The following is a 113,279-nucleotide window of genomic DNA, read 5'->3' on the forward strand; positions in this document are numbered from 1 at the left end:
AATCTCAGCTCCATTACCCTCGTCAGCGATTCCCAATCCACGATGGCCTAGATCTTGACCGAGTCCATGTGCACTCGTCCACCCCCAACGATATGCCCCAAGAATGGCACTTTCCTTTGTGCAAAGGCACATTTCTCTTTATTCACATACAGGTCATTCTCCCGTATGACTTGGAAGACCTGTCTAAGATGCTCGATATGCTCATCGAACGTCCAACTATATACCACAATATCATCTAGGTAAATCATAGCAAATATATCAAGCAATCGGTCGAGTACCTTATTCATTAGGATGCAAAATGTGGCCGGAGCATTGTTCAGGCCAAAAGGCATGACGGGAAACTTGTATGAGCCGTATCGTGTTACACATGCGGTCTTTGGCTCATCTCCTTTGGCAATCCTAACCTAGTAGTAACTCGATTGTAAGTCTAACTTCGTGAATCATTGTGCTCCACCAAGCTGGTCGAACAAATCAGCAATGAGTGGGATATACTTGTTCATAATCGTCAATTTATTCAACGCCCGGTAATCGATACACATACAGAGTGAAACGTCGTGCTTCTTTTGGAACAGGACCGAAACACCAAACAGATCCTTTGATGGTTGGATGTAACCATCGTCAAGCAACTCCTTGAGTTGTCTTTGCAATTCCTTCAATTCAAGGGGCGCTGTGCAGTAGGATGCCATGGCAGGTGGTCGAGCATCATGCACTTGCTCGATCCGATGTTCCACCTCTCTCTTAGGCGGTAGCTTCTTTGGTAGTTTGGGAGATATTGCGTCCTTGAACGAGTTGAGGACTTGGGCTACCTTCATTGGAACCATTTCTTTGTCTCCTTAAGATCCTCGTTCTTTAGAGAGGGCAAGAAGGCTACCTCCCCTTTCTTTACTCCCTTGGAGACTTGTGCCGTCGAAAGCCTCCATCAGTCACAACTCGAATCTTACTTAAACGAGACCACACATTGACCACGTGTGTCCAAGATGCAAATGCAGTCGATGAATGGGACAATGAAAGCATATATTCTATCAAGGAAACCCAAACCAATAACAAGGTCATAGTCATCGAGTGGAATTTCCTCGAGAGTCTCCTTGCTCCTCCATTACTCGATGTGAACTTCCACATCCTTAGCCATGTTGCACGTCGAGACCTCCTGGGAATTCACTATTTTGAGCAACCCTGCTCCTTTCCAGAAGGTTGAGTTTCTTTGCGGCTTCTTCTGAGATGAAGAAATCGGACACACCGGTATCCACGAGGGCACTTATCGTGGTTCCCCTGATCGTCACATCCGCGAACAGGAGTCCCTTGGGCTTATTCCCTTTCTTTGATTTGATAGAACTCGGGATCTACAGCGAGCCTAGCCGTGTCTCTTCTTTCTCTTCCTTGTGAGCCTTGACAAGTGTCGCAAGCTTTCCTCGTGTTGGGTAATCATGAGCCATGTGCGCCCCATCACATCGAAAGCACTTGAAAAAAAAGCGTCCCTTCTTTTGGCCTCCATTGCTCAACTCCGGCTTTGCCTTCAGTGGGGCCACGAGCGATTTGTTTTCACTTGGGCGGTGTAACTTGCTACGATCTCCCCCACCAGTGCCTTTAGTTTCGGTCAGGAGTCCGACTTATCTTCAAAGTTCCCCTATACTCCATGAGGGTCTCAGCCATGGACAGGGCTGTTGAGAGGTCCCTCGCGTTATGCCGCTTTAGCTCCTGCTTTACCATGGCTTGAGATCACCCATGAATTGATAATAAGTCTCTGCATCGTTCATGGGGGATTTGCAGCAGCAACTTCAAGAACTTCTTCACATACTCTTGGACTCCACCTCTTTGCTCTAGGTGACGGAGTTCATCCCAGGTTTCTTTCTTCACATAGTTGGGGTAATACTGTCGTTGAAACTCCTCGATGAACGTCTCCCAAGTTGTGATGGGTTCGCTGCTACTTTCATCGCTCCTGTTGCTCGGAAGTATTGCTCCATGTACCGCATGAAATTACTCACGTCTTTAGCCACCCTTGAGTCCTTGAACTCTTTCGTCTTAGGAGTGTCTACTCGAGGATCAAGTTGCACAGTGATCACCCCCCCTGCCCCCTGGTTCACATGTGCGACTTTCACCTTGGCAAGCTTTACCTTGAGCTTGATCATCTCCACGCGCATAGCCATCAAAGGCATTGTCCTACTGCCAGAGTTCATCGGCCGTCGTGGTCAAAATGCCCAACATCTCTTCTAGGAGCTCACCCATGTCGAATTTAAGACCTTGCACCTCTGCATGGAGCTGCCCCTTTTCGGTGTCGAGCCCTTCGATGCGTGCGGACATTTCTTTTTTACCATACCCTAGACATTACCCATGGCAATCTCCATCTTCGCCATACAAGCTTCCATCTCATGCAACATGTCCCTCGAACTCCCGCAGTTCTTCTTTGCCTTGATGACTTGTTGCTTGGTGGTTCTCCTACTTCGTTCCTCCACGGCCTTCTCGCCTTGTTGGTCCTCAACCTGGACGGACGTTGTGCCGGAACGAAGGTCCATTACACCTTGGATTGACTTGCTTTGATACCATTTGCCATGACCCAGTTGATCTAGCGTTCCCTTACCTGCAAAGAACATGGTGACGACGAGGAAGTGGTACGGTGCTAGTTTCTCTCTCAAAGTAACCCTACTAAGCAAAGTCTTTTTTTGCATATTGCCGTCAAGTCGACCCAATGACGCATGGTCGGCCTCCCATGGGGGCAGTTCCAAGGAGACTTGAGATCTGCCAAATGCTCAAGTATCTGCTCCAAACACCAGTCGGACAACAAACAAATTAAATCAGCGTCATGTAAATCATGTTAACGATATTTTATTTAGGGTTCATGATTGACCCCTGATTTTCTTGTGTGGTAATTGACTAAATGGAATAGCCAAATTCAGGTGTCAACAAAGTGAAGCAATCGGTGATCATGGAATGCAAAAGGTACGGTTCTGCTATCTCAAACCCAACACCTTTCATTAGAGAATTGACTAAAGACAAGGGAAATTCACGAATAAATGTCTTCAAACTACTTTGCTTGATAAAAGAAAACAAAAGATAAGTGTATTAGAAATCCTAAAACTTGTCGCAAAAGTGCAATCGAGTCCTAAGACTTTCAAACAGTGCAATCAAGTCCTAAAACTTATCAAATTTGTATAATCAACTTCCTCTATTAGCTCCATTCAATTTGGTTAACGGAAAAAGCTGATGTGATTTTTTTTATTGTTTTCAAAAAAGAGAGAGATACTGACGTGGTTGCCACGTTAGCCATTTTAAAAAAATTAAAATAAATTGAAAGATATATTGAAAGGAAATAAACAAAAAAAGAAAGGAAGCAAACCCTAGATGTTTCGGACGGCAGTAGATCTCTCGGCAAGTTGGTGGCGATAGCGGCGGTGATGGGACCAAGTGGACGGCAATGACAGCGCTCGTAGCCATGGCCGAGTACGCACATAGAGCTGATTTTGCCGAAACCCAACTAAAACCACCAGAAAACTATCGAAAACAGAGAATTCGAATCCTTATCATTGTGTTGCTTCGAGCTTAACTCTATGTTTGCGAAGGCTTCCAAAGAGAGAACGCCACCTCCGATCGACAAGCATCGTGTGCACAACAAAAGAAATTAAAAGCGAGAAAACTCCAATGAGATGAGTTGATTTACTGGAAACTAATTTTATAGTATCTGTACTCCTACTCCTACAACATCCGTTAATCCAACAAAGATTTCATCGAATTCACTCTATAGTAGCTCGATCAAACCCAACATTTCACACTGGAATTCAATTAAACAGGTTATGTGCATTATGGTCAAATGGTGCCTTTCATGGCATAATCCATGAATTTTATTCCAACAAAGTTCAGAAGATAGACTAGGTCCGTCGAGCTCTGCCATGGCTCCTCCAGCTTCCAGGCTTCTTTAAGGTCGAGCAGCCATAGCCGCGAGTTCAACCAAGGTCGGGCGGCCATGACCACAAGCTTGAAGAACCCTGAAAGTTGGAGGTGTTATGGCCGAGCTTGCTTCGTCATCGCCGTCCATTTGTTCTCGTCATCGTTGACACCGCCAACTTGCCGGATACGTCCAAAACAACATCTTGGTTTTCCTTTTTTATTGTTTATTTCCTTTTTCCTTTTAATGTCTTTATTTTTTTTTCTAAAACAACTAACATGACAATCACGTCAGCACCTTTGTCAATGACATTAGCCTTTTCCGTTAGTCACATTGGACGAAGCTAACGGAGTGACTTGACTGCATCGATTTGAAAAGTTTTAGGAATTGAATCGATTTTTTAAAAGTTTTAGGACTCGATTGCACTTTTCATGACAAGTTTGAAGACTTCCGATACTTATTTCAGCAAAAGAAAATAAAGAAAAACTAAGGATTTGTATGTGGTAATGACTCAAACTTATCGTGAGATCAACGGGAAAAAGAGAACTCACAATAATATAATAATCAAATTCGCTGCCATTTGCAGCGTTTGGGAGGAGTTCAAATCCCTAACGTCATACGGTCCTATCGGTTTTACGTCATACTCGTGAAAAGAGAATCTTCCAATTGTTCAAAATCGCTTTATTCAATCATAGTTTAGCTGATCGCGAAAATGTGTTGTTTAAAGCTATAAAATAAAGCCAAGTCTCAATAGTATCATCATCTAAGCAAAATATAGATCAACCCTCCTCATATCTACCGGTCGAGCGGACGTGAAACCAGACGTGTCGGTGGAAGCCTACCGATCATACGTGAAGAACATGCAATTTTGGTGTTACGATTGACTCTAGTATCACGTTGACAAATAGGTATATAACTTCGAAGGCTATTTTTAGAAATATCAAAATGAAGTAAAGCTCACATTTATCAAATTGCGCATTGGAGGGTAGTGTGGCTCATACCTCCTTTTAAATGGAACATCTCTTGGCCATTTTTTGGTGTGATAAACTCTTGTGTGTACTTCCTTCTAGGGGTGAGCATGGTTTCAGGGTAGAACCTGGAACCTGAGAACTTGACCGGTAAGAACCTATAAGTTTCAGTTTCCAAGGTATGTAAAGTAGGTTCCAGATTTAAAAAATTGAGGAATCTATTTCGACGGGTAAGTTCCAGGTCTTAAGTAGTGGAACCTGGAACCTGAAACTTAAACAAATTTGTTGTGTTTTTTCTTGGTCTACGTCTTCATGTGATCCTGCGGTGTTTCTTGGCGTTGGATGATGAGTGTATAATCTAGAATCACTAGTCTGAGCTTTCATTTTATGATTTGTTAATGTTTCATATTCTTCTTGTGTCTAAATATAAGTTATGGTCAGTGGATAATAGCAGCAAGTAGTGGTCATTAAAGGTGATGATTCACTGCAATTGTTCATTTAATAATACTGGTGGAATTTAGGTAGACCCTAGAACCTGTGATAGGGTAGGTTCTGGGTTTGAAAAAATGATGAACATATTCTCATGGATAACTTCTAAGTGGACTGTACGGAACATAAAATCGCTCACCCCTAGTATCGATTCACGCAATGACTTCTCATTTTAATTGTATTTATTTGAATCGTAATGCCAAGAAAACTAGTCTTTTGTAATCTCTTTGGTAAATAACAAGCTTGTTCAATATTATTGCATTCATTTTTATTTTGTTTAACTAAAAATGAAATTAAAAAAAGAACCTGTTAAACCTTGGAACCTATCCTGAAACCTGTGACAAGGTAGGTTCTAGGTTCCAGATTCCGATGGATAGGTTTCAGGTTCTAAAAAACGAGGAACCTATACCCGAGGGTAGGTTCCAGGTGAAACTTGTAAGGAATCTAGAACCGCTCACCCCTACTTCCTTCATATACTCAGAGAGAGAGAGAGAGAGAGAGAGAGAGAGAGAGAGAGAGAGAGAGAGAGAATCATGGGGAGCGCAATTCCAAGAGTCGAGGAGAGTGGCCGAACCTTGATCATCGGCTCGACCTGGTTCATTGGGCGGTTCGTGGCGGAGGCAAGCCTGGCATTCGGTCGACCCACGTACCTTCTAGTCCGAGGTGGTCGTGTGAGCTCCTGCAAGGCGAAAGCCAATGCTATCATGTCTCTACAAGAGAAGGGAGCCATCATACTTCAAGTAAATTTTTGCTTCAGACATAAGTTTTTTGTGAGTTTTTCTGTTGTTTATGGTTTTTGTAATAATGGGTTTCTTTTTCAGGGATCATCAAATGACAAAGCGACGATGGAGAAGATATTGAAGGAACACAAGGTTGAGATTGTGATATCAGCGGTTGGTGGGGAAAGCATTTTAGAGCAGGTTGTCCTTGTTGAGGCCATTAAATCAGTCGGCACTATTAAGGTGTTTTCCTTGTTACTTATTTTGTTTTTATGCGATGATCACACCAAAAATCTTAAAAGTTATTGCAAAAGTGCAATCAATTCTAAAATTTCCAATAATGCAATGAAATTCTAAAACTTGTCAAATCGTTGATGTGAGATTTGTAGGACCACAGCCAACTGTTCTAAAAGCTTAAGCTATTTGATGAAGGCGTGGTTTAATATTTAATTACTCTAACACTCCTCCTCACGCTTAATTTGATCTTTTTGCCTAGTACTAAGCGTGGATATATTTAATTAAGGAGGCAAATGGGGCCTAGAAAGATTTGAACTCATGACCTCCAGCTCTGATACCATGTGAGATTTTGTGGGACCATAACCAACTATTCTAAAAGCTTAAGCTATTAGATAAATGCGTGATTTAATATTTAATTACTCTAACAGGTGAAATCATTTAGGACTTAATTTCAATTTGAAAGTTTTACTACTCGTCACACTTTCGTAACAAGTTTTAAAGCTTCCGATTTCAATTCGGTGCACTAGAATTTTTATTTCTTGTCGATTTAGAGTTAGGGATTGGTAAGAAGGATGCATATATGATCTAAGTGCAACTGCTGAAAAAGCCTTTCATTTTAATAAAACATCATATTTCATAAATCATCATGAACTAACTTATAATCAAGTCGGTAATAGATGGGCGATTGAGATGTATTTTTCGACGTTCATGATACACCGTGATTGATCGAGTTGGTAAGTGTCAGGAAATGAGCACAATTATTGATTAAGATGATAAGTCACACTTAGCACAATCTCTTTGCTTACGAAGAAAAATGAAAGAATATTGAAGATTTTGCACTATTGTGTGTGCAATAGATCTTTCCATAATTGAACTTTGTTAGCTTTGCTTGTTGTTTTGTACGCATGAGAAGATCACATGGCTTGTGTAGTTAATGCTTTACACGGGCTATACAGCACATATATAAGTTTTAATACTTTTTTGGCCAAATCTAGAAGCTTAGGGTCTATTTAGTAACGTTTTTGTTTCTTTGTTTTTCTGTTCTTTTGTTCCCAGGAACAGAAATCCGTTTAGTAAAAAAAATCTATTTTTTTGTTTCTGGAACAAAAAAGTGTTCCTGAAATAGATTTGGAACAAAAACAAGAAGCAAAAAAAATCTGCTATTTGTTTCTGAAACAAGAAAAAAGAAATGATTTTTTTTCTAGAAACCTCCAAAAACAAGAAACAATCCATCGGCCGCAACCAGCCCACCGCCGCCTCTCGCCGTCCTTCGCCGTCACCTACCGCCCGCCTTCTGCCGCCGCCCGCTGGCCAACGTCCGCCGGCCTCCTCCCGCCCGTTGGCCGCCTCTTGTCGTCGACCACTGTTCTCCGCCGCTCGACGCTTGTCGCCACCAGCCACCGGCCACCGTCCTCCACCGCTGGCTGTCGTGCTCCATCGCCCAACGCCGGCCGCCACCCAGCGCTGGCCGCCTCCCCCCGCTAACCACCCGATGCCGGCGATCACCCACCACCGGTCGCCGTCCTCTGCCGCCGCCGGCCATCCACCACCGGCCGCCATCCTCTGCCGCCGGCCATTGTGCTCCACCGCCCGACGTCGGGCACCACCCGGTGCTGGTTGTCCTCGGCCGCCGGCCACCTCCCGCCCCTGGCCACCCGACGCCAGCGGTCACCCACCATCGGCCGCCATCCTTAGCCACCGGTCGTCGTGCTCCATCGACCGACGATGGCCACCCTCCGCCGCCAGCCACCTCTCGCCGCCGCCCCCCGCTGCCGTCACCGCCGCCCGACGCCACCGTGCTCTGTCGCCGACCGCCGTGCTCCACTACCTCCCACCGCCGGCCGCCATCCTCTGCCGCTGCCGCCGACCACCGTCCTCCGCCCCCCACCGCCACTCGCCGTCCTCCGCCGATAGCCCAGAACGGAGAAACTCGTCCATGGAATAGAAATGGATCATTCACGCCCTAAACGCGTTTCTATTCTTTTTCTATTCCAGGAATAGAAATTTTGTGCAGTTACTAAGGGTGTGCATGACAACCATTCTGTGCTCGGGAACTATTTTTGAACATAAATGATTTTTTTTTATTCTGTGCCCGGAAACAATTTCTATGCATTTGAAGGCGTTTGGTAAACTGTCCAAAATTTTTATTCCTGGAATAGAAAAGAACAGAAAATGCGTTTAGTAACTACACACAAATTTTTTTTTATTAATAATATTTTAATAATATTTTGAATTGTTTAATTTTTTTTTTCTTTCTACCCAGGCCATGGCTGGTCGCCGGCGACCGGCCACAGCCCAAGGCTGGCGAGGGCATCACGGCCCTCGTCGGCCGCCGGCAGAGGCGAGGGTCCCCCCTGCCGGCGAGGGCGAGGGGCTGGACCCTCGCCGCCGGGCGAGGCGGCTCGCCGTCGGTCATGGCGAGGTCGGCCTCGCCCGGATCGGCGAGGCCGAGCCTCGCCGTCGGCGAGGCCGTCGCGACCACGGCGAGGCTCGGCCTCGCCGGATCCGGGCGAGGCCGACCTCGCCATGACCGACGGCGAGCCGCCTCGCCCAGGCGGCGAGGGTCCAGCCCTCGCCCTCGCCGGCAGGGGGGACCCTCGCCTCCGCCGGCGGCCGGCGAGGGCCGTGACGCCCTCGCCGGCCCTGGGCTGTGGCCGGTCGCCGGCCGCCGCCGATCGCCAGCGACCGGCCACAACCCAAGAAGAGCAACACAAAAAGAAGAAAAAAAAAGAAAAAGAAGAAAAAAAAACTGATTCTCCAAATTGTGCCGAGAAACAAGAAGCAACTTTTTTTTACTTCTTGTTTCTCTTCCAAAACTGTTTCTCGGCACAAATATTTGTAAAAATGTGCCCGGGAACAAAAAGTTTACCAAACGCATTTATGTTCCCAAACTATTTCTGGGAACAAAAGAACAGAAATTTTCACTATTTGGCACGTTACCAAACGGGCCCTAAATGCTATTTTTTGTTAAGAAACTGTTCCAAGAAATAGAAGTAGAAAAAACTATTTCTGATCAAAAATTGTTTCTGGGAACAGAAACGTTGCTATGCAGACCCTTAGAATCCACTTACTTTTGTGACTTTCGTGATACTTTTAGTAACGTTTTCACATACTATTTCTCACATAATAAGAATAATGATTGAAATCAGAAAATAATCAAATCACTATTCAATTGTTGAAACATCAATATAATCTAGAAAATTATTTAGTAATGAGTTTTGATGAGTGAGTTATTATTGAGCAGAGGTTTGTGCCATCTGAATTTGGGCACGACATAGACCGAGCAGACCCAATGGAACCAGGGTTAGCCATGTTCGAGAAGAAGAGGAAAGTGAGGAGGTTGATCGAAGGTTCGAGTGTGCCCTACACCTACATCTGTTGCAACTCGATCGCAGCCTGGCCTTACCACGACAACACCCATCCCGCCGATGTTCTCCCGCCATTGGACCACTTCCACATCTACGGTGACGGCACCGTCAAAGGTACGCGCTCTTGTCGCTTGAAAATATTACGTTATATGTGAGATTTACATAATAGGGTGACGTACTCAAATATATCATATGATCATGTTTATGTCGCACTTGAAACCGTTAATAACATGCATGCGAAATATTTGATAGGTAATTCGACAACGAGATTGAAGAATCGATAAGCAAAATATCAGTGGCTTTAATTGGTAATACAATCTTGTATAAGTATAGTGAATAGCATGATACTGTTTTGTCGGTAGGGAAAATTTGGGGGTTTGATTTGGAGTCAAATCCTTTGAGCCCGCTGGCCTTGCTGGCTGTCTTGTTGAGTGAATAAACAAGTGCTGAACAATCGAACTATTCAGCCTCTTTTCACAAGTTGAAGATGCATTCATGCATGTCGTCAAAGAGAGCTACCTTGAAAGTCAATGATCAACCTTAAATTCTTTATATCACGTCGAGGCAACTTTCGAATGTAAGAAAGGTTAAAAAACGATTAAAGAACGAGGGACGTGATCTCATGTCACGCCAAACAATAAGTTCTCGACCATTTGATGGTGAGATCACACATGCAGGTTAGATACGCATTAATCTCGTATGGTGAAATTACTATTTTAATGATTGCCAGTTTTGGTTTTTTAATAAAGACTTGCTCACTAAATGTTCTTAAATAAAGACAAGTTGTTTGATCTCGATTATCAATTTTAAAGTGGAAATTGCACTTATATTGTTTAGCAGTTATGTTTTTTTTTTTTAATAGAAACTTGCTCACTTAATATTCTTATTTGAAACCAAGCTGTTTGGTTGGACTTGGTTTGAGAAGTAGATAGAAACTTCAGTAGAACCTATCTTGATCATCAATTGTAAAGTGGAACTGTTTGGTTGGACTTGGTTTGAGAAAATTAATAATAAATCTTTTATTCAAGATATTCAACACTGCAAGAGTTATGTCGGGTATGGGGAACGTAGTTAAGCATCTAGCACGTGAATCAAAAGGTCCTTTTGGATTCATATCTGTTACCCTTCAAGAATAGTTTATGGGCAATCTGTATTAGATACGTATACATGCTCTATGTCAAGTTAGATTCAGTAAAGTTGTTATTAAAAATTGAAAGTTCTCATGGTTTGTCTAATTTTTCGAGTTAGATACGATTTGGGATGATCGATCTCGATGAGACTTGCTCTTGATGTTCTGCCTCTCTGCTGGCACAGCTTTTTTCGTGGCGGGCAGCGATATAGGGAAGTTCACTATGAAATGTCTCGACAACGATCAAACCCTGAATAAGACGGTACATTTTCGACCTTCCACAAATGTCCTGAGCATCAATGAGCTTGTGTCTTTGTGGGAGGAAAAAATAGGGCTCAAGCTCCCCAGAGTTACCGTAACTGAAGATGACCTTCTTTCTGCTGCCCAAGGTGCATTAAATAATCTATCCCTTTAGCATTAACTTTGTATAGTTTGATTTTCTCGAACTCATGAAAACCTTGAACCGTCTTTTCGTAGAAATGGTGATCCCGTGAAGTGTCGTCGCCGCACTAACCCATGACATATTCATAAAGGGATGCCAAGTCAATTACTCTTTGGACAAGCCGACTGATGTTGAAGTAACCTCTCTGTATCCCGACATGCCTTTTAAGACAGTCGATGAATGTTTTGGTGATTTCGCCAAGAAGATTGCGGATGTGCCCAAGGCAATCGAGGATTCAGGATAGAGTCGGTATCATCTTGCCCAAGTCTAAGCCGGCAGCTTTGGTTCTACCTGCTTAAAATAGTGTTGTATTTTCCAAGTTTACTGTGATTGCGTCTTCGTGGTAATGATTTACTTGATCTTGCATTCTTCATGTTCAGTTCTGATCATGTTCCTTGTATCCCCCAAGATGGTATTGGTTGGTGAAACTTAACTCATGTCTTGAGAAAGACTTGCCATGGAAATTCATCCCTTCGAAATAAGATCATTGTCCATTACTTAGAAGTGAAATATGTACTCATGCAAACCTTCACAAATATGAGATGAGCAACAAATTTTTTGTCTATCTGTTGCCATTTACAACTTAAATGCCATCATATTATGAAGGTAAAGTAAATGTGTTTTTTGTTCTTAGTGTCGCGCATACCATTCCGCATGAACCTGTAGTTTTTACCTTTTGTTCGCTTTAAGTCTGAATATCAAAATATATTGACAATCTTTACTTGTGCTAATCGTCATCCTCAGCTGGATTGTCGACCAAGTCATGTTCGCACTTGATGAACAAATATACAGACTTATTCATTGATATCGAAATAAAGCATTCTGTGAAATCAAACTGCAGCTGTGAGTTAGACAATATACCAGATATGTGAAAATAGTGAGATTATTCATTAATTCTGGTAAACAATAGTTCACTTGAAATCTTAGGCAGGGTGGGAACATGGCCTGTGTAATTAATCAAGGTCAAAGATATTTCACGCATGTGGACTTAGGTTGTTGTATGAGTAGTAAAAGAATGGAAACCCTGATTTCTTAGACTAAAAGAAGCAATTGTTCATCCGAGAACCCTACTCAACACAACACAAATATGACTAGCTCAAAACTAACACGACTTGACACGTTTTAACTTGTTTGTTTGCCCAAAAACACAAATTGTATCAAATAATAAGTAAGAATAGAAGATGGCACGACTGACTTGCACAAACACGATAACACATGACTATGCATGTTCTCATAAAACATCATCCATTGATGATCATCGTCAAGCTAAACAGAAATAAGGGTTAATACTACCGCTAGTCCATATAACTGATAGAGACGAGAAAAAAGAATGCCGCATGTGACATCGATAGCATTAGTAGAGATGTATTATTTGCCACGCAAACACGCTGAAACTTATAAAGATTGTGTGGCACAAGAGGAGCGATCAACCTTGGCTCATAAGGATTAAGAACTCATGTTACAAATACAGAGTATTACAATTGAGAATGAAGGATACAGGGAACAAAACAGAAAAAAAGATTTGAACATTCTATTCTGAAAATTCACTAATGTTTACTCAAACAAGTAACACCATTCACGAAGTATCTGTCTAAACATCAGTTAGGGTTGAGAGTTCTTTTTCCTTCTGCTAGCCCCACTCCAGCTGATTTATATGAAAAAAAAAACAATAGTCACGAAAAAGGGAGAAAACAGATTTGCAAGAGTATATGGAGTTACAATAACTGCGAGACACTTTAAACAGCTGTGATTTGCATAATCTTACCTGCAAAGAACACGGTGACGACGAGGAAGTGGTACGGTGCTAATTTCTCTCTCAAAATAAACCCTACTAAAAAAATTTCCTGCCAAATCATGAAGAAAAAACTTAGAGACTGAGCTGCACTGATTGTAAATCAATTCTGTAAACATCGAAAAAAGAATACAGCAAAGGTTTCTTCTTCCGCAATTACCAAAAAAATGAGGAGAAACGAGAGTTGTAGTGTTCCACATTATGTCAACTCCAGTAATATGTGAGGTCATCTTAAAGGACCGGACGTTTATATAACCCACAATGCTTCGGCCTCAATTTAAAATACATGAGGAGTTGGGAAGGAGGGTTTAAGCTCATCTTCGCAGACATACAACCCTCTTAATGAATGATTGCCCTGGTATCAGTCTTCGACCGAAGTAAAGATCCATGTGGAAACAAGAAATTCCTTTAGAGTTCGAGTTGTGATTTTCAAGTTGGCGAAAGCATCAGCTTTCTTGTGCATCTGCGGTGGACACAAAAACCTAGGGCCTGTTTGGTAACCGATTTATTTTTCTGTTTTTCTGTTCTTTTTCCGTTTCCGGGAACAAAAACAAAAATAGTCATTTTAGAGAAACAAGCTCAGCATAACCTAATGCTCGTGTTTACTCAATCGACACAAACTGAGAGAAGATGTCTTCTTTACAAGCAGTGAGATCGACACTCCTCTTCACCACCATCATCGACTAGCTTCAACCACGTGGGCGTGACTTCAAGGTGAGTGAAATTGCAGATTTTATTGCAGCTATGCTGACTCGCAAATTTGGGAGGGCTCCCCTGGCCACCCTCAAGCAAGGACCACCATCGTCGGCCTCTAGCGAGGGTCGCCCTCACCGATCTGCACAAGAAGTGGCCGGGACTTTCCAATTTTCACACATGATTAGACTGAAATCACTTCCTTGCTTTGGCGAATCTCCAATTGGGTTTTCATCTTCATCTTCTCATAGAGAAATGTGAGTTAATGTCAGCTGTGACTGACGTTAGCCCTATTGATCCGGTAGAGTCGTGCTTGCTACTCTATTACGTTCTATTGTGATGAAGAATAAATATCTTGCTGCTGTCCAGATTAATCTTGCTGCAGTCTGAGTTTGTTTTTGTCATTGGAGTCTGAGTTTAGCTCACTGCTCTCCTACATGTCTGTCTTTGTTTACACTGCCCTTTTCTTTTTTATTATTTTCAACAGAGCAGCCAGGTCATCCTGTGGTCAGATTGAACTTACCATGCTTAAATTGTCCTCCCTTAAGATTCTATTGGAGACATACTTTAAGATCATCTGCAATTCTGTTTTAATAGAAAATTAGATGGCTCTGAACAAGTATTTTGCATCTTGAGCAGTGGCTAACTTCTGAGAAAATAGAGAATGCAACACTTTGAACTCCTCATAGGCAAGCAACAACATTGAAGTCGTATTCTTTTTCTAATACTGCATGTTCTAGAGAATAGTGTTAATTTTTTTTCGACTCAAATGGTCAGTCATATTACAACTTGGCAAGGATTGAAATAGAGTTTTCGCTCATTTTGTTTTTTTTCCAATTGGGAACATATTTATTTATATCTCTTTCAGTATGAGCATTCGAGCACCCTGGAAACATAAGATTCACCGTGTCTCTGTATTCTATAAGTGTTGCGGAAACGAAGCAATCGAACAGTAAAATTGATAGAATAAAGAAAAATAAATCAGACATCAAATTTATGTGGTTTGGTCATAGTGACCTACGTTCACGGGGAGAGCAGCATGAAATTTCATTATAGATCAAGCGATATAACGGGGATTACAACCACACTCGAGTCATTCAAATATTCTAAGTGTTTTTCAAGCCCCAATTACACCAAATAACTCATGCAGTATTTAGCCCCACAATTCCTCACGAAATAATCTCTCAATCTCACGAAGGAATTATACACAAATTCTTACCACAAGAATTTAATCTGCTTCAACACTAACTTCATGGATGTAATTCACGAATTCCCTTTGCACATCCTCTCACACCAAGCACTCGCAAGCCAGCGGCTCTTCAAGAACTTCTTCATCAACAATAGCGCGCCAAGACTTCTTGCGGCCAAGTTCAAGAATATATAATATATTTCCAAAAGATTCGGTGGTCGACTTCAACAGGGAGATGCAAATTGCGTGTAATTCGGTCAACAAGTCCAAGATTTGGACTTTCCCTTCGGATAATATTTGACCATAGAACTCACAGTCAAAGTCCGACATTGCCCTTTTATTTTCCGCGGCCAACTCCAAAGAATAATGTGCATGGCCATCAAAACATATTTTATTTCTTTCTTTTTTCTGAATTGCATGGAATCTTTATCCAACTTGGACTCTGACGTTATTTAGGAAATATATATTCGGACGTTCGTAAAATACCTGATTTGGAATATTCAAATTCTCGTTTCGGGCTCAAACTCGAGACATATTTTAACAATCTCTATCTTAGCTCGACGTTTGAGCCAAGTTACAATCGCTTTAATAGAATCCGAATTTCGCTACTACTCTTCCACATCCTTAAAGGGCTCAACTGCCACAGACATCTTCCGAGTCCAAGCCTCGCTTGAACTTTGTCATAACCGTGAACCTCATCAGAACGCCAACTCGACATGCACCTTTAACTGTTCCACAAGGATTTTCCTACATAACCTCCTCTACCACAGATAAAGCAAAACCATTGTTGCATCTATATCTGTTAGGAAATTGAATAAGCACCTTATCAATATCAGCAGTTACAGCAACTATTGTACCTACAAGCTCCAGCTCTCTACAAGCACCATCTATGTCGATTACTTCGTTAGTACTCGCTACCTTAGGAGTTTCTGGTTGCAACTCCACCTCAAGCTGAACACCGTTCAGATTCGTATAAACACTGCCAATAACACTCATATCCAAAAGTATTAGAGACTCATCAAATATAACTTCTTTGCTAACAACAGGTGAATTTAATTCTAGGCATCACAACTTATAGCCCTGCTCACCTTGTGCATAACCTAAGAACATGCACTTTCTTGCCCTTCCATCAAGCTTACCATCACTAACTCGAACATAACATGGACAACCAAATATTCTAAAAACAGAATAATCAGCAACGTTACCTGACTACACTTCTTCGAGAGTCTGACATTCAATCGCAGCCAATGGAGATCTATTCTTCAGGTAGCTCATCGTATTAAGTGCATCCGCCAGGAATCTCCTAGCCATACCAGCACTAGAGATCATTTTATCGGCCGTCTCTAGTAACGTTTTGCTCATCAACTCTGCAACATATTGTGATTCACTAGCACTAGTGCGGTGTCTCACTATGCCTTCCTTCATGCAAAATTCGTTTAACAGTTTCGAGCAAAACTCCATACTACTGTTAGTCCACACATGCTTGATCGTTTTACTAGTCTCATTTTTTATCAAAGCTCTCAACTGTCCGATCTTGATAACATCATCAAACTTGTGCCTAAGCACAAACACCCACGTTTTCCTCGAGTAGTCATCAACAACTGTTAGCATAAATCTGACACTCTTTCTCGAAGGAAACCACGATAACCTACAAACATCTAAGTGAATTAATTCTGCAATATCCGTGATTTTTCTGACAGTCGTACTGAACTGCACTTTCCGCCATTGATCTAAATCACAACACCTGCATACATTCAGTTCATCAGCAATATAACCACATAGCAAATTCCTTTCACTTAGAACATTCAGGCTTTTCTCGCTAATGTGCCCCAAACACATATACCACAATTCAGACTCTCGAACCGATGCATCCGACGTTTCCGTAGCGAATTCCGTCACTGTCTCACCTTGAAGCTCATACAGGCTATTGTGCTTGATTCCTTTCATTATCACCAAGGCAACTCGAATAATTTTCAGAACTCCATATTCTGAAGAATACTGACACTTAGCTGAATCCAGGACACTCAAGGAAATCGGGTTCTTCTTCAACTCTGGAACATACCTCACTCCAGTCAATGTCCTCACAATACTATCATGCATTCTGATTCTAACATCACCAACACGGACAACATCGCACTTCGCGTTGTTTCCCAACTGCACTTTACTACTATTCGTGCACTGATAAGTAGAAAACCAATTCCTGTTTGGTGTAGCGTGAAAAGAACAACCAGAATCCATAATCCATTCGTCAAACGACAAATCATCAGTGATAGACAAGACATAATCAGCACTATCCGAATTACTGTCTGCTATTGCTGCAACATCATCCACAAACACAACTCTAATTCATTTACCCTTGTCGTTCTTTAGCTTAAGACAATCCCTTCTAAAATGCCCCCTCTTGCCACAACTCAAACAGACAACACCACCCGTCCTATACTGACTACGTCTATTCGAGTTTATACTACTTCTGCTAACACGTGTACCGGTTCTTCCTCTATTTTAACCTACTAAAGCAGTAGATACATGTTCACCAGATTCTCTTCTAAGGATGTCTTCACTCAGAATTAAATCTCGAACACCATCAAACGTCAAACTTGTTGACTCAGAGGAATTATTAACAATAGTAACAGTAGTATTCCAACTATCAAGCAATGAGGATAGTAGAATCAAAGCACGTACCTCATCTTCAAAGTCAATCTTAACTGAACTCAATTGACTAACGATCACATTGAATTTATTGATATGATCAGCAACTGACACACCTGCGCTCATCTTTAAGTTGAACAGACGTCGCATCAAGTAGACTTTGCTGATTGCAGAGGGCTTTTCGTACATGTCCGACAGGACTTTCATCAAACCCGCAATGGTCTTCTCATTCACAATGTTAAACGCGACGTGATGAGCCAACGTCAGCCGAATAACACCCAAAGCTCATCTATCCAGCAATTCCTCGTCAGCTTGCTTCATCGTCTCTGGCTTCTCCCCAGACAGGGCCAAGTACAGTTTCATCTGATATAGATGATTCTCAATCTGCATCTTCTAGAAACCAAAATCATTCCCATCAAATCTGTCGATTCTTACTTTTCCTTCTTTTGTCACCATCGATTCGCTTCAACTCAACCAAGCCCAGCTCTGATATCAATTATTGTAGAAGCCAAGCGATCAAACAGTAAAATTAATAGAATAAAGAAAAATAAATTGGACACCAAATTTACATGATTCGGTCGTAGTGACCTACGTCCACGGGGAGAGCAATTTGAAATTCCATTATAGATCAAGCGATACAACGGAGATCACAACCACACTCGAGTCACTCAAACATTTTCCAAGCCCCAATTACACCCAATAACTCACGCAGTGTTTAGCCCCACAATTCCTCACGAAATAATCTTTTAATTTCACGAAGGAATTATACACAAATTCTTATCACAAGAATTTAACCCGCTTCAACACTAACTTCATGGATGTAATTCACAAATTCCCTCTGCACGTCTTCGTACACCAATCACTCGCAAGCCAGTGGCGCTTCAAGAAGTCTTCTTCATCAACAATAGCACACCAAGACTTCTTCTGCTTGCGGCCAAGTTCAAGAATATATAATATATTTCCAAAAGATTTAGTGGCTGACTTCAACGAGGAGATGCAAATTGCGTGTAATTCGGTCAACAGGTCCAAGATTTGGACTTTCCCTTTGGAAAATCTTTGGCCATAGAACTCACAGTCAAAGTCCGACATTGCCCTTTTATTTTCTGCTGCCAACTCCAGAGGATAATGTGCATGGCTATCAAAATAGATTTTATTTCTTTCTTTTTTTTTTCTGAATTGCATAGAATCTTTATCCAACTTGGACTTTGACACTAAATAGGAAATATATATTCGGCTGTTCGTAAAATACCAAATTCAGAATATTCAGATTTTCGTTTCAAGCTCAAACTCGAGACATATTTAAACAATAATGACTCCTTTGTAAGCTTTATCCCATGCCGATGCAGGGCCCGTTTGGTTCGGCTTTTCAAATGCTATTTGGGGGAATGCAAATACCTTTAGGTAAAAGTCACTTGGGAAAATGTAAGTGGTGTTTGGTAAAAAAAAATTTGTAAAGCTACTTTGGCCTAAGTAGTGTTTGGTAAATTTTTTTTTGCAAAGGGCTTTGACAACTTTTATTTTTAATATTCCAGTTTTGCCCCTATACTGTTCATCTTCTTCACCGGCGAGGGTGGCCGGCGAGGGTGGCCGGCAAAGGGCCAATGAGAGCGGATCTAGGCGGCGAAGGGCAAGCGAGGTCACCCGACCCCAGGCGGCCGTCGCCTGGGTTGGGCGACCTCGCCGGCCCTTCGCCGCCCAGATCCGCCCTCGCCGGCCCCTCGCCGGCCCTTCGCCACCCAGATCCGCCCTCGCCGGCCCTTCGCCGGCCAGATCCGCCCTCGCCGGCCACCCTCGCGGTGAGGAAGATGAACAGTAACATGGGCAAAACCGGAATATTGAAATTTGAGTGAGGGCAATTTGGGAAGGGAAAAATAGGACCAGCTTTGGGCTTTCAGCATTCCACAGCATTCCAAATGCTAGCTTTCGGCTTTTCGAATCCGAAAAGCCGAACCAAACGGTTCAGCATTTGGCCTCGAAAGCCCCTTCCAAATGCTGAACCAAACGGGCCCGCAGTACCTTGATGGAGAATCTTTCTCATGTTTGAACATATTGACAAAGTTCATTGGAGATTTGGGCATCTAGGGTGCCACCCTTTCCTTTGTAGTATTATGTGCATCTTTGAGACTGATAGATCTTGGTCCATTACGAAGAGAAAGAAATTAGTCGCATCCTGCCTTCATTCCTGCTACTAATATAATCAATCACTCAAAACTGATTGAAGTTGACTAATACTCTGGACGAAACTCTGCCACAGACACAGGAAAGTCGTATTAGAGAATGATGGGAAGCAAAGTGGTAAACATTGTTAGCAAAGAAGTGGCTTGTTTGTCTTGGCATGGTTCACCTCAGGAAGTATGTGGGTGGTATTATTTTCTCATAAGGATTGAAGAACCACGATAAAACAAATGCTTAGGCCAATACTTTTATTGATAATAATGTTAATCTTGTACAGAATTTACTACACCGAGTGCTCTACATTGAAGACCAATAATTTTTACATCAATTCATTTTCCATGATCTGTAAACTATCATAAGAAGTTCCTTAATGTGCACTCATCAAGTGTTGCCATCAGAAATTCTTCTTGACAATTTGATAGAAAAACTCCACCTGTACGAAGTCTTTAAAGATGTGTCAATTTGCTAATCTTTGACCTCCTTTCTACCACTATGATTATTCAATATCTTGTTGAGTTTGGATAGTGACATGCTTGAGTAACATTCTTTTATCTAATAATGCATTGCATGTCATCTGGCTTTGTATTTTCTTTCAAATGCTATTTGTTTTTTTCATCAGGATAGATATCCTTGATTCAGGCCCTTTCTACCAATCCAGAGTTTCTAAAGAACAAGGTAACCTTTCATATTGATTGATGTGTTACTATGTTGTTGAAGTTTTATGGAAAAAGTAGATATCGAATTAGTTTATCATTAGCTCGTTACTACCCTCTCTTTTCTTTATGGGAAAATGCCATAAAAAACCCCAAACTATGCCACTTGTGACACATTTACCCTGAACTTTTTTTTGTGACACGAAAAACTCCAAACTATGCCATTTATGATAAATTTATCCTGAACTTTTTTTATGACACGAAAAACCCCAAACTATGTCACTTGTGACACATTTACCCCACAATACTTTGACCCATGGGCATTTTCGTCTTTTTCTTTTCTTCTCCGGCGGAGGGAAGCCGGCGAGGGTGGTCCTTGCCGGCGGCGGGTTGGGTGAGGGCTGCCCTCGCCGAATCTGGCGAGGGCGACCCTCGCCTGCCCAGGCGTGGTCGACCCTCGTCGGCGTCGGGCGAGGGTTGCCCTCACCAGATCCGGCGTCGGGCGAGGGCTACCCTCGCCAGCGTTGGGCGAGGCTGCCCTCGCCCACCCAGGCGTAGGCAACCCTCGCCGGCATCAGGCGACCCTCGCTGGATCCGTCGAGGGTAGCCCTCGCCCAACCCACCACCGGCTTCCTTCCACCGGAGAAGAAAGGAAAAAAAAGAAGGAAAAAGACGAAAATGCCCATGGGTCAAAGTATTGTTGGGTAAATGTGTCATAAGTGGCATAGTTTGGGGTTTTTCGTGTCATAAAAAAAGGTTCGGGGTAAATTTGTCACAAGTGGCATAGTTTGGGATTTTTCGTGTCACAAAAAAAGTTCAGGGTAAATGTGTTACAAGTGACATAGTTTGAGATTTTTTGTGGCATTTTCCCTTTCTTTATTATGCATTCTCCTTTATGGTGCAATTGTTTTTGGAACTTTTTCCCCCATACCTTTATCGTCAAGACAGAAATGCAAAGATTCACAAGCATGTAGTATGCACGTTACATCTTGGCTTATGTTTCTATTTCATTTTTTATGCAAGAACATTTTCATCATTTATACTCAGGAAAGTTTCAATGAGTAAGGTGAAGATCAAGAGGATCTGCATGTCTTATAGAACTGATCCAATCGAATAACTCAATAAACTGAGGCTATTTTTTTTTCGACAAAAAAATAAGGCTGTTTTATGGGCCACTGATTTGTAGATTATTAACCCCATCTCTTGAGAATGGTTGTATGTGGTAGCCAATGTTGGGTGGTTATAATGTTATGACTATGTTATGATTTAATGTAGTATTGCGTGTAATTCCTACAAGACTATGTTATGATTTAATGCATGGCTCATATAATGATCAACCAGTTAAGGTTAAATGGCATCCCACAAAGAGGCATTCACCGCAAAGTGGATCAAACCTTTAAGCAACCTATATGAAAGTTTTGTTGGAGAAACATCTCAAGGAAATTTTAAAGATCCCAACACTATCCTTAGTAAAATATTTACTATGATGTTTGCATATGTTCATGATAATGTGTAAAGAACAAAACTGATATCCATGAAGGAAAAAGATCACAAAATTGTTCTGTTGGTAAACAGCACCAACGAATCTAAAGATTAACTGAGCAACGATGTTTCGTTAAAGCTAAAGATATTAGGTCACCGGTGATGTTAGAGCAACGGATCTTTTAGTACGATCATTGGCTCACTATTATAGCCATTGTCAACTAGGTATGCATAGCAGAAGAATCGGAAAATTAGATAACAAGCCGTCTGACAGATATGTCAAAGTCACAACGATAAGACAGCGGAAGAAGCTATTTTGGGTAGCCTTCAACTGAGGAGAAAGCCATTGGGTGAAAGGCAACGGCACTTGCGAATACTCAGGAAGAAGAAGAAAATCAGAGTTTGAAATCTAAAGAGTTGAGAATATTGAGGATGAAGTTTAGAGTCTGTAATACAGGGCTTTTATAGTGCAAGGGATATGTTCACTAGAAGTCCTAAAACTTGTCGTAAAAGTGCAATCAAGTCTTAAAACTTGTCAAATTGATTCAAATAAGTCCTAAAGTTAACACCATTAATTTATCTAACGGAAAATGCTGACATAGCATTTTTAAATTAATTTCTCTCTCCTACGTGGCATTTTTAATTAATTTTTATTCAAATCTTATTTAAATTAAATTAAAAAAACTAAAAAAAAAGCTAAAAATTTAAAAACAAAACAAAACAAAACTGAAAGAAAAAAGGGAGAAGGAGCTTTGCCGGAAGAGGGCAGGTGAAGGTGGCCGGAGGGGCCGGCTGAGGTCGCCGGCCTTGGGCGAGGGTGGCCGGCCCTCGCCAGCCCCCGGCGAGGCCTCGCCGATCCCTACCAGCCCCGGATGAGGCCTCGCCGGCCCCACGCGAGGGTCGGCAACCCCCATTAGGCCTGGGCGAGGCATCGCCGGCCCTCGTCTGGGGCTAGCGAGACTCGCCCAGATCTAGGTGCCCTCAACCCAGATTTGGGCAACCCTCGCCTCGCCTCGCTAGGCCCGGGCGAGCACCGGCGTTGCCCAGATCTGGCCGCCCTCGCCCGGGCCTAGTAAGGGTCGTCGGCCTTCACTTGGGGCCGGCGAGGCCTTGCCCGGGGCTGGCCACCCCCGCCCAGGGCCAGTGACGTCAGCCGGCCCCTCCGGCGATGGGCGACGGCCACAACTTTCACATGCAGCCCTAGTATTTTTTTTTCAGTTTTCTTTTTTTAAGTAAATTTTAGATTTTTTTAAAATTTTAAAATTTAATTTATATAAAATTTGAATATAATAATAATAATAATAATAATAATAATAATAAATGCCACGTATGAAAGAAAAATTCATTTAAAAATGCCAAGTCAGCAATTTCCATTAGAAAAATTGACGGTATTAACTTTAGGACTTGTTTAAACTAATTTGACAAGTTTTAGGTTTTGATTACACCTTTTGTAAGTTTTAGGACTCAATTGCACTTTCGCGACAAGTTTTAGAATTTTTAGTGAACATATCCCTATGTGCAATATGATGAACATATAAACAAAGGGACATTTCGTAAAACGAAGTGATGAGTTGTGAAAGACATCCATTAAATCGCCGTTGTGTTGGTAAATGTAGTTCATTATTAGCCATCATTACATGTGCATGTATTAGATTAAGTATTGAAAGAAAAGAACGATTCATGTTCCAAGGTATTCGGAGGACAGTTACGAAGCATTTTAACTCTGGTTGTGGATTCGAATCACAAACATAGGACATCACATCAAAAATTCGTCAAAGGCCGGAAATTAATACCGATTGGCAAACGCCAATTGATTAATGTCGATTTTAGGGAAATAACATCAAATTGGTGGAAAACAGATATTTACATTCATAAAGAGAAATATTAACATCACTGAAAGGGACCAATTGCAGAAGGTTGACATGTTGCTTCAAAGACAATACAAAGTCGCCCAAATGAATTTCAATAGTGTATTCTCAACGCAGCACTGGGATTTTCAGGAGAGTTGTGCTTGAGCGACAAGGTAGGACCTTTCACAATTCTGAGCGAGAGCATCGACAACTTCTTACTGTTGGCTACACCCGTCAAACGGGTGGGTCGGGTCAGGTTTGGGTCGGGTCGAATATGGGTCGACCCATTTAATCCGTTTTGACCCATTTTCATACAATGCAAATATAGTGACCCATACCCGACCCGACCCATACCCGACCCGTACCCAACCCGACCCATATTACTAGAACACATTAATATTTTAGGAAAACTCATACCCATCCATTTAATTCACTTTAACCTCTTCACATGTATATGTTATTAGAATAAAAACTCCACATCAAATTAAAAAAATAAATTAAATAATAAAAACTCCATCCTTAAGATGGACAACGGATTGTGAACTAGGAAATGAAGTAGTTGATGTCAATATGGTAAGTCCAAAGAAAAATCTCTCAAAAGAGAATGGGAGCACTTTAACATCCATTACAGAAGCACTCCTGCCAAAACCAAGATTTCTTGAATGAAACTTGTGCCTCTCATCTTGTGAATATGACCGATAACCAACTTCCTGCACATGGGGGAACTAGAGAAATAGAAGACTCCCATGAGTCTGTTGTGCGGCACAAACATATAGGTATAGAAGATGATCAAATCAATGATCTTGGCGAAGCATCTACAGATTTAGCATCTGGTTGAGCTCGGAGCTACGTGATATCAGCTTGTTTCCCCTGCTTTTTGACCTGATCATCAACGTATACTACATTCACATCCACCCAGATTTTGAACACAACCCCCTACGAACACTCCAACCAAAAACTTAGCCAAAAACACATCCACGAAAGCTCGATTCAGAGGCCTCGGTGCGACAAACAAATTATCATGGTGAGTGAAACTTTCGAACCTGAGATGAGAAACAAGGAGGAAACCAAGAGAATGAGATAAAAGAAAGTATATACACACATCTTCTAGCCAATCAATTACATTAAATCACGTGAGTAAACCAAGAGAATGAGATAAAAGAAAGTACCTAATGCAAATAGTCTTGAAAGTCGACAATGAGAGACTCGTCATCGAAATCTTCCTCAAGTGGAATTCCAAATAACCAATCTCTGGTGCACAGCTCGGCCTCTACATTTTCAGGCGAAAGGGAACTATGATATTTATTTAGAATGCGTCCTCCAATGCTAAAGGCCGACTCTGAGGCAACAGTAGTGATAGGAATGCTCAATATATCACGGGCCATGAGAGATAACTCGGGATACCGATGTGAATGAGCTTTCCAATAATCAAGGACATTGAGATCCGGGTATTTTTTTCTATCAAGCCTATTCTCCTCCAAATACAAATCCAATTGTGACTTAGTAGATTGCGAGCCAAAGTGTTCACTCTCGAATGCATCATACTCATCAAGATTGTCCCCAATGTTATCAACGATGTCCTCAACTAAAATGTTACCTCGACTAGTTGAAGATGTAAAGCGATCATCTCTCGACGTAGAGGTCACATATTCATCAAAAAGCATATGGAGCCTTTCTCGAATGCTCCATACATATTCCACATGCCAAAAGGTATTCACCATCATTGGCTAAGTTGTCCTCTTCGTTCTACCGACATCTGTTAAAAGGTTTGCACTGCCAATTCTACTCTAATCATAGTCCTGATCGCTGCTTTTCTTCCAAAAGTGTGACCTCTGTAGTTTCTGACCAATTTAAAAATTTGCAATTGTAGTTCGAAATCCACACATTATGTGTAGGAGAATGGGTCAGAAAGGAAGGACCTCTCTATTGCTATGTGACATACAAACATAAAGAATGAAGAGATTTGGAAGAAGAGCATGCATCGGAGAGTTCGTTCAGCTTCCTTTTGTGACAAAATGCGCACTACTTCCACAGATCAATTTGCAACTATACGTAAACAACCGAGCAGCCTCGCACAACCAGTAAGCACATAAGAAAAATTGCTTCAAATTGAAAATCCAAGCCAGTACAACAATTTTGAGTATCCCTTGTGTCGTAATGCACTGGATAGGATGAAACATAGTATGTAGACAAGAAGATACACCAAATAAGCATAGCATCTAATCACACATGAAGTCATAGGCAGATGGGTCAATCAATTGAGCTTCCCCTGAATCTGGCTTAAGTCGCGCAACATGTGTATAGCTCATACCATGTCAACGAAAAACCCACAAGATGCAGTACTCAAGATGCAGCCATGAACCACCCTCTATTCTATCACAATCAACCCTCTCGGCTATTTTAGGACACTATCATAGAACTTATGGTGGCAGGGCGACGAGCAGACACAAACACAAAAACCCCCAAGAAAAACCATGAAAATCCGAACGAATACATTACCTTCGTGAGCATGTCGAAACCCTAGCATTTGAAGTAAGTTCTTCCTCTCTGTGGTGAAGAGGAGGGAAACGGAGACGAAGCGAAGCGTGACGAGCGGTGAAGGGCGGCGAGCGACGAGTGGCAAAGCGCGGCGAGCGATGAGCGGCGAAGCACGGTGAGCGACGAGCGGCCAAGGCGACGAACGACGAGCGGCAAAGTGCGGCGAGTGGTGGCGAAGCGCGGCAAGCGGCCAAGGCGGCGAGCGACGAGCGGCGAAGGAAGTGCGGCGAGCAGCCAACAAGAAGCGTAGGTTGGGAGCGAAGCGTCGTTCGTGGATGGGTGCTTGAGCAGGTAACATGGGTCATGGGTTTAGAAAATATGGGTTAAAATATGGGTCAGCTGGTGACTCATATTTTAACCCATTTTTTGGGCAATATATATTCTCTAACCCATTTGAGCCCATTTTTGAGATAAGTGAGTTACCCAAATAGATATGGGCTTCCTAAAACTGAGTTATAAAATGGGTACATGACCCATTTTGCCGGCCCTACTGTTGGCGAATCAACTCGATGTCCGAGTCGATGGCAGCATCATCAGCCTGATTGAATGAAAAATATCAGGAGGAAAAGGTCTATCGAAATCAAAGCCTTTCATGAGTAGGGAATGTTCATATTGGTCTTCCTGAAATTGCTTGCGTTGTGCCTCTAGAATTAGTTTGGCATCCTCTTTTTTAGGCTCCTTATGCCAGTACTCGTCCTGTATGGCCTGGGCAATAGTGATACTAGCGTAGTTATCTTTGAAAACCCCAAGGCTAATTACAAAGAAGATGGAGAAATCTCTATAGGCATACTGGAAAGCTAGACAAGGAATAAAATTCACCACGTGATCCAGACCTAGAAATAAAAATCTAAGTTCCCCTTCGATATTCGAATCAAAGGCAATGTGGGGATATCCAAGAGAGAGAATGTCAAATAATCTCTACTTTGCCAAGTCACCGGGGGTAATGGGTGAAGGGATCTCACTGAGAAAAGCAGAAGACGAGTCCCGACTGCCAAGCAAAGATGGTGGAGATGCTTGCGTAGTGCTTGGCTGATAAAAATTCCATGAACCTCAATCTTGATTATGCCCACGATGGGAACGGTGAAATGGCCCCGTTGCAATCAAAATAGGGACGCATTATAATCACAAGAAATACACATATAAGATAAAGTGATTATACCCTAACGAGAATATTGTCCAAACTCGAATATCTTGGGCACTGGAGTTGCATCAATAGGTGAGGGAGCCGGGAATATTCTGCCAATAAGGCCGTCGATCAATTCAGAGAATAAGACCAGACCTGTCGATACGAGGTCCACCACTCCTCGAAAGTTGGAATACCTTTAGGGCGAACTCCAAAATTGAAATATAAAAAATGATTGATAACGAACCAGTCAATCTCAGTGACATTCGAAATTTTCTTCGTAGTTCATGCTATTTAAGATATTAAGTTAGTGAAAGTTATTGAGATAAGGATTAATACCACAAAAAACCCCAAACTGATACACTTATGACAATTTTACCCTAAACTAATTTTTTGATTACTAAAAACCCCAAACTGGTACACTTGTGACAAATTTACCCTCAGTTTATTTCCGTTAAATTTTACTGTCAAATTGCTTTGTTAAATGACATGCAACAGTTAACTGATATACCGGTTTTATCTTTTACCCTCCATTTGTCACATGTGTACCAGTTTGTGATTTTTTGTGGTATTAATTCAATTTAACGAAAACTAACGGAGGGTAAATTTGTTACAAATGTATCAATTTGGGGTTTTTGGTGGGTTTGGGATTTTTTGTGGTCAAAAAAATAGTTTTGGGTAAAATTATCACAGGTGTACCAGTTTGGGGTTTTTCGTGGTATTAACCATTGAGATAATAATATTAGTTTAGTAATTGTCAACAGGGATCGATATGCTCTAAAATACGTATCGAATAATTTTCAAACATTAAAATTTTACTGAGTTGAGGTGTTTCTATGGTTCTATAAATTTGGTTAATACTTTTAATAGTTTCAAAATAATTTTCTGATTTACCGACATTAGAAACGAATATCAATTTTCCTATTTATTTACCGCTATGTAAAGCATCTACTCAAAATAACATAATATCTCCATCTTTTCAACCAAACCATGTCATTTGTCACCCTTTTAGCTTGAACAAATGTCTTAATTCTCGCATTATTATTGCCCACATGCCCTTAATAGAATCCATTGAAGCAAGTTTTTATGACCTCATGCATGTAATATTATTTTTAATCCTAGTAACTTTATAATCTATTATTAACACTAGTTAATTGATATTATTACTTTTAAGACAAGCTAAAAAATGTGACTTCAAATTACTCTTCAATATAAAATAAATGTGGAAAATAAGAGATTAAATACCTTTTCCATTCCTCTTGAATGTGTAACTCCATTTCACATCTTCAAGTTCCAAATTTTTTTATTCCACTCTCTTTCGACCCAATCAAAGTCCAAACTCTCACTTTCAATCTAATGTCTTACAAGATATATTCATGAACTTCCCTTTCTTTTTATCATATTAACTTTGTTGTTTTCTAAAGAATGAGACTTGTTAATTTTAGTATTTATTTTGAGTTCAAGGTGATTAAGAGCTTCCTTTGTTGAAGATTTCACTTTAGGTAAGTGAAAACTCTAAGGACTAAGCTAGAATGATCTACTTAGTATTCTTGAGCTTAATTGATTGATTGATTGTTCATTTAGTCTAAATTTTACTCTATCTGTGATTAAGTTTCAATAACTGTATGTTAAACTATTGTGATTGTTGGGCTTAAATTAAAAAGCTTTCCCTATGCCTTGTATGTCTTTGAGAGATTACTAAAAGGTTTTATTGCATCTTGAATGAGAAAAATGTGAAAATAGTAAAAACTAGGCATACAAAGGGTATCTTAGTAAAATTTTGACAATGTTAGGGGCAATTTCGAAATTTACAAGAGTAAGAGGGGGCTGATAACAGGGTTAACTATGAGTTTTAGTTTTAATTAGTGTTTGGGCTAACACTACAAACTAGAAGGGGGTGAATAGGTTGAAAGAGAACTATGAAGAACTTTACAAAATATAACAAGTTAAAACTTCACCAGTAGCATAAACAATTTAACATAATTAAAAGTACTGCTAATAAGCAAATACGTAATCAGAAGTGGTGCTGATAAACAAATAACAAAATCAAGAGTGCTGATGATAAGGAGATAGAAGATAGCACTAAATTTTATAGTGGTTCGGTTTTATCTCCAAGCCTACATCTACTTTTAAGACTAACAGCCACAATAAGGCTATAATCCACTAGCAATCAACATTGCAAGTTACAACCGGTTAGTGTTGTTCCCTTTACACAATAGATCACACGATCGGAACACAAACACTTGCACTCGCACTTGTATATTTGACTCTCTATTATTACAACTCAGTAGCACTAATGCAAAGACATTATCAATATCACAATTGCTACAAGACAAAGAAGAAGACTCAAGAGCTATAGAATCGATTTGTTCATTTTCACCCAACACCCAACCTCACTACTTCTTTTGGATTGAGTATATATAGCTATCCAACCCTTAGATGATCATTTGCCTCTCAACTCAATGAAGTATCCATTGGTAGTACCATTGCTATAAGCAAAACGGCTTCCTGTCGCTCACCAGCGTCTATGCAGTTTCTCAAACTTGTCAGACTACTCCTGATAACTACGATGATACATCTCAAGTGCTTCTGATGCGAACTCCAAGCATTTATAACAGATAGTTTTTTCTTAATCAACGTTCTCATCGGCTGAGCAGATGGCCAGCACCTTCCTGGACTCAATATCTGCATTGCCCCTCACCCATAACTAGGATTGCACATTGTTAATAGTCTGTTGATGCTGTCCATTAACAAAACCGTGTGGAATAACTTATGATCAACCATTCAATGATCATCTTGGCTTTTTCAGCATACAAAGACTTCAAATGACATCGGTATCCCTGTTGATTCCTTGTATTCACTGATTGACCGAGTTAACATCCAAAGACATTGGCATCACCGTTGATTCCACGTTTTCACTAAACTCACTGGATCATCGATATTGTCATTGTCTTTCCACCTCATTTGAAGAGAATTGCTCCAGTCAACAATCTCCAATCTCAATGGCAATCCACTCTTCTATCTTCTAGTCCTTCCAAGCATATTGGCGATCATGATTCTACCAAGCTATTCACATTCACAAGTGCAATCCTTCCAAGCTTCAACGAACATCACCATTCTAGGCTTGTTCAACATCACGAAAGGCCATCCAACTTTTCATCTTATCTTGATCCTTTCAAGGCCATCCCCATTCTTCTCAACTTGTTCTCTCTCAATCAAATTCCTTCACCCTATTCACCTTTATAGAGTTTATTCTAGCTTATAGACATCTCCACGCTCAATACCTTATTCACCTTAGATATCGACAGTGATCCTTCCATATCGACAGAGCATTCTTGATTGTGGCAGAGCACATCAAGATCACACATGATACTGATTAAGACACCATCTACATTATGGCGTGTGTATATATCACCTGGTATTAACTCAATCAATACACATATTAGTAGCATTTGATTATCTTTGTTATCTTCAAAACATCATAGGGATTTTCCTAATAATTAGTGGGTTATTAAGTAAGATTAATTAGGGAAATCAAAGTGGTTTTAAAAATTGAGTTTAGAAGCTTTAACAGAAAATTTGTAATTTCACCAAGGTGAAGGACAAATCTGCAAAAATTGTAAGTTGTGGGGACTGTTCACAGCTTGGGGAATCTTATTATGATACGTGGTTAAGTTATTTTTAGGGATAATTGCTTAATCTAGACAATGTGTCTAACTATGCAAAATTGGAGCAAATTGTATTAATTAACCAAAAGTGGGTTGTTTTGATAGTTTGTAAAATATGTGGCATGTTTATAGTGTAAATAAAATGTTAGTATGTTTTAGATCACAAAAGAATAGCATTTAGTATTTAATTTAATTATTATGGCTTGGTTGGATGAAAGTCGAAAGCTATGGGCAAAATTATAAAATGAGAAATTTTTGTTAGGGAAATAATCTTATTCTAAGAACATGGCTCATGTAGTCATAGTATGACATGGTTTGTGTAGCCGTTGTATGATATTAAGAAATGTCCATCATCATGTGGATCTACAATAGTGTATTTGTGCTGGCTAATGTAGATGACGCCCGTGATGGATAAGCTAAAAGACATGGCAAATGGGTATGTATGTTTCTGTCCTCTGTGAGTTGATGGTCACGATACCTCATTAATCAAGATGATTCATGAATCGAGATGGTCGTGACCAGCGACGAATATAAACTTATATGTGTAAATCGATGAGATATTATGTGATATTTGTGCAATGAGTGATTGATCTTATGCAATGTTGTTGATGTTTCATTGATATGTCATGATAGGAAATATAGTACATTTACTCATGCACTCGTCATTCATTATTGTTTTATGATGCCTTGAACTCACAATTGTTGTTGATACCACGTTAAGTGGTGAGTGGATCTATTACCTTAGACTTAGGGATTTCATTTACTAGGTCTCGACTCACTCCTTTATTTTTCAGATCTATAGGATGGATCCTCCACCACCACTGCTTTTAGGAGCTCTCATGCATTACAAGTGTGTTCAGAAAGTGTTTATACTCGAGTCAGCAACTCCACTGTATGGGTCGACGTAGGGCTTCTAGAGTGGATTTCCAATCGATTTGTTGCATGGTACTTGAACATTGAGGGTGAACTAGTTAGACCGTTAAGGGGTTTTGATGACGATGGCAACGAATTGATGGGCGAAGTTGCCAACCCGTAGTGGTTACTTGACTTTTGTCCGGAGAGACTTTTGGGTAGGAGTATAGTGTTGAAGTTAGGTAACCCTGACCCTTCCCAGAAGTTATATATTTTGTGTTTTGCTTGGAAGTTGTATTGCAATATTGATGTTAATATAAGGAAAATGCATATGTATTTTATTAAACTCGTGTGATCGTTTTGTATGAGATATTTGTGAATGCTTTAATGTGCTTCAGCATGCTCATAATAATTAGTGAGTAATAACTAGAAAAGACAAGTGTCGCACGTATGTTTTGGGGCGTCACAATCTCCCTCTAGCAATAGAAGGCTTGGCGAGTGGGGTGTTGCGCTTAGGGTTGAAAAAGGAACCCCATAGAATAGATACAGTGCATCAAGATTTCTTAAGTGAGCCCAAATTGCCGCGCATAAAATTGAGGGTGATTGACCTCGAAGCCAAGATAAAATTTTCCCTGATTCGAGAATTTGAGAGGCAGATCGACAGAAGCAAAAGCGCAAGTCTAAAATTCCTCAACCGATATAACAAGATCAAGGTCCGAGTAGAGATTGCATAAAAAAGCTAGACAGAAATTATAACTACTCGAATCCATGGACAAAAAGTGCCTCAAGAAGCAAGAAAAAATAGAGAAGCCAGGATGAGTCAGTAGCTGAGGGCGACAAAGTACCATCAAACCAAAGTTTTCAAACTCAGAAGATCATTGACGGAACTGGTACCATTGTTACGCAGTAATGTGCTGCTCCTCAAAATAGGCTGGAAAATAAAGTTGTGTCTAGGCCTGAAGAATCCAAAAAAGGGCCGTAAAAATTAACAGAGATATCATCATACATCGACAGAGAAGCATGGTTTGAGCCCTGTAACGAACAGCTAAAACTAGTCGCCCAAGCGCAAAAAGCTTACATTCCGCAAGGTAAAGGCCAAATTCGCCAGGTCTCTAGAAACCTGTAGTGCTAAGTGATAGAAGATGTACTTTGATAGCCTAAGCAAAAGGAAAGCCGTGCGTTCTTCTTGGATGACCTCTCTAGATTATTTACTAAACTTACTCATAAAATGACCATAAGAGGCATTTTTAAGGTATTTGAAGAACGGACATTTAGCTAGTCAGCATGACCTAAGTCTTTTCCCCAAGGGCTAAGGCCGGTATTAGCACATAAATAAACAAGAGAAACAGTCATAGGCCTAGAGCAAAGGAAGAAACAATTGGTGGATGGAGACCAGAAGCTGGTTAGTCCACCTAATAAAGCTGGGATGAGTTTCCAATCAAAGCAATAGAATAGAAGGGCCTAATTAATTATGATAGATCACCATACAGCAATCATAAGCCTAGAGTAAAAGAAGAAACAATTGGTGGATAGAGATCAGAAGCTGGTTAATCCACCTAATAAACCTAGGATGAGTTTCCAATCAAAACAATAGAATAGAAAGGCCTTATTAATTCTGATAGATTATCGGACAGCAATCATAGGCCTAGACCAAAGGAAGAAATAATTTGTGGATGGAGACCAGAAGCTGGTTAGTCCACCTAATAGACTTAGGATGAGTTTCCAATCAAAGCAATAGAAATGAAGGACCTTATTAATTCTGATAGATCACCGGACAGCTTCTTTTTTAGACCTTATCCTTAAATACTAGTGGTAAAAAGTAGGGTCAAAAGCAGGGAAGGCTCTAAAGCGTTACGATGGTGAGGTTTACACAAACTCAATGATGTCTTCCTTTTGGAAAGGAAGCTTCTCTTCTTGGTATCGCGAAAAGCAACATTAGAGAGATACGGGGATGTAGGACCTAATGTTCATAGTGCCAAATTCGAATCCTAAGGATTAAGCAACGATGGAAAAAGGTTGTATTTGTCTTTGCTCTCCGGTCAATGATCAAAACAAGACAAGAACGTTGATGACGAGTATGAAGAGGAATCACTTTTGGACGACATGGGGGTGTTATTGGAAAAGAAAATTACCTAGAATTCGAAGCAAATAAAAGATTGAAGATGATGGAGTCTTAAATTGAGATAAAAATGCAATATTGGATGCAATGCAAAAAGATAAATTGAATACCAAAGGACAGTCTTATAGATCGGCGGAAAGCAGGGTGAAAGATCGCGCTGATCAAAGCTACGTGTCCCATCAAAACAGGGAACATAAAGCGATTGTCAGAGTAATAGAGTAGTCTAGTTTGCGTTTTGTTAGAAATCCCAAGAATAAACCCTAGCATATTGATGCACTCAAAAGATTTAAAATTCTTTTAAAGGGGAAATATATTGACACCCAAAATTATTCAAATTATAATTCGGAGAAGATACGTGGTGTGTTGTCAACAAATTGACAGCAAACTATTTCAACAAATCGATGGCAAAGATAAATGACTGCTATCGACAAGAACCAGTGATGATCGAGAATTGACAAAGCTGGCCGATTGTAAACTTGATGAAAAAAGTCGAAGTAGAGACGGGGCCAAATGATAACGCTAATGGATAAGATCGTACGGTTATTGGCAAATGGAATCGAGGCCAAGAATCTAAGATAGAGTTGGAATGTGAACTATAACCACTTTTCACGGTTACCTTATTTATGAACCGATAAAAGGTCAAAGTGAACCAATTGTAAAGGATTCACAATCAATAGCACTTAACGATTCTTTTAGGAATTTATCTTATCAAGTTACTTTACCTGCATTCTTTATTGTTTAGTCTAGTTCGTATAATAGCCATACCGATCGTTTCGTGTCCGAATCGCCATACAACTCGATTCCTACAAAAAAGGTGGAGACCCAACGTTCAGTCAGAGATATTTCGTTTAGGATCATTTTCGACGAAACACCATGTAAATGATATTTTTATTTAGGGCTAGGGATCGACCCCTAATTTTCTCACATGATAATTGACTAAATGGAATAGCCAAATTCAGGTGTCAACAAAGTGAAACAATCATTGATCATGGAATGGAAAAGGTACGGTTCCGCTATCTAAAACCCAACACCTTTCAATAGAGAATTGACTAAAAATAAGGGAAACTCACAAATAAACGTCTTCAAACCGCTTTGCTTGATAAAAGAAAACAAAGGATAAGTGTGTCAGAATTCCTAAAACTTGTCGCAAAAGTGCAATCGAGTTATAAAACTTTCAAAAAGTGCAATCAAGTTATAAAACTTATCATTGGTATAATCAAATCCCTCTATTAGCTCCATTCAATTTGGTTAACGGAAAAAGCTGATGTAGCTTTTTTTTATTTTCTGAAAAGAGAGAGATACTAACGTGGTTGCCATGTTAGCCAATTTAAAAAAGTTAAAAGAAATTAAAAGATAGATTGAAAGGGAATAAACACATAAAAAAGGAAAGTAAGAGAACCCTAGATGTTTCGGATGGTGGTAGATCTCTCTGGCAAGTTGGTGGTAGCTGAGGTGGCGGCGACAGGACCAAGTGAACGGCAATGACAGCGCTCCCGGCCTTGGCCGAGCTCGCGCATAGAGCTGATTTTGCCGCAACCCAACTAAAACCATCAAGAAAACTATCGAAAACAGAGAATTCCAATCCTTATCATTGTGTCACTTCGAGCTTAACTATATGTTGTTTTGAACGTGTCCGAGAAGTTGGCGGCGGCAACAACGGCGAGAACAAATGGATCAAACTTGCGGCTATGGCTACTCGAGCTTGAAGAACCTTGGAAGTTGGAGCTGTCATGGCTGAGCTTGCTCCGTCATTGTCGTCCATTTGTTCTCGTCACCATTGCTGCCGCCAACTTGCCGGACACGTCCGAAACAACATCTAAGTTTTCCTTTTTTTATTGTTTATTTCCTTTTTCCTTTTTCCTTTTAATGTCTTTATTTTTTTTCTAAAATGACTAACATGACAACCACATTAGCACCTTTCTCTTCAAAAAACAATAAAAATCTACGTCAATCTTTTCCGTTAGTCACATTGGATGAATATGTTCGAAGATATACTCGAGATTCTTGGAAGATGTGCTCGAGATGCGGAAATCAATTCGGATAGTGATTGATACACTAAATCAATCAGGGATTAGAATGAATCAATCTAAATTAGAGTTGATTCCTTAGAATATATTTTTTTCCTTTTTATTATCCATATTTTGTATTATATATACAGAACAGTGCACATGTAGAAATTCAAGTTGAAGAAATACAACAAATTCCCTTCAAATCTCTTTATCTTCGACTTCTTTCATGGTATCAAAGCGTGTCAAATTCCTGGTCTAGCTTCCGCACAAACCCCAGATTGCCCGCTGAATTTTTTTCCTTCTTCCTTGTTGTTGCAGTAAAACACAAACCTGCAAAACAAGGTGAGCACTCCGGCGTGGGAATCAGTATTTGAATCAGCCATTAAAACACAAAAAAAAAAAAAATTTTACCGATACCATGAACCAGAATCAGCTATCAGCTTCTGACGAACATACTTCAGAGGAGTCAACCTTAAAATGAGTTTCAAAAGTTCAAGATCCTACCTTGAACATACCTGCTGAAGGCGTCACAAGTCAGGAGCAGCCCATCTGGGCCCAACATACTTTCCAGGCCCATCCAAATTTGGGCCAAGCCATTTTGGGCCAGAACTTTCAATGGCTGCTTGTCCAGGTATATCCCAATCCATGGTTCTACTGGCCAACCCAAAATGTCCAGTGGCCAAGGAATCAGGGCCACGGAAATAACACTCAACTCGATAGAGGCCCACCAATCGTAGATGAGGCAAGCCCAACCATCGGGTCGGGATGGTTCAATGCGGGCCAAATACCCAAATCGGGGAATTCGGGTCTAGGAACAAATCCCTACGTATCCAATCGTGGCTGCCAGTGGTCATCCGGAGCTTAATGACCTGCTGTACGTCTCCACCGCCGATGGACCAGAACTCCGGCTCATTGTACATCAACTTTCAGGAATCGAAAACTATTCGATATGGGCACAAGAATTCCGGCGAGCCCTCATTACAAAGGACAAGGATGGATTCCTTGATGGAACCGTTCCGGTTCCGACCAATGAACGTTTGATGCGACAATGGAAAAAATGCAATCAACGCGTCCGAAATGGATCGACAATTGCATAGCACCAGACGTTTCAGCCGGATTACCCTCAACAGAGGACTCGAAAATTATGTGGGAAAACATAATTGGAAATGTACGGGAAATTGGATCAAGCGAAAAAAATTTTGCTTGCCCAAACACTCACAGAACTAAAGCAAGGAAACATGTCTATCATGACATGCTTCAACAAGCTCTCGGCGCTCTGGAATGAATTGGAAGCGGCCGAAGGGAAACTCGATGGACCGGAATCGACCTTACAACAGTATAAGGACATAAAAGAAGGAAAAAAGGTAACCCGATTTCTCCTCATTTTAAACGATACATACCTTCCGTTTTGATCCCAGATTTTGGCTATGGATCCCATACCCTCGCTCGAGCGGATTTACCAGCTGGCCATTCAAGAAGAAAGCCAGAACCTTACCTCGTCGCAGTACACGAAGGGAGGAGAGAGCATCTCGCTCGCAGCTCGCGGCGAGCAGAGAGAGCACATTCAGAGAGACCCGGCGAGCAGAACTCACGGCCAAAGTGGAAGAGGAGCAGCGCTAGGGTTTGATGATGAGTCCAAAACCCTTAAAAGTTACAAAGCGGACGGCCTAGATCACATGCAGTGATTGACTGATTGGACGGTCCGCGTCTTTCTTTACCCGTGCCTGGATCAGACGGTAGAGGGATGACCAAATCATCCAATGGTCAATTTTTTGCACATCATCAAAAAATTATGGACAAAATTCAAAAGGGAAAGATAAATTGTGTTGCGATTATTGCATACGTCCACACCATACAATTGATAATTGCTGGAAATTAAATGGTAAACCCGGAGAAAAAAGAAAAAAGGAAAAGGATTTCTCAGCAGCTTATCAGGTCACTGGACCAACTGGTCCGAATGCTGATAAAATTAATCAACCTATTTCTTATGAGCAATATCAGCAGCTCATGAAGGCATTGCAGAAATTGGATACTTCTGACAAGGCGGGAAGTTTCTTAGGTATTTCCCATTGTCTGATAAATTCCGTTTCAAGAAATGCATGGATAATTGATTCAAGTGCTAGTATTATCTATGATAAAAGTTTCTTTTCCAATGCTCATAAGCAATTAAGCTTTCCCATCTCAGTGCGACTGCCAAATGGAAATGTCACATATGTTACAATGACTGATACCGTAAATCTTAGTCCTCTCATTACCCTTCAAAATGTCCTCTATATACTAGATTTTCAGTTCAATCTCATTTCTGTCTCTAGGGCTTGTAAGGAAAATTCATGTTGTGTCTTTTTCGATTGTTTCTTCAGCCTCTTTCGACTGGCAAACTGATGGGCTTAGGTAATATTTCCGAATGACTATATTTTTGGACCAGCTTTCCATATGAATTCGATTTGTCTTGCATTCCTTTGAATAAAACAATCATTGTGTAACACGATTACCAATGATAAAAATTTTCTTTCACATCAAAGGATGGGTCATAGTGCATTTTTTCCTTATCCTCAATGTCATGTTTGTCCCCTAGCAAAACAATCAAGAATACCTTTTCCATCTAGCAAAACTCGTGCCAACAGTATCTTTTCTCTAATACATGTTGATGTTTGGGGACCATACCATACATCCCATCATAATTGCTCTCGATTCTTTCTTACGATTGTAGACGATTATTCCCATGCTACATGGGTCTTTCTAATGTAATCACAGAGTCAAGTACTTTTCTATCTAAAAATGTTCTTCTCTCTATCAAAGAATCAATTTGGGGAATCCATTCAACGCATTCGTACCGATAATGGAAGGGAATCTTCAACAATGAATGCACTTCTTTTTCTCTTCCCATGGAGTCCTACGTGAGAGTTCATGCACTTACACCCCCACAACAAAATGGGGTTGTGGAAGGTAAACATCGTCATCTTTTGGAAGTCACACGTGCCCTTAAATTCCAAGCTTCTATCCCAGAAACTTTCTGGGGAGATTGTGTGGTCACGGTAGCTTACCTAATCAATCGCATGCCAACTCGGACTCTTGGCGGACGAACTCCTTTTGAGTTACTTTTTGGGAAGAAACCAAAGCTTAATCATTTGAAAGTCTTCAGCTGTTTATGTTACGTCACCACAATGGGCCCTCGAGATAAAATGGGTCCTTGCACCCGTCGTTGTATAGTCATGGGATATCCAAGTCTACAAAAGGGATATCGTGTTTTTTAACCTTCTTCAGGTGATTTTTTCGTGAGCAGGAATGTTATTTTTCATGAAGACATATTTCTATTCCATGATGAGATGTCCTCCAACGAAGATCCTGGAAAATTGATTGATTCTCGTCGATCTTTATCTGAAGAAGAATTCTCTCAAGATCCTCAATATATATTGGCTGCACCTCCGAGACATCCAACATCATCAGCATCGTCTCCAATATCTGATGAGATCTTCACTCCTGTTTCGATCGTGAATGAAACAGTTGAACATCCTGTCACATTGCAACCTATTGCTGATGAGCCATCATCTCCTATAACCAAGCATGATCCACCACGACGCTCAGGCCGTACCATCTGTCCACCCACATGGACTAAAGATTATGTATGTGCTGCCTTAAATTCACCAGGTACTCATTACCCAATCTCGTCCTATGTCTCTTTTCATCGGCTTTCCTCAGAACATATGTGTTGCATTAGCCGTATATCAGAAGAACGAGAACCATCTTGCTATGATGAGGCAATCACTAATCCACATTGGCAAAAGGCGATGGAAGCAGAACTACAGGCGTTAATTGAAAATCAAACTTGGGAGATTGTGACACTACCTCCTAATCGCAAGCCGATTGGTTGCAAATGGGTTTACAAGATTAAATATAGAGCTGATGGCTCTATTGAACGATACAAGGCTCGATTGGTAGCTAAAGGTTTTACACAACGAGAAGGTTTTGATTATCACAAAACCTTCTCCCCAGTAGCCAAAGATGTCACAGTTCGTTCCTTCTTATCTATTGCTGCTTTCCGTGACTGGTCGCTACATCAAATGGATATACATAATGTCTTCCTTCATGGTGATTTAGAAGAGGAAATTTACATGGATGTTCCTTAGGGTTTATGGAGATAGGGGAAGTCTAAAGTATGTCGTCTCCGCAAATTCCTTTACGACCTCAAACAAGCTTCCAGACAATGGTATGCCAAATTTGCCAATGCACTCACAGCTGCAGGCTTCAAAAAATCCAAACATGACTATTCCTTATTCACGGGACCAAAGGTATGTCATCTATCTATTTGATGATATATGTTGATGACATACTCATTATGGGAAATGATGAGGCTGCTATCAAAAGACTTAAAGGGTTTTTTGCATTCTACATTTCACATTAAAGATTTGGGATCGCCCAAATATTTTCTTGCAATTGAAATTGACAAATCAGACCAAGGGATTTCTCTTAGCCAGCGAAAATTTATGCTAGAAATTATATCGGAAGCAGGTCTATCAAGGTGTAAACCGGCTGTTATTCCCATCGAGCAAAATGTCAACTTAACTGCAGTTGATTATGATGCGGGAGCACCCCCACATGATGATCCTATACTTAAAGACCCATCGAGTTACCAAAAACTCATTCGAAAGCTTATATATTTGACTATAACTAGACCAGATATATGTTATGCCGTTACAAATACTCAGTCAATTCATGCATAATCCCAAACAGTTCCATATGAATGCTGTTCTAAAGGTTGTAAAGTATTTGAAGAAATGCCCAGGACTTGGGATACTTCTTTCTCGTAAATGCAACATGGAAATGACAGCATATTGTGATACGGATTATGCAACTTGTCCTATGAGCCGAAGATCAATCACCGGTTATTGTATTAAACTGGGAGAGTCTTTGCTTTCGTGGAGAACGAAGAAACAACCCACCGTCTTATTATCATTAGCTGAAGCAAAATATTGAGCTATGGCAAAAACCACCTGTGAGATAGTCTGGATACGAGGCTTACTTCAAGACCTGGGGATACAAATAAAAGGACCAACCAAACTATTTTGTGATAATGATGCGGCTCTCAAACTTGCGGCGAATCCTATAGTACATGAAAGAACGAAGCATATAGAAGTGGATTGTCACTTCACTCAAGACAAGATCCAAGAAGAAATAATTGAGACAAGAGGAATCGCAACCATAGAACAGCCTGCGGATATCTTCACAAAACTTCTATGTCAAAGACAACACGCATATCTATTAAGCAAGCTAGGTGTCTTGGACATTTATAAGCCACCAGCTTGAGGGGGCACTACAAAAAAACTGGGATTTTGCCACGAAAATTTGCGACGAAAAAGTTTTCGTTGCAAATTTCCGACGATTTTTGCGACGAAATACTTTTCGTCGCAGATTTCCGACGATTTTTGCGACGAAAAATTTTTCGTCGCTAATTTCCGACGATTTTGGCGACGAAAAATTTCCGACGAATTTTGCCACGAATTTAAAGTTTCCGGGCAATTATTGCACTATGTACTATTTTCGTGGCAAAATTCGTGGGAAATTTCCCACGAATTTTGCCACGAAATTGAAACACCCCTTATGTTGGTGGCTTTTTTTAATTTCCGACGAATTTTGCCACAAAATTTAAATATGCGGTATGTTGGCGTCTTTTTTAAATTCGTGGAAAAATTCGTTGGAAATTTCCGATGAATTTTCCCACGAATTTTGCCATGAAATTCAAACACCCCTTATGTTGGTTCGTGGCAAAATTCGTCGGAAATTTCCGACGACTTTTGCCACGAAATTTAAATATGCGGTATGTTGGCGTCTTTTTTAAATTCGTTGGAAATTTCGGACGAATTTTGCCACGAATTTAAAGTTTCGTCGGAAAATTATTGCACCGTGTACTATTTTCGTGGCAAAATTCGTAGGAAATTTCTCACGAATTTTGCCACGAAATTCAAACACCAAAAATTCTGGGCCGAAACCGCGAAAACCAAAAAATATCGCGCCCCAAACATAAATTAAGGCAAAAAAAAACACAAGAGTTCCAACTTTTCCCCGTCTTCCTCCTTCCGCTGCCACCACCCCCCCTCCCTCCAGCACCAGTGCTACTGGAACGGCTCTGCAATCGCGTACCCTCCTCCATAGCTTCTTCCTCATTCAAAAAATATCTCGCCTAAAACCCTAGGCGACGACCGGACCCCCGAAACCCCCGGGCCATCGGAGCTCCTCCTCGCTCGAGCTGCAGCTTCCCCGTGGAGTGGAATCAGGAGACGCTCCAGTTCCTCTCCCAGTGCTTCCTCCACACCCTCTCCCCCTCCCCCGCCCCTCGCCGCCAGGCCGAGTCCTCCCTCGCCGACGCCGCCGACCGCCCCAGCTACGCCCTCGCCGTCCTCCGCCTCGTCGCCGAGCCCTCCGTCGACGAGCAGATCCGCCAGGCCGCCGCCATCAACTTCAAGAACCACCTCCGCGCCCGCTGGGCCTCCTCGCCTACCCCCCACGCCGCTGCCGCCGCCGCCGACGCCGAGGCCGCCCCGGCCGCCTCCTCGGGCCCGATCCCCGACGCCGAGAAGGAGCAAATCAAGGCCCTCATCGTCCCCCTGATGCTGTCCTCGTCGGCCCGTATCCAGACCACCCATGGTGCGATTCCGGCCCCGGGGGGATCGCGGCTGCGATTCCTCCGGGGGGGCGTGGTTCGCGGAATTTTGCCACGACTCTGTTTTCGTCGCAGAATTAGCAACGAAAATTCGTCGCAAATTACCAACGAAAAACGCCGAATTAGCGACAAATTTTTTTTCAAATTTTTTTTCGTCGGAAATTCGTTTTGCCACGAATTTTACCACAAAAAATTACCGACAAATTTTGCCACGATTTTTGCAACGAATAATTAGCGACGAACTTTCCAACGAACTTTGCAACGAAAATTTTGAGACGAATTTTGCGACGAAAAAATTTCGTCGCAAATTACCAACGAAAATTTAAATTTTTTGTCGCAAAAATTTGCGACGACAAATTACCAACGAATTTTTGTTCGTCGCTAATTTCGTTGGAAATTCGTTTTCCAATGAATTTTGCAAAATTTTTCGTTGGAAAATTCGTGGCAAAACCCTTGTTTTTTTGTAGTGGGGAGTGTTGGAAGATATGCTCGAGATTCTTGGAAGATGTGCTCGAGATTCAGAAATCAATTCGGATTGTGATTGATACACTAAATCAACCAGGGATTAGAAATTTAGAATGAATCAATCTAAATTAGAGTTGATTCCTTAGAATATATTTTTTCCTTTTTATTATCCATATTTTGTACTATATATACAGAACAGTGTATATGTAGAAATTCAAGTTGAAGAAATACAACAAATTCCCTTCAAATCTCTTTATCTTCGACTTCTTTCAGAATCTAACAAAGTGACTTGATTGCATCAATCTGACTATCAATCTGACAAATTTAAGGACTTAGAACAAATTTTTTGAAAATTTTAGGACTCAATTGCACTTTTCACGATAAGTTTTAGGATTTCTAATATACTTGTTTCAGAAAAAGAAGTTAGAGAAAAATTAATGATTTGCATGTGGTAATGACTCAAACTTATCGTGAGATCAATGGGAGAAAGAAAACTCACAGTTATTTATTAATCAAATTCACTGGCATTTGAAACGTTTGGAAGGAATTCAAATACCTAAAGTCATACGGTCCTATCGGTTTTACGTCATATTCGTGGAAAGAGAATCTTCCAATTAGTCAAAGTCGCTTGATTCAATCATGGTTTAGCTGATCGCGCCAAGTCTGAATAGTATCATCATCTAAGCAAAGTATAGATCAACCCTCCTCATATCTACCGGTCGAGCGGACGTGAAATCAAATCAGACGTTTTCGTGGAAGCCTACCGATCATACGTGAAGAACATGCAATTTTGGTGTTAAGATTGACTCTATTATCACGTTGACAAATAGGTATATAACTTCGGGGACAATTTTTTAGAAATATCAAAATGAAGCAAAGCTCACATTTGTCGACTTGCGCTTTGGAGGGTAGTGTGGAGCGGACGTGAAATCAAATCAGACGTTTTCGTGGAAGCCTACCGATCATACGTGAAGAACATGCAATTTTGTTGTTAAGATTGACTCTATTATCACGTTGACAAATAGGTATATAACTTCGGGGACAATTTTTTAGAAATATCAAAATGAAGCAAAGCTCACATTTATCGACTTGCGCTTTGGAGGGTAGTGTGGCTCATACCTCCTTTTAAATGGAACATCTCTTGGCCATTTTTAGGTGTGATGAACTTTCGTGTGTACTTCCTTCATATACTCCGAGAGAGAGAGAGAGAGAGAGAGGGAGAGAGGGAGAGAGTCATGGGGAGTGAAATTCCAAGAGTCGAGGAGAGGGGCCAAACCTTGATCATCGGCTCGACTGGGTTCATTGGGCGATTCGTGGCGGAGGCGAGCCTGGCGTCCGGTCGGCCCACGTACCTACTGGTCCGGGGTGGTCGCGTGAGCTCCTGCAAGGCAAAAGCCAATGCTATCATGTCTCTACAAGACAAAGGAGCCATCATACTTCAAGTAAATTTTTGCTTCAAACATAAGTTTCCTGGGAGTTTTTCCGCTGTTTATGGTTTTTGTAAAAACGGGTTTCTTTTTCAGGGATCATCAAATGACAAAGCGACGATGGAGAAGATATTGAAGGAACACAGGATTGAGATTGTGATATCAGCAGTTGGTGGGGACAGCATTTTAGAGCAGCTCGTTCTTGTTGAGGCCATCAAATCGGTCGGCACTATTAAGGTGTTTTCCCCGTTGCTTCTTTCATTTTTATGGGGTTACTTCACCAAAAATCCTAAAAGTTATCGTAAAAATGAAATCTAAGTCGAAAATTTACAATGTAACAAAGTTCTAAAACTTATTAAATCAGTGAGATTGTTTAGGACTTAATTTCAATTCGAAAGTTTTACAACTCGATTGCAGTTTCGCAACAAGTTACTTCCGGTGCACTTATTCTTATCATTGTCTCGCAAATTTTTTCTCTCTCTAACAATTTCATTTTTCTTCTTTGCTCTTTTGGGAATGCATCCTTTTATTAAAGTTTTTTGAGGACATATTTCGTGTACCGTACTTTTAAGGATATTCTTGGTTTTCCTTCTCTTACCTACCGTTTCCTTGGACCACCCACAATGTGATTTGAATACTGTTTAATGCCATGGAAAGCAACCTCGGCCTGTACTTGTAAACCTGAACTCTTACGCAAGACATCGTACCGTATGTGCCATCTCTCTCTCTACGATCAAACTATTTCCACTTACGACGCATCCATTCATTCTCGGCGCACCAGAATTTTAATTTCTTGTCGATTTAGAGTCACGGATTGGTAAGAAGGACGAATATATGATCTAACTGCAATCGTTGAAAAAATCTTTCATTTTAATAAGACATTATATTTCATAAACCATCATGAACTAACTTATAATCAAGTTGGTAATGGATGAGCGATTAAGATTATTTTTCGACATTCATGATACGCCGTGATTGATCGAGTTGGACGTAATTGTCAGGACATGAGCACAATTATTGATTAGGATGACAAGTCACACTTTGCACAGCTCTTTGCTTATGAAGAAAAATGAAAGAATATTGAAGATTTTGCACTATTGTGTGTGCAATAGATCTTTCCATAATTGAACTTTATTTGCTTTGCTTGTTGTTATGTACACATTAGAAGACCACATGGCTTGTGTAGTTGATGCTTTACACAGGCTATGCTTTAATACTTTTTTGGCCAAATATAGAAGCTTGGAATTGTGACTTTTGCGATATTTTTAGTAACGTTTTCACATACTATTTCTCACGTAATAAGAATAATTATTGATTTCAAAAACTACAGATACTATTCAATAGATGAAACATCAAAATACTCTAGAAAATTATTCAGTGATGAGTTCTGATGAGTGAATTATTATTGAGTAGAGGTTTGTGCCATCTGAATTCGGGCACGACATAGAACGAGCAAACCCAGTAGAACCAGGGTTGGCCATGTATGAGAAGAAGAGGAAAGTGAGGAGGATGATTGAAGGCTCGAGTGTTCCCTACACCTACATCTGTTGCAACTCGATTGCGGCCTGGCCTTACCATGACAACACCCATCCCGCCGACATTCTCCCGCCATTGGACTGCTTCCACATCTATGGTGATGGCACCGTCAAAGGTTCGCACGAGCATCACTTACAAATATTACGTTACTTGTGAGGTTTACATAATCGGGTGAGGTACTGAAATGTATCATATGATCATGTTTAGGTCGCACTTAAAACCGTTAATAACATGCATGTGAAATATTTAATAGGTAATTCAATAACGAGATTGAAGAATTGATACGCAAAATATTAGTGGCATTAATTAGTAATATATTCTTGTATAATTATAGTGAATAGCATGATACTATTTTGTCGGTAGGGAAATTAGGTATTTGATTTGGAGTCGAAACCATTGAGTATGACCCGCTGGCCTTGCTCGTTGTCTTGTTCAGTGAATAAACAAGTGGTGAACAATCGAATAATTCAGCCTCTTTTTACAAGTTGAAGATGCACTCATGCATGTCGCCAAGAGAGCCACCTTGAAAGTTAATGATCAACCTTAAATTCTTTATGTCATGTCGAGACAACTTTCGAATGCAAGAAAGGTTCAAACGATTAAAGAACGAGGGACGTGATCTCATATCACGCCACACAATAAGTTCTCGACCATTTGTTTGATGGTGAAATTACACATGCAGATTAAATACGGATTAATCTTCTTAAATAAAGAAAAGTTGTTTGATCTTGATTATCAATTTTAAAGTTGAAATTGCACTTATATTGTTTAGCAGTTTTGTTTTGTTTTTTTTTTTTTAAATAGAGACTTGCTCGCTTAATATTCTTATTTGAAACCATGCTGTTTGGTTGGAGTAGGTTTGAGAAGTAGATAGAAACTTCAGTAGAACCTATCTTGATCATCAATTGTAAAGTGGAACTGTTAGGTTAAACTTGGTTTGAGATATAAATTTTCAATTCAAGATATTCAACCCTGCAAGAGTTATGTCGGGTATCGGGGAACGTAGTTAAGCATCTAGCACGTGAATCAAAAGGTCCTTTTGGATTCATACTCGCTACCCTATAAAAAGAGGTTATGTGTAATCTGTATTGAATACGTACACATGCTCTGTGTCAAGTTAGATTCAATCAAGTTATAGTTCTCATGGTTCGTCGATATTTTTGAGTTAGATTCGATTTCGGATGATCAATCCAAAGAGACTTGCTCCTAATGCTCTGCCCCTCTGTTCACGTAGCTTATTTCGTGGAGGGCAGTGACATAGGGAAGATCACTATAGAATGTCTCGACGATGACCGGACCCTGAATAAGACGGTCCATTTTCGACCTTCCAAAAATCTCCTGAGCATCAATGAGCTTGCATCTTTGTGGGAGGAGAAAATAGGGCTCAAGCTCCCAAGAGTTACCGTTACTAAAGACGACCTTCTTTCTGCTGCCCAAGGTGCATCAAATAATCTACCCTTCAGCATTAACTTTGTATAGTTTGATTTGCTCGAACTCATGAAAACCTTGAACCGTCTTTTCGTAGAAATGGTGATCCCACGAAGTATCGTCGCCGCGCTAACCCATGACATATTCATAAAGGGATGCCAAGTCAATTACTCTTTGGACAAGCCGACTGATGTTGAAGTGACCTCCCTATATCCCGACATGCCTTTCAAGACGGTAGATGAATGTTTCAGTGATTTCGCCAAGAAGATTGCGGATGTGCCCAAGGCAGTCGAGGATGCAGGATAGAGTTGGTATCATCTTGTCCAAGTCTAAGCCGCAAGCTTTGGTTCAACCTGCTTAAAATAGCGTTGTCATGTCCAAGTTTACCGTGATTGTCTTCGTAAAAAATTAAATAATTGATCTTTCTTTCATGTTCAGCTCTGATCATGTTACTTGTATACCCTGAGATGGTATCGGTTGGTGAGACTTAACTCATGTTCTTGGGAAAGACTTGCCATGGAAATTCATCCGTTGGATCATTATGCAGAAGTTACATAACGTGCATACTTTCATACATATAAGTTGAGCGACAATTCTTTATTGAATGCCATCATATTACGAAGGTAAAAGTACATATGTTATTTGTTGGCAGTGTCGTGCAAACGATTCTTTTCTCACGTTAGGTCTGAATCTCAATCTCAAAAGATCTAGACCGCCTTTACTTATTGTGATCATCTTCCACAGTTGGATTGTTGACCAAGTCATGTTCGTACGTGATGAAACAATACGCAGCCTTACTAATCGTGATTAAAAAAAAGCATCTTGCGAATCAAACTGCAGACGTGTAGCTAGTGAGTCATTATTATTAGTCCTTACTTCTAATAAACAATAGTTCACTTGAAATCTGAGGCAGGGCGGGAACACGCATGTGAACGTGGGTGGGTGTATGAAAAGTAAAAGAATGGCAACCCGGAATTCTTAGACTACAAGTGTTCTCAAGTGGAGCCATTAACTTTTGACGCGACCTGAGAACCCTACTTAACACAACGTAATACGACTAGCTCAAAACGGACACGACTAGACACGTTTTGAACCTGTTGTTAGCCCGGAAAAACAAATTACATCACATTGAAATATTTTAATAACACAAAATGACACGAGTAACTCACACGAACGGGATGACCTGATGCACGAATAACCATAACATCATCCCATTGATGATCATCACTGAACTAATCGGAGATTAGGATTGATGCTACTGGTACTCCATACTAATGGTAGAGACGTAAAAAAGAATGCCATGTGACACCGATCGCATTAGTAGAGATGTAATATTTACCACGAAACACACGAAAAATTACAAAGATTTGAGTCACAAGAGGAGCAATCAACCTTGGCTCATTAGGATGAAGCTATCTACACAACCTATGCCATTTATACAATGTAGCGCTGAAGCAGTCAAGCACAAAAACTGTCAACAGAACTTACGATACAAGTACAGAGCATTTACAATTGCAAATGAAAGACAGATGGAACAAAACAAAAACAGATTTGAATATTCTATTCTGAAAATTCGCTAGTGTTTACTCAAACCAGTAACACCGTCTACAAAGTATCCGTATAAACATCAGTTATGGTTAAGAATTTTTTACCATCTGCTAGCCCCACTCCAGCTGATTTATATAAAAAGTAAATCAGATAAAAAGGGAGAAAAGAGATTTGCAAGATTATACCTAAACATCATATACAGGTAACCGCTCCTCTATGGAAACACGGCAAATTGGGCACTTCTTACATTTCTGAGAGCATGTACTGCACAACATAGAGAAAAACAAAAATTGATACAGGAAAAGAGAGAAAATCCGCTATATGGAAATATAATAACTGAGAGAAACTTTAAACAGCCCCAATTTACATAACCATACCTGCAAAGAACACGGTGACGACAAGGAAGCAGTACGATGCTAATTTCTCTCTCAAAACAAACCCTACACAAAACTTTTTCCTGCCAAATAATGAAGAAAAAAGTTACGATATTAAACTGCACTGATCGTAAATCCGTCCAGTATACATTGAAAATAGTCTTCAGCAAAGGTTTCTTCTTCCACATTTGTGAAAACCTAAGGAGAAATGAGAATTCCGCTGTCCCACATTGTATTAACTCCAGTAATCAGTTAGTTCACTGTAAAGGAGCCAAGGCTTATATGATCCATAATGCTGGGGCCTCAATCCAAAATAAATGAGCAATTGGGAGGAGGGTTCTCCCTAAAGTACAAAAGTCAACAAATCTTTTTGGCCTATAATGGCAGTAAGGGGTGCGGGGGATGTTTCAATTCGTTGCTTTTGAACGATGCCAAGGGGATAAGCTTGACTTTGCAGCCTCACAACCCTCTTAATGAATGATTTCCCAGCTATCAGTCTTCAACAGATGTAAAGATCCATGTGAAAACAAGAAATTCCTGAAGTGTTCTAGATGTGATTATCCTGAAGTGTTCTAGATGTGATTGTGAAGCTAGCGAAGGCATCGCCTTTCACATACATCTATGGTGGATGCAGAAACTTAAATTACGAGCCCTGACAATGTCTACAATTGCAACTAATCATGGTTAACAGAAAATGTGGCAGAAAAATAACAATTGATAAGCCCTTACATTTTGAAGTCTTTCGAATTCCTGCTGACTGAATTTTGTGATTTCTGTTTGCTCACCTAGAGCTGCTTGAAGTCTCCAAACCTAAAAAAAAAATCCAATGGTCACTCCTTATTTTAACAAATATGATATGGACAAAGTCTTCGGCGGATCAAAATAAGATATTCTTCCTAATGTAGTTATATCAAAGAAAGGAAGACTGAGAGCCGTACCTCCTCAGCTAGATCCCTTTTAGGCATTTTTTTCACTACTTCTGGTGCATAACCACAAAAGGTGTTATAGCTGCAGAGATAAAAGTGTGGTCCAATGGAAAAGAAAACACCATAAAAAAAGTGCATTGTGAAAGCACTAGAATGACCCCGGAAAAAAAACACTAGAATGAAAACTAAGCAAGTCAAAGAAGATATTCAAATGCAAAAGGGTAAAAAACCTACCCAGAAGCACCCTCTTGGCAAAGCCGAGCTTGTTCCTCGCAGCTTCCCTCATCAATTGACCACCATCCCAACAGCCTGATGGAACAGGTGTCACACATGCAGTAAGAATAACTTGCAAAAGCAGATGATCACATTTAATTTGTCCAATGGCTTGCATAGCATCCTTCAGTTAAACATATCATTACCGGGAACCATGGTGCAGGAATGCTAGACAGTCATGAACTCTTGACGAAAACATAAAGTATCTTCCAGCACCAGCACCACTCCGCAGAAGAAGAACTATTCTCTCCACTAGCCTAGAAGCAGCAAATAGTACAGCAGTACCTTGCAAAAGGAACAGTGGAGAGAAAAGAATTGGGAGTGGTATATATCTAGCAGCAGAAGGTGTTCCCTGAAATTTATAACAAATAAAGAAACTGTCAAAAGAAAGTGTTCCAACATCATGTCATAGCATCTAATTTTTTAAAACGAAAACAGAGAGAGATGTCAAATACTTAGCTATAACAATATTTGTACACACCTGTAAGCGCATACAAAGGAGGACCTGGAAACCAATAATTGGAAGTTTCATAATGTGGCCACCAATTTCTGGCAAACCACATAGTCGATCCTCATTCTGATCCTCAGTTGATGAAACTACTAAGCCACTGTTCCAGTCAAGATATGTAATAGTTGCAGAAGATGAGCCAGGCTCCCTTATGCGAGAATTTCGATGTATTATGGGATTAGACCACTTAGTACAAACAAGGAAGGCAAAGCACTCTGCGATGCTGCAGAAAAAGGCAATGTTACTTGATCTTGTCACAAAACTCCCAGGAAACATAGATGTTCAGTTGAGGAGCAAACAAGGCACAAAGGTTGGAATAAAGTATCAACGCTCATCATTTGACTTTATTCCACAAGAGGAGATTTTATGTTCCAAGAATCAAAATTCACCAGGATGAATGGAAAAGGCTGAACTATAATTCGCCGAGAATCTAAAAAACTGGGTGCTGCATAGATCTAACAGCTGGGGCTAAACTCCAGGTGTACAGTAAAAATCCACACGATAAAATAACAAACAGAGATTGATAAATATGTACCCAAAATTTATAAATAAGTCCCACCAGCCAAGAGCACCGACATCTCCTGCGAACAAAATAAGAGAAAAGGTTAACATGGAGATTTTGGAAGGTTATATAGGCAGCCTTCCAACTTCTTTTTCCTTCAGATTAAGAGATTAAGTGAGTTTAGTACCTTAAAGCCATTTTCCCTATTCTTGCCATCACATTTGTAAACTTACTTGAAATTACAAGATGTTCGAGAAGACACATATATGGTCAAACTAATTGAAAGTCGCACTTTCAGAAGATGCAAATGCCACTTATCTTAGCTATGATACTATTACTAAATTTATAAATCATCTGAATCCAGACAACAAAAATCCCATTTGTTATGTCAAAACTGGAGAGGTGACTACCACACTAGAGAAATCACCACTACTATAAAAAAAATCAGCAACAACCACTTGTCTAGCAGTACTGTCGAGTATAAAGCGCAGAAGATCTACCTAAATTGCATTAAACATACAGGAGATATTAGCTCTATGAAAAATTGCAAGTTAAATTCAATTTGAACGAGTAAAGACTAGTATGGTTCATCTATGAAGATTGTAGATATCAAAAAAGACATATGCGGAAAAAGGGGATAAAGATACAGGACAAGTAAAACATCATCACTGACATTTTAATGAAAAATACATCACAACCACAATGCTTTACTACATATTTTTTCCGGTGTATGCATGACAGACTGTGACGAAAGACAATCATATATGTTTTGGCAGGACCCTTAGGACATTTACAACATTTGCCTGTCCACCTCCACATAAATAAGTGGGATTAGCACCTCTCACTATGTAACTAAGCATCAACCTTCATCACCAGAACCACTTCTAGTTGGAAGTTACCAAACAAAGATTGACAAAAGTTTAGCTGAATGTACCACACAGCTTAAGCAAGGTGAAGACTGTGGCAGCAACAAAGAAGATCATGGAGATTGCAACCCAGAAGTGCTGTCAGCAAAAAGATTGACAACTCATCAGTACTGAAGTATGAAAAGAGAAAAAGGGCACCAGAGAGCATAAATCAGTGAAAATGCTTGAGAAAAGAGACAGGTCAATGCCCTGTCTAGGAGAAATTTCAGATACAAAGGTGGTCCTACTAAACACCCCAACAACTTGCCATAGTATGCCATCCAAAGTGTAATTCCACCAGATCATCATCCCATCGTATAATTAATGCCAACATCCCAGAAAATGTAACAGTTAACACTTCAAAAATAAGAACTGTCATCTAAGCAATCAGAATGACAGATATCGCAAAAGGACGATATAAAGCATGTATCAAAAAATAGCTTTCCAGCGTCCTGGTATAGGTTATTAATATTTTCACTGAATTAAAACAACTTACAGGAAGTGTCTCCCATATTGCCTCGTCACTCATGCTTACATCGTCCCCCGGCATCAAAGCCCTACACATTCTGTAAACCATAGAAGTTGAGCTAACTATCAGACATGAGGTTCAGCAAATTGCTACTGCACTAGGCATGGGAGGAAAAGGCTTCCAGAGACCTAAAATCCAAAGAGTACTGTAGGCTATAGCACCAAATACTTGTGTCTTCATGATGATTGAAAGAACTTCAAAAAGTAGACCAACAGAAGGAGAGACTAACAAGCTCCGAGATCAGTTCCAGTGAGGTCATACTTGATGGTGCAGGAAGAGAAAGATGATGAAGTCAACAATATCACCAATCGAGTCATAGGTATTTAACATATTTATACCTAGCGACATTTTTCTTGCCAATCATTCAGTAGTTTTTGAACTGTCGGTTAAAATGCTTCTAGTGCATAGAAAGAGAATTTGACATAAAGATTAAACAGACACATATTCGCTGATTAATGCGGTTGAAAGACAATTGCTTCTACAACAAAACAATATGGTAAGACGGTGCCTATAAGAACACCCAAGTGCATATGCAAGCAACAATCCAAATACTTATTCTGGTCCCCAAGACTGTATAAATTAGTCCATATAAGCATGCAGACCATTTTATACAAACCGGCCACGGAACTATCCCACCAATATTTCTACAATTTCAATCATAACACCCAAATAATTATAATGACAACTTCATTTCTTGATTGACCATGCCATTATCCATCTTATTGATCTGGACAAGCCAAAAAGAGAGAACATGTATTGCTCGCAAAGAAATTAAAATAAACCACTTTAAAGAAAAAGCAACGTCTAGCAGTCTTCCATCAATAGTGACATAAATCAACAATTGCGAGAGAACATACCTAAAGTTGTCAATAAGAATAATTATTTCCAGCGCCAACAAAGGAAGAAAGACGATCTTCAAGTTCACAGCAGGGTAGCTACGAACTGCACAAGAAAGGAAACAGAGAAAATGAAGGAGATCAGTTATAGCTCAAAATGACAGTTCATAATTCTCAGGAATATACCACTCTTACAAAGAAAAAGAGAATGAAGGCAATCATCTGACGAATCCACATGACAACAGAAAAGCATGGGGAAACAGTAGAAAGAATGAGACAGCGCAATATTCCTTGCGAAAATCTTGGCAGATAAACAAAGTAAGCAATTCTGACTGGGCATGGCAGCTCAGAAAAACTGGAAAAACATACAATAATCCGCAGTCTAACAAACCAATGATACAAAGAAGGTAGACTGTACCATAAACGCTCTCCAGATATATACAAAGAAGCAATTCAAATGCAACAAGCAAAGGTGTCGCCACAATGGCATGGCAAGGGGCCCACTGTCCAAAGAGAGAAAAGTCAATAAAGTCCCAGAGTCTTGCTACAATATCAAATTTCGACATAATAACAAATAAAGATGGGATGAACGGGGCAGAAACAACCAGACTTTTGGAAGCTCTATTGAACCTACATGACGATTATGGGGAACTGATGGTGCTGGTAATGAAAATCTCCCTCTGGCAACAACTGCATGAAATACCCAAAGCGGGAAAAAGATTATCCTGCACGTCAAAGTCGCCTTATGTTAACCCTCATATTACTGGAACAAAAAAAGTAATAGTGAAAAAGCAAGGTCGAAGACATCTCAATGCACATAGATGCTACAGGGTTTCCAAAGGACACCCAGGACATCGAGAGTTGTGATCACACATCATGCTACTGACAAATCTGCAACTTAGAAAACTTAATTTTGCATGCTTAATCACCGGTTTCTTCAGTCTTGCATGGCATCCCATACTGGAGCACAAACAAGTAACATAAATACACAAGATTGATGGCTAAAGCACTGTAAATTGATCACCACCCTCACATAATTTCCTACTTTTTCCTTCTCCCCATCAATATAATCGTGTTGCGAGATTGCATCCGCCGATTCTCAATGATAAGCATAAACAACTCCCAGGAGCCTTAACCCAGTGCCTAAATCATGAAAAGGAAACCCGACTCCTGGATTCCTATTTCAGTTTGGAATAATCTTGTGCTTAATTTGGCATACAAGAAATGCGCATACTCCGTCAAACCCAAGTCACTGTCAAGAAGACACTGCAGATTATACTAGGAAGAATTATGCGGACCACCAAAGAATTAAGGAAAGGAAAAGCGAAACGTTCCTTGCCCAGAAAAGAAAAACGAGAAACCGCAGCTCCTACCCAACCAATCGCGCAATCAATAATACCTTGGACACACAACGACTCAATCAACATAGCCACACAGCTAACGAGAACTAGAACGACCGTCGAAACCATCGACCCACAACAACGACCAAAAAAAAAAAAAGAAGCACGAAAAACAGGACATTCCCCCACGCATCAAACATCGAATCAGCAGGAGTACTGACCACCAGGAGTAGAACACGACGCGGTCGAGCTTGAGAACGAGCAGGAGCGTGAAGGCGAACAGGAGGCCGTGCGCCACCAGCGCCAGCGCGGACTTCAGCACCCTCCGCCAGCTCATCATCCTCCCCCGTCCGCTGCTCCCTCAGTCCGTCGTCCCCCCCCCCTCGCCCTCACCAATTCATGGACCAAAAGGAGAAGATGGGTCGATCCGATTCCCACCAGAAGCGAGAACCCAGAATCCCCCCCAACCCAGCGAATTCGCTTCCCTCTCTCCCCCTCCCCCTCCCCGGTTCTAGCGTTCGAAGGAAGTCAAGAGCGCGAGCGCGAGCGCGAGCGCCATTGAAGGAACCCCGTCGTCTTCAATCTCTCTCCCTCACCAGCTAATCGTTTATTGGGTCCCTTCTGCGAACGCATTCAACACTCCCGGTCGGCAGTTCGTTTCTTTCGGATTCGTTTATTGATGGACATAAAACAAAACGCATTTACTGAGGATTCGTCATCCGCTCTTCCATCCTCCCTCTCTCTCCCTCTCCCTATCTCTCTTTTCATTACTTTTCTTTCACGGCAAAGTAAAAGCTAACGCTACCGCAGCCGGACCCCCGCTCCCCGAACCGGTTCGCTTCCACCCCGCGCTGCTCCGACCCCGACGGACCGTTTCTCGGACCGGATTAGCAGGTTCTCTAGATTTAGGATTAATAACACAAAAAATCTCAAATCGGTATGTCTGTGATAAATTTATTATTAACTAATTTTTCTGTCACCAAAAAATTCCAAACTAATATATTTGTGATAAATTTACCATCCGTCAGTTTCCGTTAAATTGGCTAATTTTTCACAAATCGGTGCACCTGTGATAAACGGAGATAAAATCCCAAATTGATACACTCGTTAACTATCACGCGTCATTTAATTCGGTAATTTAAAGGTAAAATTTAACGGAAAAGAAGGTAAATTTATCACAGTTGTATTTAAAGTAAATTTGTCGCAAATATATTAAGGTTGTTCGAGCTATTTACCCTCTCAATTTAAGGCTTTTTTTAAAACCATTCCCAACCCAGTTCGGTGGAAAGAGACTCGCATGTCGTTTTACAAATTAATCTGCTTTCCCCGGACCCCCCAAAAAAAAAGAAAGGATTATCCTCCGCTAAATCATCAAAACATCTTAGGCTAACATAAACAAAAGTTACGTGGCCCAGGTCATGCGTTGACATTCCCCCAATCGGGTCTCGAGCGAGACGTTTTTTTTCCCCCGCGCGACGTGGAGGGATGGACGGCCGGGATCGAGCTTTCGGTCACGGTCCCGTCGCCGTCGGAGGGGTTAAAAGGCCTGAGGCGGGGGGGGTTAAGGCGCGGGAGGAGACAACCTGGGCGGTGGTTAGGGGGAGTTGAGTTAAGCGTGTCGGGTTAGGCGAGAAGCCCGAGAACGAGACAAAGTTTTCCCGGTTTCTGTGTGCGCGTGTATGTGCCGCCATCTTTCCGAGTTTCTTCGGCCCACAGAGAAGGAAAGTCGGAATATTTTTCTTTGAAAAATTTTCGAAATTGGATCCCGGGAGAGAAAAACAGGAGTCCTCCGTTGCGTGAGATTTACGACTAGCGAATTTCTTAAAAGACTTTTCTAATCGGTCCTTCTCGAGCAGCTCCCTTTCGTTGGTCGGAGTTCTCCCTTCAATAGAACTCACTTTAGATCTCTTTCCGGCTCTTTGTAAAACGATCACTTGTAAAATAAGTGAGGAACTAATGTCTCGAGAAATATTCAAACTTGCGTATGCTGTGCTTCTGACCTGTAATAATCACCTATCGAAATGAGTTCGAAGTTGGATTTTGCTCAAAAGAGAAGGTCCTAGTAATTAAATTAAAAATATTTTGGGAGTGATGATGAGTGTGTTGATTTTTCTTGTGACCATTGAAATCCCATAATTTTGGCTTAGTGATGACAAAAAAGATTTGTCCTTGCAAATCAAGCGGGTGACACGATTCGATTCCCCTCACCACCAAAAACCAAACAAGATCACGTTTGGAGGTTTTGACCCGTTGGGTTGTTGAGTTGGTGAGGAATTCCACGATTTCGGAATTTACCTAACTTGTGGAGTTTTTCGTTTTTAAAAAAGAAAAACTAGTGAAGTCAAATTCCTTTTTGTCAAACTAATAGTCCAATCTCTCGATAGGGTTAGAGCAATTTTTCAATATAACGGTACTTGCTTAATCTGGAAACGATTCGAAGTAATACCTTATCATCGATACAACGGGAATTCACGATATGCACGCAATCAAATATAACAAAATCTGCATCAGATTATATCTCGCGAAAAGGAAAAAAAAAAGGCAATGGGTGATGCCTCCGAACAATACTAATTACAGGTGGATTCATAAGTAAGAGATCGAAATCAACCTTTCTAGTCCCTGATAAGTCTATAATTGCTGCCCGTCCGGCTACCTTCCACTACGTAAAGCCTCTTTTTGGGGGCACAAATTTCATTAAAAAAAGACTATGTTTCACCGGCCCACCACCAAACTTTCGATTCAGTGGATTAATAATCATCATCGCCTTGATTCAATATCAATGACCTTACGATCAACCAAGGGTCGGATCTTAAGGAAACGTCAAGGACAGCGTCGAAAGTTTGTGGCCCGGCGACGAGATTCTCGGCTTTTGCTTTTCATCCATCCCGACAAAGACGGCAACGTACTCTGCGCATCGATGCTGGGGTTTGAGGGTAAGATTTCAGTGGTTTCGTCGTTTCTTCGAGAATGTCCAAAGCCTCTTTGGTTTTTCTTTACCGGTCCTTTCAAAGTTTCTTGCTGTGTTTTGTATGAATTTCCGAGACGATTTGATGGATTTTTCCCGGTGTCGTGTCCTCCGATTCGTATTTACATCAAAAGGGTCTGATGGTAATCATAAGAATTCCTGTTCAGGGAATGATTTAAAACTTGCCAATTTATGTAAGGCCAGCGATTCTCGACACAACACGATTCGAATTCGACATGAATTTCTATGAGAAAAATCGCGACTTGACATGAATCTGCCGAGATGACATCAATCGATGCGAATAAGTTTCGTCATGCTCTGGCAATACCATTTCTATTGATGGGTCACTCATTTGTGCACTTCATATTCTCTCTCGGATGAGTTCGTGTTGTATTTCGAACTGCGTTCTGGTACCGTGTCAAAGAAGTATGGATCTCGCGATTTCGCATGAGTTCCTAGTCTTCGATCGCTTCATTTCGTTTCTTCGAGGGGTGGCATATTCAAATCATTAATTCCTCCCTCTTCTTCTCTTTTTTCAATTGATCAAACATCTTTATTTCTCTCAGATAATTAAGGGTAAATATCATGAAACTCTAAATTTGTACACTTGTGACAACTACTAAAAATCACAAACTGATATAGTCGTGACAAATTTACCATCCGTTAAATTGAATTAATACAATGAAGAACCACAAACCGGCATACTAGTAACAAATGGATAGTAAAACCCCAAACTGGTATACCAGTCAATTGTCATATGTCATACAACTCAAAAATTTGAAAGTAAAATATAACGAAAACTAACGGAAGATAAAATTGTCACAGATGTATCAATTTAGGTTGATAGTAAAACCTCAAACCGGTATACCAGTCAATTGTCATATATGTCATACAACTCAGAAATTTGAAAGTAAAATTTAACGAAAACTAGCGAAAGATAAAATTGTCACAACAGATGTATCAGTTTAGGTTTTTTTTTATGGTATTAACCCAATAATTAATTAGGTATCTTAACGTCGGAGAAGGCATCTCATGTATACCCATCGTCCACCACGCCACGTGTCCAAGAATGCACGACAGATGCTTCGACCACATGCCACGCCCAAATTACAGCACTCAGTATCTCAAATCTTGGACCCCACTTTTCCTTTTCTAAATTTTGGTCCACCTATCGCGAGACGACAAGTGGAGGTCGTACGTTGATCTGCCGCTCGATAGAGGCCCCATCTTGGTCGATAAGTGGGGGCCCTCGCAAGTAAATATTCAATCCAACTCCCGATTTGCTCAATCTAGTAACGCGGAAACAAAATCAATTTAGGAATTATCGAATGTCGGTATCGAGGCCAATTCGAATAATCAAATCCCGTCTATAGAAGTAGGCCCCGGGCACTAAGACCAGAAAAAAATCTCTAAAGGAAGAAAGTATTCGAATATAATCTCCCCCAAAAAAAGAAAAGAAAGAAAGGATGGCCATGCGTGCAGGTCCCGGTTAGCGCACCTGAAGATATTCGCATGGCCGTGTCCCTATTACGTTCCACTTTGTGAGGCTGACATTAGTGGCAATTACATCTATCGGGATTGGGCTTTCGGAACGAATCACATTGATTTCGGGATATCATCTATGTTTCTCAAGCGCGGGAAGCATGGAAAGAAAGGAAGAGGCAAAGGAAAAAGGTAAAGCATTGAGGGTGCGATTGACGTTCTGGACGAGAATTGAGATGTGATTGGATAGAGTGAGATAAAAAAAAATCCCCGGATAGTGATGCGGGCTTATCTAATCTTATCAAGTGTTTTGTATGTTTCGAGATGAGATTGGAAAATAGATAAAAAAAAATTGAATGAAATAAGAAACTAAAATTTAGAAAATTCCATTACATTGAAAAACTGAAAAGGAAAACCCTAGATCTAGCGATTACTGCTGCCATGGTAGCCGCAATCGAAGATGACCACCACCAGTGTCCTCTCTGCATGGCGGCACAAATTCGAAGATTTGAGATCGCAATAGAGAGAGGGGGGCGAGCAAATTTCACGCGACCACTAACATCGTCTCATAGTGATCAAGGTCTGAGTTGCTGGCACTGCCGAGAGATTTTCAACCTCTCCATCGCCATCTTCACCTTGCCCCTCATGTGGTCTATGTCCTCCACGAGGATTCTCTCTTCATAAGTTGTCGTCGCTGATAATAATGTTGTCTCTACAAACAAGACAACAGAGGACTACGACCATGCCTAGGATCGAGACGGGGTCGCTGATGATGAGGGTCAAATCAGCTCAATGACAGTCGATGCTTTAGCTAAAGTGGTCAATCCTGTTAAATTGGGTCTCGAGTTAGCTCGTGTACAAGACCCGACCCGACCCAATCAATGGATTGAGTGGGGGGTTTTTTTTTTTTTCTTGGAGCTCCGTAACAATTGATGCTTTTAGCTAAAATGGTCAATCATGTTAAATTGTGTCTTGAGTTAGACCGTGTACGAGCTCCGACCCAATTAAAGGATAGAGTGGGTTTTTTTTTCTTCGAAAGTTGTAACAGCACAAAGGAAAGAAATACAAAGATGATGGGCAAAGTCGTCTGCCCACTACAAGACAAGGAAGGGGGGCCACGTTTCTTCTGCTCTATGTGTGGGATCAACTAGGTATTTAGAAAGAAAAAAAAAAAGTAATATATATAGGCTTTTTTTTTACTCTAGCTTAGGTTGCCCTTTTCTCTTGAAGCTGCACGAAGATGAAGAAGAAAGAAGCCAGACATGCGTTCCTTCGAATAAGAGCTGCTCGAAGAGAAGAGAAAGAACGCATGGCGTTCTTGTTTTTTGTTTTGCTCCACGGACCTGAACATGCTGATTTGTGTTGTGAGTTTTTACATCCAAATGAGTTATTTATTTGTAAATACTTTGAATTTAGGTATAATTTAGATGTGAGAAACACTTGAGCGTATGAACAATTGTAACTCTAATTCTTCGTTATAGTGAATTATTTGCTGCTGACTCTCCTCGTAAATGTAAGTACCGACACTCAAATCGAACCACGCAATAGTGTTCTTTATTGTTCCTCGTTTTATGTCTCTAGTAATTTCGTATGGACTTAAATTGCAAAATCCCGATTCTTTTCCGCATCAATTTTACAATAAATCCAACCCTTGGCTTTGTCTATAGTCTCCAAATCTGCAGCTTGTTGAGGAGAGCTCCGCTGAGGTCCTATAGACGGTGAGCTTCTCATTTATGTATTGGAGCTTTTAAACTCTGCTTTCATCTAGGAAGACTCCTGTAGCAAATGACGATTCGCATTTTGTTAATTTTTCTTTACCTTTTTCTTCACCCCGTCTCGGATTTCTTATCCGGTATTCTATCCGGACATATATGGATTTATCCAATCCGGAGGACGTCCCCAAATACCGAATAGGATAACAACTTATCATATTTGGACTTAAATCCTTAAGTTGCATTTGATCGTCTACACTTTTTTTTATCAAATACAATATAGGTCAGATTGGATAAAGATGAAAATTTTATTATCTTATACAATGTTTGGTACACATATGCATAGGATAGCCAAGTTGGTGTGAATGTTGACTATTCATATGGATTTGAATGTTGATGTAATGGCTCTATCCACTGACAACCTCCAGATATAGGTCTCGTTTGGTTCAACATTTGAAATGAGCATTGGGACCCTAAGTCCCTTGGCCAAATGCAAATGGCGTATGGCAATTTTTTTGGAGCACTTTGGGGAAATGCAATTGCATTTCCAAAGGCCTCTAAAGTTGTTTAACCCAAGGCAGGTCCGAAGGCACTTTGGCAAGTTGTATTTTCGGAATGCTAGTAGCACTATTCATGGAATGTTCATCTTCCCCGAGGATCTGGTCCGGAGGTCGCCGAGGTCGAGCGACCCAGGCGATGCCTAGTGTCGCGACCTAACCTTCACGGTGCACCATCTAGGGTTTCGGCTAATAGATTATTAAGTCTAGACTTAACTCGGGCTCTCCCAAGCCCTTACAAATTCGCGACTTAAGGTTTAAACTCTTAACATGCAAATCATTTCAATTAGGAGTCGCCACTAATCTATTTTTTGGTAAATCGATTAGAAACCCAAGTAAAGTATCGGGAGAATTACTTTACTCCTACGAACAAGAGATTATGGATTCAGGAACTTGGTTACACTAGATTACACTAATACCCTTTCGGTACCTTTTCTCTTTTATTTCAAAAAAATATTTGCAAGCGGCTTGGATTGATTTTCAACCTATCCACTAATATGCGAGGTGATCATGCGAATGCGCAACCAATAATATAATACTCAATAATGCAAAGCAATAAATAAATTGCAAGATAGGGGCTTACCTCAAAGCAGCAAAAGCATCGGCAATGTTAGTTAGAAAATCACATTGACAATCCTAATATGATTTCTAGTTAACATACAATTTCACTCAAATCCTTTTTTAGGGTTTTCTCTGATTTAACAAAAACTAAACTTTATGCAATGCATTCTACGTCTAGTATGATATGCGACATATGATTTATTTAAATGTCCTAATTCTAACAACAATTAAATGCACTATCTCTAATATGGCATGCAAATGAACCTAGACGTGAGATTTTTAATGACGAGAATTAATTAATATGCAACTACTCTAATATGACATGCACATGGTATTTTTTTATAATTTTCAATGAAATTCGAAATTAATTAAATTCTCTAATTTAAACATGCAATCTATCTTTAAAATCATCTACTTCAATAGTATCTAAACTTTTTGGATTTTTTTAGAAAAAACAAGATCAATTCAAATCAAACAAAGATAGAAAGAAATAGCAATCAAACGACACCATATCACAAAATATTACCAATATCCATTTAAATTTAGAAACAATAGATTGACGAATCATATCCCAGACATGAGATCGGATTGGCCAATTTTTCCACACAATCGCAAATCGTATCTCAGGCGGGAGATCGGATTGACGATTTTCCGTGCGATCGAGAATCATATCTCGGGCGGGAGATTGGATTGACAATCATAGCACATTACGAAATTAGGAAATAATTCCTAAATTAAAAGTTATTCAGGAACTTAATAGATACGATAATATCACTCAAAGATTCAAACAAAATTGCAATATTTCAAACAAGGAAACAATATACTCGAAAATCAAATTAGATGAAATTTTTACCTAATTCAAATATTTGCTTTTCAAGTTTGGACCGGCAGACGGTGGCTCACGGATCACAAACGACGGGCTGGACCTGGTGACGGAGACGGCGTCACGGTGGCCTCGTTTTACTCGGACTGAAAGCCACGGATCAGTGAGGAGAGGCAGCAACATCGTCGTCTCGGTCCAGAGTAGCAAGTGTCGTCGGCTCTGTTGGAGTTACCCGCTTGGCTTGGAGGGAAGGATATTGGATTCGGCCAAAGAAAACCTGCACATATAAAAGCTTAAACTAAAACAAATAACTGAATTAGTGGAGGTCTCGAGCATGTCAGGGATGCTTGGAATCTGCAAGAAATTAGTCAAGTGTAGTTTGCAGTGATCTCCAAGTGTCCCCAAGTGGATTCCTTTGAGAACCTCCCAATTTGCTTGAGATATTTTGAGATATCCTATCCTCTCTTCTATTGCTCGAAATATTTTGGCTGTGCCCGTTTCAACTGTAGCATCAGAGGCCGCATTCAGCACAGGATGTCTTTCGTAGCTCCTTGACCCCAAAGAATGGTGGAGGGTCTTATATGTGCTCAAGATTGGCTACTATCCTCTCCACTTTCACTTTCAATTGAGGATGACTTAGAAGAACAAGAAATTTTGAGTCAGGTCAGAAAACATAATTGTGGAATATTTGTTTTTTTCTATATTACAATCGATACTTAAGTTTTCATTTTGATTGTGAATTTAATGCAGAGTGTTCAACTACAATTATGGAGCCGAACTCGATATCGGTTTCTCTTGATGATTGACGAAGTTGGAAATTGGTACTTGCTAAACCAAATTTTTTTTATTCTTATTGCAAATTTACTTGTGTCTTGAACAGAGTTTGTTTAGTCCTCACGCTGATTTCTGTCCAATTTCCATCTCATTGGCTTTGGCAATTTGTAATCAGGAGGCCCCTTCATTACCCACATTTCTATTTCCAATTGATATTGTACGTTAACAAGCAATCAATAATGATTTGAACATTCAACGCTTCCTTTTCTGCTAATTTTACAGAATAGAATCCACATGAACCAAAACAAGATTCCGCGAGAGTTTTCTTGTCATCGATTGGAACTAGTCAAGCTTTGTAAAAGCTCGTCTTCTTTGTGCTTCTTCAGGGGCTTGCTGTGCTGGTGCGCAGTTTGTTCTTCTTACAATGAAATTTAATTAAGAGGAATTGGGTTTTGCTGGAAGCTGATTTGTATGTTTGTCACGCGTTCCAAGCTGTGGGAAACCTAAGAAACTGAAATCAACTGTTCACTTTTGTCACCAGTGTAAGCATATGTTCAAATCATTATTGAAATAGAAAGATGGTGCTTGCTGAAACAATTGAGCTTCTGAGCAGGAAGTGAAGTAATTTGTAATGCGCCTTGTTTTTTTTCTTCTGTGAGCAGGAAAGTATAGAGATCTCTGGGGAGAGAGACAGCAGAATTTTTTGCTGTATATTCATTTGTCAAACTCTTTCCTTTTTTCATATGTATGCTTGCACAATCCCAGAGTGAAAGCGTGATGATAAGGTAAGATGTGACCGTGTCCTAAGAATTCCTTTGGTCTCATGAGATAGCTTGGATTTTCTTTTCTTTTCTTTTTTCTATCTCATCGTGTGCTGTCTTTGGGAACAACTTGATGAAACCTGTAAATGCATACAGGAACACGAAAGGGATTTTTCGTTTTCTAGTTTACTTTGCCCAAGCCAGTGATTTGTAAGGTATGGGACAAAATGAAGATTTTGAGCAAAACAAGGTGCTGATAAAGTTATTGAGAAAATGAATCGACCGCAAGAAATGATTAGTAAACCTCTAAACATGAACCCGACCCGACCCGAACCCGACCCGATTGTGCGGCTATATCATGTTCGGGTCTTATTTCAGGTCGGGCCAATCACATATATTCATTATTTCGGATCGGGTCGGGTATCATAAAAACCTGACCCGACCCATTGACACCCCTAGTCCCAAAGTTTGATGACGGCGGACCTTCTTCCGAAGTAATCCAGTGAGGTCTTCTCCTGTGGGCAACAAGTATTGCTAAAGTGACGGCAAACCACCAATTCGTCAAGATAGCAGCTGCTCGTCAGGCCAACAGGGGTGTGTCACGGCCGTGGACAGCGGCGAGTGAAGCAAAGTCGCGGCCGTATGAGTGGATGCTCGGCCACGACTCCTCTCCCTCTCTCTCTCTCTCTCTCTCTCTCTCTCTAGCATATTCTCACCTCCCACCTCTTTTTTTTTTTTTTTTTTTTGTTTCTTTGAATGGCCGTGTATGTAAGTTGTGTGGCGTCCTCCCCCTTTTCTTGTATTGCTGCGTCTTTTATAGTGTCTGGACAAGGAAAAGAAATATATCCATTGATTTCCCCTCGATCAAGTGAGATTGATTTTTATTTCCTCTCCTTTTTTCTATACTACCAATATCACGTGAATATGACAAGAGAATCATGCAACCGCTCTAACAATTCTTTCCTCGTAAGTGGTGGTCAATTTCCCTCTTGCACATTCCATAATCTTGACCGAATTTTCCAAAATCCATGGACGCACATATACCCCAAAGATTATTGCCAATTATTCATTATGTGATCCAATCTTGGCAAATAATATAAAAACTATAAATTCGGTCGCCTAAAGGGTAACGTGGTCTTGACCAAGTTTTCGTTCATATGGACTTAAATTCAAGACCATCCACTCAAGTCCATTCACCGCCGGTCCAGTGCAAATGCGATTATATGGGCCTAATTACTTATTCAAACGCTCCTAATCTATATGCAATTTAACTAATTTGTTGTCTAGGGACTGAGATCGATCCCTAAGTTTTTATGCAATAAACGACTGACTGGGTTGTCAAAATTTAGGTGTCAACACCTAGGTTGCGCAACTTCAGGCGAGGCTAGCTGGTGGCCAGATTTGGCCATTGGCGGTTGGCCAGCGGCCATTTTGGCCTACCAATGGCAGAGCTCCACTTCAAATTTTTTTTTTTAAATATTAGCAAAAGTCCTTTACAAAATTAGTTTTCACCAAACGCTATTTAGACCAAAGTTGCTTTCAAACGTGATTTTAAAATACATATTACCAAACACTATTTACATTTTGGAAAACCCATTTAGCCCAAAAATCTTTGCATTTTGCCAAAAACATTCCCCCAAAGTCGAACCAAACAGTAGGGGTGAGCATAATGGACCGCCCGAACCGGGACCGGACCGGACCGGACCGGCCGGTTTGGTCCGGTTCTCGGGAGTATCAGCCCGGTTTCCGGTTCCTAAAAGCGGAACCGATTTCTGGGCGGTCCGGTTCCCGGTTCTAGGGTGGGAACCGGACCGGACCGGACCGATAAATATATTTATTTATTTATTTTGCTTGGAAAATATATATTTATTTACTTTTTTAAAATTTATGAAAAAAATAGAAAGCATTTTACCAGTTTACCTCTGCGGCAAATGTCCCTGCTGTTTCCCATAAAGAAAAGACAGTCCAATGCTTTGAGATTAAAAAATAGAAACCCTAATCACTGAGGCTCTCCCCAATTCACTCTCGCCCTCACCTCTGAGGCTCTGCCTAAGACATTCTATTAAGAAACAAGCTTGGATTTTGCCGCAGCACTATAATTAACGCTTTTGTCATATTACAGTGGGTTATTATTTCATATCTTAGGTTACTAAATGAATAAGCGATTGGTTCCATTGGAACCGGACCGGACCATCGGTCCGGTCCACGGTCCCAAGACTAGCTGGTCAGGTTCTCGGTCCTAGAAATTGGGAACCGGTCCTCCCGGTCCGGTTCCCGGTTCTTGGGTGGGACCGGACCGGACCGGAAACCGCTCACCCCTACCAAACAAGCCCATAAAGGCTCTCACCCCCGGCAAATCTCACCTCACTAACCTCGCCATCTGCGACCACCTCCTCCTCCTCTCAACCCATGCCAAGTTGAATGTCGAATGTTTGGATCTCCAAGCTCTCACTGACGTCCAAGTTACTAGGCATCACCATCGTGCAAAATCTTCAACAACCACTCATCCCTCCTCCGTCTTCGTCAATGGCCTGGAATCTTCAACAGCCACTAATCCGGTCACCACCCCTACTTTCACGTCTGACGCCGAGGCCAAGACCTAGCAAAGGTGCATGAGACTAAGGGGTATGACGGCTATTGCTCTAGATCTGGTGATGGACGGGGATGATAGTGGGTGCTCCGGATGTAGCCATGGAGCTCCTCAATGGCGAGGTCCAGTCGAGTTGAGCTTTAGCCATGGAGGAGCTCTAGACTTGGCAAGAGCTCCTTCATGGCCGAGGTCAACTAGAGCTCAACCATGGACGAGCTTCAAATTTGGCCATGGAGATCCTTTATCTCCATGGCCGAGATCAAGTCGAGCTCGTCACCACGACGAGCCTCTTAGGTGGCAACAAGACAGCTCAATAGGAGGCTATGGGTGGCGTTGAAGGCTGTGACTACCTGCCATGGGTGACTAAAGGGGACAAAGAAGAGAGAGGAGTACAGGACATATTCTATTCAACTTTATCCCACCCCCTACATGCGATTATTTTATCCAGATTATATCCCTTTTATATTCGGTCTAACATGTCTCATCATGTTTTTATCATATCCCGACTTTTATTCATGCTTCCAAACATACCCTAAGGGAGTTGTATATCTTAAGTATTGACATCATATTTACCTAATCAAAATTTAGAGTTCGATCAATGTAACAAACGTCAATGGCCATATATCGTTGATACCCTCGCCCGTCAATCTCATTTATAGATTTTCATTGCTTTTTTCCCTACCATCCCTTTCATTCTTCTATATTTTTTCCATTTCTTTTTCGTAATAATTAGCTAAATTCGTTCATTCTTTTCCGAACCAACTCGCCGAAACTCTGGTCGAAACGAAATTTTCGTGGTGATGACATGAATGTTGATGTTGTTTTGAGCCCAAAAGCCCACTGACTATTTTTGTCCAGTGGCCCAGTTGATGGCATTTGTAATATGGGCTTGGATCCCTTACCAGATTCTTAACAAAAAAGCCCACTAAGATAAGATAAATGAAATCAGAAATTTTTCGAAGCAGGGCAATAATTGTAATTAATTATTTATGGTCTTTAGCATAAAAAATTGATTATTTATGATATAGGAGCCACGTTAAATAACCGGGAAAATAAAAATAAATAAAAAAACAAAGGAGAATAACCTGCACTTCAATCCCTGCCTTTTCTCTCTTTCTTGTTATATCCTCGAACGAGCTGTTTTTTTTTTGGTAAGGTATCCTCGAACGAGCTGTTCGTTCTCAAAGAAGAGATTTTTTTTTCGGCGTGGGTAGATTTTTGAAATATTTGGTAAATATCGAAAAATTGTTAATATAGAGAATTACTGGTTATTTGTTTCCTTGATAACTTAGTGACACTTTAGGGAAATTACAAACTCTTTGACAGTTTGTAAATTATCAACTTTTATTCGCTTTTTTTACCGGCACATTAAACTTACTAACTCTTATATGCATTTATCAATTTTTATTTGAGTGACCGACAATCCGATTTAATTAATGACTATTTTTGTGTAACCAGTACTCATATGAGTTACTTACCTATGTTTATTTGTTTTCTTAATTTATCAACTTTTCTTTTTGTTTACAATTTTGCAGTTATCATTCTTACAAGCACTTTATATTCATCATATCTTATGCGAATTTACCATCCTTTATTTGAGTAACTTATTTTTTCTTTCACTAGGTACCAACTGCTTTTTGTTGTGTTAATTCCTATTTGAGTTGCTTGCCAATATTTATTTATTTTTTGAAAACACATTGCACTTATCTGTTACATCACTCTCAATTATAAGAGAAAAATAATATATATAGGCATTCAATAGCTATTCATGGGCTCAACCGTAAACTACCAATAAAATATGAATTCAAATTATAAAAGCCCTCTGACGTCGTGGGATGCTGCCTCCTACGACCCCGCCAAGGCGGCCCCCAAACCCCACTCGCTCACTGAGGGGCAAGACCCCCGTGCCTTCCTATTGCTGGGGAGTATAAATCACGTCCCAACAAAGCTACCAACATCTTACTTAGAAAAATAAGCCACTGGTCATTTTTTCTACCGATATTTCTTTAGACACTTATCAATACTCATTCAAAATATATCAATAGCAAAAAAAGTCCATATTTTTACGTACAAAACAACGGATATTTGCTTTCTCTTCCACGGAAATAGCTCCACATGTCAATAGGCTTCACTATAATAGCTAATTTATTTTTACTAATTCTAGGTAAAAGTGGAATATCCCATATTCATACGGTGGAATATCCATATCCACATGTCGATAGGCTTCATTATTTTAGCTTGTTTTGTATGCCTATTCTAGGCAAAAGTAGAATATCCATATTCATATGATGGTACAGACAACGGGGCGTTTGATCCATATTGCCATCCTTGTATTGAAGGAGAGGACTAACTAAGGTTGAGAAATGGGGGACATTGCTCTCTTGAGCAAAACGATGATTGAGAAATATAGGTCGGAGTTGGATGGCGTATCGTCAAGCGATTCTCATGGTTTGCATAACCTTATTAGGGTTATTAACACTGAACATGTGAAGAGTACTCACAATGTCCTTATAATTCACCGCATGCCGACTTAGCCTAGAAAAAACTCTCTCTCTCTCTCGCACGAAATTCTGGAAGAGCCGTTACAACAAAACAAAGTTTTTGTATTGTTGATTTCTAGGCGCCCTCGAGGAGCCATATGAGATGAAAATCTCACATACGGAAGGGTTTTCCCAAGTTAGAGAACTTTCCTCACCGTCCTTCTTTTGTCAGCCCCTCTCTAACCTCTTTGACTAAGCTCGGTACTAAGATATCCCCATGACTTTGAATCAAAGGAGAGATTTTGAGAAATGACTTCTTTCAATGAGTTTTTGATGAGAAAACTCTCAAATCACTGAAGTTCTGAAAACGAAAACATAAAAACAGCCGCATTGTGATATTTTCGTTTTTTATTCAATTGTTCATGCGAACTGACGTGTAAATGCACTCTGCTTTGCAATCTAATTATCATATCTCATTTACGTAAAAAAAAAAAAAGAATCAATGGTTAATTCCTAGGTATCCAATCCCAATGATTAAAAAAGGAACAACTTCAAGAGCAATCTAATGAAATCACAAAACATGGAGAGAGAACAACTTGTGCGTTCCCCTTAACCAAGGAGATTGGATAAAAGAGCGAACTTTTCTTCACGTGGGCCATTTCCTTTCCCATCCGACCATCTTCAAATAGTAGATCAACAACGTAGGACAACGAATCAACTCTCTCCAGACACATACATACATACATACATATATATATATATGCTGCACTTTTTTGTCACATTGAACCCAGCTAGAGTACTGTGCCTAACTTGGCCAAATAATGTGGTCTGTGGCTGGTTTTCATTAGGGCCAGAAACTTCGTGAGGCTTAGCTTTAGTGGCAGCCGATAAACCCTAATCCCTCTTGAGTCCCCATTGTCACATTGCGACTTCTCTCCTCAAGACATGTAGATTGCCGGGAAATCATACACACATTTGTTTTCATCCGCGGCCGACTTGCTTGAAAAGCTTGATTAGAGAACGCGTGAAAGAAATTGCAAATCAATGTAATATGATCCCGTTGGAATAATGGAGATCCGGCCATGTGTACAGTTCAAATATACTTATGGAATTATTTTCATTGAATGACTAGATCATAGACATCAACATTAGATAAGGAAAAGTACTTAATACTGTTCAAATTGCAAGAGCTCGCAGAAAAGAAGATAAGAACAAGCATATGTGGACAAACTATATATAGCTTACTGCTTAGAAGTGAGTGCATGCAAGACGCCCAAAGCCATACTATATTTGGAAAACGGTTCATCCCCTCACACTGAAGATCCAAGACCCACACTTTAGAAAGGTGTCCGTGCAATAATGTCCTTTCTTTGTATAAAGATGAACTGCAGAAGCCCCAAACAAGATTGAGACCCCAAACATATCCTTGCGGGCCGCAGCTGAATGGGTGTTTGTTGGTAAAAATGCAGAGATGCTTCACACGAAGTTGAAATGAAAGCACTAAACAGAAAAGAAAATAAAGTGAAGGTAGCGTGGGAAGGGGGTTTACTCTCTCATTATCATCATCACACATCACTACAAAATGACAAGCCAAATTCAATTCACCCTTGTCTATTATTTGTTGTTATCATCTCCTGTTTGAAAGCAACCTGTGAGAGAGAACCGCGGTGTCTAGCATTATCTGTGGTCCTTGTAGTGATGTCCCTCTGACGAGAGAGAGAGAGAGAGAGATGGCGGCATGTATTAAATGGAAAGAGAGCAAAACACAGAGGCAAAGGGGCATGGGAAGTGATGAATGGAATACAGTTTGCAACTGCAACTGCAACTGAAGGAGTATGTTGATCATTCGAATAGAATGATGCAAAGACCAAATTTGAGGAGGGCTCGTGTTCATGGCATTAGGTCATCGGTCAGGTCTTAAAGGATTTTTTCGATCCCGTGGAAAGAGAGAGACACACGCATAGAAGTGTCAATATTTTGGTTGTCTTGTCATAAGGAAATAATGCATAGAAGTTCCAAAGTTCTAAATCAAACGTCAAATATGTCCTTAAACAATACATATGACAGAGAAACCGAAATTGGACATGAAACTTCATTTGCTTCATTTGAGTGATGTAATTAGCATTCGTTCAACAAAGGGAACAAGTCATTCCACTTTGGAAAAGCTTTTCACCAAACACGAGAAAAAGAATCGGAGGTTTGTACAATGATGGGCTGGATCCCAAGTACCAAATCTAAAGGCTATCACAGAATAAATATATCATCTAGATTCATACATAGATTAAGATTCTTTAAACAATAAGATCTATGTCAAATCTTAAAACTATAAGTTCCATACATTCTTTTCGAAATGCGCAAGTCAACTTACTAGCAAGTGAAGTAAGCCAAACCATTCGCGACGGTGGCCTAACGGTACGAGGATGGTATTGAGGTTGATGTCTTGTATTTTGTTATCCAAGAGATTATGAGGCGGTTCCGAAAGGCCCCTCTGACCACTGGACAGCACGGGGGTCTCGCTCCCCGGTGAGCGGGCGGGGGTTCGGGGGGCCGCCCTGGCGGGGGTCGCGGGGCCAGCGCCCCCGGGCCGCCAGAGGCGTTTTATGTTCAGTCATAGAATGATTTATATGGGAAAGCTAAATATTTTAGGCTATGTGGGTAATTTTGTAATTTGTGCCATGTAGGGTTTCGCTATATATATTTAGGGCGAAATGGGTCTCTATAATAGAGGCAGGGGGTGAGAAAGAGTGGCTGTACACTTTTCTACGATATTAGTGAAACGGATCTCTTCTCCCCGTGGACGTAGGTAGGCGGAACATCTCCCCTGCTGAACCACGTAAATTTTTGTGTTGTGTGAATTTCCATTACTTTCTTGCATCGTTGATAGGATCGAATTTAGATATTCGACAGATGGTATTTTAAAACGAGTTCGAACCTTCTTGTGGTAGTGGTGCATATATCCTGTCTCGGTGGATGGGTAGAAGACCTCCAGCATGCTGGAGATAACGGGGCTTGCCTACCTCGAACCAACGGTCGCAAGTGATGTTAAATGACGATCTTTTTGCAATCGGGAAATTGTCTAAAAACGTCGTAAACATATTGCACTTTTTCTAATTTAGTCATAAACATTTTCACGTTTTGCCAATTGGGTCCATCCGGTCAATTTTGGTCGGAAATTGCTAATGTGGACGCCGGCCATCCTACGTGACATGGTCAGTGTTAACGTAGATAATTTTTAACAATGTTTTAATTTTTTTCTTTTTTTCTTTTTTTCTTTTCTTCTCTTTTCCTTCTTTACTCTTTTTTTTTTCCTTTCCTTTGCCTTTCCTTTTTTTTCTTTTTCCCCTTTTTCCCTTTGCCAGCCATCGTCGGGCCTAGTGTTGGCTAAGGCCGGTGACCTCCGCCAGCCATCAACGAGTCCCGACGATAGCCGGCGACCCTTGCTAGCCACAATAAAAAATATAGAAAAGAAGGAAAAGAGAAGAAAAGAACAAAATGAACAAAGAAATAAAAAAATTAAAATATTATCCATGTCGGTAGGTATGTCATGTGGGACAGCCGGCATTCAAGGCAGCGAAAAAATTGGCCAGATGGACTCAATTGGCAAAATGTGAAAAGTTTATGACTTAATTGGCACAATTTAAAAAATTGATGACTGAATTGACAAACGTGTAATAGGTTTTTTTTTACAATTTTCCCCTCTACAATCTTAGATCCAAACATTCCATAATGAGTATAAACCTTATGGTACATTCAAAGAGTAGTCACGCTAATAATCCATCTCCTCCTTTTATCTTGGACAAAAGAAACTGTTAGTAAGCCAACTAACGATCCTTTTAGTTGTGGTAAGGTTTCTTAATTATTCCCCTGTCATGGATTATATACATCTTCATCACATGTCTACAAGTTAATGAATATTTGCATTTCATCCTATCTAATCACATAATATCTTTGTGAGCACATATAGCACAAGCAAATCATTAGAACATAGAAGACTACACTCAACCAACAAAATCAATGCAATAGCATTGCTTGTGTGAGAGAGAGCTATTAAATGTCACATTTGGACCATTGGCTACTTCAAAGGACCGTGCTAGCATGTACTATCCTCGATCACGAGACTCACGATTAGTACACACCAACCAATTTAAACGTGCAACACCCTGATAATAATGAAGGCGGGCACATTTTGTAGGATCGTTTGAAAGAATGAATGATTGAAAATAGATTGTGAGAAAATGTTACAGTCAATTGTATTAATCAACGGTACAAGCAATGTACATCAAAAGACTGGAATAAAAGAGCTCGAGTAGAATTTAGTTACGAGGACTTGACTAGTATTGTGTGTGTGTGTGTGTGTGTGTGATGGAGAGAGAAAAGGAGGATGATATGTCAGATGCGCTATGTCATCATGTGACAAGGAGCGACTCTTTGGGGGAAGATTCATGAACATGCATGTTGTCTTTCTCTGCGCGTGATTGTGTCCAACCCTAGGCAAGGACAGTCCACTTTGACTATGAGTCCCCTTCTCTCTCTCTCTTCTCTCTCTCCCTCTGTGCTTATCTAAAGAAAAACCTCTCTCTTGTGTCCCACACTCATACAAACATAAACAGATTGGACATTTACACATGCCCTATTTGTTGTTGAATCAGGAGCATGACCACAGATAGTGGCGGTCCCAAGAGTTTTCCCTTTTCTTGCTTGTTTCTTGATTTGATTTATCATGAACTAAGCCCCCATTAGGTCAATACATTCTCTTATGTGACTGATGATGTTTGAAAGCCTCTTGGAGCCTTTCTCTTGATCTAGTCACCACGAGCCCACTTTCTGCTATTAAGGGAAAAAACAAAACCTAATGTTAAAAAATACTATAAAATCGAAGTTGTCTTTCCCTTCCTCTGCAAACACATATGTCCATTTGTACTTAAAAATCTCCTTCTCATACACTCCCTCAGACAAAATTCCAGTACTCGTACCTAATAAAGTATGTCTGTAGTTCCTTATCAAGATCTTCTGTTTTATAACATATACATCTCACTGTATCTCCTTCTCAACTCTTTGGCTGTATCTTTTTTGCTTGCAGTGACTTGAATTTGGAAAGAGATCAAGCTTCTCAATCAATGTCACACTTGTGTCAACTTCAATCTCTAACCTAATCCTTCTAGCCCTTTGTATTGGCAGCAGTCATAATTGATTCTGCGCAATGTTTCTCTCAAACGACAGTACCAATGACCTCATATCCTTAGGTGAACAACCAATTCTTCAGCATCCCATCTTCCCTGACATTAGCTTTGATTTCAAACAAGAAGACCCTCCTTTCTGTCTCTACAGCTTCCCCCCTCCTTCCATCTTCAACGATGATGAAAACGAGGATGGTACTTTTCTTCAAATTCACCACAATCTCTTGTTACAAGGGCAGCAACCAGTGAACACTCTTCTCCAAATGACCGATCCCATGACCGTTTTCGCTGGTGATTCGATCGGATACAGCACCGGAGTAAAACCCGAAGCGACTGCTAAGCGGGTTGTTCCGAGAGAGAGGTCCTCAAAGAAAGATCGGCACAGCAAGATTAACACCGCCCGAGGCATGAGAGACCGGAGGATGAGGTTGTCCCGTGAAGTCGCTCACGAATTCTTCAATCTTCAAGACATGCTCGGCGTCGACAAGGCTAGCAAAACTATCAAGTGGTTGCTAGTGAAGTCGACAACTGCCATTGAAGAATTAGTTGGAGGCCTTAAGAAGACGAACAACGGCGAAAGCATCCCTATTGCGAGTGTTCGTTCCACATCGGACCGTGAAGTGATGCCTGAAATAGGCAAAATCGCTAAGGATAATCAAAAGGAGACAATTGAAAAAAAGAGAAAGATCAAACAATCTCGAAAGTCTGTGTTTTGCCCTACGGCAAGAGAGTCAAGGGCAAAGGCGAGGGAAAGAGCAAAGCAAAGAACAAGGGAGAAGATGAAGCTCCAAAGACTCAATGGAGGGAATCGACCTTGCGACGAATTGACAGAGAATGATGTGAACGACCGACTACCATCCAATTGTTCCATTGGAACTAGCGAAGACTCTGGAAATCGAGGGAGCGGCGTCGAAGTTACTAATATGAATGTGCAAGTTCAATTTGAAGGAGAAAGTTCTTATGATCGGAAGAGGCATTGTTCTGAAACAAATGAGACAATGGCCGATAATTCATCTGAAATTCACAACTTCAACCATCCTCAAAGCAACCGAGTAGAGGTCAGTGCCGGCTTCAATATTTTCCCCCTTGATAAATACAATTGTCAACCAACAATTTGAAGCATTCAAATAGAGTGGCTAGTTATTTGTCTTGTTCTATGTTTCTTAAGTAATGAAAAGCATCAAGCAGCTATAAATTGCCAAATTCCTATGAAGTCATCACCTGACCAATGCATGAACTTTTGCAGCATCAGTTCACTGAATTTGAATTGTTTTGCAAGCCATGGGAAGCCTACACCGACCAATATATGCGCTAAATTGGACAATTTCCAAGCACTTCTCTCCATGTCCAGAAGGGGAAATTTTTTCAGGGTTCAGCCTACCCCAACCAATATATTGCATCCGTTTCTGTCTGGATTTATTTGGAATGTTGCTGTAACTGTAAAGAGACCAAACTTGCGTGATTTTGTGGTAAATTGTCTTTCTAGTCGTAGATATGGTGATGTTTTAGAAGGGATGATGGGAAGAAGATAGATTACATTCTGTTAAGCTGCTTCAAGAAAACTCAATTTCTATGCTATTTCCAAGCTTGTGGACCTTGATGCTTGTTTTCCTCTGCGTCATCCTAGTAGACATCGTCAACATGCATCATCTGAATTTTAGGAAGGCATTAACTACAATCCTGTTTAATGACTCAATTGACTGTCGAAAATCACAACTTTGAGCACTGAAGAAGATTGAGCATATTTGATAACATTAAAGTATTATGTAAGGGACGAGTTACTTAATTCATTCAATGTCTATAAACATAGTAGAAATTAGAACATCATCAGTTATGTTGTTAAAACCCTGGATAACATTCCCATTTTATGTAGTATAAGTAACTATTATATCCGCTATTCAATTTTCTAGTATTATCAAGCAGATTTCAATGTCCATTTTCATGTACCTAAGATATTTTTGTTAATGGCATTTAAGATTGTCAACATCATAATTCATTGCTTAAAGTTTCACTACTTGTTTTGCATTTTTATAAATCAAGCCCGTGTATTGTTCATTAGAGAGATGACTACACAAGTGTGATGACTGTATCTTTTATGGGCACTCCTTAATTTTCATCTATAGAATTTTAAAATAAGATGTCAATAACTACTCAGAGACTGACAGCTGAAGGAAAATTTGCAGTATTTGAAGATGCATGCTCATTTAGAGAAAAAAATGCATGATATAGCTGTGAGGATGCATGCACTTAAGGCATCTATTGCATGACTGATGTAGTGTGATTAACCTATTTATAATGTCCATTATGCATCCCATCCAACTTTACGGATAGACTTTTGAAAAAATCTCAGTTTTGATTGCCTTGCTTACGTATCTATGCCACGTAGTATAACTGCTATCCAAAACATCTTCTCATCATAAAGATGATTTATCTTGATGAGAGCGATAGAGGAAAGGAAAACTAGATATATGTGAAGATACTACGCTTAACGATATTTGCTTTTTCAGTCATTGAATTGTTAAAAAAGGGTCTCCCTCCATCTAATTTTTTTATAGCCAACACATATCAATAGCCCTGTGTTACAAGTATATCACCTAACACTTTCAAGAACACGTGAAGAATAATATCTCAATTATCTCTTCGCTTAAGTTAGAACCATTGCTCCAGGGAAAATAATGAAGTATTATCGAGTCTTTATATATCAAGATGAACTAAGAATTCTAGAATCAGATTTAATTGATTTAGCTTTAAGATTCAGATCATAAAGGATAACGTAAGTGCACAACTATCCCCAAGCGCAGATGTACTAGGGTTAGGCAGTAAGAGTGACTGTTACACCATGAACATGTTGACTAGAGAAGAAAGCTGAAGGAGAGCGGTTCTGAGCGGTGTTAGGTTTGATAAAACTTCCCAGAAAATTCAGTATATCATAAGCGAGCCATATTCCAGAGAAGAAGATGTTGAAGTACAATGGTGAATTGATCGAGCCAAACAGCTGTGGCCTCATCAATCTTCTAGGGTTTCATAGCTTTTTACAAGAGTTTGCTTGTGTTGGCCAAAAAGAACAAGACACGAAGTCTTTCTGTGAGCATTCGCACTAAGGATGTCGCAAAAACCCAAAAAACGTTGGATAGTTACGGCATGTCGATTGGTCCAACTGATTGAGCCTCTCTGTTTCGTGATCGACGTTGCCGGGTCCAAGTACGAGATCGAGAATGGCTTATATGATAAATAGAATCGATCAAATCGCAAAACTCTGTTAGAAAAAGTTTTACTTTTCTAACAACACATCTCACAAGTTCTCGAAAAATGATCCGTTTAGTCAAATAGAAAAGGTCCGTACAATGATTGCAATTACTTATTTATACATGCATACATCAAAATTTAAGTCCTTACCCCTCACCACTACTTAGTAAATACCTACATCACATTCTACTTGACCCGAGACCATGCATGTTATCCTTGCTCAGATACACATGATCCAAAAGATATACGATGACACGCTGCATTAGAAATCATTCCGCTAATTTTAATGGCCATGTTTCTGAAATTGCTCCAATTTTTATCTGCACTAATCTTTGAGATGTGTCGAAAGATCTGCCACGGGGAAATAACTAGCAAATAGAAATAGCTTTCCGAAAGCACTTTCCGTGTATCATGATCTGTCAAAAATAGTATAAAAAAAAGGAGAGGAGGAAATGCTGAAGCGATGATTCATGATGGATCCTAGGTAATTTCGAATCCGACAGCACAAAGAACCTACCTCTAGGCAAAACAAATTTAAGGGAGAAAATGAAGGGCTCATAAAATGACCTGACAAATCCCTGGAGAAAAGTAGCCGCACTTTTTGACTCTGCCTCCCTCCCTAGAGATTTGAGTCGAGCGGGAAGAACGTGTGCACACTCGAGAGGGGAGGAGATCTTTGTACAAAACAGCGAAAAAGATGACTGCCAAACAGTCTCGAGCATTAAGAGATACCCTTTGGCCCCCCCGACTTTCCATATCCAGAAGCAAAGGATTTAGATGTTGGGATCCGAAAATTCGAATCGTGAATCATCCACGATCTCTCCGTTTTAAGGGTACGGCGCATCGGCATGTTAGCAGTGACGTGCTTGTGTGGGTGATTCGTGTCATCTCACGTAAAATATCTAAGCGGCATGAACATATAAACTATGTTACACATTGCAGATACCGTGATAAAACTGTGCCGATTCGCATCGAGATTCAGGAATTGTGCCGATTCACGTCGACATTCAGGAGCCAACAAGCGCACGTCATGCTTGAATTGTCACCAGGGTTGCAGAATCCATTAAGAGAATTCGACTCGACTCAATTCATGGTGCTCCTTGAGCTTGTGACCAAAATTCTCAAAAGATTGCCTATTGGGCCCTCAATGAACATATCCGGGTATGATTCAGAATGACCATGACCTTACGAACTAGGACGACTGAAGAACTGCATGTGCATGTGCAGGTGCAGGTGCTGTGACGTAACCATTTCTCCACTTATTGATCACTCACGAAGGAAGCAACTCCGCAGGAACTCGCCTGAAAAGCTCAGCTGAAAAGCCAAGAAGATGTGCCGAGACTGACTGGATCCATCTAAGCAACAGCTTCGAACGTTTAATATTCTACACGCCGCCAGACACGATTGGTCTAAAATGTGTTCAATTATGTAATGCTATCGTAGCTCATTGAGAATGAAAGGGGAAAAACCTCGTATCATCTGTTTAGCGGTCTGTTCTTTATTTTAATTCGAAATCTTGGAGCAGTGCTGGCCTCTGATGTCTCGGCCCTGGCCTCGACCTTCGTAACTAACATGTTGGAGCTGCCCACCTCGTTTGTTTTTGCTTGCACAGTCACCGATTTGAAATCAGGTTCCTTGACTCCGGGGTCTTTGCTTCTACTTGGCAACTCCATTGAAGTCTTTGAAGGCTCATTATTCAAAAGCTTGGCCAGTTCCTTCTCTTTCCGTTTTTTCTCCTTCTTCAAGCGCTTACGCTCCGAGTACTCCGAGTCTTCCTTGTGTCCTTTACTGTCCTCTCGCCTCCGTTTCTTGTCCTTGTCGCTCTTCGCCTTCTTTTCTTTCCTATGAGGAGAGTCGCCTAAAGCAAACGAACTATCATTTACTGTAGCTGCTGAAAGACTTTGGAGACTCGCATACTTGAGTGCATCAGCACTTAGATCAGTATCTCCAGGGAGCAGAGGGTGCACCGTCACGTTACCCGAATCAGCAGTGCATTGGAGTTCCTTCCCCAGATCATCGCCCTCATTAGCCAGCTTAGCGCTGCCAATGCTGGCAGTCACACGGGAACCAGGATTTTGACATGAATTGACCTCTTCAAGATTATGATTGCTAATGCTAACAGCTTCAGTGAAATTCCTTTGAGGTGCATCCACTGACACCGAACTGCTAGCTGCACGATCTGGTCCGTTATTCCTGCCCTGAGATTTTTCGGCAGCAGACTGATTTCCCGTTTCATCTCCTTTACTGGTGGCAGTCGAGTGTTTGACTTTGATCTTAACAACTGGTTTCTTCAGTTCATGACTACTTGAAACAGTATCTGCCTCCTTCGGAACTTCTATGATGGCCACATCTTCAGGTGACTGGTTGGTGATGTTGACAGGAGTTTCTGGAGGCTTTGCTTCAGCGGCAAAACTCGGAACAATATTCTCTTGTTCGCTACAAGCCTCAGGATCACCTGTATGAAATGTTTTATCCCTGGGGACTCCATAAAGTGTTGGGAGTCTTAAAAAAAAAACAGAATTACAATCCCGTCTAAAATAAGAAGCAAAATATCACAACCACAAAAAAATGACAAAAGTTTATCAATCTGACCAATCAAAAGAGAACTTCTCTTTTCATTCTAAATCGACACATAGCACGAGTACTTGAAAGCAACTTTTCTGCAGTCACTGCAATTCCACAACTAACTACATGCAGCATTTCATGCCCATTCAACAGATTATCCCTTGCCAAAAATTAGTTGTGAAGCACAGGTGGTATTGCAATCATCTTAAAACCCGTTTTAAGTAGAGGTAGCGATCTTACCTTCCTGCAAAGATTTGTAAAATGCAGAACAAGTAGTGACGAAGAAAGACATTGTTAAAAGCCATACGGCCTTCAAGCATACGGAGCAAAGCCACAAGCGTTGTGCTTTGAATGTCATCAGCTGAATCAGTTGCCCCCCTCGTCTGACACAACCGCATAGCGTGCATGCCTAATTTGGTCTGACCTGCAACCAAGGATTAAAGGAAAGGAAAATAAAAAATGTCACATAAAAATACCACGCGATTTGTATAGTCCATCGATTTGATAATATTACAACCTCTTAAGGATGGTTCTTCCTCTAAAAATTCAATAAACAGTGACAGTGCTGCATTAACGCCTTTGTACTGGAACTCAAGATCCAGAAGAGCTCTGCTTGCTTCAACTCTGACTTGCCACGATGACTTTAGATTCCTGAAAGGCTTAATTAGATCGAAGATTCGATCCTGCATCAAGTATTGACACCCAAATATGAGTCATGAATAATTTACAATTAAGTGGGTCATCAGTTATAGTATGGCAACTTACCAGAGGGATTAATGCAGAGAATTTCAGTGCTATCTGTGTCAATGTCCGGATGCAGCTGACAGTCAAGATCCCATTATAGCTAGGCATGAGCCTGTGTATGACATATCCAATAACATAGAATCTCAAATGACAAAGTCATAGTAAGAATTAATGGATACAACAAGCAAATGGATCACCTGTCAAATTGCAAAAGCCGGTCAATGCGCTTGAGAAGTGATGATAAGAGGAGAACAGTCTGCAATGAAATCCCAGCAATAAAACCTCCATATGTCAGTCTTACTAAGACGGCATCAGGGAAGTCGCATTACATGCTCTTAAAGTGCTATAACTGATGAACAAGACATAGCATCTTCCAGTGCAATTAGAATTTATTATAGCATTTATGCACTCTAATGCAAACAAGACATTCAAAGACTTATCTAGCAATTTATAGTTTATACCAAGTCCTTTCCATAGGCATGCTTTTCAATGGCTGTGTATAGTTAACTCAAATCACGCTCTAAACACTTTATGACTAGTACCTCAAATACTCAAGTTACATACAAGATTCACAAAGAGAAGAGTCTAAGATTCACAAATTTATGTACTCGAACAATATATTACGTAAATCCCCATTCATTTAAAGACTAGATGTCAAGTACCAGTAAAGAACTAAAGTGAATATCAAATACTGATCAGAGCATATAGCGAGACAAGACTATCGAACCTGTTGCCCAAATTCAAGCTCGCCAATTGATTGGACCAATGTTGCAAGCCAGAACACGTCAGAATAAATGTTGCCATTGTTGTCATTATACTGTTGACCCATAGTAAAGAAGCACCAAAATTACTTAATGTAGTGAACATTCATTTCATAAAGGCGGTGGTACGAAGAAAAGTTATACATGCCATGGATATAATCTTGCAAAGATCCAAAGCAGTTAAGAGTGGCAGGGACAAAGTGATAGAAATCAACAGAAGCCCTGAAGCTAAACATGTTACTTCCCTCTCACAACTCAAAAGACAGTATAGGCAAAGGGTATACTAATACCTAGGATTAACACTGGCACAAGACAAAGCACTGCCATAAAGACAACTTATAGTTTATGAGTGCTACAAAAGGTAACACACTCCCTTACCAAAAAAAAGGGAACACACTCTATGAATTCTAGCAAGACTTTATAAAGATAGCACAACCTCCATTTTCAGAACATGCTGCAATAGTATCTTAGCTCTTATGTAGCATTCCTTAAACTGTAATTTCAGGTAAAACTGGCGTAAAAGGAAAAGAAGAGGACAACTTATCAAGCTTTGTAAGCTCTTGGAAAAAAGCCCAAAAACATCAATTTTAGTAGAAAAAACACATTATCGTCATATAAGACCATCGACTGCAATAATAGTCATGAAACAATGTTGATTGTTGTGTAAAGGCAAGCAAAGCTCTACCTTCAGTAGTTGCAAAACAAATTCGACAGCTTCTCTTGGACTTTTTCCATCTGCACCTCTAACCATAGCCACAGCATGTGGAATCGCCTGGAAGAATATAATGCGTACAAAATGGATAAAAGGGGCCACTGATATCAAATGTCAATCTAATGAGCACATAAGCACTTAATTGTCATGAGTTCCGAATATGGCCATCCTGGACGTTTTGACAAAGAAAAATATCCCCGAGAACTTGGACGTCTAAAGATATTAAGACTTTTCACGTGATACATAGTAAATTTAGGTTTAATCCAGGAATGATCCCGAAAACACAATAATTATCTCCATTGTTCATAATATGTACAAAACCCCGATGCACGATTATACCAGTCTCACTGCTTAAAAAATGCGCAGATTTAGAAACACAAGGGTCCAAGTTAAACAACACAAAATTGAAAAGAAAATCAAAGCCTTATGTAGTTTACAAAAGTGCTCAGTTCCTGAATATGAGGGACCGAGTTAAAACAACACAATCAGGTGAAGGATCCAAATAGACTTATAAAAGGCAGAATACAGGGAAACTTAATCATCAGAAACCATGAAATAGCATCAGCAATGAACATTCAACGAAAAAAGAAGAGGATATTTCCATAAACAAACAGGAAAACAAAAGGCATTGGACAGAACCGTGGTTAGTTTTTTTCCGTTGGTTGTGCAATTCTGTTTGAGTGTCCTTGCGGGTTTGGCAGGGATGGAGGAAGGCTGCATCTACAACAACTCCAAGCATGCCATGACTGACTTGAGGTTTAATTTATACTGTCGCACCCTATACATTGTCTCCGTAATATATCCTCCAAGAGATTCACATCTTGAAATTTTTAATTCATATTTTCTTAGACCTCATCCTATTCCAAACAAGAACAAGAGTCGAATCTACTAATTGATGCATCTTGAATCGGTGTTCCAGAATCTTTTTATGTCGCCCATAAGGAACAATTAGAAGGAAAGCAAACTGAGACACCAATACCATTGTTTACATTCATCTCTACCCCTTTGTTTCCTTCAATAGTTACTCCACCGCCTATGGAATCTCGGTTCACCTTCGCTCCAATACAGCTTTGCTCCATTTGCAGAACATTACACACATGTTTATGTTCGAGCATCCAAGACTCCAACCAATGATGATTCTATCCCCCTTGCTAGTACAATATCTATTTTTGCAACAAGATTCATTTCAAGTGCCAAACATCCAATTTGGATCTCCATAATATCTCTATATGATTACAACGAAAGTGAATCTTCACCACATCAACCTCTGCATTTCATTTTATTGGTCCAACCAATCCAACCATAAATTATTCTACAGCCAAAAATCAGCTTAGTTCCTATACCGGCAAATCAGAAATTCCTCCAATCCAATAAAATCTAATAGACGGGATATTTCTTTAACACTACCTATCACTCAGACAGAGAAAAAGCCTGATTCCTGATTGTTTTCATCGGAGACACTGTAGACTTGTTGGTGACAGTGCACTATGATTTTCTCAAGTTTCAATTGCTCCATCTTCTTAAGTCACCCCCGTATGTCTTCTTGCTTCCTCCTTTTCAGAAGACTCCCACTACCAATATCCTCTACCTATATAAAAAGCCACTTAAGTCCATGGATTGTTCCTTTCTCCAGTGGCAGCAGTGTAAATTGAGAGAGCATTGGTGGCATTTTGCTTCAAATTAAAAAGCGGTATTGGGTACAGTGGCACAGGCCTTCTAACTTTTTCGTTTGGTTTTCCAGCCATCCCTGGCCCCACCTTCTGTATCTCCCGGTCACTCTATATTAGCATGTGATTTGAACCACAGATTGGTGATAGGAATGCAATGGTTGTTATGTTAATCTTCTGCTTCAGGCTCACTCCACCTCACAGCTGCCTCTCTCTCTCAAAAAATCCCTCATTACCAGTTTTTATTCCATCCTCCAACTCTTGCTTTTTCTGCACATACTAAAATGTGAAGCTTGCAGATTCCAGCCATGAGTTCCAAACGTGAAGAGGAGAAGCAACCTTTAACTTAACTCATTATATCTAGTTCTGCAAATTAGCGCTATAATATTAAAGAATAAGCACTTAAGAAGAATTTAACCAATAGTAACAGGGAATAACTTTTAGTCAGCTGATACGGACTTAGTAAGAGTAATTTGATTCTATCGCAAATGACTCAAATTCTTTATCCGTACGTTGGAAGCAAATGGAATCTATATAATAAAAGATCCATTAACTTAATAGTCTTTGATCTTCACAAAATCCCATTGGTGTATTACAAACAAGAATGCCTCATGGCCTTAATATAGAATCCATTCACAAAAAGAGGAGTACAATTAACTGATAAGGAAGTATTAAGCCTCGCCAATGTAATGTGATACTAATTCATGTCAACGTAAGCTATATCTTTATTCTATTAAAAAAGAGGTTATAGACTGATGACAATGCTACCACAAGGAGAAAAGGACGAACTTTACTAGTTCAGACAAGATGCAGAACCTCTACATACGATCTTAACACCCATCCACTATATGTATAATTTTTAAGAAGTCATAAACCAAGAAGAAAGGGGGGGAGTCAATAAATTAGTTCTTGAAGACGGAAACTGTATTACATTACCTGGATCTTTATGTGCACCATATGTAACTTTAACGAGGTTTCGATTTTTATTTTTTTTGTTGAGAAAATACATGCATATAAATTAACAAAATCTTCGTGATCAAAGGCCAGCAAACAAGGGGGGGAAAGGAAGAACACCAAGAAAAGCTACAGTTAAAAGCTCAAGTTATTCAAATAAATTTGCAACATTGCTCTCATTGAGCTACATCAAGCAATAATTAGTATCCTGATGCATTTGCAACTCCTCATTTAGATCAAAGTACAAAACACATGACTGGCACTTCTTCCCTGTTAGTTCATGAAAAATTGCATCGTCCCCTCTGCCAAAACCAAAGGTCGACATTGTATATATGTGTAATTCAGCACCCGATACTAAGAAGTGCATCTAGATCCCATGTTCTCACCAACATAGTTATCAAAGGATTGCCTTTTGCAATTACAATCCTTCCGAGACTGCATCAATCCATACCATGTTCAAGATAAAATCGATGCAGCTGCTTTCAGTGGAAACATCAAATAGCAAGACTCTTCCCAGCAAAATCCTCACTCCAAAAACAGAACTAATGTCAATGTGGCCACAACTTCACAGAAAAAGTACCCAACACACCATTATTATGGAGACCTATAGAGTCGTATGCTAGGGATATAAAGCCAAAAAATCAGAGATTTATTCAGGAAGCAGTCAAATTATTCCGGATATTTATGCACAAATTGGACTGCATGGATTTATTGGTCATTATTTGCATTTTCCCTTGCACAAGTAACAAAAGGCTAAAGATGCAAAATTCCACAAAGAGCAACCAATGGAGAAAGACAGCAGCTCCAAGAAAAGTAAATTATATATAAATAAAATTAAAAACAACTAAGTCTGGCAACATCACATGATCACAGACAACTTAATGTGATCCTACCTCGATGCATTACCTCAAGAACAAAGTACTCGGGAATGTCGCGGAAGTCATTTGGCCTAGCATGAGGAAAGTCTTCTAAATCAGAACTGAGTTGACAAGTCTACTAATATAAACTCTTAAATAAGTGAACTTACTTGGGTAGCCCAATATTGGCATCAAACCTCCGGCTTTTGTAAAACTTCACTAAATGAAGTAGACCAGCCCAGTCAGTGTCCTGCAAGTACATTGAACAATGGCCTATACATGAAAAGAGAAGCCTACGAGGGTCTCCAAACGCAGCCCAGAAAATCAGGGAAAAAGCATCAGATTAACCAGCATGAAAAATAGAAAACAATAAAACCTAGAATCTCGCTCAAGCTTGAATTGACAGACTAGTGTTTCAATAAATGAGCATGGTTTATCCATCAGCAATATCTCTCATAAAAATTGGCATGACCAATTTAAGGAATTTCACAGGAAGACATTTGGAGATAATCATAAAATCAACGAATTATCCAACTGAATTTATGGTGAAAGTTTTAATACCTCCGATGCTGTAGTAGCCAAAGCAAAAGCTGCCTCACTTCGAACTCTCCAGAAGGCCTTGAGAAAGCAAACAAACTGCTTTATTGCAATGAATCTAACAATAGTAATCATGTGCAGTATGGATATGTATAAATAGTTTACCTTGGAGTCACACAGGAAATTATGTAGAGCATTTACAATAGCAAAAGAACACTCCGGTAGTGCTTCTAAAGTTGCAATAGCCTGTGCCTGAGCAACAACATCCTTGTCTTTCTCTAACTGATTGACCTGATCACACATACCACCAATATTAATTATGATCTACAAGGAAATCAAAACGACTGAAACAGGCTCATCTAGAAATGGGAAGAATATCCATTTCGTCATTTTGAATCATATTTATACCAATGAATTATCAGGACAGTAATGGGTGTGTTTTGGGGCTGGGTTGCTGTGTGTACGTACATACAGAAGTACGAACATATGGAGAGAGAGAGAGAGAGAGAGATTGATTGTCACATAAGTTTAATCAATATCAAGGTCTACTTAAATGAATGGGAGATCATTAGCCTAAACCTTTTTCATTGGCAGTTTTCATGCAGTCACCCTGAAACCATATGGCGAATAACCGAGCTCCATGGACACTTAAGCCTCATGAGAGCACACGTGCACATATAAAGAGGTACATTCATAAGGAAGAAAGATGATAAACAAACTGAGCAAACAAGCCTTTTATAGGCCTCAACATGCATGACATATGCTAACAGGATGACCATCACCAACAGAACATGAAAAGCATCCCTATGCTAATCACATCCTTACCCACATTTGCACAGGTTGATTGAAATGAATTTCAGCAATATACTCCATCTCCGGATCTGCCCTAATCCATAGTAGGGGAGATTCAGAACTGCAAAAGGAATACATATGTCCTCAGAGCGAATTTATGTGATTTTGTGTGCGTGCGAGCACACGCGCATGCGCACACGCGCATGTGTGTGCAGGTACAAACAGCCATTATTGACAAACCTGGAACGTGTATCTAGTGCTGCATCACCATTGTCATCTGATCCATCAGCTTTTGAACCCTTTTTAGGCTTCAGGAAACGCCGTGCAGCGAGTTTCGAATGGCATTGAATTTCCAACAACTGCCAACTGTCCCCAGCCATTGGAAGAATGGGATGGTCATACATACCATCCAGTTCATTAACCCTGATACTCATCATGCCAGGCCATCCTACCTCAGCTTCTCGCACTTCAGAATCAGCATTAGTGTTAGGGGGATCAGCATCAGGTCTAGCTGTACAACTCCTCAAAACTGCCAACTCGACCATGTTCTTCCGCTTGTTATAGGAAAACCCCATCCTTAGGATATAAACACAGAATCAGTAAAATGCATTAGAGATGCAAGGACCCAACCCTATGGAACTTTTGTAAATCACACCTTAGCACTGGACACCCACATGATCCCACCCATCTGGGAAAAAATTCTTTAAGAAATGGCCGCTCCAGATTTCCAACCTTATTAGCAAAATGCCTGAACTGCATATTTTAGTCGTATGACATTTCAGAACATTGAGATTAACTCGAATCTGCAATAGACAATGCACAATAATACTGCTAAAAGGCAATCACCTCTTTCGTGCTCAAAGTTCTTGAAGGCTGGGTTGCATCTAGACCACGAGCAACAATAGTCTGTAACATCTGTATATTTGAAAGAAAGATAAACAGGATATTGTACACAAAGTACAGTTCAGTAACATTCATTACTACTAACAACTTATTCAGAAGACATTATGGAAAACATACAGAATATAAATTAGATCTTTTTGCTTAAAGTAAAGTTTCAGCCAAATTTAAGTTAAATAAACATTTGGTGCAAGGAAACATGTTTTTCTATTGATTCTTCTTCAAGGTACAATCCTCTAGAATAGTAATATGTTAAAGGATGAATTGCACTTAACCTTTCCAAAAAAAGAAATCTAGTGGGCCCTTTTGCCTTAAGCTTAACATATTGATAAAAAAGGATAGATATAGTGTGAGTGCTGACAAAAAGTTATTGGTAAAAACTAGAGAATGGCACATGGCTTGACTATAGTAAAAAGGTGGCAGCAATGTATCTCCCTCCCACAGAGAGATTGTCAGACACCTTGCGCAAATCAGCAAATTGTTCATCAAAACAAGCCGTTTCCATACTCGTATGATAAGCCTCACGCCAATCTCGTGCCATGATCTGTGATGTGCCATGTCAACAGGGACACTCACCCTTGTGTGCCAAGTTCAAGTAAGGGAGCCAAGGACTTTGACAAGAAGTACAAGGGATACAGGATCAAATAAGAACTATTGGTTTGATATTTCCTTTTTGGAACATAGGCAAACACTGAATGAAATGAAGGGCACACTTTAGAAGAACCACTTTGGAAATTCAATAACATCACAACAAGAAACTGTAGTCATGAGTCATAGTAACGGCAACCAGTCAACCAACTGTTTAATAAATGATACAAAGTATCTCACCATTATTGCACAAGCATCCACAAACATAATATCACACTCTCTAATATAGTGCAAAAAGTAAAAAGGCAGCTAGAACACTTACTTTACAGAAAGATTCAGGTCCCATCTGCTTTTCCAACATCTGGAGGACTGCGACCTTCAGAAAAATTATATAGCGGTCATATTCACCACCCAAAAGATGGAAGACTACAGATAATCAACAAGTGTTGCAAGACAGAAAATTTCATCAATGTCAACTTACAGACTTCCATGATCTTATCTTGCCATATAAACCAAGAGACTGAGTCCCATACAGATCCTTACAAGAACCAGAGGAGCTTAAAGTGGTTGCACCACCATCATCTGCTTTGCAAACTGCACAATTTGCCTGCATTTGGGTAAAGTAAGCATTCCGGTGATGTTCAAAAGCACTCAATTAATTAAAAGAAAGATGACAAGATTGATGATGACAATATTAGTGTCCACCCAACTGTCATTTTACGGCCAATGTAAAGATATATAAACAGCCGCAACAACACGTCAGACAATGTATAAGTCAGTATACGTCTTAACTTCTACTAATCCATTCTAGCCCCCACCCCAAACCCTAACCTTTCAAAAGGGGATAGATCAAAAAACCATTTCTGTACATCTTACAGGAGCTATAATAGCTCAAAAGGATACGCATGTTCGCACAGCCACAATGTGAGCTAGAAGAAAGAAGCATAGAAAAGTCAACAACGTACATTTTCCCCTAAAACCACAGGCAGACAACCCTATACAGAAACCCTCAATTTTTAAACATAGAGATCTAACTAACATGGCTCCTCAAACTAACTTCCGATTGTTGTCACAAGATGCCTTTTCTATTATAAAATCGTAAAAAGCATTAGACGATGGATTGTCAGATACCAAATATCATTTTCCAGTTAAGTATCAGATCATATCACAACATACGTGAATACAAACATGTAAAGCAGAGCACATAGGCAACAACAAATTTGAGAATCTAAGTATACTAAAGCAACAAATGTTATAAAAATTAAGCCGAAAGACGATATCCAATTCTATTCTTCGATTGGAAGTTTTAAGAGTTGCATTTACTTCAATGCATCACATTATGCAGAACAAAATATGCCTTTATTAACAAAATGAGGCATGCTCAAACAAATGACAGACCTTGAACCCCCTTGCATTTACTTGAATGCATCACATTATGCAGAATGAAATATGTCTTTCTGAAAAAAAGGCATGCTCGAACAACTGACAAACCTTGAACCTCCGATAGCGTGCCTCATTGTTTCCCAAATATTTCTTACTATATGAATCTGTAAGAAAACCAGCAAGACCATCCAACAACCATTCTGCAAACCGGAAGAAACACGTGTCACTGCAAATGTAATCCAGTGCCGTGGGTCCGTCAAAATGCATAGAGGATAGAAACTGCCAATAGGAAGAAAGGAGTGGACAAAAGAAATTCAAGCCGCTTACCATCATCTGGGCCAGCTGGGGTGATATATACACCAAACCACTGTCTTGCAAGGGCAAAAGCTAGTTTAATCCTGCTGTCAATGGTCTGTAACAATAAAATTAATGTCTGCCATCACTAACCTAATTTTTAGAAAAAGGAAAGCAACTTTTCTGTGAGAAAATTGAAACATTAGATTTCTTTCTAAGTACACTTAGTTTGAAAAGCACGATAACTTCTTCATCACTTGAAGGCAATTTGGGGGGAAAAAGTGGAGACTCACAAAGAATTTGCAAACTCAAGGAAACAAGCCACGTGACATAGAAACAAGCCATAACAGGAAAAAATTTTAATTTGACAACTTAAGCTACTAGATATCATACTCAACGTTCAAATATGCAGACTATTATTAAAGAGTAGCATGCAACACAAAAAGAAACTTCACTTTGGCATGTAAGAAGATAGGAATCAAGGAGTCGGCATCTCTCAACGACAGTAAGCGACTAAAAGCATCAGAGATTTAGGTGAGAGAGCAATGACAAGAGAATGGTGATAAGAGAAGTAGGGATAGCATAGTCATCAGGGTGTCCTGTTGCTTTAGAAGCCTGCATGGAGTAGGACACTGAACAGGAATTGGTGGAGAGGCACTTCTTAAACACTATTAAGTTGGATGGCAACATGGATGCTTTGAGGTCTTGGTAGCTCAAGGAATGTGCAACTAGTGTGTGCCACAGACTTGGAAAAGCATCACACAATAGGGGGATGGTCAAATAGTTTAAAAAATCTTTGCTATAAAGGGCATGGTCAAATAAAAAAGAGTCTTCTCCAGAGGAGAGCAAATATTACTACCTTGTCGTTGCTCCGTGTACACATATATCCAAGAGTACTATCACAATATTATCACTATCTATTCCATATGTTAAACGTCTCCCAAGCATTGGGTTTTAGCACAAATGCACATGTATCTAAGCTTACATAAAGGCAAAACCACACTCATGTTATGGAGCCAAACCTTGTCAATGATATTCTCGTCATACAAAACTTGGGAACTAAATATGCTCATTGAGGCCCCTAAGCTCGATGATGACACTGCCATCTCAGGTGCAATAAAAATTTGCTTGTATGATCCAAATGGAAATTTCTCTCCAAGGTATTCCTCGTAATGGCTGCTAAAAATGGATTGTACATCAATAAACAATACTATGGAATACAGCAAAATCCAGTAAACTTGTAAGTCAATTTCCAAGGCAATCTATGATGGTAGACAAACCTGAAAGCACTATAAAAAAATGCCACAGTATTCTGTAGCTTCGACTTATAAGCAGGCAAACACATGTGTGATATGAGACAATTCTGGGGGTCTGGAAAGATTTCAAGTGGCGCAACCACCAAGGATATCCACCAAGCGCTAACTGGAACATCTAACCTGTATACATAAGTCTTGCGGGGAGGATCATCCTTGCTCAAAACCTGCAAACCATGTGTAGAATATCACACAATCAGCAATCATCAATGGGAAAACAACAAGAGAGGAAAAGGAGTTATAAATACTAACAATGACATCGTATGCCCTGGATGCTAGTAGCGATTCATGGCCTCATGTCAGGCTTTGGTTAATCACTCATACGATAATAGTCAAGTAAATCATCTATTAGAATAAACTACCACCAATCAAGTTTAGGTTTACGCTGAATTCCATGCACGTCATTTAAGTCATTGAAATGTTCAAAATAACTTCAACATATGACTGTCACTTCAGAGAGAGAGAGAGAGAGAGAGAGAGAGAGAGAGAGAGAGAGAGAGAGAGAGAGAATCTGCTTCATCACCTCACTAACATCTAAATGAACGATGGCAGGATTAAGGGGGACAAGAATACAGCCAGCAAGATCAGCTTTGCACAAATATTCCCTCAAAATGATGTATCTTACTGAGCATACACTCAGGCCGAAGCTCACAGATTGTCCCAACCAAACATTTTTCTAAAACTAAAGGGGTGTTGAATGTGTCACAGTATGTCCCAACTCTCCCTGGAAGAGAGAGATTCACCGAATATTGGTACATCATCAGAAGAAAGGACTACAGAAAGACATCACACATCGAACCACTTGAATCAATTATTTGACATAGACATGAGTTTGTGCATTGTACTGTCAAGATTATCACCTGCATTTCAGCAGCAGAATTATGCTAATAAATCTTATGTGCGTTACAGTAGATTGTTTATCTTCTCCATCTCACCTGATATAGCAACTTCCCAGTGCTGACAGCAACAAGATCACAGGCCACTGTGAATTCCAAATCGTAGCTGAAGAAAGTAACAGAATAAAACCTAATTCTTATTTTCTTTCTATATAAGAGAACAACTGAATAACCTTTAGAAACGCAACATGCCAAGATTAATCCTCTAAGACTACAAAAATTGCCGTCGTGTAATACCAGCATTGCTGTGAGTTCTCGTCCATACAGGGAAACCAACAACGAGCCCGCCTGATCTGGTTATCAGTGTGAAGAATATTATCCTCAAAATGAATGCCTGTCTCTGCTTTGTCCACCCAATACTCAATGCGCACCAGCTTTACATTCTGCACAAAACATCAACCTACATAAGAACCAACAGAAGTTTACCTCGTGAAAACATATTGACCATGCCAAACGCAATAATTTCTTTGTGTAAACTCATGAATCCAAAGGCAACAAACAATAGAAACCGTCACTTCCACTAGAAACTGAAGTCTAATAAGCAAAAAGGGGTAATTTAAGGTCTGCCAGCAGCTAATCAACACTCTTCTAAGTACGGATACGGGAAGCATAAGCAAGACTTAGTAGATTCAGTTCAGTGTAGAAATAGAAGCTTGAATAGCTGATTTTATAATATTACTTGTTTTAGCATATTTTCCTCAAACAGCAGTTCATTAGTCAAAAACCAGGCAAATAAGTTCACTCTTCAACTCAAATCAGATCTAGTAGCCGCTCATCATTTAAAGACTGACTCAAATTACCTGCTTGACCTCGCCAGATGACTGTGAAGCATTCTCTAACACCAATTGTTCCTGCGATTCATTTTCCACCTTGAAACCCTTACAGCAATTAATTAATAAGTTTGGGACCAATTCCCTATCCAGAGCTGATAGATACAAAGACCCAGCAACATCAGCAGCAGAAGCAGGAGACATGACAGAGCTCCATCTCCTCTCATTATCTAAATTCTGATAGTGGGGATAGTATTCATACTCAGAAGGCTCTCCATCAACCAAAACACTAGAGATCCCCAGATTTTCAGCGTGTAATCCCACTATTCCAATATCTGGAACTGCAATTTCTAGCTCCGTATACCTACAAAAACGCATACAGAAATCGCTGATGAAGCCACCCAAACATTAAGCTACTCCAAAAAGACGAGCATTACTTTGAAGTGCATAAAAACTGAGCTGACTTAAAATTCTTTCAAAAAAAACTCATCAGGTGCAGTCACTGCATCGGGACGAGTGTATAAAACATAGAGACGCAATGAAGACGGTCTTCATTTCCGATTATTAGGAGAAGATACACCATAACAACATACAAAGCGACAAGCCTTGAAATTCAACTAGAGAAACACGGCAGTTGGGCGGGGAGAGAGAGAGGGAGAGCATAATGGACTTTTCTCGAGTGATAGTAGACATGCAGAAGGAAGCTGATAGATCGGCACGATCAACAAACGATCGACATCTGACCGCACGGTACGAGCTGCGCAAATGGAAACCGGCCGATTCGACATGCTGCACCGAGCAAGAAACTCGAACTCCAGATTGATTGCAGTTCCGAGATTGACAATCAGACCACGTACGTCCAGGCGACAAACACCAGGTGAGCCCCGCCTCAATCGATTCACACGAAAAACGTGGAAAAGCAATCGCGACGAACGACTCGGAACTGCTCGACATACTCAACGCCGCGCGCGCGCGAGCATCCGCAACGCGTCGATCCAAAAGCCGCAAGCTCGCACTCCGAAGCCGGAAATCCGCGAGTTCGAGGTTGAGAAATGGAGGAAGGCGAAGGCGGAGGGAAGGGAGGTACTGACCCGTAGATTCTCCGGCGAGGGAGGTCGACGGAGAGGCAGAGCTTCTGGTGGCGTACGACGGCGCCGGGATGATCGGACTTCGCGGCGTCGTCGTTGTTCTTGGGCTTGCGCGCTTTCGCCATCTCTCTCGCGCGAGAGAGTGAGCGAGGGAACGAGAGGAAGCGCGGGGGTGAGGCCTGCCTGCGTTTTATAGATGCTCTCGTCGTTGGCCCTCTGTGCTGGCGCTGACGATCGTATGAGCCCTAGATTTCGGGCCATCAGCAATGAACAGTTGAACACACGCACTCCCCCCACGGCTCAATGAATGAATCGATCTACTGAAAATCGGTTGACTTGAAATTAATTTGGTAAGTCGGTCCAAAAAATTTAGCTTGGTGACTCGAATTGAAACTGTTAATTTGATTTCGAGGATTGGCAAGTTGAGAACATTGGCGAATTATACAAAATTATTACGAAGGTTGTTGATTTTCAGAATAAATCAAATAGATGGTCATGATTGGCTCAAATAAAAATTTGTGAATGGTAATTAATTTAATTGGAAGAAAAAAAAATTGGTAAGGGGCTTCGATGGAGATTGGGAATTTATAAGAATTTGTGATTTAAAATACTGGTAAGCAATGTAAATGAAAGTTGATAAGCTGTTCTAAAAGTTATATAAATTCAAAAGGACTACATGAGGATTGGTAAATGCCTTTGGTCTCTATGTACACATCACACCCCCATCTTTCAAGTATGGGGGCTTAATTTTATTTGTATCTCCAAGTCTCATGCCTAAAACCTTATCACTAATAAAAACCTATATTAAATTGACCAATTATATCAAACACCGGTAGTGTAACAAAAATTTTACACTTGGTAGACTATGTAATGTTGCTCGTCTTCTGTTTTGAGGGTTTTAACGACTTGCTCTCTATTGACCCTTAAGTCAAGAGTTGATAAGACCGCACGAGAAAAAACTCTCTTTATGCCAGCGGTGCATGCTTTGGTTTTCTTATTAAAAATGACTAGATAAGTTCCTGTCGACATGAAATCAGCATGTATACACGAAAAGAAAAACCGAACGAGTTCCATTTTGACTTGCCTTTAGCCTTTATATGCCAATCTCCTGTGTCCTGTGACTCTGGGAGCTCAGCCCCAGGTTCCATGTTGGCCAGTAAACAAACTGTATTGAATAGAGTAACTGTACCGTACACGGGAAATCTGCACGCAGACACCCCCCAACGCTTCTAAAAATGTATGATAGCGAAGCTACATTCCGGCGGTTTACGTGGAACAGGAAGGTTTAAACTTCCGCTTAGTATGACTCACACTTTCATCTTCTTGTTTTTCTCTGAAAGAGAACCAATTACCACCAGTTGATCTGACTTGGGGCGGGTGGACATCCTCTTTTGGCTGTTCTTTGATCGATCCCCACATACTGCTTGGCGGTCGAAGATCAGTATCAACTTTTCTTCGCACTGAATTATCAGGATTTGAAACTCACATATGGATGGAAAAGGACAATAAAGGAACGCTAAGCCTGGAAAAACTTGAAGGAAATGTGATGCCCTCTCCCTTCTTGGCGATGCTGTGCTTGATTTTCGATCAACATGATATTCATATTCACTCATATTTTGCACTTTGAAGCGTTCATTTTTACGGTTTTACTGAAACCCCGAAAACGCAGATGAAAAACTTAAGAGTAAGGGCCCATTTGGTAACGTGCCAAATAGTGAAAATTTCTGTTATTTTGTTCCCAGAAATAATTTGGGAACAGAAATGCGTTTGGTAAACTTTTTGTTCCCGGGCACATTTTTTCAAAAATTTGTGCCGAGAAACATTTTGGAAGAGAAACAAGAAGTAAAAAAAGTTGTTTCTTGTTTCTCGGCACAATTTTGAGAATCGTTTTTTTCTTTTCTTATTTTTGTGTTGTTCTTCCACCGGGCCGGCCGCTGACCGGCCACGACCCAGTGGCCGGCGAGGGCGTCACGGCTCTCGCCGGCGAGGGCGAGGCTGGACTCTCGCCACAGGCGAGGCGGCTCGCCCAGAGGCAGCGAGGCTCGGCCTCGCCCAAATCTAGCGAGGCCGAGCCTCGCCGTCGCGACCACTGCGCGGCCGACGTCGCCGTGGGTCGCGACGGCGAGGCCGACCTCGCCGTCGCGACCCAGCTGCGAGGCTCGGCCTCGCCGGGCGAGGCCGAGCCTCGCCGTCTCCGGGCGAGCCGACCTCGCCGTCGCGACCGACGGCGAGGCTCGGCCTCGCCCGGATCTAGGCGAGGCCGCCTATGGGTTCCGTAGAAAAAAAAATTAAACAATTCAAAATATTATTAAAATATTATTTGGGAACAGAAATTTTGTGTAGTTACCAAACACATTTCTGTTCTTTTCTACTCTAGGAATAGAAATTTTGGACAGTTTATCAAACGCCTTCAAATACTCAGAAATTGTTTCCGGGCACAGAATAAAAAAAAATCATTTCTATTCAGAAATAGTTCCCGAGTACAGAATGGTATTCATGCGCACCCTAAGCAACGCTTGGTAGGTTCGATCGCTTCATCCTTAACGGCAATGGTTGTGACTGTACTGTAACTGTGTTATACTGCAATTTTTATATAATAAGCTCATGTAACGAGCGCCAGCATGGGCGGTCGCAACACTTATGTTTAGATGAGCAGATTCTTGAAAAAAGTAGTGTTAGGGTGCGCATGACAATGTTTCTATGCCGGGGAACTATTTCTACTCAGAAATGGTTTTTTTTTATTCTGTGTCCGGAAACAATTTCTAAGCATTTGAAGGTGTTTGGTAACTGTCCAAAATTTCTATGCTCGGGATAGAAAAGAACAGAAATGCGTTTGATAACTACACAAATTTTCTTTTTATTAATAATATTTTAATCATATTTTGAATTGTTTAATTTTTTTTTTCTTTCCACCCATTCTCTTCCTTGGCCATGGCCGTCGCCGAACGACCGGCCACGGCCCTGAGGCCGCAAGGCGTCACGGCCCTCGCCGGCCGCCGGCGGAGGCGAGGGTCCCCTTGCCGGCGAGGGCGAGGGCGAGGCTAGACCCTCGCCGCCTAGGCGGGCGGCTCGCCGTCGGTCATGGCGAGGTCGGCCTCGCCCGGATCGGGCGAGGTCGGCCTCGCCCATATCGCGGAGGCCGAGCCTCGCCGTGGGTCGCGACGGCGAGGCTCGGCCTCGCCCGGATCTGGCGAGGCCGAGCCTCGCCATCGCGACCCACGGCGAAGCCGACCTCGCCATCGGTCGCGACGGCGAGGTCGGCGAGGCTCGGCCTCGCCGGATCCGGGCGAGGCGACCTCACCGTCGCGACCCACGGCGAGGCTCGGCCTCGCCGTCTGGCGAGGCCGACCTCGCCATGACCGACGACGAGGGTCCCGGCCCTCGCCCTCACCGGCAAGGGGGACCCTCGCCTCCGCCGGCGGCCGGCGAGGGCCGTGATGCCCTCGCGGCCCTGGGCTGTGGCCGGTCGCCGGCGACGGGCCACAACCCAAGAAGAGCAACACAAAAAGAAGAAAACAAAAAAAAGAAAAAAATGTGCCCAGGAACAAAAAGTTTACCAAACGCATTTCTGTTCCCAAACTATTTCTGGGAGCAAAAGAACAGAAATTTTCACTGTTTGGTAGGCCCTTAGGGTCTGCATAGCAACGTTTCTGTTCTTAGAAATAATTTCTGATCAGAAATAGTTTTTTCTATTTCTATTTCTTGGAACAGTTTCTGAGCAAAAAATAACGTTTAGTAACTGCACAAAATTTCTATTCCTGGAATAGAAAAAAAATAGAAACGCGTTTAGGGCGCGAATGATCCATTTCTATTCCATGGACGAGTTTCTCCTTTTTGGGCTACCGGCGGAGGACGGCGGGTGGCAGTGGGGGGCGGAGGACGGTGGTCGGCGGCAGCAGAGGATGGCGGCCGGCGGCGGGAGGCAATGGAGCACGGCGGTCAGCAGCGGAGCACGGTGGCGTCGGGCGGCAGTGACGGTAGCGGGGGGCAGCGGCGGAGGGTGGCCATCGTCGGTCGATGGAGCACGGCAGCCGGTGGCGAAGGATGGCGGCCGATGGTGGGTGACCGCCGGCGTCAGGTGGCCAGTGGCCGAGGGCAGCTAGTGCCGAGTGGTGGTCGGCGTCGGGCGGTGGAGCACAATGGCCAGCGATGGAGGATGGCAGCCGATGGTGGGTGGCCGGCGGCGGCAGAGGACGGCGACCGATGGTGGGTGATCACCGGCGTCAGGTGGTTGGCGGGGGAAGGCGGCTAGCGCCGGGTGGCGGCCGGCGTCGGACGATGGAGCACGGCGGCCAGCTGTGGAGGACGGCGGCCAGTGGCGGGTGGACAAAAGTCGAGCGGCGGAGAATAGTGGTCGACGACAAGGCGGCCAGTGAGTGGGAGGCGGGCGGCGGCGGAAGGCGGGCGATCGGTGGCGGCGAAGGACAGCGAGAGGCGGCGGTAGGCGGGTTGCGGCCGATGGATTGTTTCTTGTTTTTAGAGGATTCTAAAAAAAAAATCGTTTCTTTTTTCTTGTTCCAGAAACAAGAAGCAGATTTTTTTTGCTTCTTGTTTCTGTTCCAAATCTATTTCAGAACACTTTTTTGTTCCAGAAACAAAAAAATAGATTTTTTTTACTAAACGGATTTCTGTTCTTTTTCTGTTCCGGAGAACAAAAGAACAGAAAAATAAAAAAATAGAAACGTTACTAAACAGACCCTTAGCAGCTATAAAGATCAGGAAACAAGAAGCTACCACCAAGCGTCCCCGGGTAGAAGACAAAGTCGGATCAAGCTTTTTGGAGATGATCTCTGTCAGTGGGAAAGATAAATGAGCGAAAGAAAGGCAGATGAGATAAGGGTGGTCCCAAAAACCTAAAGTTCGCAACTCAGCCACAAATTGAACTGTACCCACTACCCAAATTTGATGAAAAAGAATGGATAAGGCTTTATAGAACATGGAGGCCTTCATTCACTGACCCAACTACTCCTTCCATCCCCCTCTGATAAATGTCACAGCTCATAGTCCGTACGTTGAAGATGACAATCGCCTTGCCAGTTTGGACAAGAAAAGATATATTAAATGTTTTAATTCCACATTAAGAAAGTGCCCATTTAAGTTATTTTACTGTGCTAACCAAATCAGCCGGCACAAACCGTACTAACCGTATGAGTGTGCGGAGCCGACCTTATAATATCCCTGCATTCGTATACTGCTCGGTGTACTAAGAATAGCTACTAGTTTTGTGACCAATCTTGGTATATTGACATAAATTGGCAATATAAATCTCAGTATACCGAGCATATACATATTTCAAGATGGTTACTTACTTAAAAGTGAAATGACAGCACAACAATTGCCCTTTACTGCTCTCCCTTAACTTTTTTACTTCTCGTCATGACTTTGCACATCCAATGGCATCAAGAAAGCAACATAAGATCTGCCCAAAGACAAAGTACTATCTTCTCAGCACTTCAAAGTTCGGTTCAGCTTCATGCTGAAACATATAACCTTGTAAAATAGATCAATGATGACCCCCCATCATCATGAACCAGCTCATCACAGTTTAGAAGTTAAGCCAAATTCAACGATTCAAATGAGCTTCTGAATGATAAGCTCGAGAGATATTCAACTCACCGAAGTTTCCTAACATCTCCCCAAAATAAATTATTAATACAGCCTCACCAGAAGAAACATTATGAGAGGAATAATATAAATTAAGACTCTTGACTTGAAGCCCAGATATAGAAAAAGAGAGAAAGTATGAGAATGAGAAAGAAACAGCAAAGTGTTTGAAACCACCGGCTATAACCGGTGACCCAAACTAGGTACCAACTACCAGCAACTTGTATAAAATACGTGCGCACAAACACATCACTCATATTTTTAAACTCACAAGCATTCCAATCTTCCTTCCATTTCTCTCAAACCATGGCCCATGCGTCACAAGGCCACCACAGCTCGAGCTCGGCGAAGCGGCTGTCACTCAGCTTGCTCGTGTCCATGTCGGCCTTCATGGCCCTGTGCGCCAAGAAAGCGAGCCAAATCTCAAGAAAGCTCATCAAAGCCAAGCAAAAGAGTTCCAGATTCATGCCAAAATTACCATTAAGGAGTCCCGGCAAACAGGTCTTCATCAAGAAAATCACTGGAAGAAACAAGAAAAAGGCGGTCTACGACAAAAGAGATGACGGTGAGGAGGTCCCCGGAGACGGAGGGGTGTGGCAGAGGACGATCCTGATGGGGGATCGATGTCAGCCGCTGAACTTCTCCGGCGTAATTTACTACGATGAGAATGGCAACAGGCTGGACCAACTGCCGCCGAGATCGCCGCGCCACCTGGCGAGTCCCTTGCCGGGCTACCTCACAAATGCATTTACATAGAAGGACATGGTCACCAATAACTTATTATCTTTTCTCTCTTTTTTTCAGCGACTTTGCTTATGTTTATTGAATAGTTTCCATGAACAATCTGTAATATTCGTTGCTGTCAGTGTTATTTCATGCATTTTTGTTTGTATGGAAAGGCTAGGAAGGAAATGAAAACCCCAAAACTCTCCCAAGCTTTGAATCCAATAGGATTAAGGTGTCAATCTCAAAATCACCACCCACAACTATTCAGCTAATGAAGTTTCTCCTTCTTGGCTAACATTTCAGCTATCACTACCCCAGTTTTCTTTTTTGCTGTTCTCTTTTTTTGGAGTGTGTTGCATTTTTAGTTTATTTGAAAATGTGGTGTTATGTTCAGTCAGAGCCCCTTTCTCTACACAGATAAGATCCACCTAATATCATGTGCCATTGATTACGTGTCATGATATATAAGCTTTTGAGGCATCTACTTCATATATTAACCTACTCCAAGACAGACCTAGCCACCAACCCTCCAAACTAAATCCTATGCTATATGTATAGAGAAATAGATATTTGAATCTAATGGTTCTGGTTTAGAAATGGTCCCAGGGTTGAATGCAAAGAACAATTTTCAATCAATATTGAAAATAATTGAAGATTTAAGGCTTTAGCATGTCATAAATAAAAATACAAATCACAAAGCATAAGTAATCACTAATGCCACTCCAAAAGGAAAAGGAGAAGCTACTCTATATTCACAATAAAGAAAATCTCAAGCTTGAACAAAGCCAAATTATTAGCCAGTTCACAATTACACGAATTGTGGGACCATCATCCAACATTATGCATTTCCATATAAAGTGAAAAGGAGAAGAGAACCTCAAAAGAGGACAAAAATTCGTACAAACACCAAAGCCAAAGCGAACTTAAGGAAGCTGAAAATGCAAAAGTGATGATAGAAATGAACTATAACAAAAGTCTAAGATTGCCACTCCATCAAATTCCAAATATATATAGTCCCACTCTCTCTCTCTCTCTCTCTCTCCTCACGTGCTCATGCCCCGGGAGCCACATCTTTCAACTTGCTATGCAAATACCCACCATACTCTCTGGCATAGTCCTTCACGTGGCGGGCCGTGTCATAGATCCGGTTCCGCGCGTAGTCGGCCCGGTCCGACCCGGGCGGGTGGAACCCGCGGAAGTACCTGTACAGCCACGACAATCCGGCCAAGGCCGTGATGCCGAACCCGCAGACGGACAACAACCCCACGGCCGTCACGAACAGGGCCACGCCGAGCGGGACCCATATTGGGCTTGAGATGATGATGATAGGCGTGAACAGAATCAGGCCAATCACGATGCCGGTCACCGTGAGGCCGGTGAGGAGGACCAAGATGCCTCCAGAGACGAGGAGGCTGAGGAAGCCTAGGAGTTGGGCGGAGTTCGGCGCATTCTCGTGGAGCTTCTGGAGGAAGTCACCGCCAGGGATGGCGGCCGGAGCGGCGGCAGGGGGTCTTGGGGCTCTCTGGACTTGGGCTGGGCTGGAGTGACGATCAGCCATTGATCTGAGTGGATGATATTAGGAGCTCAAGGAGGTGAAGATGCGTGAAATCAGTGGCTGGGTGAGTCAAAAAGTGTTGAAGGGCTATAGCGGAAGAGTTAGGGTTTTGGGAGACAGGTGTTGAGTTGATGCTACTTTGTTGGGAGGGAAGACATGCAAAGCGACACGTGGAGCGCAGAAGCATGCAGTTTAGAAAACCTAGACTTGGTTAAAAGTGCATCTATTGGGCATCTTTCCGTTAGGTCAGTGAGCCATGTTAAGCTCCATTTGGTTGAGATTTTGGTGGTGAATTTGGCAGGCAATATAGGGATTGCTTGATATTGGTATTGCGATTACCATTTGTGAGGAGTTGTCTAACTGGATTAAAATGTTTGGTATGAAAGCGTTGGATTGAGCTCACCTGATTTGTGGAAACGGGACGAGCTCGAGTGATTTCTTTACTGCGTCTGTTTGCTAAGGTGAGTTAAACCTATGTGAGCACACTTACTAGGACTTTCATTGCAAATCCACGGGGGCAAACTTTCTACAAAACTAGGTAAGAAAGGGTTCGCCAGGCGAAAACTATTGGAGTCTTTCCACTTTCGGCAATCTCGTGAGATTCTGAGTGAAGGCTCTCTTTACACTTCGCTTGCTGACCATAAGTTTGCTTGGCTAAATTTTCTTTTCAAGAGTCCGGAGATGGAATGCTCTATGGCCATGAACGTATTTTGCGGCCCACAATAGACGCAGATTGGAGCATTTGATTGGCTTCTCATCCTTTTTCTTATCCACAACCTTTTCAACCTCATAGGAATCAAAAAAACTTGCCCAAATTTGCCTAGAGAGATTGAGACACCCCTAGATTGCAAATTACAATCAGTAAAGATGCTCCACAAGCCAAAAGTGCTTCCGTCCTCCTCTCAACTTCTTCATTCCCCCACCTTACGTCAAATCCAAAACACTCTCATTGCTCCATCTCCTCCAATCACAAAGCAAACCCATCTCAAGCTCTCGCGCAGAGACCTTGCTTTATGTGCTAACTCTTCTTTACTGCTTCTCTTGGGCTCTCAGACACTCCAACCACTCAACCCCACCAAGGCACTAGCAGAAGAAATCCCACCAGAGGCAGAGACCAACACTATTGATGAGAAACCAGAGAACCAGAGCAGTGGCAACACAGGCTGCACCAACAAAGTCCCAACAAAGAAAGCATTTCTCGACATATCCATCGATGGGGACCCAGCAGGACGGATTGTCATCGGGTTGTACGGAGACGATGCCCCCGTGGGAACAGCAAGATTCAGCAACCTCGTCAGTGGAGCTGCGGGGATCACATACAGACGGAAAGAGTTCGTAAAGATCATGCCCAGCTATGTACAACATGGCGGGGTGAGATCATATGGTGTGGATGCTGAGATCGCAAAGAGAACAGGCAGTGATTTGACAAACCCGAGTTTGGTGCAAGAGTGGGAGAGAGAGAATGGTAAATGTCTGGGGACCAAGAATTTGGCTGGAACAATAGGAATAATTGTGAGGGATCCATCGAAACCACCTCCAAAGTTGAAGTTGGTCGCGAGGAAGGGGAAGCTAGAGATCAACGAAGAGGAGGTTGGAATCGAACCAAATGGGACCGAGTTTGTGATGTCCATTAAGGACTCACCAGAACTTGATGCTTCGGCTCTAGTGGTTGGCAGAGTTTTGGAGGGTATGGAGGTTGTTAAAAGGATAGGCCAGGTGAAAACTGTGCAAGAAAATACCAGCTCTCCTTATTTCAGGTGAGTTCTTCACGGAGGAAGATTTTGTTCTTTTCATTTGGAGACAATCAGTAGAAGTTAGATTTCAGAAGTAGGGCATGTTGACTTAAAGTGCAAGCACATAAGACACTCCTAAAATAATCACTACCTGATGCCTGAGTAAGAACTTGATGCGCTGATTTGGTTTACTCAAGTCAAATTCATTAAGAGGTATGCTTTACTAGGATGACAATGCTTCAAATTGGTTGGCAGGGTTGCCAAGCTGATCGGAGATAAACGGGCTGTTGTAGCAGAAAGAGGCTTCAACCGGCCATACTCCAAGGTGCAAGTCACAAACTGTGGTCTGCTGGAGTGAGGAACGCAAGTAGCAAAATTTTTTGTCACCCGCACTTTTTTCTAGAGGCGAAAGTTCACTCGTGTAAAAGAATATTTTCTTTTGCTACTTTAATAGCCGAAAAAATTAAAAGCACAAAAATACAGGGCTAAGGTAAAGACATTTAAGCACTCAATTTGACTTTGGGCTAGACCAAGAAATGATATTCAGCAAGCATTTCATCTATGTTTGCCAAGAGCAGCACCTCCAATTTTGAGCATGCATAAGAAATGATAAGAACCTTTCTGGAGTGACCTGCTGATGCTTCCCGAAATTAACCCATGGATTGACGGCACTCCGTCCTCACCATATAATCTTCCAAAATTGATCTGCCAATGCTCAGGACTTAGCTTGAACCATGAGTGGACTTCATTCGTTTTGATGTGAAAAGCCTCCTCACTGAGGTGACTGGATCATCCACCTGCACAAATAAATAAGAAACATGATGAACATTATCAGAAACACAGAATTGGAAATTAAGCTTGTAGAGATTACAGCTCCCAGATGATCAGGACCCCCGTTTAGTAACATAAGCAATGGGCACTTGACCCTGTCCTTTACTACCTGAATTCCAGTTAGCTCTTCTGGTTGTTTCTTTGTTAGAGTGTGTGTGCGCGCGCGCGCGCGAGAGAGAGAGAGAGAGAGATGTTTTCAAAAGCTTAGAAAGGTGCACAATATTACCACTTGACCTTCTTGCAAAAAGTTAAACCACAGAAAGTTTTATAGTAGAGCAATAGTAGTCATAAGTACCTTAATAAAGGAATCCGATGAAGGAGATCTTGTAGTTACAGAATTAGAATCATCCTTTTCACGGTTTAAGGCGGATAGAGTGTGTTGCCATCCCGGCATAGCACTACCAGTTGATGAAATCCATGGACAAAAATGTCTATGCTGTCTGAGTGGATCAAACTGCATGCCTTCATCCAGTGATTGGTGCTTGGTAATCTTTTCTGAGATAACAACGAAGAACCGATGAAAAGAGTCCAACGATCAAGTGAGGTAGTAGGAAGGAAATCAAGATTATGACACAGATGCTCACTGTCATAGAGTAATAAGACTAACAACAGGGCAGTTGTTTCATATTTCATAAAGGAAGAAAAGATTGCAAGTCAGAGAACAGTAGAGTAACCCTGCAATGCATTTCCATTATCTCCCCTAACCAGAAGGTAAATAATCTTGAAGATACTGATGGCTTGAGATCGCCACAGATTTTGTTCTATAGTAATGGTAAAAAATGAAATTCTTCAGTATCTGGATGACCCTGTTGCACTACCAATCTAAGTGAGTTCAGCTAAATTACACAATTCTTAATCAAACTTGCCAATCATGCTTCCCCAGATGGCACCAGAACATAAAAGGCTAGCACAATCGTATACCTAAGATCATCAGTCATTATTCTCAACCTGACCCTGGGAAACAGCACTTTACAAAATTTAAAGGAAATGTAAATGCGAGTTAGTTGCTGGACACGTGTTATCTCTCCATCAGGCTTCTCAGATACACTCTCAAGTGCTTAGAAGAACCTTTGCATCTACAATGTTGTTCTGATTAGCTACACACACAAACACCTCCATGGCACAAAGTTACACAAGATGCATCAATTGGCTGTCGTACTGTAGCACGAAAAATTTTCTACAGGTCACCATCTACTGTGATCACAAAAATAATGCAAATCATATAAATATCCACCTTATCAGTGCCTCTCGTTTTAATCTCTACATGATCTAGTTCAACCTTCAACGGGATTCTTTGATAGAAAATCAATCGAAAGCATCTACCATTTAGACAAATCAGACCGCAAAAGAACAGTTAATTATCTGAAAAGGCTTTTAGCCTAGAACATAGTTTGTAATTGGTGGAGATTAAGCACTTAATAGGGTCAATTTTATACCCCATACACATGATTAGTAGCACAGGCTATCAGTCATGCTTTTGTTGAGGTAAGTTCTAATCTCCACCTGATCAAGTTACATGTTGCACAACTTACACCTCAGTAACTTGAGTCAAAAGGAGGAAATCCAAAGTGCTTGTAGAGAGATGTACCAGGAAACCTACAGGGTTCCACTTGGGGTTTGCTCTCCCTTGGTGCCCTACAGTGAATTTCTATTTGCCTATCCCAAAGAATAGAAAAGACTGTCCATATTCCTTTATCCTTACTATTGACATAGAATCAAGCATCAACTAAGACAATGCAGAAGTCACTTGAATGAGAATGTATTAATCAACACGCAGAATGAAAATGTCGACAGACGAATATTTGCGAAGAGTCTTTTCACTTCATTTTCCCAAAATTGAAACTGAAAAACTCGTACCAATTCTTTTGCACAGAAAAGACTTATTAAAATCTGGTGAAGCTGTAAATTCCACCCAAATTTCTTATAGGTCACACCAACTATGCCATAAGTTAGCCAATCTGATGTGGTTGAGCTTCATAAATCATCATGCATTGACCTTGTTTTGTCAAAATTGACGGTCAGGCGTACAAGAACCGCAGTCTGTATACTGGCATCCTTAAACAGGAAGAACCAATCAAATCAAATTATCATGCACCACAGCAAGTAAACCTTCAATCAAATTATCTATGTGATCCTGCTACCATCATTAGAACCTGAAGCGTTACAAATTCACCACCAGGTATGACCTACCAAGAAGAGGAACCCTTTCCCAATCAAGACCTAATGGTACACACACTTAAATACATCCATTTAAAATTATTCCTTTTTTTTAGCAGTCTATCTATGCACATGCACATTCCTTTTTTTGCAACCCGTGGACTCCAGGATACTTTTTCATTCATTCTCAAGCATGACTACAGCCATTCTTTGGCTGAATAAGACCACAACAGTTTAAACACGATGATTTTGATACACCATGAGTTAGAACTGTCTGATGATCCATCAACTTTTTTGCCTATACATTCCAAAAGCAAGTGCAGATGGGGAAACTTTTCCATGAGTTAGCATTATTTTAATTACAAAACAAATGTGATAATGCAGTTTTTAATCTTTTCGAAACACAGAAAAGCTCATCTCCCAGCAATACAGTCTGAAAGCTAAGAGAACAAGAGAGAATATCATTTACCTGCAGTAGAGGCTACTAATTCTTTATTTGCATGAACTCCATTTTCATTATCATCTCCATGCCCTTCCTGGCAACTAGATTCGGTGGAAAATTGAGTTTGCACTTTAAAGCATGTCTGTTCTTCTCCATAGTTCTCAGCATGGGGAACCAATGGAACTTCTTGACTGCACAAAGTAACTGATTCTGACGTTCCTTGGGCATCAATTCCACCTGTTACAGAAATGTCAGGATTCAAAGGAGGCTGCTTATCACTTGTACACCTATCGGTCTCTTCTGCGCTTTCATTATTTTTCTCACACAAAGTTGTTCTCTCTAAATGCGACTGATTCTCAGCTCGAACAGAATATAGGCGACCTCTAAGATCAGAATCAGAAGACAACCGAGCAATAATACTCCTGCCAATTATAGGCAAAGAAATTGTAGCTTTGAAGTTCTGCTGTGTTGGAGGTGGACCCCCTGCAATACTCAAGTTCAAGTTTGACGATATCTCATTTGAAGGAGTTTGGCTATTTGATGTTGTGGTCAAGACACTGGTCCTAATATCAGTCTGGTCTCCTTGGACCGATTCATGGGTACTGGAATTCTTCCCATCATCAAGTTCCGCAAACCCAACCAGTCTTAATATCTCCAAGGGTCGAGGTACTGCGGAGAAAGCCCACAATCCAACGCTGGCACCACAAAGTTTGCATTCCAGAACCACAGATTGAGGATCGGATAATGAGTCTTTTGAATTTCTATCGTTTCCATTTGCCCCTGCAGTATTATCTTTCCCTGTAGAATCAATACAGATAAGTGTGCTCTCTTTATTGGAAATTCTACATGGTGAATCCGAAATATTGGTGTCCTTGCCGATAACCATGTACGGCAATGAGCGAGGCTCCCAGCCACATAAACTTATGAGTTTCATTGCCTGCATGTCGATTGGGAGAAGTAGTTACTATCAAAAGTACACACATGCACAGATAGAGAGAGAAACAGCTAGCAAGGAATTAGCAATAAAGTTACTGAGCCAAAAGGAGTACACCAAATATAATCTAGACACAACAATAACACTCAAACCCCCTTCTCCCTTCCCCGAAATAGAAAGAACAAAATAAGAAGGGAATGACTCTGACCTGGTAATACAGGATAGCAGAGTCCTGATCATATCCATCTCCAGTGTATTTTGCCAAAGACAAGCCAGGAGACACGTTACCACACTTCAACATAGAAAAATCTCGAAGAAAATTTTCCATTTGAGGGCTTGTCATCGATTTAACAGCTGAGGACGATATGACGGGAAGCGCCGATAATTGTACAAGAGATATATAACGATGCTTAAATTGATTAACCAAAACTGGAGGTGGTGTGGGAGGAAACTGAGCCAGAGATTCATCACAGGCATTGTTGGTCCATGGGCAGAGTAATTTATGCCCATTGTCCAACTTTAAGCTGAATACCAGAGCTGCCTTCTCAACTGCGATGGATGAAAGTACCGAGAGATAATATACAAGGCCACAAATTGTTAGGTTCAACTAAACTAAAAAGCGAACAGAAACAAAAAACAAAACCTTGCTCCCGTGACCAAGATGATGGTGTTGAAAAAAGTACCCGTGCTCCACATGCTTCACATGCTATAATATCCATATCAACATTAACCCAGCCTCTTCTAGCACAATTTACAGCACTTACAGCCTAAAATGCAAGAAAAAGCATAGTCAACTTTTGCGAGAGGAGAAAAGATTACAGAGTAAAAGGAAAGCTATCAAATTTTCTCTACTTATGCAAAGTTTCTTAGAAGAACAGCAGTAAGCCACCAAATCTTCTCGCCTTGTACAAAGTTTCTTACAAGAAACAGCAGAAAGTCACTTCTCACAAAGACCCACATAGGACAAGCACTTCAGGAGCGCAACATCAATAAGAACAGTTACACTTGATTCAACGGATGCAAAACACAAAACTGTCAGCCAATGGAAAAACTAGATGTCACTTCAGAACCTTAGGTTTAGCGAACCATGTCATGGACTTGAATGTGGACAATCTCCTCATAAGATCACCACGATCCCACGGTCTGCATTCTGGAGCTTGGGACGATCCAGCTGGGGGCCGCGAAACCTGAACCTCGCTTTCCACATCGACTCCCGATTGGGGATCCACTAATGCTAATGCTAATGCAGAAGCCGGATTTGGACGCTTCCTTCCCCTCGACGATTGCGAACCAGGCGAACTGACAATCGGGCAATCGAAAATCAGAATCTTGTCGACTCTCACTATAACCAAAAACGAAATGAGGACAAACGCGACGTCTCTCTCCTTCTCGAGAGCACAAATGAATTTCAGAATTTCTCTCATTGCCAATGTACAGAGAACAAGCACAAATACGAAGCCACCCTAAATTCCAAATTTCAAACACCAAATCGCCCACGACTCAAGCACCCTGCAATTCAAATACGCAGCAGCAGCAGCAGCAACTAATGAATCACATCGCATTTAACGCCTATTTCCTCAAGCATTCGATTCGGGCGCGGCAAAGAAAAAGGGTGTAAAGTGCAAGGATGGACAAGACAACCTGGGTAAATTCTATCCGAACGAGATTTCGCCATCTTCATTTTTCTTCGCAGACGAAACAAAAAAAAAAACAAAAAAGAAGCGAAAGACTAAATCTCCATTCCTATACGATTGATTATGCAGCGATTCCAAGCTCGACCCCCGAAGCCGTAAGAAAGAAAAAAGCGGGAAAGGCGAGAATTAGGGCAAACGGTGAGGCTTGTAGGCATGTGGGGCAAGAACCTGGAAGACGGGGTAGCGGGAGGAGAGTGGAACAGCTTGTCCATGATCGAGTGGAACCTCTTCTCCGGATCCTCCCCCATCCCACGATCCTCCTCTCGCCTCCTCGTTCTCTTCTCTCTCTCTCTCTCGACTCGACCCTCTCTTCTTACAGGACCATTCGACGAACTCCAACTGCTCGGTTTTGCAGAGAAGTGACTGTCGCTCGCTTAACGCGTGAGGAAGCTTCCGAGAGTCCGAGACGCGAAGACAAAGCATGAGCGCTGAGGCGGGTTCCGCTGCTGCGGAGCCTCTGATGCTTTGAGATGTGTCGCCTCGCCTGCGAGTCACGTGACGAGTTTCGGCTAGGCAAATTTTACGTTGGGAAAATCACACAGACAGTTTCTGAACTTTAGCCAAACGTGCATTTTGATCCCGAACTTTTAATTTATTGATATAGTCCTAAACTTTAATTTAATGTGGATGTGATTCCTGAACTTTTAATTTGTTGATGTCATTCTGAACTTTTGAGTACATGTTCATTAGTCCTCGAACTATATGAAAATGTTGATGCGATCCTTTCCATTAATTCAAGTTCGGGGACTACATTGAACATTTTCATATAGTTCAGGGACTGAATTGAACATGTACCAAAAGTTCAGGGATGACATTGAACAAATTAAAAGTTCAGGGACCACATTGAACATTAGCTTAAAGTTCAAGGACTACATTAAACAAATTAAAAGTTTATGGACCAAATTGCACATTGGACCAAAGTTCAGGGACTGTTTATATCGTTATCCCTTTTACGTTCGGGGGAGAGGTGGAAAATGAAAATCGAGAGGGGGCGAAAAATGAGACTGCGTCGAAAGTTTAGGGGGCAATATGAAAAGGCCCTGATAATGAAAATGCGGGATAAGTGGTACCGGAAGTCTAAAAACTTGTCACGAAGATGCAATCAAGTCCTAAAACTTTCAAAAAATTATAACGAAGCACTAAAATTTGTCACGGAAATATAATCGAGTCTTAAAATTTTCAAAAAATGCAATGAAGTACTAAAACTTATTATAAAAGTGCAATCAAATTCTAAAACTTCGAGAATAAGTGCAATCAATAGAAAAACTTGATTGCAACTTACAAGTCGATAAATTTCAAGACTTGATTGCTCTTTTTGAAAATTTTAGTATTACAATGCACTTATCCCTAAAAATGTCACGAGAGTAGAGTTCTACGCTTGGTTTGACACCATTGATGGAACTCACAATGTCTTTGGTAGAGTCTAACCGAACCGGTAAAAATAATTAGACTCCTTTTAAATGTATGATATTCGGTTATTTTTCGGTCAATAAATTCTCATGGCACGAAGTTATACGAAAATAGATCTTTACGAATTCCTTGTTATTAATGACCCATGCTCAATTGAACTTAAAAGATAGATTTGGTATCGTGATTATCATGCGGGAAAAAAAAAGGTAAATAAAGAAAGAGAATCCAAATAACATTAAAGAAAATAATGATAAATCGTGATCCTCCACGCGTATTTTAACATATACACAGTATTTGCTTCTAAACACTTTTTGCTCCTTACACGTTCTTTTGAAATCGACTCCTACGTAGAAATATATGTTCGTCAAGTGATGTCACTACTCTATCATTTTACCTAGGGAGGGGTATGCAACTAGACTGGATTTATCCAGAAACCGGATCGGATCAACCGAAAAGCAGGTTCAAAAACCGGTTCCTGTTTAAACCGGTTTGCAAACCGGTTCCCAGTTCCAAGTGAAGACCCACCCGAAAATCGGATCGGTTTTGGAACTGATTTTTAGCTTATATTAAAAAAAATCCCTAGATCATACTATTATTATAGTTTGGATTGTTGTTTTTGATAGATAATAATTTCTATTGCTCATTTTAGGGATTGTTGATTATGGCAAATAGTGATTTTTATTATTCATTTTTTACTTTGAATCATTTCATTGCTACTCATATTATTTTGTTTGAAAAAATGAAACCAGAAAAAGGAACAAAAGAAAGACAGGTTCTCGAGTAGACCTAGAATCGGACCGGAAAAACAAAGTAAGTTCCAAAACAGGTTCCAAAGCAAACAGGGTAGGTTTCATTTTTTAAAAATTGAAAACCGGTTATAACATGGTAAATTCTAAATTTTAAGTCTAGAATCTACCCACTCTGAAATCGATCGCCCATAGTTTTACTAATAAATGTAATGATCATAA

The 113,279-nt window shown here is 40.9% G+C and overlaps 9 protein-coding genes, 1 long non-coding RNA gene and 1 pseudogene across 14 annotated transcripts; 5 read left to right on the plus strand and 6 right to left on the minus strand.

Moving 5' to 3' along the window:
- The first annotated feature begins 5,867 nt into the window (after positions 1 to 5,867).
- LOC115694491 (leucoanthocyanidin reductase-like) lies at positions 5,868 to 11,733 on the plus strand (annotated as a pseudogene).
- A 24,348-nt stretch (positions 11,734 to 36,081) lies between these two features.
- On the minus strand, positions 36,082 to 37,622 carry LOC130138971 (uncharacterized). The gene is made up of 2 exons (XR_008817220.1): positions 36,526 to 37,622; positions 36,082 to 36,351 (listed from the first exon to the last, which is right to left on the minus strand). It is a non-coding gene; the product is annotated as an uncharacterized LOC130138971 (long non-coding RNA).
- Positions 37,623 to 42,179: 4,557 nt separating this feature from the next.
- Positions 42,180 to 42,662, minus strand: LOC130138965 (glycine-rich cell wall structural protein-like). Its single transcript, XM_056314747.1, has one exon. It carries the CDS (start codon positions 42,660 to 42,662, stop codon positions 42,180 to 42,182), a length of 483 nt encoding a protein of 160 aa, XP_056170722.1.
- A 1,591-nt stretch (positions 42,663 to 44,253) lies between these two features.
- LOC115692046 (leucoanthocyanidin reductase-like) lies at positions 44,254 to 48,084 on the plus strand. The gene is made up of 5 exons (XM_056314768.1): positions 44,254 to 44,586; positions 44,668 to 44,808; positions 45,985 to 46,222; positions 47,342 to 47,545; positions 47,633 to 48,084. Exons 1-5 carry the CDS (start codon positions 44,305 to 44,307, stop codon positions 47,839 to 47,841), a joined length of 1,074 nt encoding a protein of 357 aa, XP_056170743.1. The 5' UTR covers positions 44,254 to 44,304; the 3' UTR covers positions 47,842 to 48,084.
- A 983-nt stretch (positions 48,085 to 49,067) lies between these two features.
- On the minus strand, positions 49,068 to 55,660 carry LOC115693958 (uncharacterized). Its single transcript, XM_030621037.2, has 14 exons — positions 55,498 to 55,660; positions 54,571 to 54,661; positions 54,355 to 54,439; positions 53,958 to 54,042; positions 53,068 to 53,137; positions 52,601 to 52,670; positions 51,700 to 51,745; positions 51,138 to 51,387; positions 50,803 to 51,008; positions 50,618 to 50,692; positions 50,396 to 50,465; positions 50,187 to 50,267; positions 49,461 to 49,540; positions 49,068 to 49,347 (listed from the first exon to the last, which is right to left on the minus strand). Exons 1-14 carry the CDS (start codon positions 55,614 to 55,616, stop codon positions 49,269 to 49,271), a joined length of 1,407 nt encoding a protein of 468 aa, XP_030476897.2. The 5' UTR covers positions 55,617 to 55,660; the 3' UTR covers positions 49,068 to 49,268.
- A 19,191-nt stretch (positions 55,661 to 74,851) lies between these two features.
- Positions 74,852 to 76,754, plus strand: LOC115691357 (transcription factor DICHOTOMA-like). 2 transcript variants are annotated; one of them, XM_056314810.1, is made up of 3 exons: positions 74,860 to 74,962; positions 75,062 to 76,216; positions 76,405 to 76,754. In XM_056314810.1, the coding sequence occupies exons 2-3, from the start codon at positions 75,182 to 75,184 to the stop codon at positions 76,471 to 76,473; spliced, it is 1,104 nt and encodes a 367-aa protein (XP_056170785.1). In that variant the 5' UTR covers positions 74,860 to 74,962; positions 75,062 to 75,181; the 3' UTR covers positions 76,474 to 76,754. The 2 variants fall into 2 exon arrangements, with proteins under 2 accessions (XP_030473822.2, XP_056170785.1); XM_030617962.2 differs by having other exon boundaries at positions 74,852 to 76,216.
- A 3,000-nt stretch (positions 76,755 to 79,754) lies between these two features.
- Positions 79,755 to 95,458, minus strand: LOC115693286 (transcription initiation factor TFIID subunit 2). Of its 3 annotated transcripts, none has more exons than XM_030620265.2 (25): positions 95,229 to 95,458; positions 94,168 to 94,501; positions 93,605 to 93,750; positions 93,407 to 93,473; positions 92,439 to 92,638; positions 92,181 to 92,337; positions 91,192 to 91,276; positions 90,973 to 91,064; positions 89,963 to 90,088; positions 89,804 to 89,857; positions 88,840 to 88,908; positions 88,649 to 88,746; positions 88,234 to 88,569; positions 88,027 to 88,114; positions 87,367 to 87,492; positions 87,226 to 87,282; positions 86,835 to 86,914; positions 86,714 to 86,756; positions 83,160 to 83,246; positions 82,441 to 82,530; positions 81,911 to 81,969; positions 81,735 to 81,825; positions 81,487 to 81,652; positions 81,210 to 81,393; positions 79,755 to 80,906 (listed from the first exon to the last, which is right to left on the minus strand). In XM_030620265.2, the coding sequence occupies exons 1-25, from the start codon at positions 95,348 to 95,350 to the stop codon at positions 79,880 to 79,882; spliced, it is 3,984 nt and encodes a 1,327-aa protein (XP_030476125.1). In that variant the 5' UTR covers positions 95,351 to 95,458; the 3' UTR covers positions 79,755 to 79,879. The 3 variants fall into 3 exon arrangements, with proteins under 3 accessions (XP_030476125.1, XP_030476129.1, XP_056170289.1); XM_030620269.2 differs by having other exon boundaries at positions 92,181 to 92,334; positions 95,229 to 95,457; XM_056314314.1 differs by lacking the exon at positions 95,229 to 95,458 and having other exon boundaries at positions 93,605 to 93,767; positions 94,168 to 94,293.
- A 5,507-nt stretch (positions 95,459 to 100,965) lies between these two features.
- LOC115693325 (uncharacterized) lies at positions 100,966 to 101,721 on the plus strand. Its single transcript, XM_030620306.2, has one exon. It carries the CDS (start codon positions 101,136 to 101,138, stop codon positions 101,583 to 101,585), a length of 450 nt encoding a protein of 149 aa, XP_030476166.1. The 5' UTR covers positions 100,966 to 101,135; the 3' UTR covers positions 101,586 to 101,721.
- Positions 101,722 to 102,363: 642 nt separating this feature from the next.
- LOC115693319 (oleosin G-like) lies at positions 102,364 to 103,808 on the minus strand. The gene has a single exon (XM_030620287.2). The coding sequence runs from the start codon at positions 103,111 to 103,113 to the stop codon at positions 102,607 to 102,609; it is 507 nt and encodes a 168-aa protein (XP_030476147.2). The 5' UTR covers positions 103,114 to 103,808; the 3' UTR covers positions 102,364 to 102,606.
- A 31-nt stretch (positions 103,809 to 103,839) lies between these two features.
- LOC115693309 (peptidyl-prolyl cis-trans isomerase CYP26-2, chloroplastic) lies at positions 103,840 to 105,405 on the plus strand. Its single transcript, XM_030620277.2, has 2 exons — positions 103,840 to 104,867; positions 105,099 to 105,405. Exons 1-2 carry the CDS (start codon positions 103,978 to 103,980, stop codon positions 105,199 to 105,201), a joined length of 993 nt encoding a protein of 330 aa, XP_030476137.2. The 5' UTR covers positions 103,840 to 103,977; the 3' UTR covers positions 105,202 to 105,405.
- On the minus strand, positions 105,199 to 111,365 carry LOC115692037 (uncharacterized). 2 transcript variants are annotated; one of them, XM_030618788.2, is made up of 7 exons: positions 111,070 to 111,364; positions 110,278 to 110,506; positions 109,851 to 109,974; positions 109,416 to 109,756; positions 108,301 to 109,210; positions 105,970 to 106,169; positions 105,199 to 105,640 (listed from the first exon to the last, which is right to left on the minus strand). In XM_030618788.2, the coding sequence occupies exons 1-7, from the start codon at positions 111,147 to 111,149 to the stop codon at positions 105,566 to 105,568; spliced, it is 1,959 nt and encodes a 652-aa protein (XP_030474648.2). In that variant the 5' UTR covers positions 111,150 to 111,364; the 3' UTR covers positions 105,199 to 105,565. The 2 variants fall into 2 exon arrangements, with proteins under 2 accessions (XP_030474648.2, XP_056170955.1); XM_056314980.1 differs by lacking the exons at positions 105,199 to 105,640; positions 105,970 to 106,169 and adding an exon at positions 107,476 to 107,729 and having other exon boundaries at positions 111,070 to 111,365.
- Between the last annotated feature and the right edge of the window lie 1,914 nt (positions 111,366 to 113,279).

This window comes from Syzygium oleosum, unplaced genomic scaffold (genome assembly GCF_021117445.2).
Source record: "Syzygium oleosum isolate NSW1041296 unplaced genomic scaffold, Sole_v2.1 Sole_v2.09, whole genome shotgun sequence".
In the NCBI taxonomy this organism is placed as follows: domain Eukaryota; kingdom Viridiplantae; phylum Streptophyta; class Magnoliopsida; order Myrtales; family Myrtaceae; genus Syzygium; species Syzygium oleosum.

What these genes read in the sequence shown, in the direction of transcription:
- LOC130138965 (XM_056314747.1), bottom strand. Translation starts at nt 42,662, where the DNA reads ATGGGTGGTCTGGATACGGGCCGACGAGGACAGCATCAGGGGGACGAT.
- LOC115692046 (XM_056314768.1), top strand. Translation starts at nt 44,305, where the DNA reads ATGAACTTTCGTGTGTACTTCCTTCATATACTCCGAGAGAGAGAGAGA. An exon ending in TGGTGATGGCACCGTCAAAG is followed by an intron (nt 46,223 to 47,341) that starts GTTCGCACGAGC and finishes CTGTTCACGTAG; the next exon opens with CTTATTTCGTGGAGGGCAGT. An exon ending in CCTTCTTTCTGCTGCCCAAG is followed by an intron (nt 47,546 to 47,632) that starts GTGCATCAAATA and finishes GTCTTTTCGTAG; the next exon opens with AAATGGTGATCCCACGAAGT.
- LOC115693958 (XM_030621037.2), bottom strand. Translation starts at nt 55,616, where the DNA reads ATGATGAGCTGGCGGAGGGTGCTGAAGTCCGCGCTGGCGCTGGTGGCG. An exon ending in GACTTATTTATAAATTTTGG is followed by an intron (nt 51,388 to 51,699) that starts GTACATATTTAT and finishes CTTTTTCTGCAG; the next exon opens with CATCGCAGAGTGCTTTGCCT. An exon ending in TCCTTTGTATGCGCTTACAG is followed by an intron (nt 51,009 to 51,137) that starts GTGTGTACAAAT and finishes TATAAATTTCAG; the next exon opens with GGAACACCTTCTGCTGCTAG.
- LOC115691357 (XM_030617962.2), top strand. Translation starts at nt 75,182, where the DNA reads ATGTTTCTCTCAAACGACAGTACCAATGACCTCATATCCTTAGGTGAA. An exon ending in CTCAAAGCAACCGAGTAGAG is followed by an intron (nt 76,217 to 76,404) that starts GTCAGTGCCGGC and finishes GAACTTTTGCAG; the next exon opens with CATCAGTTCACTGAATTTGA.
- LOC115693286 (XM_030620265.2), bottom strand. Translation starts at nt 95,350, where the DNA reads ATGGCGAAAGCGCGCAAGCCCAAGAACAACGACGACGCCGCGAAGTCC. An exon ending in CCTCGCCGGAGAATCTACGG is followed by an intron (nt 94,502 to 95,228) that starts GTCAGTACCTCC and finishes GCGTTTTTGTAG; the next exon opens with GTATACGGAGCTAGAAATTG. An exon ending in ACGAGAATATCATTGACAAG is followed by an intron (nt 91,277 to 92,180) that starts GTTTGGCTCCAT and finishes TTATTGTTACAG; the next exon opens with ACCATTGACAGCAGGATTAA.
- LOC115693325 (XM_030620306.2), top strand. Translation starts at nt 101,136, where the DNA reads ATGGCCCATGCGTCACAAGGCCACCACAGCTCGAGCTCGGCGAAGCGG.
- LOC115693319 (XM_030620287.2), bottom strand. Translation starts at nt 103,113, where the DNA reads ATGGCTGATCGTCACTCCAGCCCAGCCCAAGTCCAGAGAGCCCCAAGA.
- LOC115693309 (XM_030620277.2), top strand. Translation starts at nt 103,978, where the DNA reads ATGCTCCACAAGCCAAAAGTGCTTCCGTCCTCCTCTCAACTTCTTCAT. An exon ending in ACCAGCTCTCCTTATTTCAG is followed by an intron (nt 104,868 to 105,098) that starts GTGAGTTCTTCA and finishes ATTGGTTGGCAG; the next exon opens with GGTTGCCAAGCTGATCGGAG.
- LOC115692037 (XM_030618788.2), bottom strand. Translation starts at nt 111,149, where the DNA reads ATGGGGGAGGATCCGGAGAAGAGGTTCCACTCGATCATGGACAAGCTG. An exon ending in CCCGCTACCCCGTCTTCCAG is followed by an intron (nt 110,507 to 111,069) that starts GTTCTTGCCCCA and finishes CCCGATTGTCAG; the next exon opens with TTCGCCTGGTTCGCAATCGT. An exon ending in ATTAGTAGCCTCTACTGCAG is followed by an intron (nt 106,170 to 108,300) that starts GTAAATGATATT and finishes TTGTTATCTCAG; the next exon opens with AAAAGATTACCAAGCACCAA.